The 140,306-nt window shown below is 54.0% G+C and overlaps 2 protein-coding genes across 6 annotated transcripts; both read left to right on the forward strand.

Annotated features, from left to right (window-relative positions):
• The first annotated feature begins 2,053 nt into the window (after nucleotides 1-2,053).
• PRDM15 (PR/SET domain 15) lies at nucleotides 2,054-61,235 on the forward strand. 5 transcript variants are annotated; one of them, XM_060297776.1, is made up of 25 exons: nucleotides 2,054-2,138; nucleotides 16,879-16,924; nucleotides 17,456-17,549; nucleotides 18,998-19,151; nucleotides 21,374-21,626; nucleotides 28,028-28,129; nucleotides 29,404-29,628; nucleotides 31,109-31,229; nucleotides 32,626-32,810; nucleotides 32,910-33,004; nucleotides 33,314-33,401; nucleotides 38,318-38,485; nucleotides 40,412-40,483; nucleotides 40,626-40,723; nucleotides 43,032-43,163; nucleotides 43,758-43,892; nucleotides 44,622-44,785; nucleotides 45,675-45,754; nucleotides 46,009-46,128; nucleotides 48,787-48,918; nucleotides 50,482-50,565; nucleotides 50,938-51,113; nucleotides 54,871-54,951; nucleotides 56,723-56,932; nucleotides 57,746-61,235. In XM_060297776.1, the coding sequence occupies exons 2-25, from the start codon at nucleotides 16,888-16,890 to the stop codon at nucleotides 58,214-58,216; spliced, it is 3,477 nt and encodes a 1,158-aa protein (XP_060153759.1). In that variant the 5' UTR covers nucleotides 2,054-2,138; nucleotides 16,879-16,887; the 3' UTR covers nucleotides 58,217-61,235. The 5 variants fall into 5 exon arrangements, with proteins under 5 accessions (XP_060153759.1, XP_060153760.1, XP_060153761.1 ...); XM_060297777.1 differs by having other exon boundaries at nucleotides 32,629-32,810; XM_060297778.1 differs by lacking the exon at nucleotides 40,412-40,483.
• Nucleotides 61,236-78,816: 17,581 nt separating this feature from the next.
• Nucleotides 78,817-103,691, forward strand: RIPK4 (receptor interacting serine/threonine kinase 4). The gene is made up of 8 exons (XM_030835456.2): nucleotides 78,817-79,036; nucleotides 88,008-88,299; nucleotides 93,836-93,984; nucleotides 95,562-95,611; nucleotides 97,109-97,267; nucleotides 98,033-98,136; nucleotides 99,354-99,615; nucleotides 101,332-103,691. The coding sequence occupies exons 1-8, from the start codon at nucleotides 78,855-78,857 to the stop codon at nucleotides 102,489-102,491; spliced, it is 2,358 nt and encodes a 785-aa protein (XP_030691316.1). The 5' UTR covers nucleotides 78,817-78,854; the 3' UTR covers nucleotides 102,492-103,691.
• The last annotated feature ends 36,615 nt before the right edge of the window (nucleotides 103,692-140,306 follow it).

A 140,306-nucleotide genomic window follows, 5' to 3' on the forward strand; every position in this document is an offset into this window, starting at 1 on the left:
ACCGCTGGAGGCGGAGTGGGGGCCACTAGCAGGGTGGAGGTGAGGGGACACAGGTGAGGTGATCTAGGTGTAGGAGGCTGTGGTGCAGACCTACCGTGCCACTGGGAAGCCACTGCAGAACATCAAACATGGGGGGCGGCGAAATGAGCCCCGGCAGCACTGCACACTCTGCAGGCTCCCTCCCCACGCCCTGAGGATGTGCCCTGCTGATGGGTACTTCCCTGGCGGTCCAGTGGTTAGGACTCTGCGCTTTCACTGCCGAGGGCGCAGGTTCAATCCCTGGTCAGGGAACTAAGGTCCCACAAGCCAAAAAGATCAACCTCAAACACATACCAATACAAGTGAGTCTGGCTGAAGGATAAATTCCTGCAGGCGGGACTGCTGGGCTAAAGGCTACGTGCATCTAGAATTTCTGTGGATATCAACAAATGGCCTGGATGGAGGCTGTACCTGTTAAATCTCCCACCCGGAAAGGATGAGAACACTTGTTTTTCCACAGTCTCTCCAAAATCATGCTATTCAACTTCGAAAATTCTTTGCTAATGTAATCGATAAAAATGATCTCACTGTGATTTTGCTTTACATACATGGCTGCAACAATACAGTTGACTAGCACCTCCTACGCTTATAGGAGCCATTGCATTTTCTGTGCACTGTCCATAGACTGTTCATTTTTCTCTTGGGTTCTTTATCGTTTTCTTAATGGTTCTTAAGAGCTTTACATATATGAGGAGAACGAGCCCTTTCTAATATCAATTTCAAATCATTTCCCTCTGTTTGGCCCCTCTCTTTGACTTTGTTAACGAAGGCTTTTTGCCAGGCATAAATGAACAAGACAGCTTACATCTCTGAATATGAGAGGCCAGAACTAGATAAGCCATCCCTTTGGTCCCTTCTATTTCTAATACTTTGTGACTGGTGGGGGTCAGGAGGCCACACCAGCCCCCAAGCTTGGGGTGGAGGGAGGGGCAGAAACACTCAGTGCCAGGGAGCTCTCTGGCCTCAATTTCGCAGCCTGGGTCTGTGTGCAAACTTTGCACGGAGCAGTGTGGGGTAGTGGTTAAGGCGGGGACTTCGGGGACTCACTGGGCCTGGATTGAAATGCTCCGCTGTCCGCTCACCAGCGAGCTGCTCTGATTCATGAAATTGGGGGGCAGAGCAAGGGCTTCCAAGCGTTCACTGTGTGGACAGAAAGATGACCAAGAATGGCAGCAGTCCATGGGCTAGATTCAGAAATCATTATGCTTGGGCAGCAAATCTTAGAACTGTTTTAAAGAAAAGTTCGACCCCTGCTCGCACCTAACCCTCCCAGCCCCCTGCAGGGAATTCAGGCTCGACGGAGCCATCAGAATAAAGGTACTGGGTGTGGGTAGGGGGCCTGCGCGAGCTGCCAGCGCAAAGTTGCCGGGGATGGCGGGACCCGGCTGCGCCACCGGGTAAGGGGCCGCGCGTGGCCGCACGACGCTCCCTCCAGTCTCGGGGAGAGGGCAGCCGGAACCCGCCCCGCTTCTACTTGCCGATCCGGATCCACGCCACTCGCTCACCGCGCGCCCCGTCCACGCCTCGCCGCTGCCCTGTGCACGCCGCCCAAGCCCCGCCACAGTCCTGTCTACACCGCTCCGGCTCCCCCTCGTCCACGCGGTCCGCAACCCCGCTGCCGCGTCCACCGCAGCCGCTGCCGCTCCACTGGTTTGTGCCACCTTCTCCTCCGTCCACACGACCCGCGCCCTGGTGCTCGCTGGTCCATGCCGCCCGCTCCACCGTTCCCCGTCCACACTGCCCGCCTCCGCGCCCAGGCCGTCCGCTCCGCGTTCACGCCGCCCGCTTCCCGTCCACACCGCCCGCTCCTCCGCCTCCCCGTCCACGCCGTCCACACTGCCCGCTCGCCTGCTCCCTGGTCAGGCCGCCTGCTCCGCGACCACACCGCCCACCCCCTGGTCCAGGCCGCCAGCTCCCCAGCTCTCCCGTCCAGGCCGTCCGCTCCCACGCTCTCGCGTCCACGCCGCCCGCGCCCCGGGAGAACTACAACTCCCACAATGCCCCGCCACCGCCCCCCGGCTTCCGGTGCTGCGTAGTTTCCGGAGCGGATCGCAACCCGGAGTCCGGATCCGATCCCGCTCTGCACATTCCAAAGGCAGGTAAAGCCCGGGCCCCGCGCCCTCCGCCCGCCCCCGCACGCGCCGCCCCGGCCCGGCCCGGCCCGCCGCCCCCGCGCGCCCCCGCCTGGCCCGCCGCCCCCGGCCCCGCCCGGCCCGCCGCCCGCCCCGGTCCAGCCGCCATGCCGCCTGTTCTTTGTTACATTCGCCGGCTGCGGGCACCGTGGGCGATCGGAGTCAAAACCCGGCTGGATTTCCCGGAGCCGCTCCGGGATCGCCCTGCGCGCCGCCAGCCCGCCCGCCGCCGGCCCCGCCGCGGGCCCCGCCGCCCGCTCCCCCAGGCCCGCCCGCTCGGGGCGCGGGGCCGGGGCCGCGCTCGCCCGTGGGCGCGGCGCTGGGGGTCCTCCGCCCCCGGCCCCCGGCCCGCGGTCCCGCCCCCGGGCGCCCTCGTCGCCGACGGTTCCTCGTGATGTCACTCTCCCCCGTCCTGGGCCCAGCCCCCGGGGGCGAATGGGGAGGGTCCCTGGACCCCCCGCTCCTGCGGTTAGCAAGGCAGACCCCAGGATTCGGGCGACGGGGCTGCCCAGCCTCCCCCCACCGCCGCCCCGCCCCGAGCACCCTGCATCCTGTTTGTGTAAACCCTTGGGTGGCAGAGGCAAGGTAGTGAAATCCGTGGACAGGTGACATGTGCCCGCCCTCGGGGTGGGTGGCTGTGCTGGAAAAACGGCGCGCTGGCCCCGCCCTGGCGCGGACAGGTGGACCAGCCGGCCATGTGGCCTCTGGCGAGGGGACGGGTATTCGCGATGAAGGTCAGCTTTGAGAAGACAAGTGAAAACGCATTATGGAAATATCCACCGTGCTGATAGCTATAGTTGTTATGTGTTAATCTCTATTAAGGTAGTAGATGAGATTTCCTTTTTTTCCACAAAAGCTCAGAAATTGCCATCCTGCCCCACCAAGGGTAGATTAAAATGGTAGAAACAAGTGTGTGATCAGAGACACGTGGGCCCGTGTACATATTTAAGCGGCCAACCCACAAAAACCACGTTTGCTTAAGCCACTCATAGAATCTGGACTCACCAGATAAATTTGGAGAAACCCAGCTTGGTTCCTGGACGTATTTTTAAGGACGAAAAGTAAATGAGCAAGTGGTTTTATGACAGATCTTCAAAGGCAACAGTGAGAACTCTCCCTGGAGAGTGTAATGATGTAGACACTTTGTTTTTATAAGTAAGCCTCCCCCCCCCCCCGCCACCCAGTACACACAAAACACCACCGTATTTTGTTTCAAACCTGGACATTTTCACGTTTTCCACATTTTCATGGCTCCACTCTGCTTCTCTGGATTTCCTTGACATCACTGCCTTATGGTGAATGGTTAAGAAATAGGACTATAGTTTGAATTTTGAAAGGGAAAGATAGTAAGATTTATCCTGTATAAAGTTTTTTTCTCCTATATCTTTGATTCATATTTTTGCAAAAAAGCTACCAACAAAGAATACAATATGTTCGATTTTGCAAGCAGAAGGAATAGTTATTTTTTCCAGAAGACCAATAAATACATTTAAAAATCACCCCCAATTACAAGGCTAATAGCTTTTCTGGGAACAATTATATTTGAGAAAGAACTCCATTAGCTTGGGATATACCTCTCATGTATCATTCTTTTGATATCGTCGTCTGTGTAGAAGGCCAGGGGAGGAACACTTCTCCCATTTTGCAGATTCAAGGGAGACTGAAGGCAGCTGTTTCTTGCACATGTGATTTGAGAGGCTGAGATTGTGGGCAAGGACTCAAATGCTTTCTCAGCCTCCTTTCCACAGTTGTGACATATGACAATACCTGTCTTTCATCTCACATGGTTCACGCGTGCGCATGTTCATTGGCCGTCCACCCAGCAGCTTTCACGTGCCGGGCGCTGCAGAGGGTGAGAGAGAAGGCCCTGCCTGGTAGCCCGAATGCTCTGGAGGGAGGGAGGTGGACAGTGGTTAGAGCGTGTAGAAGAAGGCAGGAAGGGTGACAGGTGGAGGCGGGGGATGGGCAGGGGTAGGCACACTTGGGCAGTGGGGACCAGGAAGGTCTGTCTGAGAAGGTGACATTCCGGTGGAAACCAGTGCTGCGAGGCCCTCAGTGGAGATCTGGGGTGAGGGTGTCTGTCACAGGCAGACGTGGCAAGTGCAAAGGCCCTGGGGTGGCAGCAAGCTCTGTGTGGCTGAGGTGGGGTAGCACAGGAGGGTGGCACAGGCTGTACTCTACTCAGAGTTTACCCTGAGAGCCAAGCGGACACCACTGGGCTTTGGGGCAGGGGTCCAAAGGATCTGTGTCTTTTTAGAGAGGACCCCGTGGCTGCCCAACAAGGTTCCCCTAGAAACAGGGTGGGGGCAGAGGGGAAATGAGGTGACAGGACAAAGCGTATTTCTAGAGCGAGGCAGGCCTTGCTGCTGGTTTGGGTGGGGAATGTGCAGGGGGTGACAGGTGTGCAGGTTGAGGGGTGGTCAGGGAATCAGGACCTGGTAGACCAGCAGCATCTTCAAACTGCCCCTCGGGTGGGAGAAACCCTTGCCCAGGGCCCATGGTCCTGGTCATCACCTTCCTTAAGTGCTTCCTTACTAAGGAAGGGTCCCTCCCACTGTCCAGAAGATGGCGACCCCCCAGCCCCAGTCTTGGTGTGGGCCGTGGTCAGCTCACAAGTACGTGGCTCTCATGGTGCATGGGAGACCTCGGCAGGTGGTCATTGCTAAGTGGCGACTATAACGAAGTTCTTCCGTCCCAACTACTTGTCTGTGGGAGCAGGGTTTCCTGCACTCACATCTGTAAAAACGAAGGGTAGGAACAGAGTTGAATCGAATTCCATGATACGTGACTGGATTGGTGGAAAAGTCCTATTTATCTCATTAAACCCAGCTTCTGTGCTAGGTGACTGTTGACCAGTGTGGGCAGTATTTCCATTTTCATCAGTGGTGTCCCAGTTACTGGAACGATAGCGTAGTCCAGGAGAAATTAGCACAAACTCACGGTCATAGGAAATCAAGACTAATTTGATCTGTATGCGTAAACGGCGATCGATAGTCATTTCAAGCACAAACATAACACATTGGGTTTAACATCTGTGGTGATGGAAACAGACGATGGTACAGACAGAAGCGCCGTGAGCCTCCTGGCAGATGAAGAGCTTGTCCACATGCCTTGTGACCGGACGGCAGTGGGTGTCACGCTGTGGTGTTTCGATTCCAATAGATGCGTTTAGAAGAGACACATGGCAGTTTTATTTTAAGAAGTTAATATTCATAATATGCTGGAGATTACGTCCCTTGCAGCTGTTTAAAGTAAGGCTGAGCAGCTTACACTGTCAGCTGAAGGGCAGGAAATAGCATTTTGTAAAACACTTTTGTGGGACTGTCGGCAAAGAGGTCGGTCATGGAACCATGTGTCAGGTGGGCTCAGGGGCCTGGGTGGACTCGGGCATGGGAGGTGATGGCGAGTAAATGCCGGATCCGGATGGAGAAAGGACCGAAGGGCCGGACTGGGCTGCCCCACCGTGGCGGCTTGAGATGGGAGCACAGAGGGGCCTCGGGAGGAGCAGGGGTTGGGATGGAAAGACCAGGAGACCTCGCCGGAAAGGGTTTCCAGGGGGAGGGGGTGAATGCTGCCTAGGGGATGAAGGGGAGGCAGTCCACAATGGAGGGCTTTGGTGGAGCCAGGAGGGCAGTTCTTCCCATTCAAGAGAGAAGCCGCCAGAGTCCTTCCCAGGACTTTTGCAATGAAAGGAGACAGAAGTGCGGCATTAGAGCCACAGGTAAAACTTCTTTGTTTTCACGAGTGAGCTCTGTTGAAGGCTGGTGTGCATAATCCAGGGGCGTAACTCTGCAGCAGAGACAGGTGTGTAATAAGGGAGGTGCAGGTGGGGCGGGGCCTCCCGGGGAGACGCGGCTGCAGTGTGCCTGTGTGGTGAGTGACAGGTGTGGCCAAGAGGGCTTTGGAGAGGAGGGGCCATTTGGATTAGGTTTTAAAGGTTAGGTAGGAGTTTGGCAGGTGGAGGGAGCTTCTGGAGGAGGAAACAAGAGGAAGGGGTCGTGGAAGCTGGGAGGCTGGTCATGGATGGTTTGGGGTGGTGAGGAACCTGTCGCTGTCACGGGGCAGGGGACAGCTCAGGGTCACAGTGGGGGCCCAGTTGAAGCCTCTCATCCTAATAGCATCTGAGGAAGCCCAACTCTGGATGCTCCCCTGGAGTCTCCCAGAGCCTGTGGGGTCATGTTTCCGCAGACTTACAGCAAATTGAAGCATGGGCTTCCCAGACATGACGGCTTTCTTTACCTGAGAGCTGCTGGGTGTTAGGGCTCCGTTTGACTTGTTTTCAATGTTCAGCACCATCTGCTTCTCCAGCTTAAGCGCTGAAATATCGCAGGTACCATCAGAAAACCCTCGATAAATGGCCTTCCACCATCATGAGGCCAGAGGCAGATGTTCTCATTCGAGTGTCCCTAGATCGTGATTCGTGTGTAGGGCCTGCAGGGGATGATGTGCCGGAACTGTCACTCCCTGCTCGCTGTCGGGGGGAAGGGACCCTACCTGCTGGACAGAGAGTCTGTCTTGGGGAAGGAGTGTGCCCAGTGCTTCGTAACTCAAGGCCTTTGGCCTTTTGTAACCTTAAAAATATATATGCTAATTAGTTATAGTAAGTTTGCCTTTTATTGTGACCAAAAACATAAGTGCAATTTGGTCATATTAGTCGAGAGGTTTACAAAGTCTGTTCTGACCAAGCCGCTGCAATTCTGTTCATTGATCCATTGCTTCCATGCCACCTGCCCCCTCCGCCCCATCCCTCTGGGCCCCTTTGTCCCGCACATCTGACTTCTCTGGACTTTGTTCTCTGTGGTTTCTCTTTACACTGTGCTCTCGCCCTTATGCTGAGAACGTGTGAGGATCTTTTCACCACCAAAGGTCCCAGGGTGCCTAGTTTTAAAATATCTTGTCTGTCTCTCAAGGCCTATTAAGTAAGAATCAGGCCTCACATTCCCCTCTTTTTTTTTTTTTGTTAAGCAAAAGATGATTGCCCGTTGGAGCTCTCATCAGCCTGAGAAGGCCAATTAGCTCAGTTTCCATTTCTGAGACGGCAGAATGCAAACCTCTCTTGGCCCCTTTGCTCAGAAATCCCTCCTGAAGAACCAGATGTGAGAGTCAGAAAAACAGATGTCATCTTGGACGAAACTAAGAGGTTCAGAAAGAGGAAGAAATTATAAAAGAAATAACACAAGAAAATCTGAGGACTGCAGGACAGGAGAGCCGGGTTGAAAGGGCCACAGCCCGAGCTCGGCACCAAGGCAGACTGAGCCTTCAGGGTCCTGGAGCTAAAACAGTCTAAGAGATCTGGGGGGAGGGAGTCACATACAGAGGGTTTGCCTCCTGGAAAGTCATCAGATGCCTCAGCTGGAGCATTGGAAGCTGAGGACGATGGAGTCTCACTTTCAACCTTCCTCAGGAAAACCACCGCGTACCGGGCAAAGCAGCTGGCCCGTGAGATTGGAGCAAAGACATTCGCAGACAGGCAAGTCCTCTCAAGAGATTTACCTCCCAGGCACCATTCTAAGGAAACTACTGGAAAATGTGCTCCCCAGATCAAAGGAATAAACCAAGAAAACGGAAGCAACGAGGGCTCAGGGAACAAGAGCTCCACACCCAAGAGGACAAACGAATCCCAGGTGACAGTGGAAGGAAGGCCCACGCAGCCAGTGTCAGACCTGAAGGGCAGCGGGACAGGAAGGGGCCAACTAGAAAATGAGCAAAAGACGCGAAGAGACATTTACCGAAGAGGATTTACGAGTGGCAAATAAGCACAGGAAGAGATGTGCAGTGTCATTAGCCATGAGGGAAATGCGAACTAAAGCCACAATGAGGTACCACTGCACACGTGTGAGAATGGCTAAAATAAAACACGGTGACACCAAACGCTGCCAGGGACGCCAAGAAACTGGATCTTTCAGACGTTGGCGGTGGGGCACTTTCTTTAAAAACTGAACATCCACCTCACGTAGGACCCAGTCATTACACTCTTGGGCGTTTATCCCAGAGAAAGGTCAGCTTATGTCCAGACATACCCGTGCACAATTGTTCATGGCAGCTTTATTTGTAATAGCCAAAAGTGGGGACAAAACCAAGGCTCCTTCAGTAAGTGAGTGGTTAAACTCACATCATGGAGTGAGAGGCAGTAAAAGGGCTGAACTACTGAGACATGTGACAACCCAGGGATGTTATGCTGAGGGAAGAAAAAAGCCAGTCTCACAAGGCCACATACCGTGTGGTCCCATTTATATGACACTCTTGAAATGATAACATTTGTAGAGTTGGAGAACAGATTAGTGGTTGCTAGGGGTTAGGGATGGTCAGGGGACAGGGTGTGACTATAGAGGGGCACATGAGGGAAGTCTTTTCAGTGATAGAACATTCCTGAATCTGGATTGTGGAGGTCGTCCCATGAGCCTTCACCTGTGATGAGAAGACACTGAATTACGTGCACACGCACAGTGCCAAGGTCAATATCCTGGTTTTGAGAGTGTGCTGTAGTTACGCTCTCAAACTGTGTATGTGATATACATAGTTATGTAAGATATAACCCTTGGAGAAAACTGAGTGAAGGGTTCAGGGGACCTTCCTGTGCTATTTTTGAAACTTCCTGTAATTATTTCAAAACTCAAGATCTAGGAAGTATTCCATGTGTGGCTTACCTTACATTTCTGTTGAGACCACTGCTTTGGCCACTGACAAGGAGGGACTTCTAAGTCATCTGGGCCAAGAGCAAACTTGCAGGCCCTCAGCCTCCATCACCTCTGTCCTTTATCCGTCCCCTTCCATCACATAGGCAGGCCAGGGACGGCCTGGGAAGGCCCAGTCAGATCAACAAACAAGCGATAACCTTCGTTTCACACTTATATCAACAACCTTCTTGAAAGCGCCTTTTTCTTTGAGTTATTTTAAGCTACGTGTCTTTTAAAATTGTGAAGTTTTCACTTTCCAGTGTTTCAAAACTGATTGTTTTTTCTAAACCCCAGCTTCTGCAGATCACACTTAAAAATAATCCTTATCGGCACTTCCCTGGTGGTCCAGTGGTTAAGACTCCTTGCTTCCACTGCAGGGGGCACTGCAGGGTTCAATCCCTGGTTGGGGAACTAAGATCCCACGTGCCACGCGGCAAGGCGGAAAAAAAAAATTCCTTTTCACCTTGCATGCACCAGGACAGCTACTGTCAAAAAACCCAGAAAATAACAAGCGTTGGCGAAGGTGTGGAGGGAATGGAAGATGGTGCAGCTGCCATGAAAAGCAGTATGGTGGTTCCTCAGAAATTAAATGTAGAATTACTGTATGATCCAGTAAGTCCACTTCTGCGTATAGACCCAAAAGAGTCGAAGGCAGAGACCCGAAGAGGTATTTGCCCCTTGTTCATAGCGGCTTCATTCACCGTAGTTAAAACATGGAAATGACCCAAGTGTCTATTGACAGGTGAATAACGATAGGGTGTTATTCAGCCTTTAATAAGAGGGCCATTCTGACACACAGTCCAACGTAGATGAACCTTGAGGACGTGATGCTGAGTGAGACAAGCCTGTCTCGGAAGGAGGAACACTGTCCGACCACCTACAGGAGGTACTTTGAGGACTTGGAATCTGAGCGATCGTTGTGGTAAAGAGTGTTCTGTCCCACGTTTGGTGTATGGTTCCCCTTCCAGGACCTGTTTCCCGGGGAATCTGGATCGAGCTGGTCTGTGCTGGGACGTGGGGGAGGCTCGTCTTACCCTCTCTTTCCTCTCCAGGTGGTGTTTGACCAGCGGCAGGCTGGGGAACACTCCCAGCGGCAGGCGATCTGTAAACTGCACTGTGTTTTTATAGAAAATTTGTGTGAAACTGACAACAGACCAATGAGGTTTCTGGGCCGTCTGAGCTGAGGGTGGCGGCAGGGTGTCTGCCTGCATCCAAGTTCTGGGTGATGAATGTTCGCAGCCGTAGTAGGTCCCTGACCACCTGCCTGAGAACCAGACTCGGCCTCCCGTGGCCCTCGGAGCACTAGGCAGGGAAGCTGAGAGTGGCCCGGAGTTCGTTTTTGGCGCGTGAGCTGCCGCCGGCTTCCAGGCGGAGGTGCGGCCGGGGAGCTGGGTGTACATGTGGGACCCCGAGTAGGGTCACCAGTGTCCACGTGGTATTAGCAGCAGCCACAGAAGCAGGTGTGACTGCCTGGGAAGAGGGTGCAGCACGAGGAGGGATGAGAAGGGGCCGGTGCGGAGCCCATGGGAGCTAAGACAGCGACCGGGTGGCAGAGGAGGATACCCCAGGGGCCGGAGCACCGCGAGAGAGCAGCTCGGTGCGGTTGGCTGGGAGAGGAGTGGCTGTGGAGGAGAGGAGAGCAGTCAGCCACATCCGGTGTGACCCAGAGGTCAAATGAGGTGAAGAAAAAGCTGTTTAGTGGACTTGGCATGCGTCCAAGGCCAGCTTTGGGGGCAGGACGCAGAGTCAGCGGAAGAGGAGGACCTGGGAAGAGTGTGTCGGCACCATTTACAAATAGCTTTAGTATGAACACACAAAACAGTGGACCCGCAGGCAACGGCCGACCGCACGAGGCCATCACCAGCTCAGCTGCTGTCGCCCAGGTCTGACTGCCCCCTCCACCCCGTCCAGGACTCCCCACCGGTAGGACCTCGAGGCAAACCCTGGTCACATCATTGCGTTTGTAAATATTTCAGTCTGTGTCTCTACAGGAGAAGGACTCTAAAAATAACCACAATACTGTTACCCACCTAAAACATTTAACACTGGTTCCTTAACATGGTCAAAATCTGGTCAGATATCCAGTCGGTGTTCAGATATCCAGTGGTCCGATAAAAGTCATGTGTGCTTTATTCCACCAGGATCCGGACCATTCCCACGCATTGTGCTGGAAGTTGCTTTTGAACTCCAGTGATTTGATTTCACTGATTTTGATGAGACCACTGTAGGTTCCCTGGTGGTTATAAGAAAGAGCACAGAGAGATCCGTGTATGCTTCATCCAGTTTCCCCCAGTGGTACCGTCTTGCACAACTCCAGTACCGGGCGGCAGCAGGGATGGTCACCTTGACGCAGTCCAGATACAGAATGTTCCAGCCCCGCAAGGAGCCCCCTGGTGCCCTCTTATAGCCTCCCCCTCTTTCCTCCCACCCCTCTCCCTCCTTTACCCCCACCAACCAGTGCTCTAGTCCCCTCCTCAATAATTTTGTCATTTCAAGAATGTTATGTGAATGGGGTCATACGGCATGTACCTCTGAGGACTGGCGTTTTTCACCCAGCAGCACTCTGGGGATTCAAGATCGGTTGTGTGTGTGTCAGTAGTTTCGTGTCTTTAGTTGCTGATCAGTATTCCAGGCTGTGGATGGACCACAGATTAGATTGTTTAACCAGTCACCCAGTGAGGGACTCTGGGTGGTTTCCAGTTTAGGCTCTTAGGAATAAAGCTACCCTCAGTAGTCATGTACAGGTTTTTTGTGGATGTAAGTTTCCATTTCTCTGGGATAACCACCCACCAGTGCCATTGCTGGGTCATAGGCCATGTTGGTTTTATCAGAAACCATCAAATGGATTCCTACTCCCACCAGCGAACACAGATGCCCCAGTCCCCTCATCCCCACCGGCATCCCGCCGTTCTGAAAGGTGTCCTTGCGGTTTCTACTTGCGTTTCCATGGCAGCTAATGACATTGGACATCTTTTCATGTGCTTATTTGCCATTCCAGTGTTTTTGTTGATGAAATGTCTATTCATGTCTTTTGCCCATTTTCTAATTGGCTTGTTTGCATTTTTACTATTGGGTTTTGAGAGTTCTTTGCATATTCTGCATATGGTTACGTGGTTTGCAAAAATGTCTCCTGGTCTTTACATTGTCTGTTCATCCTCTTAATAACATCTTCTGTAGAGCAAAAATGTTAAATTTTGGTGAAGTCCCATTTATCAATTTTCCTTTAGTAAACTGTGATTTTGGTGACAAGTCTGAAAACTGGCTAGTTCTAGATCTCAAAGATTTTCTCCTGTTTTTCTAAAAAAAATTTACTGTTTTATGTCTTAAGTCTCTGATCCATTATGAATTAATCTTTGTGTGAGATGTGAGGTCACAGTTCTTTTTTTTTTTTTTCTGCCTCTGCATGTCCAGTTGCCCCAGCACCGTTCGTTGAAAAGACCATCCTTCCTCCACTGAGCTGCTTTTCCCCTTTGTCCAAAATCAGTCGAGCATATTTCTGTGAGTCTGTTCTCCATTTCCATTGATCTGTGTGTCTGTCCCTCTACCAATACCAAAGTCCTTATTGCTGTCCTTTATAATTAAGCTTGAACCAGGTAAACTGATTTCTCTCACTTTAGTCTTCTTTTTCAGAATTGTTTTTAACAGTTGTAATCATGGGGGCTGCCGAGTAAACCTCAAGTGTCACAGAGAGCATCTGCCCCAGATCTCCCCTTGCTCCCCATTTCCCACCAAGTTACACACAGATACTCCTGGTCTAAGCCTAACTGACCCTCATGACACATCTCGTTTCCTGACATGATTGCTGTGGTCCCCCAGTGCTTTTTGCAGGAGTAATCATGTAAGTGTTAAAAAGATTGAAGGTTAAGCAGCAGTTCTCAGACTTGAGCCGCATCAGGATAACCTGGAGGTTTGCAAATACACGGAGTGCAGGGCCCCAGCCCAGCAGGTCTGGGGAGGGGCCCAAGAATTCACATTTCTGAGAAATTCCCAGGTGCTGCTGGTGCTACTGTTTGATGGTCCAGGGACCACACTGAGAACCACTGATATAAGTAAGTTTCCCCAGGATCGGTGGTTAAAATGGCTGAATATCACACTTTGAATATTTTTCTGTCATTTTCCCTACAACAGTACTATTTACAATTCCTTGGTCTGAGATTTCTTACATGCTGCAGAAGTCTGGAGACTGGACTTCCCTTCTGCAAAGGAGCATTCTGCACACCAGAGGGATTTTGCCAGCACAGCACAGACTTCAGGAGGCTCCTTTATAAAAGTTATTTATGACAAACCCACAACCAACATAATACTCAACAGTGAAAAGCTGAAAGACTTCCTGCTAAAATCTGCAACAAGACAAGGGTGCCCACTCTCACCACTTCTGTTCAACATAGTATTGGAAGCCCTAGCCATAGCACTCAGACAAGAAAAAGAAATAAAAGATATCCATACTGGAAGGGAAGAGGTAAAGTTGTCATTATATGCAAATGACATGATACTATATAGAAGACCCTAAAGGTGCCACACAAAACCTACTAGAACTGATAAACGAATTCATCAGAGTAGCAGGACACAAGATTAACAAACAGAAATCTGTTGCATTGCTTCACACTAGCAGTGAAATATTAGAAAGGGAAAGTGAAAAATGAACAATCTCTTTTAAAATCGCATTCCCCCCCCCAAAAAAAAATACGTAGGAATAAACCTGATCAGGGAGGTGGAAGACTTATATGCTGAGAACTATAAAACATTGATAAAGGAAATTAAAGATTATTTAAAGAAATGGAAAGATATCCCATGCTCTTGGATTAGAAGAATTAATATTGTTAAAATGGCCATACTACCCAAAGCAATCTACAGATTAATTGTCCCTACCAAATTATCTGTGACATTTTTCACAGAACTAGAACAAATAATCCTAAAATTTATATGGAACCATAAAAGATGCAGAATTACCAAAGCAATCCGGAGGAAAAAGAACAAAGCTGGGGGCATAACTCTCAGACTTCAGATAATACTACAAAGCTACAGTAATCAAAACATCATGGTATTGGCACAAAAACAGACATATGGATCAATGGAACAGAATAGAGAGCCCAGAAATAAACCCATACACCTATAGTCAATTAATCTCAACAAAAGAGGCAAGAACATACAATGGAGAAAAGGCAGTGTCTTCAGCTGGTGATGTTGGGAAAGTTGGGCAGCTACATGTAAATCAGTGAAGTTAGAACATACCCTCACACCATTCACAAAAATAAACTCAGAATGGCTTAAAGACTTAAATATAAGACATGACACCATAAAACTCCTAGAAGAGAACATAGGCAAAACATTCTCTGACAGAAACCATAGCAGTGTTTTCTTAGTCTCCCAAGGCAGTAGAAATAAAAGCAAAAATAAACAGATGGGACCAATCAAACTCATAAGCTTTTGCACAGCAAAGGAAACCATAAACACAATGAAAAGACAACCTATGAAGTGGGAGAAAATATTTGAAAACGATGCAACTTGATTTCCAAAATACACAAACAGTTCATACAAGTCAGTAACAAAAAAACAAACAAACCAATCCAAAAATGGGCAGAAGACTTAAATAGACATTTCTCCAAAGAAGACATACGGATGGCCAACAGGCACATGAAAGGATGCTCAACATCGCTAATTATTAGAGAAATGCAAATCAAGACTACAGTGAGGTACCACCTCACACCAGTCAGAATGGCCATGATTAAAAAGTCTACAAATAACAGATACTGGAGAGGGTGTGGAGAAAAGGGAACCCTCTTGCACTGTTGGTGGGAATGTAAATTGGTACAGCCACTATGGAGAACAGTATGGAGGTTCCTTAAAAAACTAAAAATAGAGCTACCTTATGACCCAGCAATCCCGCCCCTGGACATATATCCGGAGAAAACTCTAATTTGAAAAGATACATGCACCCCAGTGTCCACAGCAGCACTATTTACAGTAGCCAAGACATGGAAGCCTTGAGAGGCCCGACCAGAGGCAGGCACAGGGGAGGCGGCCACACTGGGCCATGGGGAAGGCCAGAACGGTTCCCTTTGTCCGCACCCTCTGATGCTGCCACCTTTGTAAGCGGTTTGAGGGCTCCCTTAAGAGCCCACTGTTCTTGTAGAACTTCCTTGACCCTGAGCTGGTGTTGGTGGGTAGAGTGGGTTCCTGCTGATGGGCGGACGGCTCTCAAGCTCCTGGGGGCACCTCAGCAGCTCACGAAAGCGGGTTTTCACGTGTTTCCTCTGCCTCTTTGTCCCTCTTCTCCTTTTGCTCCGTGACCCGCCATTGCCCCTGTTCCAGACTGGCCCCTGGCCCCTGACCCCACCTGTGGAGCCCATCAACCAGGAAACACAAAGTTAAACGTGCTGAGGCCACATGAGGCATCTTGTAATGTAAAGGGGTGTCCCCAGGAACAGAAAAAACTGGGCTGTGTTTGGGGAAAACATATGCCCTGGTTGTCGATCCTTGGCATTTTAGGGGTAAATTGGAAACGCCATCTCTCTGCCTTGTTTCCTTATAACTAATTCACTCTTCTGTGGTGGACCTTTCAACTAATCACGTGTTCAGCAAATCAGTTTTCATTGGGACTTTGCATTTGTCTGCTATTCATTCTTCGCAAGCTCCCGGGGTGGAAATGGGGCAGAGGGCGTGTGGAATCGGCATTCATGGAGCGCCGGCCTGTGTACTTCCCCAGAAAGGTACCTAGTGATACACTCGGGCTTGGCTAGGAGTGGGATGCAGGAAGGATGTGTTGAGTTAGCTTAATTGGGGATGGAGGGGTGGGAGGGAAGAGGAACGATTATTGAGTGGCACATACGGGGTGTGTCTCACTTTATGCTCCCCCCAAAACTACATGAGGTGGGCATTTTCATTTTCATTTTATAGATCAGGAATCTGAGGCCCCATCTGAACATGTCCAGATCGCCCACGAATATGCAGGGGGCCTGAGCACAGCTGCTCGCTGTGGAGGTGAACCTCAAGGTTGAATAGGAGATAGAAGTGACCAGTTGTGATAAAGGTTTCGTGGAGAGCAGGCGGGCTCTCCTCCATGATGTCAGGCAGTGCTTAGTCCCCCCAAGAGAAATTTGGTGTCACGCACAGGTTAGCAGGTGGAAGAAAATGGAGGTCACGTGTGATGTGATTGCCCCGGAGGAAGTCATAGTCCCATGAGGGAGGAAAAAATAGAAGTGGCAGTGAGAAAACGGGCTTTTTAAAATAGTGGTGTATTTATTTTACAACTGGAAATGGATGGCTGATATGAAAGATGAAAGCCTGAGTTCACGAAGACGTCCTAATTCAGAGCCATTCACATCAATGGCTTATGAAAAAGCATCATTCTCGGTTAGAAAACATTTCAAGGCCCCCACCCGAACCCACGATAAAGGGGACCCTGCTGCCTGTTGCCTTTAAAGGACAAAGTCAGGGACTTCCCTGGCGGTCCAGTGGTTAGGACTCCACGCTTCCACCGCCAGGGGCCCAGGTTCAATCTCTGGTCGGGGAACTAAGATCCCGCAAGCCACGTGGCAGGACCAATAAAATAAAATAAAAAATTTCTTAAAAAGCACAAAGTGGGCTTCCCTGGTGGCGCAGTGGTTGAGAGTCCGCCTGCCGATGCAGGGGACACGGGTTCGTGCCCCGGTCCGGGAAGATCCCACATGCCGCGGAGCGGCTGGGCCGGTGAGCCATGGCCGCTGAGCCTGCACGTCCGGAGCCTGTGCTCCGCAACGGGGGAGGCCACAACAGTGAGAGGCCCGCGTACCACCAAAAAAACAAAAAAAAAAACAAACAACAACAACAAAAAAAAAGCACAAAGTAAGTCAGTCCCTACACAGGCTCGAGGGGGCCATTAGCAGGGACTGTCTTTAAAAACGCCAATGGAAAAGAATCTGAAAAAGAATGTAACTGAATCACTTTGCGGTACAGCAGAAATTAACACAACACTGTAAATCAACTGTACTTCAATTCTAAAAACGCCTTTGGCCAAAGCTGATCACTAACGCGGCGCTCTGTCCTGACAGGTGGTGGTGATGGCTGAAGATGGGAACGAGGAGATCATGTTCATCTGTAAGTGGCCCGTGGCCCGTCCTCACGATGGAAGGCAGAGCCACGTCCACACTTGGTTTCTGTAGTAGAGAAGAGCTCTCTCCTTTAGACGTGGTCTTACTTGTTTTAAGAACCGCGATTTATTACACGAGAAATGTGCTGCCGGGTACCGTTTTAAAAGGATCGTCTTTCTGAGAACTCCCGGCAAAGGGCACTCGGAGGGGTGGCAGTTGACTCAGATGAGTAACCCCGGGTTTTAGAAAGAGGCTCACAACATGGTAGATTTATGATAAACGGGTTAAGTTGGTGAATTTTCATTTACGCTCGTTCCCTGGGGACACCCCTGTCCTCCGTCCCCATAGAGGTGGCTTGGCCTACTTTGCAGCATGTCGTGGAGCAGGGTTTCCTCCTGGGGGCGCACGTCCTGCGTTGCGCTCTTTTTGCGTCCCGTCCGTGGGGAGCACTGTCGCTTACCCCCAGGCCGCGCGATGCTCTGTGGGCGTCTCCCTCCCCACTCAGCGCCCCCTCTGACGCTGGGATGTTTGTTTGCAGGGTGTGAAGACTGCAGCCAGTACCACGACTCTGAATGTCCCGAGCTGGGCCCAGTGGTCATGGTCAAAGACTCCTTTGTGTTAAGCAGGGCAAGGTAAGTGACCGTCTTGAGCTGCTTTTATCGTCCTGCCTGTCAAACAGGGTTTTCGGCATGTCACCTGCCGCAAGAGCCTGGTGGCCTGGGTGTCTACGAAGGGGGGGGGGAACAGCAAAAGAAGAAGTGGGAGAGACTTCGGTGAGAAGGGCTGTCCTCACGTTTGAGGCCGTCCGAAATCTCCGTCCCACCGTGAGCTGAGTCTCCTGCCGCCAGGATGAGCGGAGGCTGGTTGCAGACACTTCAGGGTCAATGTCTTTTATCTAGTTCCTGGTTCAGCTGATGGGCTGGGTCGGTTTATGCGTTGACTGCCATGGCCAAGCTTGTTCAGTCTCCCCTGTGGTCCGAGCCCAGGCCTGCCGTCTAACTTGCCCACTGTGGGCAAGGGGCGGGGATGCGGGCAGCCAGGCAAAGGTGTGGCAGCTTCTGGACGAGCGCCTAGATCTGGTGAGGGGGCTCCGTGGCTCTGCCAGTGCACGTTTCCCTGGGGGAGAGGGGCACAGACCCACCTACCACGTAGTAGCTGTTTGAACCCGGATGAGACGTGCTCCTGTCTGCACCTCAGTTGCCTCATCTGTGAAGTGGAGAGAATAACTACCCCTTGGAAAGTTGCTGTGATCGTTACACCTGATTTAGGGCCCGGCATGTAGTGGCACTAAAATTGTCATCTAATCAACGCAGTTCCTAGAAGCCGCCCAACTGGTTTTCCCAGCCTCTTTATTTCCTTGTCTTACTGTTGCTTCCCTGCACAAAGCAGAGATTACTAATTTCGCCTGAAGTACAGATCTGATGAGCTCTCTTCCAAAAACCTTCAGTTGTTGCCTGTCGCCCACGAAGTTCCCGTGGGAGCCATCGGTCCCTCTATGATAGGTTCCTCGTCTCAGCCCCCCTGCTCGCTCCTGGGAGGGGTGTATGCTCCAGGCGCCCTGGGGGTCCGCCCCACTCCCGACGTGGGCCAGGCTGGCCCTGGCCTTCACGCAGGGCCCCAGCCCACATGCCTTCCCGCTGGCACGCGTGCCCCATCCTTGATATTCTGAGTTTACTTAGAAAGGCCACATCCTCGATGAAAGCGGCCCAGTGCGGCCTGGCTGGAAGCGCTTTGCTGGTCTTTGGAATGCGGTGGCAGTTCTTGTCTCCCCCGTGGTACTCTACACGCGGCCCCTCTTTGTGGTCTCTCTGTGGTCCTCCTCTCTCTGGTGGCCGATTGAAGCCCACACTTAGGATGTGTGTGTGTGTGTGCGTGTGTGCGTGCACACACACGCATCAGCTCTGTCTCCTGGGCAGGGATTTTAAACGCATCCTTGAGTCAACGCCCCTCTATCGCCCACTCTGGGGGCCAGTGAGAGCGACCTTTTCCGTCACCCTAACGCTCTTATCCCCTGGTGTGGGTGGCACCTCGGTCAGTGGATGCCCGGGGCCGAGAGTCTCTTGCTTTGTTCTATTTCTAGGTCGTCCCTTCCCTCCAACCTGGAGATCAGACGCCTGGAAGATGGAGCTGAGGGGGTGTTTGCTGTGACCCAGCTCGTCAAGCGCACGCAGTTTGGCCCATTTGAGTCGAGGAGAGTCGCCAAATGGGAGAAGGAGTCTGCGTTTCCATTGAAGGTAAAAGCTGGGGCCAGTGGGGGAGGCAGAACCCCTGCTTTGTGACCTTCCTCGTGCAGATGGGGCAATGCCCGCTGAGCTCCAGTGATTCATAAATGTCTTAGAAACAGCTCTAGGTATTATAATTCTGCTGAATTTCCAAGACAATGTTCAGATTTTTTTTTAGTTTGTTTTTATATCACAAGAGCCTCAGAGTTAAGTTAGTATTTTGCAAGACATTAAAGAGAGTCTATTTAAAACATCTGCAAGAGTAGACCCCCAGCGCAGGCTTTGGGGGGGGCTTTCTGTGGATTTTTGCAGGGGTGCGTTAGTGTTTTTGCAGGGGTGCGTTAGTGTTTTTGCAGGGGTGCGTTAGTGTTTTTGCAGGGGTGCGTTAGCATTTTCACACCAGTGCAGAGCGTAGGATACGTTGCGAGGCTCTTTCGAAAGGAAGGTGTCTTGTCGAGGCCTTGATGAGAGGCCAGTGCAAAATTTGGCAGCTCTGAAAAGCACATCAGGCTGGAAAATGACAGCTTTTATATGACACTGAGAAAAACAAAACGGAAGGAAATCGGTGGGAGGGCTTGGATCACTTAAAGTGAGACCCACGGAGGCGCCGTGAGGCAAGGGACGTGGGTGTCAGTCACAGCTCTGTCCCTGCACCCAGTACGCGCCCAGCCTCAGCCAGCCTTCAAAAACATCTGTGACATAAACAGAGGAACAGGTGCTGGTTGGGCAATGGTTACCCCGAGAGGTGAGCTCTCCTGGAGACCCTTAGCAGATACCCACGTGTTTCAGGACAGAGGTTATCTAGGTGACCGCGGAGTTCCGCCAGTCCTTGGAGAACTGAGTTTACAGACAGATTTCAGCACAGCAGAGCGGAAGGAAAGGCACTTGATTTGTTTACAAAGAAAGAAAAGAAAGAGACGTTATTTTACGTGAAGGAGTGCGGTAAAGAGGCCTGGGGCTGATGCACGTAATCACTATGGGCCCGAGGTCGGCCGAGGCCCCTTTGAAAAAGTCCTCTGTGCCTGTTTTGGTTTCTTTCAGCGACTCAGATTCTGAAGGTCTGTGTCTCGTATTGAGTTGTTTCCAGCACAGGCTCAGCGTTGGTTACCTGGGTGCTGGGGGCAGCTTTATGCCCGTGGAGGGAGGGCAAGGGAGCAGTTCCCACACCGGCTCAGGGTCATTAGGCACCTGGTGGACCCCTCTGCCCCCTCCTCTTGCTTCCGAGGGCTCCATCCTCAAAGGGGGCCTCTAGCTCTTAGCAGTGGGGAGCCCCTACAGGAAAAGCCCAGGAGAGGGGAGAGATTTCTTCCTACAACAAGGAAGCAATGATTGCATCAGAAAATGGAGGACAGGAACTCCCTATTCCATGTGGTTACTTTGAACTTCAAAATATTCAAGCTTCTCCCCCTGGTCCCTGCCTGCAGTTAATGGATAAAGCAGTGGTGCTGCTTTGCAGAGGAGGGCGCACCATATAGAGATTGAGGAACTTTGCAACAGAGCCGGGAGAAGAACTTGGGTGTCCTGATGCCCAGATGGGCCATGAGTAGAACTCAGGTGTCCCGATGACACCTGGGCCAGGTATAGAGTTCAGGTGTCCCGATGACGTCTGGAACTGGAGTAGAGCTCAGGTGTCCTGATTCCCACCTGGGCCATGCCTAGAGTTGAGGTGTCCTGATGACACCTGGGCCGGGAGTAGAACTCAAGAAGCACCTTCATGCCCACTTGAAAACTGATTAGAACTTGAGTGTCCAGGTTGTACACCTGGACCACAAGTAGACCTCAGATGTCCTAGTTCCCACCCGGGCCATGCATAGAGCTCAGGTCTCCTGGTAACTCCTGGCCTAGGAGCAGAACTCAGGTTTCCCCGTGCAGCAGAATGCCCGCGTCCGGGTGCCCACCTGGACCACAGGTGGGATTAGGCGTCCCAGTTCCCACCTGAGCCATGCGGAGAACTAGGGTCTCCCGGTGACACCTGACCTTTTGCTGTGTCTCCTGCTTCCCTTCTGCTTGTGATCAGCCTACCTGACCCCTGTTCAGGGGTCTACCTCTGCCCTCCCACCACTGTAAATGCCCAAACAGGTCCGTATGGAGCACGGTTTGGCCTCTGATGTGGTACCGTCCAGACTGGTCACTCAGCAGCCCCCCTTCTCTCACACACACACACACGCTGACACGCACACCGGTGGATAACCAGCCCCCGCCCCGGCCCCTCGGCGGGCCACGCTCACCCCCAGGTGTTCCAGAAGGACGGGCACCCCGTGTGCTTCGACACCTCCAATGAGGATGACTGCAACTGGATGATGCTGGTGCGGCCGGCAGCGGAGCCCGGGCACCAGAACCTGACGGCCTTCCAGCACGGCAGCGACGTGTACTTCACCACCTCGCGTGACATCCCCCCAGGCACCGAGCTGCGCGTGTGGTACGCGGCCTTCTACGCCAAGAGGATGGACAAGCCCATGCTGAGGCAGGCCTGCCCTGGGCTCCATGGTACGTGGGGGCCCCTGTCCCCAGCGCGCCTGCCGTCCTGCCACCCCGCGGGGACCCACGGCCCCTTGGCCGCATGCAGCAGCCCGGTGTTAGTGAGAAGAGTTGGGCCGGGCAGGCCCGCGGGCGTGGGGAGCACCGAGGGCTCGGTCCTGACACCACGTGGTGGGTCTGTAGGTCTGCTGGTTGAACATCTGGGCCGAGAAACCGTTAGAAGAGTTTGCCCCAAGCCAGGCGCTTGCTGGCGGGCAGCTCTGCCCCCAGCTCTGCGGCTTCACACGCGTCACTCACCCACCTGGTCCCTGGGGGTCAGGTTGTGGCCCCTGGGTTTGGGCAGAGGGAACGGAGCACAGAGAGGTTAAGGAAGCTTCCCTGAATCAGTGCAAAGAGTGACGGAATCAGGGTTTGCACCCGGATTCTGGCTCCAGTGCTGGTGCTAGCCACCTTCCAGCAGCCTTTTCCTGGAGGTCGGGGTGTGCGTGTGCATGTGTATACGCATGTGTGTGCCTGTGTAGCATGTGTCGTCAAAGAAAGGCCTAGTGGAGTCACGTGTGATTCACCCACATCCCTTTGGAAAAGCAAATCAGAATGCGTGTCCTGCTGACCTGGAGTCGGGGGATCACCTCGTGAAGGGGGCCTTTTCTACCCGCGCTCTGGGTCCCCGGGTGTTCATCCTCACCACCTGACCTTGAGGGACCACGTGAGGTGGCTCACACGTGGCACTACAACCTGGGAGAGCAGGGCTTTCATACGGCTCCACCTGGCCCTGCCCGGGGCAGCTTGTTGCTGCCAGGAAGATTACTTCCTGTGGCAGGACTTTCCTTCCGACCGCCGAACAACAGGGTTCTGACAAGGAGGTGATCCCTCTTATTATGAGCACTGTGGGGTACAGACAGCTCCGTACAGGCTTGGGAGGTTCTGGTCTGTCCCACGTGGGCATCGTGGCGGAGGTTTGGGAGCTGCTTCCGGTGGGCTCACGTGGCAGTGTGAGAGAGGGAGGGAGGTATCCGTGAGGCATCCCAGACGAAGCACCACAAACCGGGGCTAAAACAAAGGAAACGTGTTGTCTCACAGTCTGGAAGCCTGGAGTCCAAGAAGCGGATTTCCCAGCTCTGGTGTTGCCGACAGCCCTCGGCGGTCCTGGAGTGTAGCTGCAGCTCCCCGTCCCTGCCTGGGTGTCTCCCTGTGCCTCTGGGTTCTCTCCTTATGAGGACACCAGTCACTGGATTCAGGACCACCCTCAACCAGTCTGACCCATCTTATCTTGGTTACCTCTGCAGAGACCCTACCCAAAGGTTCCAGGCGGACGTGAATTTCCAGGACCCCTCTTCGGTCACTGCAGGCTGGCTGGGTGGTGGTGGCCCGTGGAGCCTCTGGGGGGTGCTCTGGGGGTGACAGATGGCTGCACGTGGGGTCTGGTGGCAGGAGAGGGTTTGCATCTTCGCAGGGATATTTGCAGGGAGCCTGGGCTTGATGCCCTTTTCTTTATTTTGATAGTAAAGGGGGCAGGAAGAATTTGAAGAGACCCTGCGTTTTTCACCAGACTGCTCTAGCCCCTAGGATTTGCTAAAACTGGGTACCTGGCCCTGGCCCTGCCCCTGCCCCTGGAGGCACCTGCAGTGGCACTCCACGGGGTCAGGAGTCATTTTCAAGCACCGAGGTGAGGCCACCTCCCTGGGTGCTGTCAGGGTCACCAGGATCTTCCTGACCTGGCTTTCTCGTGGCGTGGATTCCTGACCCTGTGCGTGTCCCGGGACCAGCCCAGACTGCACGTCAGGGTTTGGCTCGTAGAGCCTGACCTTGTCAGTTGTGTGCTGGAGGTGGCATGCATGCCCGTCATGGCTCTCAACGTCAAAGTCAACACAGAGGTCACCTCCCCTTATCAGAGTTCCAGTTGTTGTTGGCCTTTTGCCTCCGGAGGGCTCTTGAATCTGGGGCTGCGTTGGAGAGCATAGATCTTCACGAAATGAGCCCAGGACCGTGTTGTCTAATACCTGCCTCCGGGTCCCGTTCTGACCGTTCTCAAGCAGGACACGGGGGTAGCTGGGGCCCTCCTCCGGGCTTCTGAGAATGTAGGGCGCTGTTCATAACCAGGCAAGCAGCGCGGCCACCCGACACTGGCTTCTGAATTGGGGAAATAAATAAGCAACTTAGGCACTCGAACAGTTTAGAAACAGCTTCTATGATCTCTTTCCCTTTCTGTTTCGGGACAGATGTCAAGCACGTATTTCTTGGCGACGCGATGGAAGTTCCTGACTACTGTTAACTAGCTGCTTAGTTGGGCTCCTTGTTTCTTTTCTTCCTGGGGGAGCCCCCTGCTGAGGGCCCGCTTGGCCCCGGCGGTGCTGCTGGCGCCAGTACCGTTGCTGCACCTAGGGGCGTGGCAGCCGCCCTAGGACCCCCGCGTTGTCTCCTGCCACCCTGGCCTCCTGCCCAGCCCCTTCCCCAAGCCCCTCTCCCCTCCCAGAGAGGCTTCTGGAACGCTGCTCCAGCCCCACCCATCCGGGTGCCCGGGGCCCAGGCGGTCTCAGGTGTGTGTTTTGAACACCTCACCCATCGGCAGCCGTGCGTTGGGAGTACTGGGTCCCTGAGTGCCCACTTCTCAGTAACGGGAGCAGATGAGACCTGTGAGGAAAGGCCTGGAAACCCGTGGAAAGCTGGCTTTCTGCAGGATTCCGATTATCCAGATCTGACAGGTAGGGAGGTGGCTTCCCCTCTGCCCCTCCTGAGATGAGGCCGCTCCCCATCCCGCCTGTGGTCTGGACGCACCCGTGAGATCACACGGGGCCTTTGTGGCCAGCGCTGCACCCTTAGCCCGATGCGGGTGGGTCAGAGCAAGGTGAAGGGGCCTTAGGAACCAGCAGTTTGTTCCAGAAGCGTCCTGAGGGGGCCCGTGGGCAAGGAGCAGTCTGCCTCTACGTTATTCATGAACTTTCTAGGTGAGCGTCGGAACTGCTAAGACTCATTGGTTCTCTCTCTCTATGAATTTGCCTCAGACGTCCTTGTCATAGATGTTTGCCATAGAGATCGGCCAGTTTGTAGACTGGCAGAGGAGACTTTTAGATACAGAGGGAAGTGGGTTTCCTTCTCCCTGGCACACTCCTTTCAAAAATTAACCTGTTTTTTTTTTTCTGGTAGTGGATTTACTTTTCTAATCACATGTTCTCCTTGAGCTCCCATTAAGGCTGGTTTCTCTTCTTTACACACACCTGGGCCCGTTGGCAGGTGAAGGAGGAGGCCCAGAAGCCCAGTGGTCTCAGCGGGCGGGTGCATGGGGTTCAGGGTCGGCTGTCAGCATCAGAGTTTCAAAATCACCTTTCTAGTGAAAAAAATGAAATATAAGTACATTTCATAACATTTGGGGAACTTTTAAATCACATATAACATCACCATCTTAACGACTCTTAATCTTTTTGATTAGCATTTTCTAATTGTTTTAAAAAACCAGCACTGTGGGCGTGTAGTTAACAAACAATAAAATAGCGATTTTAGGTGGACAGTTCAGAGTTTGGACAAATGTCTACAGTTGTGTGAGCTCCACCACCATCAAGATGTAGAACGTTCTCAGCACCCCAGACGGTTCCCTCGTACAGCTCTGTACTCCATCCCCTGGCGGCCAGCATCTACCCTCTGTCCCTGTAGTTCTGCCATTTCTTTTCCATCGTTTAAAAAGCCGTGCACTTCTGCGTGGTTGAGGTCTTGCTGTACATGCTGATGTACCACGTCATTGATCTTCATCACACGTTTTGCCGACCGTCCTACTGTGGGCCTTCTCCCTGTCTCTCCACTGCCAGCTCCTGTTTCATTTTGCATAGACACCTCTTTTGCTGGGCGTGTGAGTGGTTGGGATGAAGAATTGCCTTCTGACTGCTGGCTAATTTTTTCTTAAGTCTTTTTAATTTTTTTTTTTTTTGCGGTACACGGGCCTCTCACTGCTGTGGCCTCTCCCGTTGTGGAGCACAGGCTCCAGACGCACAGGCTCAGCGGCCATGGCTCACGGGCCCAGCCGCTCCACGGCACGTGGGATCTTCCCGGACCGGGGCACGAACCCGTGTCCCCTGCATCAGCAGGCTGACTCCCAACCACTGTGCCACCAGGGAAGCCCAAGTCTTATCTTTGAAAGCTAATTTTTGGAAAATAGAGTACTGCCCTCGGTGGGAGGACAGCAGCCATGACTGCTTCTTCTAGTTAGTCCCGTTGACCTAGCGTTCAGGACACCAGGCTGAAGAGATGGGTTTCCTGCCGAAGGTCAGGTCACAGGTCAGGCCTATGTGAATTCCATTCCTGGGCAGGGACCTCGTGGTGGAGAGATGAAAAGAAACTGCATTTATTCCCGAGTGTCCACTGCCAGCTACCCCCTGCTCAGCCTCCTTCTCTGAAACTCTCCTGTGCAAGAGTGTTTTGCCCTCTTTAGAACCGTGTGTGTTTGGGAAGGTGAGTGAGATGCAGGAATTTGGCCCTGATCTCCTGCTGATTCTCTTCTGTGGATTCCCAGAGATGGGTGCAGAGGAGAGCGGAGGCTGGGCCGCAGGGCACACCCCACAACGGCGCCCTGCTTCTGGGCTGCACAATCTCCACTCTTTCTGCTCTGGCTTTGGTATAACCAAAAATTTCATACTGCAGTTACATTTCTCTCTTCTTGTTATCTTACGGAGACTCAGAAAATGCCTGCAAACGGTTGTAGCAGTGGTCTCCGTCTGTTTCTTCTATCCTTTGCAACCTTATCGCTGTGTTTTTTTTTGTTTTTTTTTTGCGGTACATGGGCCTCTCACTGTTGCGGCCTCTCCCGTTGTGGAGCCCAGGCTCCGGACGCGCAGGCTCAGCGGCCATGGCTCACGGGCCCAGCCGCTCCACGGCATGTGGGATCTTCCCAGACCGGGGCACAAACCTGCGTCCCCTGCATCGGCAGGCGGACTCTCAACCACTGCGCCACCAGGGAAGCCCTTATCGCTGTTTTCTGACACAGACAGAGGCGTGCTTTTTCCTGGTTCTGAACGCGTGTGCAGTCGCTCTTCTGGATGGTTTTGCTTTGCGAGTGGCCCCGGAGGGTTGCGATGGGTCATGCGTGTCAACACAAGCTGCACAGAGATGGGAGTGGAGGTGGTGGTGAGGGCTGGTGGCCCCCGTCCAGCCCTGACAGGCTGCCACGTGGGGTTTAGCGAATCAGCTTCCTGGGCCAGGACATCACGAACATACCTTCACTTGGAATGTCCCCGTTACCAAGTCAGCTCGCACTGCTCACCGCACAAGCAGCCCGTAAATCGAGAGACCAGCTGGGGCAAGAAATGGCGACTTTATTGGAAAGCCAGCAGACCGAGGAGCTGGTGGACCCGTGTCCCAAAGAACCAGCTGAGTTAGCATTCAGGCTGCTTTCATGCTAAAAGGGGAGGGAGTAAAATCAGGCATCTCCTGGTTCCGGTCAGGGGATGTTAATTTCCTCCTTCCTGCAGCCATTCACAGGTGAGCCTGGTCCGGATGTTTCCTGTGAGCCAAGCAAAGGTGTTTTAGCTTTACCGTCTTTACCTGGGAGGCAGGGTGCCCAGTGAGGGGCCATTAGGTATCATTTAAGCTTATAGGCAACATCCCTTTAGTGATTAACTTGTAACAGAATACAAAGGTTCTTCTCCATTACATCCCCAACTTTGAGATCTCACGAGAGCATCGGTAGTTTTTTTTGAAAAGGACCCTGAGCAACCAGGGTCTCTCTCTGTGTTCCATGGACCCTGGTCATCTCCCCCCGCCCCCAGACTCCCACGGGGGTGCCGGGAGGGCTAGGGGCACTGCCTCCGCAGTAAGCACCTGCCCCAGGCAGCTGTTTCAACCTAAATTCAATAAAAGTGAAAGTCCAGCTCCCCAGGGGCACTCGGCGCACGTGGCTGCCCCCCTGGCCGGCAGTTACAGAACATTTCTGTCACTGCAGAAAGCTCTGCTGGCCAGCGCTGGGCAGGAGCCGTGGCCACACCAGGGCGCGTGGCCTGGCTGTTTGGGGTTCCGCCCTTTCTTGTCACATGAGCCAGTGAGAGGTTGGGGAATTCGATGTGGGCCGTAGCATGCATTTTTTCTTTTCTTGAAGTTGTATGGGGGGGATGGTGTCTGGTCCCACCAGACTGGCTTCTGGGAGGAGGCCACGTTTCCGTGACTGGTGACAGCCCTGCGTCAGGCCCTGGTTCCAGTGCTCTGTGCCCGGCTTCCTCATCTGTGAAATGGGGACATTCACAGGCACGAGCGAGTCCGTGTAGGTAAAACGCCGAGAACGGCGCCTGGAGCATTGGACCTGCTCCCAAGCGGTGACAGTTGTTACCGCTGTCATTGTCACCTCCTGCGAGGGCAGGTGTGCCCTGCACTGGGCTGGGCTGCACAGAGAGAGCAGCTGCTGGACCACCTCCCCCTCTTGTCTTTTGAAGCTGCAGGCACCCCAGAGAGCAGCACGCCAGTGGAGGCGGAACCCAGCCGGTGGGTGTGCAAGGTGTGTTCGGCCGCCTTCCTTGAGCTGCAGCTGCTGAATGGTAAGGGGCAGGTGCCTGCCCAGCCAGACGCCGGCGAGTCCCGCGCTGCGCTCCCCCTGACGTGCTCTGTCGCTTCCACGCCATCCCTCTGGGATGGTGGCAGAACACACGGGAGTTCCCTGGCTTTGCGGGAGCAGCTCAGCTCCCAACCTGTGTCTTCCAGGCCTCCTCCCGGGATCTGTGCTTTGGCTTGAGGTTCTCTGCGTGTCTGGCAGCGAGGGGTCTTGTTTCCTTTCTCTGAAGCTCAGCAGAACATTAGTTTGGTGTGGGGGACAGTCTCTATTTCTGTAGCCTTCCCAAGCATTCGCAGCCGGGTGGCCGCATCGTTAGCTTGTTCTGCTACGTGGCCAAACTTCCAAATGCTTCCCGTGACACGCAGCACGTAACGTTGTTTGCTTTAAAACTTTCCTTCCCTCATCCCTCACCCCTCTCCTTCCCTGGCCCCTCGAGGGCACTCGCGCTGCACAGTGGTCCTGAGCGTGGAACAAGTGGGGAGACAGCCGCCACTTCACACCGAGGCCTGTGTGAGCCAGTCGAGGTTGTCGATGGGAAGAATGGCTCCTTGGCCGAGTGTGCAGGCGGGCGCCAGTGGTCCCTGGAGGGCGCTGGTCCCCATCTGTCTCGTGGGTCACTCCTCCGTCCTCTTGCTGGTGCCCCGCCCTCCAGCCAGCCTGAGCCCAGCTCACCTTCATTCAGGGAGCATGGCCATCTCTGTCTGTTTCCTGTGTGTGGCCCAGTTATCTTTCCCTGGGAGGTCTTTGAGGTTTCTTCTGTTGAAAATAAAGGTTTTTGGCCTTCATGCAGTGTTTTGAAAGACAATTTTGTTCATTATGAATTGAATGTTTATCACTATGCCTCTTCAAAGGCTACGTTTTAAAATAACTGTATTATATATTCATCGTAGAAAAATTAGAAAGCTTAAATGAGCTTTGAGAAGAATATAAAAGTTGCCTGTAAGGTCACCGTAGAGACCCACGTTACCCTTTTCCTGTGTTCTTCCAGTTTCTCTTTGCTCACACACGCGCACCCAGGCTTTTAGTTTTTACAAAACTGTACGCGAGTTTACAAAACTGCCCGGCTTCTGTCGCCTGACTGACTTTTTAAAATGGTGGTTGTGTTTGGTGCAGTGGAAATGCTGTCATTTTCAAGGCAGAAGAAATAACATTTATTTGCCTCTGCAGAGGGCACCCTGTTAGCAAATAAAATTGAAAACAAGCAAAATGGAGGTTGGGAGTGGATGCCCTGCCTTATGCCTTTGCTCCCCTGTCCTGCAGAGCACCTGTTGGGCCATTTGGAACAATCCAGGAGCGTCCTCCCAGCCGGCCAGCAGGATTCGGCGGCGGAGAAGGAAGCAGACGTGCCCCGGGGGGAGCCTCCCGCAGTTCCCAAGAGTGTCAGTGCCGCCAAAGAGCAGAAGAAAAAGCCTCGAAGGGGGAGAAAACCCAAAGCATCCAAGCCAGAGCAGCCTCTAGTTATCGTGGAAGGCGAGGAGCCCGCAGGTGAGGGGGAGGGGCCCGCAGGTGAGGCTGGTCCCGCTCCTGGGGTAGCAGTGAAGGGAATGGGGAGGGACCTGAGGCCATGTTGCCTCCATGCCGGGTAGCAAAACTCGGCACAGAGCCCTTCTCTTTCGCTGAAGCAGCTCTTCGCACACGGCGACTCGCAGTGCGGTTGGCAGGCTGTGCCGGCTGTGACCTTTGACAAGCGCGTCCACCTGTGTAGCCGGATGTCAGGACAGAGAGCATGTCCGTTCCCCCCAGCCGCTTCCCGGCTTGTCTCCGCGTGGACTGGCGTTCCCGTCCTGGGCACCGTCTCTGTGCCCGGCATCTCCCGCACGGCGTGTAGGGGAGGCTCGTCCACAGCCGGGTCCCCGCTGCCTCTTCTCCTTTGCTGCCGAGCCGTGTTGGTCCATCATGTGGATGCCCCACCGTCTGCTCCCGTGTCCCCTGTGGACGGTCGTGCAGCTGGCTTCCAGGCCGTGGCTAAAGCCGTTCTCCGACTGTACAGTAGCCTCAGTTGAGCTTGGAGGGACCTTGGGCCCTCATTCTCAGGTGTGGGATTCCCAAAATGCCATGTCCCCTCGGCCCTCACGTGGCCTCTGCCAGAAGTGCCTGGTGCCAGAGGATTCCTGGCGGGTCTCGCACGTAAGGACCAGACATGATGCTCAGACACTAGCGAGTCCCCTCACTACCTTCCTTACTGATCACTGGGCAGTTTTTCTTTTCGCCGTCTGCCGTAGCCCAGGATGTCTTTTGCGAGAGTGAGAAGAAATTTTTATCCTTTCTTGGAATTAAAGAGAATTCAGAGGAGCAGCCCTCACATAATGTTCTCAGGAGAAGTGGTTTAAACTTCCCCTGGACAGTTTCCCTGCTTCTCTATAAACAAGTAGAGGAGAAGGAGGTGAAAAGCTTATTAAATGATTATTTCACTCATTCTGAGTTGCATTAGGAAGACGTCACAGCAGGTGAAGCGGCTAAATCTTTTCACGTAACCTTCCCGTTTTTCACTTGTCCAGAGGTTCAGGCCTGGGTCCCTGTCACTGTGGTTATTTGATATTTGACTCTTGTACAAAATGATGATCTGCTTTTGAACATACTCAAGATGGCTTGTGTGATTACAAAAATTAATATTTCCAAATCTCTGTCAGGACAGAATTAGCTAGGTTATAAGGTCCCACCGTATGTCAAAGTGTTTCGGTTTTAGGTGGTACGAAAGGGATTGAGATAGTGTCGTGACTTAACCACAGATTATAACTCCAGTTTTGAGTTAAGAATAATATTTTGCTTTTCTAAATCTGCAGGTAAATGTGTGGATTCTAAACTATCGCTAGTTTTTTTGTGTTTTTTTCCCCCCGTGTCAATCTTGTGATCTGTGTCTGCCCCGTTGGCCTGGCTGTGGCCCCTCGGGCCTGTCATCTTGGTTCGGGTGCGTTCCACCCCCGGCCCTGGTGATGACACGGCTTGTCCTGTCCCCTCCACACAGAACAAGTGGCAGAGATCATGAGCGAGGTCGAGCCTGTGGCTGCGTCGCCGGACGAACGGATCATGGAGCTGGTTCTGGGGAAGCTGGCCGCCACCCCCAGCGACACGAGCTCAGTGCCAAAGTATGTCCCAGAGCAGCGCGTGGGCCTGGCTTCACAGGCAAAGGCGCCGTGGCGGCTAATCCATTCCAGAGGGAAGGCCGGATGAGAGGGGATGGTTTACTTCTTGTAGGAAACGTATGTGCTTGGGAAGCAGCAGGAGCTCTGGAGCCCAGGGGGTTAATAGCTCATCCACTGTGAAATAGCTTAAAATTTTAAAAACTATTTTTTACGGTAGTAAAATACACATAGTACACAATTTACCACCTTAATCGTTTTTAAGTGTACGATCGGTGGTTTTAAATACATTCACCTTGCAGTGCAGCCTTCCACCCATCTCTGGAACTTTTTCATCTTCCCCAAACTGAAACTCCATACTTACGAAAAACACTGACTCCCTATCAGCCCCTGCCCAGCCCCTGGCACCCACCATTCTGCCTTCTGTCTCTGTGAAGAGCTCAGAGGAGGTACCTGTGTCTCCAGGGGCTTCATATAAGTGTTCTCACACGGTGTTTGTCTTTTTGTGATTGGCTTATTTCACTTAACGTGACGCCCTCGAGGTTCATCTGTGTTGTAGCAGGTGTCGGAATGTCCTTCCATTTTAAGGCAGAATAATATTCCATCATGTGGGATGGACCACATTTTGTTTATTCATTCTTCCATCAAGGACACTGGTGTTGCTTCTGCCTTGGCTGCTGTGAACAAATGCTGCTATGATAGGACAGTTTGTATTTAAATTTCTGTAAATTTAACACCTTGCTCTGTGTGTTTCCACTTTTTATGAACGAGGAAAATGTTTGTATTTTAGTTATTATTCTTAGGCAGTTTTTTGCCCTGGAGTTGAATAAGCTGGTGGCAGTATTTTTTTCCAGCCCTTTTCCCACGGGGCCAAAACGCGCCTGGTCCTTTAGGGTTCGGGAAGCCGTGGAAAAACTGAAAACAGAGCAGAGCAATGTCAGAAATGGTGAACCTGACCTACTTATTTATACTCCATCTTATTGCCCAGAGGGTTTCGGTAACTTAACCGTCAGAAACACATTTCATAGGGAGAAGAAGTTTGAAAAATCAGGTTCGGGAAAAATATGAAACAGGGTAGAGGCAAGTGAAAAAAAAGAGAACAGTTATGGTTACTCCGGTCGGCACACAAACTGAGCTCCAGGCTTCCCGGTGGCCGGAGTTAACGCCCAGGGAGCTGAGTGGCCGGTACGGGAAAAGCTAACGGGTGGCACTGCGCGTTCAGCGTGTCTGTCCCTTCCAGGTGCCCCAAAGCTGCAGGGGTGCGCCTGAGCACGGCCCCCCGCTCTCGTGTCCGGCTAGGAGGATTTGCCAGGGCCTCTCTCCAAGGTGACTGTGACCTTGAACTTTTTTCTCCGACCGCCCTGTCTCCCACCGGTCTCACCGGCTGGTGTGTCTAACCCAGCAGGTTCCCGCACCATCAGAGCGGCAGCATCACCCTCAAGAGGAGCCTGATTCTCTCGAGCCGCCACGGCATCCGGCGGAAGCTGGTGCGGCAGCTGGGGGAGCACAGGCGGGTCTACCAGTGCAGCATCTGCAGCAAGGTCTTCCAGAACAGCAGCAACCTCAGCAGGCACGTGCGCTCCCACGGTGAGTCCCCGCGGGAGCCGGGCGGCGCGCCCCAGGCGGGCGTGTGGCCTCAGGGCGCCTGGAGCAGTGGCGCGCGGCTTGTCCCTGCTCGTCCCTTAGGCGACAAGCTGTTTAAATGCGAGGAGTGCACCAAGCTGTTCAGCCGCAAGGAGAGCCTGAAGCAGCACGTCTCCTACAAGCACAGCAGGAACGAGGTGGGTGAAGGACCGCTGCTGTCCAGTGACGGAGGAGAGCAGCCCGTTGGCGCTGATGAAGGAGTCACGGGGTGGGGGCAGCGGGAGCCGGAGCGGCCCAGGTGGGTAGGTGGGCGCCACCAGGGCTCGGGCCGAGCGAGAGGCCCGCGTGGGCAGCGAGCTCACCCGGGCGCGGGGCTCCCTTTCAGGGCAGGGGCACGGCCAGACAGGGCTCACGCTCTACGCTGGGCAGGAGGGTAGCGGGGGGAAGGGCCCGCTCCCTGAGGGGGCGCGTCCCAGCTGCCCCCGCTTCCCGCCCCGCCCCACCAGGTCGACAGCGAGTACAGGTACCGGTGCGGCACCTGCGAGAAGACCTTCCGCATCCAGAGCGCGCTGGAGTTTCACAACTGCCGGACAGGTGAGGGGCCCCGCCCGGCGCTGAGGCGCGGGTACCTGGCGGGGTGGGGACCAGGTGTTCCGGCAGAGGGTGAAGGTGGATTTAACAGGTGTCCTCACCTGTAACGTTCCCCTCCGTTCGGGGTGCTTCAAGCAGCTGTTACTTACTCTCAAGAGACCGAAACTTTCCCTTTAAAAGGGGATTTATTTCACATCCTGTTATTCCTCCGAAGCAGCCACATATGGCCCACGGTTGAGCCCGTGGTGAAGCAGGGGGGTTTCGTCGTCGCCGAGGATGGTGAGTGGTAGGGTTGCTCTGGGACCCGGTGAGAAGTCCTTGAAGAGATGGGGTCGCGGCTGGAGGGCTGGGCTTCCGCCTCGCTCTCGGCAGGAGCTTCCTCAGCCATCCGCTCCCCTCCCTCCGAGGACCCCGCCTGGGTCCAGGTGAGGGCCTTGCTGCTCCCTCGCACACACTGGCCTCCGCTGAGCCTGCCGCTGTCCCCAGTCCCCACTCGTGACACGGACCCTCGTCTGCTTGCGTGCAGCTGAAGCCGGCGTGCTTGGGCCAGCCGGCGGCCGGGACGGGTCTCTGGGCCTGGCCGAGGGTCTCAGGCCCCGTGTCTGGCCGAGCGCGCAGCTGGCTAGTGTACGCGATGTGTAAATCCCCGTGGACGGCCAGGGGACGGCTGTGCAGGAGCCCAGCCGGCAGGGGAGGCCCGTGTCCTGTCCCCGCGGCTCTTTGCCCTGTGCCCCGTGGGGGAAGGCGGGCGGCTGCCTTCCCACCCAGGGAGGATGGGGTTGGCGGAGGGTCGCTGTCGTCTTTTCGGCCCCCTCTTCTAGGCATCATCGCACACCTGGGGGGTGGGTACCAGTGGCAGTCGGCTTAGAGACCTGCCAGGTTAACCTTTGATTCCGAACCCCCTTCCTGTCGAGCCCTCTGTGTGTGTCACCGGTCACTCTGTATCTCTGTGTTGGTTCTCGTTAGGGTGCCGGGGGGCCGGCCCGCATCTCAGGGCACCCTTACCCCGTCACCTAAATCACCACTGCCCCTCCCTGCCGGTGGCCAGCACCCGCTCCTGCAGCCTCTGCAGTGTCCCTTCATTTGGTTCATCTGCTTGTTCCGCTTTGAGGGCTCCTGTTGGAAACTGCGGCTGGTTTCCTCCGTCCACAGAGCCTCGCTCCCAGGGCGGGGCTTTTCTGAGTGGCAGGTGAGTCTTGTCTCACCTGAGCTCCAGCTGCCCCGCATCAGTCACGGCATGAAGTGGCCTTGGAAGCTTCCGGGTGCGCTTCCAGGGGCTACACCACCTGCATTCCGCAGCCCAGGTGTTCCCAAAACCCGGGGAAAATCCACCAGTCTTGATGCCGTATCAGTCAGAGGACCCTCGAGCTGTGCTTATCGCCGGGCAGGATGGCGCTCCACGAGGCCACGCTCGGTTCTGCACGAGCTCAGTGGGTGGGCATCAGAGCGGAGGGTGATGCCCCTGTCCCGGCCCGGGTGTTTGCTGAGGCCCGCTGGAGGCTGAGGCAGAGAAGTTCTCTTCTTTTTGTCTTTATTTCTCTGGACACAAATGAAACAGAAGGTACTAAGTCAAAGCAGCCGTTGCTACATGTCAGCAAAAAGTTCTGTTAAACCAGACGTTTGTCTGTCTTCGTTATATAGAAGTTAACAGAGCAGCAATGAATTGAAATGCAGTTTCTCCACAATTTCAAAGGTCAGAAGTTTTGGATGGAAGACAAAGGATAAACCTGGGAGCTGAGGTCATTTGTGTAATATATTATTTGCAGGCTGTTGTACTTTCTTATAATAGTGTTCACGTTAGGAGAATGTGTCTTCCGTAGACCATTGAAGTCAGGGATTTGTGTGAGGTTTGAAATGATGGGTCTGCTGGGCTTTTTCTCAAGCTTTCAGTCAGCAGGGCCTGTCCTGGGTGTGAGGTGGCCCTCGTCTGCCCTCGACCTTCCTGAGGGAGCTGGAGGAGAGCAGAGGCTCATGTCTAGGCCCTCAGGCAAGACAGGGTCTCCCTGGAAATCCCCTGTCCCGCCTCCGGGTGACCCTGTGCCCCCTCCTCCACCGGAGCCCACGTGTTGGGCTGCACCCCCAGGCCTGCAAGCCTTGGAGCTGCCCAACCTCGAGACCAAAGAAAGAGCCCAGAGACAGCGACAGAGACATCAATGGTTTATTGGACGGGGGAACCTTACACGTCTGAAACAAAGGTCCTGAAGCCGCACCCCGCCACGTGCAGAGGGCAGGCAGCACATGTCAGGCAGAGATCTTCCCCCCTCAGGGGAGAAGGAGGCTGCCCTTATAGGGGCAACTGACATCAGGTTGGCTCATCAGTTACCAGGGAAACCAGCGGCTGGGGCACACCCCTCCCCTCCCCTCAGGTCAAGGACCACCAGCAGGGCAGGTGTCTCCCTCTAATGAACTAGCAGAAAGGCAGAGCCTTCTGGCCTGAGGATTAGACAGTCACCAGCTGGGGCAGGGGGCGAGCAGTACAGGGGAGCGTGTAGAGGTGAGGCGGGCATTGGCTGGGCAGGGGGGAGACAGAGCGGGGCACAGCCATGCTGAGAGGCCTGACCATCCACCACATAACAGGTGTTTGTTCTCAGTTACTGCATTTTGCTAAAACATGAGTGTAGGCCTCGAGGGCAGCAGGGATTATGGGGGGCAGGGGCGAGAAGGTTGTCGTCTAGCACCTGCCTGGATTCCTGAACTGGTGACATGTGGACGCCATGGCAGGAAAAGCCACCGTGGTGACAGCCTGGCCCAGACAGCTGCTCCAGCTCTGCTGTCACCCGGCGAAGGCCACACCGGAGCTGTTGGGGATGGTTAGAGGTGGGTCCTCTCCATACGCTGGGAGGGACTCGACCCGTTAGAGAGAAGAAGCGAAAGTCCAAGGGCCGCGCTGCACCTTCCACGGCTGTCGGGTTCCTGGGCGTGTGGGCCACCTGCCCAGGAGGGAGGCTTACCTGTGTGGTTTAGCAGGCCCAGAGTGGGCGGGGTGTCCAGTGATCCCATGGAACGGCCCTGTAAGGCGCGACCCTTCATCTCTGATGAGCAGAGCAGGATGGCAGATGCCCTCATCTCTGGTGGTCTCATTCCTAAGGATCCATGCCGAGGACATCTAGTAGGAAGAGCATCATTACATTACCTACAATATCAGAAATGATGAAGTAGGGCTTCCCTGGTGGCGCAGTCGTTGAGAGTCCGCCTGCCGATGCAGGGGACGCGGGTTCGTGCCCCGGTCCGGGAAGATCCCACATGCCGCGGAGCGGCTGGGCCCGTGAGCCATGGCCGCTGAGCCTGCGCGTCCGGAGCCTGTGCTCCGCAGCGGGAGAGGCCACAACAGTGAGAGGCCCGCGTACCGCAAAAAAAAAAAAAGATGGAGTAAATTACGATGTATGAACTGGGTGGAAAATTATGTAACCACTAAAATCAGCATGGAAATGTCTGCATGATAAGCACAGGTACCACACACACACAAACGCGTGTACAGGGGAGTGTGGATACCCCGGGGCCTCCACCTGGGGCTGCACATCGGGGTCCACCTGGCAGAAGTTAAACTGCTGAGGCCTGAGTCCCCGGGGACGCTGGGCAGAGTCTGGAGCCGGTTTGGTTGGAACAGCTGCCCGGGGGATGCTGCCCAACGTACAGGGCACAGGACAGCCTCCCGCAGCGATCCGGCCAGAGTGTCAGCAGCGCCCAGGCTGCGATTCCCGGACATGGGAGTCCGCTGTGCAGCAGAGTGAGGACCGCGATCAGTCACTGTAGAAAACGAAACTTGGCTCCGGCCTCCGGGATTGGCGCATTCAGCAAACATTTGCTGACTATGGGAAGTCAGTGGGCTTTAGCCAAAAGCCCAGAAATGAGGGTGACACGGTGTGACCTCAGGCCCTCGCTCTGGAGGGGGACGCACGCTCTCATGCCCACCCGCTCAGGTGACACGGGACGGTGTTCCCGGTGCTGCAGGACGGCCGTGGGCAGTGAGGGCTGACTTTCGGGGCTGGCGTAGGTGACGGACCCGTGGGCAGTTAACGTGTCCTGGCAGGAGCAGGGTGGGCGTGGTGGGGTTGAGGGCAGAGGACAAGTCTGAGTGGAGAGCGCTAACCAAGGCCCCGAGACCCCCTAAACCAGGGGCGGAGGCCGGGTGGCTGGGGCCAAGGCAGACAGCTGGAGAGGTGCCGGGGCGGGGCAGATGCCCTGATGGCCCCTGTGCTTGTGCTCATGGGGGGCAGACCCCCCGGGCCTGGGGGGAGGGGACAGGACACCCCAGGGTCTGCCTTGGGCACCTGGAGGGAGAGAGCAGGTGGGGCCTGTCCGAGGCCCTGGTGGGGCAGTCTGGCCACCTTTGGGGAGGGACTGGGGAGGGACACCGGGCTGTGGGTATCTCTGAAGGCTTCAGTGTGGGGAGGGGGTGTTTGCTGGGGGTGGGTGCACTTCTCCCAAAGGTGACCTAGGGACCAGACGGTTTTGTTTACAGGTGGGAGACATTGGGGATGTCTTTGTGCGATGGGGGAGGAGCCTGTGGAGGGCACGTGGGAGGGGAGGGGCAGGCGATGGGTGGACTTCGGAGGAGCGGTGGGGCGGGGCAGGAGGCCGCTCATCTGACGCTGCGGGAAGGAGGGGCCGGCGCCGCGGTCAGGTTGGCTGAGGGGGTGAGGGCCAAGGACAGCTGTGGTCCAGCCGCTTTCCTTGCCACGAGTCCCCAGATGCTGTGGGAGGCTTGTGGCGCCAGGGAGGAAGGAGGTGAGCTACCTGTTTGCTCTGCACGCTGCTCAGGCCTGGCTTGGCAGGGGGCTTCGTCGGCTCAGGTGGTGCTGTTTCCTGGCCCCACCCTCCTCCTGTGCCTCGTTGCCGGTCCCACGGCCATGATGTTGAGCCTGTAGTCGGTGTCATGTACCTAAAAGTTGCTGTGTGTTTCCCTGCTTCCTCGACAGATGATAAGACGTTCCAATGTGAGATGTGTTTCAGATTCTTCTCCACCAACAGCAACCTTTCCAAGCACAAGAAGAAGCATGGGGACAAGAAGTTTGCCTGTGAAGTCTGCAACAAAATGTTCTACCGCAAGGACGTCATGCTGGACCACCAGAGGAGGCACCTGGAAGGTGAATGCGCCTGCCGGGGAGGGGGCGGGGCTCACGCTGGCCCCGTCTCTGTGGGCGCCTGTTGGCGAGGCACCACCTGACGGGAATTGGCTCAGGCATCCAGAGGTCCTGATGGGGGATTAGAGCATCACGTGCGAGTGGGAACGGTTGGAAACGCCCCAAACGCTCCGCAGCGGGAAAGTTAGGAAAACCAGACTCTTTGTAGGACTGAATTTTATCAGTCACCAAAATCTTTTTGTTTTCAGAGAGCTTAATATTGTGAGAAAATGCTTTCCATACGAAAGTAGGAGGAAAGCAGTGTATGAAATGTCACACGGGGTGTGGTGCACTCTCAGCCGTGTGCGTGGGACGGAACGTTTCAGGCGGAGGCTGTTTGGGGCCGTGAGTGATTCTGCCCTTGTTCCTGTTTCCCCAGGGACCCCCGATGACCCTCGCCATTTGCGGTGGGCTTGGGGTGCCTGAGGGCTGCCTGTCGTGTGGTGGGTTTACGAGAGGCCAGCGCAGGAGAAAGATGGACTTCAGTGGGGTCGCTAATGGGGGGGAAGGTGGGAGGCAGCACAGTGAGGGATGAGGTGGGGTTGCGGGCGACCCCACAGGGCAGACCCTGAGCTGTGCAGGGGAAGGCAGGGGCCCTGAGAGAAGAGAGAGACCGGCACCTTGGGCCACAGGTGTGTCCTGAGCACCTACCCTACCTGGGAGGCTTTCTCAAAGACCCTCTGCTCAGACAGACCCTCTTTCAAAATAGCATTTTAGTTTTAGTGATCTTGACATTTTAGTTTTTTACCCTAAAACCCACTGCCCTCTTGCTGACCAGCCTCTGTAAGAAGCACGCACTGACCAGAGCACCTTGTTATAAAAGTTTGAAAAAAAAATCGTTTTACAAAGAATTGAAAATGAAGTATACGCTTGTCGGGGGGAAAAGGTCAGAAAACGAAGTTGTACGCGAAGTCTGACCATTGCATGCAGCTGTGCGTGTACACGTGTCTTCGTGGCTTTTAAAACAAGCCTGGAGTCAGGTCGCGTCCTGCGTCACCTTTGCACTCTGCCTTTTTACCTGGCCCTTCTTCACGTGGGTTCATAAGCTCCACCCCCTTCCCTCTGTGATCCAGTGCTGCACTTAGCGCCTGGTGTCCACTTAGTGGCCGGGTGGCCTTGGTCATGCTGCTGGGCCTCAGTGTCCTCACCTGTGTTGTGGGGATGGCCATTGTGCCGACCTGCTGGGCTGGTTGAACTGGACCCTGATGATAAAGCCCCAGGCGGGCCCGTAAGTGCCGCCATTACTGCCGGAAATCAGGTGTTTCCTGATCGACAGATACGTGGGTTGCATCTTACAACTTTATCTTACAACATTTTACAGCTGACGCACTCAGATCATTTTCCTCGGGAATGAGCGAATGCTGTGTGGCCGTTCCATGGTTTTTCCCTCTACACGGAAGCGTAATCCACGCCCAGTACAGACCTGTGTGCTTTACGCCGCTGGGGGCTTTCTGGGGAGTCACGTACTTGTCTCCAGGCCAGCGAGCTGGCCGTTCTTGAGCCCAGCTGTGCAGGAATGTCCCAGAAGGACGGGTCAGTGGTGTAGAGAGAGACCGTGGGAAGGAACTTCTCTCTTTTATTCAGAGATTCCCTGTTTCCTGAGAACTTCTAAGTCTGTTTTGATCCCAATTATGATCACTTTTGCCTTAAAACCATAGAAATTTATTATTTTCTGACTTTTTACCTTGATCCTTACTGGGCTGATTTAATCTGAAGGATGAAATTAGTATCTTTTTAATAAGAATGCCCTCCTGCGCACAGACGCCTCTGAGAACCCCGCCTGTCCCTGAGCTTCAGGTTGAGCACAGACGCCCCCCTTACCAGTAGCTCCTTCTGACTCCTGCGCGGAAGGCTCAGGACCCTTGCTGCCCTTGGGTTTCCACGTTTCAGGTGCGGCCCGGGTTCCGGAGTCGGTGGTGCGGGCCGCCTGCCCTCCCTCCCGGGTCGCGTGTCGGAGCGCCGGTGCGTCATGGACGAGTGACCCGCTCGCTCCTTTGTCCCACCCGTGGGCAGCCCTGTCCTCCATCAGCTGGAGGTGACCCTGGCTGATGCGGGAAGGTCTCCTGTGTACTGACTCTCTCGGCCGGGGGGCGGGGCGTTTCAGGAGTGCGGCGGGTGAAGAGGGAAGACGCGGAGGCCGGCGGTGCCGAGAACCTGGTGCGCTACAGGAAGGAGCCTTCGGGGTGCCCGGTGTGCGGCAAGGTAACGCAGGCTGGGGCCGGGGCCCGGACACAGCTCACCTTTTCTTATGGGAAGGCTCAGAGCTCTATGCACTGCGTGTGGCGGGGGCGGGGGAAGGTTAAGGTCGAGTGGGTACTTGGTGTCCCGAGCCGCGGCGTCCCCTCACTTGGTGCTCTGGTCATCTGCTCTCCTGCTGTGGAGGAAGGAGCTCAGCCTTGTCTCCCTTCGGCCACGATTTTCCACTAGTGCCACCCCGGCACGAACACTCCACCTCCAGCGCCCCGAGCCACATGCCTCTGGCGGAGACGGGACGTCCGGGTTTATTTTCCTGGCCAGCACTGGTCCCCCCGCAGCATTTCCCGGTGAGAGACTGACGGAGCCACAGCCGCATGCTCTGTGCCCAGTCCACGGATGCCAGTGCCCCGAGCGAGCAGATCTGTCCGGGGTGTCGGGCTGGCCGTCGGAGGGCATTGACTCCTCAGCAGGCCCTAAACGTCCGGAGTACACTCCCCATCCGAGCAGCCCCGGGCCGCGTCAGCCCTGCACAGGGAACCCTGTCCGGGCGCGGCCATCCAGGCCACGTCAGCTCACCACGTGAGATGGCGGTGGTCTTTGCGCACAAACGCCTGGTCTCGGCTGGAGGGGCGGTTGCTCGTTCCCTTAGGCTCACCTCCCGTGACTCGGCTCTCCCAGGTTCTCAGCCACGCGCAGCCCACATGAGCCACGTGGTCCTGGAGTGACAGCAGCCACCGGAAGTGAAGGCCCGGTGCACGGCCAGCTGTGACTCGGCCCAGCCAGCTGGCACGTGGCAGCATTGCCGGATCTTTTGACCTTTTCAAGAGAACACAGAAACCCGTGTTTTTATGGGAAATTTCCTGATTTTTTTCAAACCACAAAGCAACAGGTCTGCAGGGTAGCGTGGCCTGTGGGCTCCACGCTGGGGCTCTGACTTAGTGTGGGTTTGGGGGCTGGAGGCGGGAGTGGAGCTGGGGTAACGGAACACACGCCTGAGCCCGGGTGGCCAGGCCGGGCCGCTCCCAGGCAGGGGTGGGTGGAGGCTGCCCCGTGTTCACGTGTCCCACTCATTCTGCCCACTGACCACCGGCTCTGAGGAGTGGTGGCACCGTGTCCCTTCCATGTCCCTGGGAGATGGTGTACGTGAAACCAGCCAGCCGTGTGACTGACGTTCAGACACCTTTTATTCTGTGAAATGTTCACTGAACACTCACGGAGGGGCCAGGCAAGAGGCGAAAGGTCTCTCAGTGGCACATGGCTCGGGGTGCTGGAGATGGAGTGTTCGTGCCGGGGTGGCACTAGTGGAAAATCCTGGCCGATGGGAGACAAGGCTGAGCTCCTTCCTCCACAGCAAGAGAGCAGATGACCAGAGCCTGAATGTCTCTAGAACTGAATTCTTCATTGCTTCCAAGTATCCCGTCTCCAGCCCCATCTGCCTGGAGAACACAGATGCCGGGGGACACCTGCAACCTCCATCCCTCCCTGGAGGCCCATCTTCCTGCCCTGCTGACTCCTTTTCCCGCCCAGCCTCCCTGGGCTGTGGTCTCAGGGCTGTTGGCCGCAAGTCACCTGCAGATCTTGAAAAGCAGTGTCCGTGAAGGCATTAGCCTCTGTTCCCCGTGAACCGTGTCCCTTTCGTTCATGGCGTGTTCTCTTCCTGAGACCACGCGTGGTCGGGCTGAGCTCTAAGGAGGCCTGCTCTCCAGGTCACTCGGCCACTGGGGCGCAGGCCGTTCTCTCAGATCAGTGCGGGCCCTGGGGGTCATCTCTGCTGCTGGTTTTGTCCACTGAGCTCTGCTTGTGGACGCACAGCTGCACCTGGCCTGTGGGCAGCAGAGGGGCCACCCAGTGGATGAGTACTAGGTGAATGACCGAGTCTCCACACTCATCACTTTAGACAGGAAGCGCTGAGAAACTGGGGGAGGCGGTGTGAGTTGTGCATGAAATACGGAACACCCACTGAGGACATAACTCTTGACATCCGCTTTCGGAAAACTGCAGCTGTTTCTGTGACAGCCTTCTTGGTAGGCCCCATCCTAGTGAAATATTTAAGTGAGCTGGATGAAATTGAGCAGAATACTGTTTATGGTGAAGACTAGACAACGGTTAATTCTGTACTATAATGTAAGCACCAATTTAAACGGTCAGACGGTCAGGATTCTAGCACCACGTGACTATTTGTGTCTCCAACACTGAGGAGTTGCTGCAGCTCAAACCCTGGAGGGAAGCTGCGTTTTTGCGCCCACTTACGGCCTCCCCGTGGGCCGGGCACGCACGGTCCCAGGCTTCTCCGAGCCGGCTCTCCTCCCCACAGGTGTTCTCCTGCAGGAGCAACATGAACAAACACCTGCTGACGCACGGCGACAAGAAGTACACCTGTGAGATCTGCGGGCGCAGGTTCTTCCGCGTGGACGTGCTCCGGGATCACATCCACGTCCACTTCAAGGTGAGCTAGCGTCCCCCTTCCCGGGCTGCACGGGGGGGCGGGGCCGGCCCTCGTGGTCAGCGTGGCCACCTTGCCGCTCTTCCGGTGAGCTCTCTGGAGTCTTCTTGCCGCGTCTCCTGAAGCCCACCTGCTGGGCTGGCGTTAAAACTCCTCCGTGCTAGGCACCTCCCGGGAGAAGAATGAGGGTCGAGGGGACGGGGGGCATTTGCTTCCCTCCCTGCCTTTGACGAACGTGAGACGGGAGCTTGTGGGTGTGGTGGGGAGAGGAGTGAGGATTCGGGGTCATGGCTGCGGGGTTGGGCGGGGGAAGAAGTGCCGATCCAGGGAAAAGGAGGGAGGGGTCGGTGGTGACGAGGCCCACGTGAGGACGCAGAGCACGCCCTCCAGGCGCGTCCCAGCTCGGTGACTGTTCCCAGCAGCTCCAGCCCTGGCGTTCACAGTCGCCTGGACGTGAGCAAAGCCTGATGGCCCCACCGTCAGGGGGTGGGGTGTCCCAGGTGACCCGAGGGCACGGTTTCTGCATCCGGCCTACAAATCCCCGGTTAAAGCTCGCGCCAAGCGTGTCAGAAATTGGACGCGGTGACTGTTTGCCAGGACATCGCGCTGATGGACGACCAGCAGAGGGAGGAGTTCATCGGCAAGATCGGGATCTCCTCGGAAGAAAACGATGGTACTTCCGACGAGAGCGCAGACTCGGAGCCTCACAAGTACAGCTGCAAAAGGTGTCAGGTAACTGGACCTGCAGCCTTCCGGCCCTGGGGCTGCAGGGCTCTGGCATTGGGGGGGCACCTCACAGATGTCCCGGAAGGCGCCCCAGGTCTTGTCGCATCTCAGGGATGTTGGATACGGGTCTCACCGCCATCAGGGGACCACTGTCTCAGAATCAGTGTGGTCCACACGTGCCTGTGTGGCTGACCGGTGGGGATCCGTGTCCACGAAGGTGGGTGCAGGCCAGGGCTCCTCTGTCCTCCGCCTGCCCCCCACACGGCAGGGACCCTTGCTTAGAGGCTGGGGGTGCGGTGAGTTTTCAGCAGTTTTGCTGTACGGCTTCACTGCTCTGGGAGCTGTGGTTCACCACGGCCGAGCAGGTCCCTGCGTTCTCCCTGGGCGTTCGCACCCGTGGGCTCGGCACAGCACCTGAACGTGCACCTGTCAGGGCCTTCAGGCTTGGGGGAGAGATGGGGTCAGGTGGGCGGAGAGGAGGGGCGTTCTGGAAGCTGGCTGGGGGGGGGTGGGGGGCGCGGGACCTGCCGGCAGGTCCAGGAGGACCGGAGTCTGCTTCCTGTGCTCCCCCCGCTTCATGATTTTGCCCACCGCTGGCCCTGCTCTCGGGAGTCCCCCCTCTCCTGCTGGGAAGCGGGCTCTCTCCGGCGTCCAGGGCGCCTGGGTGGCGGCAGCGCAGCGTTGGCCGCGGGGATCCGGGCTGCGTGCGCACGAGAGCAGTGTGCGTGTCCACAGCTCACCTTCGGCCGCGGGAAGGAGTACCTGAAGCACATCATGGAGGTGCACAAGGAGAAGGGCTACGGCTGCAGCACCTGCCATCGGCGCTTCGCCCTGAAGGCCACCTACCACGCCCACATGGTCATCCACCGCGAGAACCTGCCTGACCCCAACGTGCAGAAGTGAGGCCCCCCCGGGCAGGGGCTCCCTGGTCTAGGGTGGTGCGGAGGGAGGGCTGGCTTCCTTGCAGAGAGGCAGGTGCCCAAATCAGCCGTCTGGAGCGTAGAGCAAGTTCTCCCTCCTTCGGGGGCCCTGGGCGGGTCTGGGGGAGGCACTGGCCTCGCTCCTTCGTGGGTCCTCAGGCGTCTCCCAGGTTGCACGCCTTCCCAGACCCCCGGCACAGTGGGCCACGTTGCAGCCCTGCCTCCATACGACCAGAGCCCCTTTGCCCCGCAGTAATTAGGTTTCGTGAATGTCAGTCCCGCTTCTGGCTACAGCCCGTAATCAGCGCTGTGTGTCCAAGCAAGTCAGGCAACAGCCCTGCTTAGAGCCGAGTAGTCTGCTCGGGCTGCCGACTGGGCCGCTCGAACAGCAGAAATGTATTATCTCAGTGCTGAAGGCCGGACGTTCTAGATGCAGCAGATCTGCTTCCTCCTGTGACCGTGAGGGAGCATCTGTCCCAGGCTCTCTCCTTGGCGTGTGGATGCCATCTTCTCCCTGTGTCCTCGTGGTCTTCCCTCAGTGCGTGTCTCTGTGTCCCTGTTTATAAGGGCACCAGTCATGCTGGATTCGGGCCTGTCGTGAGGACCTCAATTTTAACTTAGCCCCTCTGTGACGACCCCCATCTCCAAGCACCGTCGCGTTCTGCAGTGCTGGGAATCAGGACACCAACGTGTGAATTTTGGGGGGGACGATTCAGCCCAGATGGAGGCTGAAGTCTCTGGGTCCCTTGTCCCCCGCCCAGCACCTTTTATGCCCCACCTGCCGATAGAGGCGCTCAGGCAGGTGCACTCGGCCGCTGACGGCCCCGGGAGGGTGTGCGGGGCGTCCTGAGCCTGTGCCTGGTTTCAGGTACATCCACCCATGTGAGATCTGCGGGCGTATCTTCAACAGCATCGGAAACTTGGAGCGGCACAAACTTATCCACACAGGTAGCCGTGCCTGGGAGGACACAGGGGCCCGGGCTGCATCCTGCCCAGCGGTCATCTTGCCTCCCTGCCGGCGCTTCTCTGTCCGTCTTTGCCACCGCTCCCCCCTGTGGGTCCCCGCGGAGACCGGGGAAGGAGGGCTCAGCGGGCACTGCTCCAACTGCAGGCGTGGGGCCGCACTTCTCCCGTCACTGCCGTCACGCAGTGACCGTGGGTGCGGATCTCCTGCTGTGAAAGTCTGACCTGTTTGTCTGTAGGTGTGAAAAGCCACGCCTGCGAGCAGTGTGGGAAGTCCTTTGCCAGGAAGGACATGCTGAAGGAGCACATGCGCGTGCATGACAACATACGAGAGTACCTGTGTGCAGAGTGTGGGAAAGGTGAGGGCAGGTGGGGGGGACCCGGGCTGTGTGCTCAGTGTGGGGGGAGGGGGAGGGAGGGGCGAAGGCGAGAGCGGGTGCATGGAGGTGGGGGGGACATGGCCGTCAGGCAGGAGGGGCGGCCAGGCCACACGGCGGGGGGGGGGGGGTCGCCCAGACCCAAGTCATTTACTCAAGAAAGGTAAGACCCGAAGAGATCAGCGAGAAAAATAAAGCCGTCCAAAGGCAGGGAGATGGGGTGAAATCAAAGCACAAGCAAATCGTTTTAAAAGTAGGGAAAGAGTGCAACACAGAACTCTGTGAAGTACAGAATAATCTGAGGGTCCTCATGTGGCCTGAGTGTAGGTGCAAAATCCTCACTGCCGACTGGAACCACGAACTAGGACCAGCTGTGCACAGTGAGTACCGTTATCAGTGATGACTGTGACCGTTATTTGACTCAGGTGAAATGAGTTAAATGATAATAAGTCCATTAATAAAATCTCTCACATCAGTAAGTAGAATGAGGGGAAAAAAGGTAATCGCAGTCCATGGTAAAATTTTAAACTCATTTCTGTTTGAAAACAAACCAGAACTGTCAGGAAGACTTGGGGCAGCAGATCTTTGGTGCTTTCAAGTGGCCGCCAGTGTTCTGTGGGGTGGAGAGCGGCAGTGCCGCCCTCCTTCAGATATGGGACTGGTCAAGTTCATCTGCCTTGCTGTGAGGGTCTTTTAAAAAATTTAATATTCCGTCAAGTTTTTACTTTCTTCCTTTATGTGATTTTTAGGAAAGTACGAAGAAAACACAAATGCCCCGTAATTCCACTCACTGGATAAACCCGTCAGACTCATAAAATAAGATTACACGCAGAAGGCTAAAAGAACTGCAGAGAAAAGCAGAAAGTACACAGTCCCCCACCCCTGGCCCCCAGTCCCTCTCTGCACAGGTGACAGTTTCTTGTCTGTTCTCCAGAGTAACTGTGTGCAGCGTGTAGATTGTTTTATTGAAAAAGTAACCCAGGCCAAAAAGCAAAAAAAAAATTTTTTTGACACAAATGGATATGCAAAGTAAAGTTATTCCCACCTCGGACCTCAGTTATACCCTTCAAAAGCAGCATTTGATTGTTGTGCACCGACATTTCTAGAAGTTTCCACGCATGTCAGCACTGGCCCTGCTGGCTGGAGCTCCAGCTGCAGCCCCCGTCTTTGCTGCAGCAAGCCCAGCCCCTTTCCCTCAGAGCTAGAGCCAGTTAGAGGTGGGAAGGGGTGTAGGTAGACAGGTGTGGTGGGCCGTCCACCCAGCTGGGCAGGGGGCAACCACCCCTGAGACCTGAGTGTTGTTCAGTGAGCCCTGGCAGGTCAGGGAGGGGCGCCCAGGGTGGGCGCTGAGGTCCGTGGCACATCTTGTGTTATATACATTTTTATATCTGAAGTGTATTTAATGTTTAGTTTCATGATTTCTTTCATGACTTCTGAATACTTTAAATATAATGCAGGTGTTAACACTTGGGTTACCGTATTTATTTTCCATAATCCTAAACTATCAGTGGTCATTTTACTTTGATATTATGATCACTGGCACATACAAGCAGATGCTTGTGCTTACCTGTTCTTTCCATCCCTTACTTTTTATTTACTTCCGTATCCATCGTGGTGACCTTTTCATATCAGGCAAATATGGCCCTAATTTTCCCCTCAAAACCTTGACAGGATTCCATCCTGTGGATTCCTACAACCAGACCCTTTCATTTATATCTTCAGGGGTTTTTGCTGTGCAGTCTTTTATCATTCCAAGTGATGTTGCAGGAAATGCCCTTCTTATTGTCAGTACTTTACATTTTCCCCCCAAGTTCTGGACCTGACCGGGTCCTATTCAAACGGGAAGCTGTAGAAGTAATGAGAGTCCCATCACCTGGCAGCAGAGACCCCTGTGCCATGCCTGGTGGGTTTCCACGTATCGCACTAGTAGCCGAGGGTACACAGGAAGATTTGTTCAAAACACTTCACGCACCATGAGATGCTAAGGCCGCCCCCCAGGCGCCCTTTGCCCACAGACCCTGCAGCCCCCCTTCCTGTCCAGCACTGCCCCCCTGGTGGGTCTCCTGGCCTGAGACCCTCCACCACTGATTCAAACCCTAAACCAGGCTCTTTCCTTCTTCAGCGCCTGAGTTAGGGAGGTTTTAGCATATTTCACTCCTCTCCGCCAGTGTTGACTTCGTTACATTAACCTGAAGGTAGATGGAAAGTCTGTGTTTGGACCTTTAAGTATCTAATCTTAATTAACACTTACATCACCAAGATCAACATTGGACTTCAGGAGACTTGGAGCCGCCTACCAGCTGAGTCAGTTGGGTCACAGTGGTTAGATGCGCACGGCTACCCGCAGCTCCTGTTGCTGGGAGCGCTGACCGTGCAGGCTGGGCGGGCGCCCGCCGAGACGGGCTGTCTGGAAGTGGCCTCCGAGGACACATGGCCCGCCTCACGGCGGGTGGAGGGGGCCCTCTCGGAGACGAGCCCCCGCGCCCTGTCCCTCCTTGCTCTCACCCCGACCTGTGTGTGCCGGGGCGAGGGGGCGGGGCGCGTGCGCCGCTGGGGTCCGTGCGCCGCTGGGGTCCGTGGCAGGGCTGGGGTCCGTGGCAGGGCTGGGGCCCTCGAAGAGCCGCCGCGCTCCGTCCGCAGGCATGAAGACCAAGCACGCGCTGCGCCACCACATGAAACTGCACAAGGGCATCAAGGAGTACGAGTGCAGGGAGTGCCACCGCAAGTTCGCGCAGAAGGTCAACATGCTCAAGCACTACAAGCGGCACACGGGTGAGTCAGCCCCGGCCGCGGCGCCCTCGCGGAGGGACCAGGCCAGCGGTGCAGGCGCAGCTCGGGGAAGCGCCGCCGCTGCCCCTCGCGGCCTTTAGCCCCCAGCACGCCCCGGGCTTCCTGACTGAGCTCTCGGAGGTGGGTTGCTTAGGTGGCCGGTTTCTCAGAAGCTCCCGGTCCCTGCAAGCGCCCTCCATCCTTGTGCGGCCTCACGGAGCTCGGGTTACCGCCCGGCTAGCTGTCCTCAACGCCTTCCCATCCACTCAGCCGTCGCCCTGCAGGAGCGTGTGAGGGAGAAACCATCAGACGAGGGCCCGGGGCGTGTGTACACGCCGGTCATCCTGTCGTCTGGGTGTGTCCATCAGTAGGGCAGTGGCTAAATTATGGTGTGTTCACCATGAGGGACAGTGCACCCCTGCAAGTGATGGAATCGTATGTTAAGTTACGCAGACGTTCGTGGTCCAGTGGGAGAGAAACCAGCCTCTACAACAAATGAGTTCATTGTCTTATAAAACATTTGTGTGTGGATGAACGTGTGTGTATAAGTGGATTAAGATCGACAGCGGAGTGAGAGACGGTTATCCCTGGGTGATGGAGTTGTGTCTCAAGTTTCTGGTAGGAGCCTCTGGTTGGTTCTGTGTTCTCCCTAAAACGCACCTGAGTCCTGCCACTGCCTGGCCCAGCTCACCTGTGCGCCCACCTCTCTCACTGCCCCCAGGGCTGTCCAGGCCACCACGCAGGTCTGCTTTGGGTCCCCCTGGAGTGCCAGCCCCCAGGGCACTGGGCTTTCACAAAAGTGTGCTGCCCTTCTCTTCCTGGGGAAACTCATCCGTTTCACTTCCCCTTTTCTGGGAAGCGTTCTCCCCCGGGACTGAGTCCTGCACCACCTCTCGGGTCTCACAACACTGCACCTGCTGGGCTGTAGTGGCCTCTGGCCTCCAAAAGCCACAGTGAGCATACGAGGGGTTCGCCGAATACAGGGCCAAGATAAGTCCAAGATGAGTGGACCCTGAAAATCACTTACCTAGTTTTCCACTTGGGGGGAAACCTTTATTTAAAAGGCGTTCTAAGGACCACTTTCTTGTCAGTTTGGGGAGAGAAACAGTGCGATCGATGCCTGGATGCTTCCTGGGCGGGTTGCAGGCAGGCAAGGTGGTCACCCCAGACCGAGTGACTGATCTGAACACTCAGGACTGGAGTGAAGCGGGCGGAAGCCTTAAACGTGTCATAAACGTGGCCCTGCCTTCCCTGGTCGCGAGCTGTGCAGAGTAAGCTCACTGAATCGGATTCTGCTGAGACTGTGGCAGTCTGAGGGCCTCGGGCTGAAACTGTCCTTGTCACCCCTTCTGCGGAAGGAGCTCGCCTGGGTGCCAGCCATAGGGTAGCTTTCAAGCCACAGTGTGCCGGTCGCGTGTGGGAATGAACACTTACTGTCTGCTCTCTCCTGGTAATTTACCTCCCGTGCAGCTTCTGCAAAAGCAGAAATGTGTCAAGGACGAGACAGCTTCTGTGTGTAGTTAAAACACTCGTGAAACGTGAAATTAAGTGTGCCTTTTTCTGCAGGGATTAAAGATTTCATGTGCGAACTGTGCGGAAAAACTTTCAGTGAGAGAAACACGATGGAGACACACAAGCTCATCCACACGGGTAAGCGGGGCACCTGGGGACCGGCCGGCCGCCCGCCGCGGGCTCCGCTGAGGCCATCGGAGCGTGCGCGGTGGGGATGGCATGGCTGTGATGCTGTTGGTAGGCCTTTTCAGATGTTGTGGTGCTGTTCTGCCTTAACGATGGCCCTTTGCCCCCAAAATGTCAGCCCATCATAATTTTCGGACATTGTCCGAAACTTGAATTTTCGGATATTGGAGTAGCAACTGGGCTCCAGGAGGGGAGGAGGCCGCGCTGCCTGTCCCGCGGCCTGACCACCGGGTGGGTGACCCGGCCGGCGACCCTGGCCGCACGTGCAGAGGCTGACCCCGCTCACCACCCGTGCTTTCTCTTCTGCCCCGTGCGTGTGGGAAGTGGGCAAGCAGTGGACGTGCTCCGTGTGCGACAAGAAGTACGTCACCGAGTACATGCTGCAGAAGCACGTGCAGCTCACCCACGACAAGGTAGAGGCCCAGAGCTGCCAGCTGTGCGGGACCAAGGTGTCCACCAGGGCTTCCATGAGCAGACACATGCGGCGCAAGCACCCCGAGGTGAGCCTGGGCGGGCGACCCTCTGCCTGCCTCCCCCCGCCTCCCCGCGCAGGCCCGGCCCCTCTGCCTTCTGCCCGGTGGCGGCTCCTGCCCAGAGACCCCGCCACGCTGGCTCACCATCCCTGCCCCCGCGCAGGCCCGTGGTTCCTCCAGGCGGGGCCCAGGCCTGGCAACTCCCCTCCGCCTGCGCGCTGACGGCGCTGAACGAGTGAGTGAACAGAAGAGCCTGGAACGTGTTTTTTGCTGAGGTTATAAATTACATTCTCGCTGGAATTACAACGAGACGGGAGTATGACCCTGACCCCTCCCCCTTTCCTCCCTTTGGGCAACTAAAAAAGATTCAGGACGGGAGCCTCCGTGTGGTGTTAGGGGCTGATTAGAAGGTGGCCCTGGGGACCAACAGGGAGAAGCTGTATTGAGGCAGATAGACCCTGGCTCACCCGTGGGCTGGTTCTAAAGGCAGGTCCAGCGCACTGAAGAATTTAATGCTTTTTAAAAAGAAGTAAACTGAAAAGCAAAGCTAGAAGAAAGTACGGGAAAATAGCTATATCACTGAAGGGTGGAAACTTTCTAAGCGCAAAAGCGGTGAGAGGAGTCTCGAACAAACGATTTGACTAAGCGGCATAACATTTAGAACTTCTGTAGGTCAAAGGGAAAACGGAAAAAATGTGGTAAGATATTACTACCGTTAACAGATAGAAACTGTTAACGTTAAAGGTAATATGGATTCCATGAGTAGAACACAAAGAACCCAGTGTGTCCACGGAGATTCATGAAAGCGAACACCTGTGGTTAAGACACAGGAGAAAGCCTTTAACAGTAGAGGTGCGATCCTTCCTCCGTTGAATTAGAGGAGGTTCTTAGATTCAAAATGCCTGTGCTGCGGGCGTGAGCCGGGTGCCCGGCCGTGGCGTGTCCTCCTGGGGGGTAGCGTAACCATCCCTCCAGTGTTTTATATAAATGACTACTTGGACCCCTCAGCGTCCTGCAAGGGGAATGTGATTAAGTTAGTGGTAGTTCAGTGACGTGCCTGAATGTGACGTGTTTGCAGAGAACCCTGAGTGAAAGCGGGAGTGTTTGCTGTAAGAAAGCCGTACACGCCGTGCGTGTACCGCGTGTGTATACACTATGTCATTCACGTTGTGTGTGTTTATGGGATACTCACGTATGTAATATAAGTGGGGTGGGCGAAACGAGAAAGGACGACAACATTACACGGTGGTCTTCCCCTGGCGTTGAAGTTTTGGTTATTTCTTCGCTTGTTCTCCGTTTTAAGTAATTTACTCTAGTGAACGTGGGTTACTTTCGCAATTGTACAAGCCCCTCTGCCTCGTTTGGGTGGCAAGTGCGTCTTTTTCTGCGTCACCTTGACCCTGAGCTCTGGGGACCCCGAGGAGCTGGGGCTCCACCTGCTTCGCTGTCCTCACTCCTGGCCTTTTCCACCTAGTGGCCAGCTAGCGTTTCCACCTAGAAAAACAAAGTTGGGAGAGCAGGAGCCCAAAGAGTCAACATCCACCCGCTGCCCAGTGTCGGCAGACGGCGCCCTCCAGGCCTCGGGGCCCAGGGCCGGCGCTGCAGGCTCCCCCGGGGGCTCGTGACGTGTGGGAGTGATTTCTTGGTGACGTGTGGGTGTTTGTAGCTACACGTGCTAACCGCGCACAGCAGTTTTTGCAGACGGGTTGTGTGATGCGCGTTGCTGGGTGCGGGAGTCCTTGTGGGCGCGGAGCAGCTCGGCAGACGCTTCCGTCTGGTTGACGGTCGCTTCCTAGCCAGCCCCTCTGTACGGCCACCTCTTCCTCTCACGCCCACCATGCCGGCGGCACAGCGCTCTAGAGGGGACGCCAGCTCACGGAGGGCTCCCCTGTCGGGCTCTGTTCTCAGTCCCTTTTGTCTCTGAAGCCTTCAGCCTCTTCCCCCGTTGATCCTCTGATGTTTCTCTGTCATTTCCTCCTGTGTTTTTCAAACAGATGCAGTTAAGTGCCTGCAGGGATGAGCGCTGGTGACCGGCCGGACAGGGTGCGCCCCGTCCTCCTGGACCGACCGTCTAGGGTGGGAGACGGGGGGTGGGTAGGACGCAGACAAGTCAGACAGAGAGGAAGAGATGGAGTGAGGCCGAGGGAGGGCTCTGCTGCCGTGTGGGTGCCACCCTGGGTCCCGGCTGTGCAGGGGTGCGGGGCAGGGGGCCACGCAGTGCTGGGCACAGACTCGGGGGCAGGGGTCCCGTGGAGGCCGGCTAAGGTGTTAAGCGTAAACCGCTTTCACACATTGGAGACCTTTCAGAATTGATGCGATTTTATCATTTCAAGGTATGGTCTTTCCCTCTGCTTTGAGTGAACGTTACATTCAAAAAAATTCAAACACACACAGTGCTTTGCATGCGTGGTCTTCTCTCCGAATAAGAGCGAAGCCAGCAGATGCTTCCCTGGTTGTTCTTCGTGGCATGAGCTTCCAGACCGTGTGACTAGGACGCTGATGATGTCGTCGTTGATGATGGCGGTGGTGGTGACAGTGACGGTGATGGAGGTGATGGTGGTGATGACAGTGATGGAGGTGGGGGTGACAGTGACGGTGGTGGAGGTGATGGTGGTGGTGACAGTGATGGAGGTGGGGGTGACAGTGACGGTGGTGACAGCGGTGGAGGCGCTGATGGTGAGGGTGGGAGAGGACGGTGGCATCTGCCCGCTGTGACTAAGCTTTGCGGCATCACAGTCACACTTGGGTCCTCAGCGCCACGTCAGCATTTACGTTGCAACACATGTGACCACGACCTCCTTGCTGCCCGTCCTTTCAGAGAACGCCCAGCCCTGGTGTTGGAACCTAAGTCCAGAAATGCAGCTCCCCGTCATTCTGCTTAAATGAGCCACACCCGCTATGTATAGCCTATAATTTGGTTCTTAATTTTTTTTGACCAAGAATGTAGAGATGCTTGCAGAGCCATTGGGCTGAAGAGCCCGTGCAGACACTTTCCTGGTCTCCCTGCTCTCGTATAGTCTTTGCACAGCACTTCCCTTCTTCAGCAACTGCCCGTTTCCACACCTCCCTCCCAGGGATTCCGTTCTCTCTGCGCTCAGGGTCCGTCGCCCCACCTGTGATTTGTTCACTTAAGTGATCGCAGTCACGGTACAGCCGGCGTCGGCAGGTGTGCGGGTCAGGTTCAGGGAAGACCGGGTGGACCCCAGGCGTGTGTCCTGGCGTAAGGGTCTGCGTGCTGGGGACCGGCCGGTGCGGCTCACAGGTGCACTTCATCAGAAATGACCAATGAAACTACCCGGACTTCTCTACTTTTCAGGTAGAAAAGTCACGTGTGTACAGTGTAAATGTCTCATTCTCGATGGTTCCTTGTAGAACAGGTTTCCTGTATCTTATCCCGCTCCGCTCTCGGTTTGAAAGAACAAGATTGAGTGAGAATGCACTATGCACTATGCACTGTGCATGTTAGTGTTTTCACTAAACTAAAAGGGAAGGCATAGTCTCCACCCTCGAGCGGTGGACAGTGCGGTGACACACGGACAGGGGCGAGGTAACACCCCCGTGTGTGAGAGCACAGCAGAAACTTGAAGAGAGGGGGCCTGGGAGGAGGGAAGGAGAGCCCGGACGGGACTGTGGAATCCAGGTTTTCAAGACCCGAGCAGGGCCCGTGAGGGCGTGGGCGCCTTTGAGGGTGGCTGCCTGTCGGCGCGTGTCTGGGTCCCGCCTGACCTGAGCCTCGGCCTTTGGGCGTGGTGTCCCGGGCTCACCGCCCTGTGGTCACTCCTAGGTCCTGGCCGTGAGGATCGACGACCTGGACCACCTCCCCGAGACCACCACCATCGACGCCTCCTCCATCGGTATCGTCCAGGTGAGCCCGGCGCACGCGGGGCCCGGGACGTCTCACCCAAGGGGCCCCGGCAGGTGTCCTGAGCAGCCTTTGGGGAAAAACCCCATGTTTCACGCTCGTTTGCCTCTGTTTTATTGGTTGGTCGTCACCCCAGGAGCCTTTTAGTTTCTGTAAAAGTTTCTAGAATTTCAGTTTTCTGAATCCTGACATGTCTCCTTTTAGAGAATAGATGGTTTCTTAAGTCACAGTCAGTAGAGAGCGTGTGTACACGTGCGTACGTGTGTGTACAGAGAGAATTAGGTTTATTTTAAGGACTTGGTGCCCACGAGTGTGGAGCTGGCAAGTCCAGAGCTTTCAGGACGGGCCGGAGGGTGGAGACCCAGGAGGAGTTGATGCTGTGCCCGGGGTCCATCTGGAGACAGAGTTCCCGCTTCCCCTGGGAGCTTCAGGCTTTCCTCTCGAGGCCTTCGCCCGACGGGACGAGGCCCACCCGCATTGCAGAGGGCGCTCTGCATGACTCAGTACCCACCGATGTCAGCGTTAATCACATCTGAAAGATCCCTTCACGGCAGCCTCTAGACTGGTGTTCAGCCACCCAGCCGGGCGCCCGAGCCCAGCCACGCTGACACTTAAACTTAAGCATCACAGGTGTTTCCAGAAAAGCTTATTAGCACAATTAGATTATTAGAAGCAAAATAACTTTCAACGTATTAGGTGAACTTACTTTTAAAAGGAATTTTTAGTCAGTAGCTTTATATAAAGAGTTTCTCTTATTTTATTTTATTTTTTTGTGGTACGCGGGCCTCTCACCGTTGTGGCCTCTCCCGTTGCGGAGCACAGGCTCCGGACGCGCAGGCTCAGCGGCCATGGCTCACCGGCCCAGCCGCTCCGCGGCATGTGGGATCTTCCCGGACCGGGGCACGAACCCGCGTCCCCCGCATCGGCAGGCGGACTCTCAACCACTGCGCCAGCAGGGAAGCCCAGCTTCTCTTCTTTTAAAGGAAACGTGTCATGCTCTCGGTTATTTTAAAATCACGTTTCTACCTCTGTGTTTTGCAACGGAGCTTTGGGCGCGGCGCTCAGCAGCCGGGTTGTACTGAACCGCCGTGCCCCACGCCTCAGCAGCCCCGGAGGGCCAGGACCACGCCCACCCTGGCCGGGGCAACCCCTCCTCAGGGTCTGCCTGCCGCTGGGTGGGAGCAAGTCTCATGGATGGCACCAAGGACCAGGAGGGAGGAGAGCCTTGCTGGCCACCGTGACTCAGCGGCCTCCGTGATGCTGGGCCAGCCCAGCTGTAGGTCGGAAAACAGGCCACACTTAGCAGCTCAAGAAGACGTGTGCAGGGCACCCGTCTGGGGTCGCCATTACCGCCGGGCCCTGTTTGCTGTCCCCAGAAAAGGTGACTGCACAGTTCTTGCGGTCAGCCTCATTTTGATCCAAGATTGTGTCTGCAGTGAATCTGTTTCAGCCAGGGGATGAGAGTCCTGATGTGAAAGCATTTTTCAGTCTCAGACTGAGCTCAACAGGGCTGAAACAGTGGCTCAAAAAATCTGCTTTTAGAGATGTTTCTATTTCAGCACAAAATGTGGGTTTTAAAAATATGACTGGTATCTAAAATCCTTCACCTGAAAGAAAAGCAACTGAAACCAACAGGAACTTGCCCCCGTCCTTAGAAGTGCAAGTTAGCAGACAAGCCTGATCACCTGGTGTCCAGGAACAGGGCCGGGCCGCGCTGGCCGCTTCGGGGCCACGGCCCGTTGACCCGCTGTTGTCACGCCTTCTCTTCCTGCAGCCTGAGCTGAGCCTGGGGCAGGAGGATCTGGCGGAAGGGAAGCACGTGAAAGCCGCCAGGAGGACTCACAAGAGGAAGCAGAAGCCAGAGGACGAGGCCGGGGCCACGGGGCCCGAGGAGGCCACCTTCAGCGAGTTCTCGGAGAAGGAGGCCACGTTCTCGGGCGGCGTCGGGGACGAGACCAGCTCCGCCGTGCAGAGCATCCAGCAGGTCGCCGCTCCCCGTGCAGGGCTGGGGGCCCCGGGCGTGGGGGGCCTGGACTCTGGCCGTGGCCAGCACGTGCCCCGTTTCCCAGCTTAGACCCAGAAGTCACCGCCATCCTCCCGGGTTGGGAACGGGGCTGCGTCTAGTTTGGGGAGGTTCTCAATGGCCTGAGCATGCCGGCCAGTCAGGCAGGGCCCGACTCTGCATGCCAGGGCGTGTGGCCGGCCAGCCTGCTGCTTTTAACCAAGGCTTCCCCGCTGGGGTTTCGAGGCCCCCAGCTCCTGGTCGGCGTGTGTCGGGCGCCACTCCCCTCCCCTGACTGGCGCTGGTCGCCCTGGTTGCAGACGTTCCTGCGTTGCAGCCCTGTCTGTGGGGAGGAGCATGGCTTGCTTTTTCATTTATTAGCTCCGGCACTGCACATTGGTTCACTGCCCTTTTGACCTTTACAGTTGGGATTTCCATTTACCATCATCACTTCACAGAATTTAAGAGACAGTGAAGAATGTGCTCTGTTTTTCTCATTACTTTCTTCTGTTTTTTTTCCTAGCTACGGAAACCCTTTGATTTTCAGTTCCAGCTGATGGCCTCGGTGACGGTGTCTGTATCTTGTTTCTCTCTTTCACTAGAATTCTTTTTCCAGGAAAAATGAACTTGGTTTAATCTCTCAGCAGCAGGTGTTTTAACTCCTTCCTTTGGGCCAGGGGTGTGATGATTCCAGCGTCACGAGATGGCCTCCGTGACAAAGTACAGCACAGGAAGCTGCTCATGTTCTCAATTCTGCAGGAACTAACGGTCCCATGTTGTGCGTGACTCTTCCAGGTGGTGGTGACGCTGGGCGACCCCAATGTGACCACCCCGTCGAGCTCCGTCGGCCTGACCAACATCACCGTGACCCCCATCACCACCGCGGCCGGGACTCAGTTTACCAACCTCCAGCCGGTGGCCGTCGGGCACCTGACCACCCCGGAGCGCCAGCTGCAGCTGGACAACTCCATCCTGACCGTGACCTTTGACACTGTCAGCGGCTCTGCCATGCTGCACAACCGCCAGAACGACCTCCAGATCCACCCCCAGCCGGAAGCCTCGAATCCGCAGTCGGTGGCCCACTTCATCAACCTGACCACCCTGGTCAACTCCATCACGCCCCTGGGGAGCCAGCTCGGCGAGCAGCCTCCGCTCACCTGGCGGGCGGTGCCCCAGACAGACGTGCTGCCGGCCCCGGCCCCCGCCTCGCAGGCCGCCCAGCCCCCGGTGCCGGCCGAGCAGCAGCCGCAGATGTACAGCTACTGAGTCACCCTGCGGGGACCTGGGGGAGAACCACGGGCAGGCGGTCCGGTTCTGTTTTTATTTGAGATTTGTTTGCTGGATACCAAACAAAAAAACAAAACACCGCACGTTGCAGCATCAGGAAGGTTGACGTAGCTTTTGCAGCGTCATCTCCAAATTCACCAACAGCCATCGCAGTCTGTCAGCTGAGCTCACAAGTGACCCCGAGCAGGTCCCCCTGAGGCCCGATGTGCTCTGCGCGGCAAGGCCAGGCCCCCAGGCTTCCCCCCCGGAAGGCGGATGGGCGCAGGGTTTGGGAAAAGGAAACCCAGGGAGGAGCAGCGTGGTAAGACCCGTATGTCACCAGGGATGTAAGTGGCGTGTTTCATGTTTCCCTTTAGGGCTCCGCTACTGTGTGGAAACGTAGCCGGTTTTCTCCTGTGGCTCCTGCACGTTTTTGCTAATGAGCAGATAGGAGTTCAAGTCACGTTGACTCTCTTTGAAATTTGAGTTGAGTCGAATTCGTTCTGCACCTTTGGGCTGAAACCATGTGGGAGGATGCCCTGTGGGAGCGAACGCCCCTCCTCTGGCCTTCACGAGTTGCTCTCGGGCAAGGGGTCGCGTGAGACTGCCGACCAAGGCACCTTAGTGATAGAATTCGTGAATCGATTCTCAGTATGCCTCTTTCCTTTTTTTTTTTTTTTTAAACTTTACCTCGAGCACGCCTTGTGTGATCGAGACTGCGGAGGCCACGTCGTTCTCTATTTTCCTCTAACACACAGAAGTCGTTTGCACTGTGGGACTGCGGGTCCACGTCCAGCTCTACGCGGCTGCCCCGATGCAGGGGCCGTGAGCCTCATGCCGGCCCCTCTGGGGGCACCTCGGGGTTGTGTCTCAGGATTCCCTGCCACCAAACGTATTTATTAGGGCTGAGGCGTAGCCAGAATCCCCCGCACTAGAGAACAGGAGAAATTCATGTCTTTTTTCTGTTTAAACTTTAAGTCCAAAGGTTGGTGTGTTTCAAGACCAGTTTTCTATAAAATGTTGAATGAACTTGGCTCTTTCCCCAAGAAAGGTATAGGTTTTTTTGAAATGTGAAGACAGTGCTATTTCCTGCCAAGTAGTATGAAAGCAGAAAGGCTATCAGCTGAGCAGTAGAAGCGTCAGTGCCCCTAATGAACGAGTGAATAAATGTGCTGAGCGACGGGAGCTCTGCCCCTCCGGGGGACGCGCTTTCACACGTGTGCGCCCGTTTCAGAAGTGGCAGGTGAGGCTCTGGACCACCAAGGTGGCAGCCAGCAGCCAGCCCTCCCACGGCGCAGCCAGGGAAACAAAGAGGCGGGCAAAGAGGCTAGATTTCTACCCTCCTGATGCTTTAACGCTGTCCAGAATGAAATGATACGTTTGTTTGCCTTACTTTGTCCTGATCAGTATTTGTCCCCGATCCTGCATTGTTTGGGAGACCATCAGTAGCAGATAAATGAGGCAGAATAACCTTACGCTGCTAGTGAGGCTACAGACGACCTGTTATGCAAAATGCAACGTTCTCAGCACTTCGCTTCATTCCAAATCGCACGATTTTGAGGAGGGGGCTAGGCTTTGATTTGTGCAATACATGCTTTCGTGAACTAAGTTCATCACCCACGCGGCATGTGAAAGGGGCTTCAGGATTCGCCCTCCACACCCAGCTCACCGGTAACTCCCGACGACTCGCACCTCTGAATTGGTAGTGGGGGATTGTTTGACTTTTAATTTATGATAATTATTTTTTATGTTATTTATGTATATAATTAACTGCTTTATACCTAATAGTTTCATCAAATGAACTTGGGCTGGGGGTGATATACTTTCTAAGTATCGTCTCTGTTCTCCAAATGTAAGTGGTCCAGGTATCCGTGGCATCATCAAAAGCGCCGAGGTTCCTAAGGTATTTTCTTAAAAATCGCTGACCGTCCTTTTGCATTTGCAGAATGTAAGGGACGAAATGACCAAGTAAAAAATCCAAACATGATTGAACACCCGCTAGCATTTATCTTTTATTCCTCTCCCCTATGAAACAAAGGCCTTTTAAATCACAATTTTATTTTTTTAAGAGAAGTTGTTTTTATGCTTAGAGTAAGAACGCATCAGATGTCTTTAAAGAACCTGATTTAGGTTGTGTGGCCCCAGTGTACCTCCCGCCGTTTATTTAACTACACAGATGCTTAATCATACTTCCTGTTATAATAAGAACTCTAAATAAAAATCAAATTGACTCCTGAGTTTTCTGTAGAAATATTTGGTCTAATAGGGTGACTGTCTGAGGCAAAATAGGTTCGTGTTGTCTTAAAACGGTTGCTATGAATTTGCATATAAGACACTGGGAAGCAAAAAATAAAAAGTACTACTCAGCCCAAAGAGTTACCAGCTGTAGACTGTTCCGCACCTCTGTCGCTGTTTCCTGATGGAAAAGATTTACTTTTTTTAACTGATCCCAGTGCACAGCTGTATCCATAGGAGGAAATTGGATGGAGCCGTTGTCACCACTGAGCTCTGTGAATCCCTCGAGGTTATTCTAAATTAATAAACAGAAGATGCTTGGTTTTGGCCGGTGAATTTGTGAAGTTGTGTCGTTCTGTGCCATCTGACGGTGTAAGCCTTGCAGAGCAGGCCCCCGGGATTGCGTGTCCCTGAGGCAAGGAGGGGACGGGGGCCCCGAGTGGGATGTGTTCCTTGTGCCGGGTGCCGCTCCACTGTGACCGACAGGGACCTGCCTTGGAGGATTCGGGGCCCGGGAGGCAGATGCACGGCCTTCACAGTCACAGTGGCCAGAGCTCGAGGCTCCCAGCTCAGGGCCGTGTCAGTGACTTTCCCGTTGGATTTTGAAATGCATCAAGGCTGAGAGGTCACGTGTATTTCGTGTCCCATTAGTTTGTATAACAACAAATAAAAGTTGCCATGAGCTGTGTTTTTCCATTGCTGGCCCTCTGCTCAGACTGCCCGTTCCAAGTAGTGGACACACGGTATATTTTGAGAACGGTTGTAATTCCCGTGTAGTTCAGACCCTGTGAAATGTTTGGATTATTTTAAATGACCCAAACATTGAAAATAAACAAGATACTGAGATATCAGAAGCTTTCACAAGGGTTTGTTTGTTTGTTTAAAAGCAACAAAGCAGGGCTTCCCTGGTGGCGCAGTGGTTGAGAGTCCGCCTGCTGATGCAGGGGACATGGGTTCGTGCCCCGCTCCGGGAGGATCCCCCATGCCGCGGAGCGGCTGGGCCCGTGAGCCATGGCCGCTGAGCCTCTGCGTCTGGAGCCTGTGCTCCGCAACGCGAGAGGCCACAGCAGTGAGAGGCCCGCGTACCGCAAAAAAAAAAAAAAAAAAAGCAACAAAGCAGTGGTTGTAGCATTTTTTTGTAAAGCTTAGATGGAGGGAACAGACACAAAAAAAGATGAGCAGCCAGAGAGAGGGGAGAACTTAGTAAGCAAGGCGTTCCTTAGGGCACGTGGTCTGGAAGAATCCCTCATTTTATTGATCAAATAATGATATGTTCCTATTTGTTAGGAAGAGTCATCTTAAAGTTATGAAACACCTGGAGTGTCATCCGATCTTCTAAGGATTTGAATTATGAGAACCTTGTTTTAGGTACTTCAGTTGTATCTTAGAGAACAGCTGGTAGCAGCTAATTCTTCTGCCAGTGAATAGGGTTCACCCCCTCAATGTCCAACCAATTGTGAGCATGTTCTTGTATGTGCAGCAAATTCCAATAGAAAGGGGGAGACCGCTGGGCCACTGGCTGCTTCCCCTTGTGGGTGTTTGCACCTGGCTTGAGCGACCCCACATCAGGAGGTCCTAGTCCTGGAATGACAGCCAATGATCTGACCTGCGTGCGCTGCAGGCAGCAGAATTACCTGGGTGACCCGCACAACGAGCTGGCTGGGACCACCCCTCCCCCGCCAAGCCCTGGTACCCATGGACCTGAGGCTTCTCCTCCCTGAGCCGGGACCTGTGGCTCCCCGGGGTCCTGCAGTCCCAGGTGCAGGCTGCTGGCATCCAGACAACACTTGAGGGCAGGCGCCCCACATCCAGACTGCCTTGGCACCAAGCCTCCAGCTCTTCCTCGATGACCGGTCTGTCTGCCCACATTTGCTCCATAAGGAGGGAGACGGACGCCCCTCTCCATGGGAAGGTGTCCCTTCAATGGGACACAGACCCACCCTGAGTGTCTGCAGAGAGCCCGGCCCAGCATACTTCCCGGGGAGAGTGAGGGTGCAGGACCTGGGGCTTGGGGCCCGCTGTTCACTGTCTGTTCCACTTGGGCCTTTCAGCTCCTCCTGGGCACAGTGCATCACCCCCTCGCGTGACCATCTGCAGCTTGCCCTCAACCCCAGGAATTCTGTCTTCCTAGTTTTAGCTACAAAACAGAGTAGCAAGGTCACAAAGAAAGAGAAGGCATGGCCGCAGTGTTGCGGGAAATGCTCTAGAAATCCAAAAGCTGCCCTGCCGGAGTCTCCAGAATGATCCGGGGCTGGGGGTGAGGCTGCTGCCGTCAGGAGCGGCCGCCGTTTCGTCTGTGCGTTGCCATCCTCTGTTCCGGGAAGGCACACGGACTCATCCCCTGGATGTCGCCAAGGACCATCAAGCTCTCACGTCTGACCCCGGAGTTCATGACCCCTGGCCCCGAACCTGGCGCTCCCCGACTGTCCCCACTCACGGCCCACAGCCCTGCCCTCCACCTAGTCGCACGGGCAGGAGCCCAGAGCCATCCCACGCTTACACCCCCTGTGCCTTTGGGTCTGTCCGGGTGTCACCATCCCCATGACCACCTTCCCAGCTGACAGCCCCTAAGGGGCCACACAGCCCCCGCTCGTCCCCAGGAGCCCGTCCTCCACACGGTGGCCTCGTTGGCCCTTGTAAAGGTGTCATTCTGTGTGTCACCCATGCACCAAGGTCCGCGTCCTCCAACGGATCCGAAGTGCTCCCTGGACACGCCGATCCCTTCTGCGGCCTCGAGCCTGCAGGAGCTGCCCCGCCTCCTTCTTCCCCGTTCTCTCCCAGGGTCTCCGCACGCCCAGCGCCCTGACCCCCCGCTTGGTTAATGCTGCTTGGCCCTCAGATCGCGGCTCAAACGTCACTTCCTCAGAGAAGCCTCCTGGAATCCCCCGGAAGCCCTCATTTCCCACTCTGATAGCAAAGCAAGCACCGTGCGCTCCAGTCGGCAATTACGCTGGCTGTTTACTCATTCTATGAATTTGTTCCTGTCTGTGCCTCCCTGCTGTTCAGTAAGTTCCGGAAGGGCGGGGACTGTGCTTCTTCTCATCATTTCGTCATTTCCCCTGAGGCCCCCCACCCCCCGACAGTAAGCCCGAGCCACAGAGATTAATAGGCAAGTGTTTTTCCCAAGGGTGGCCACCAACGCTTTGAAGCGCTCCCCCCCAAAACCCAACTTTGCTATATCCAGTTGGAATTATCACCTGAAATTTCTGTCTTCATGAGACTCTTGGAAATCCTCATCTCCAATGACTCGATTTTATTGATAAGATTATTAATTACTTCTTCAACTTTGTTCATTAAGTTATGATTTTTGCCCCTTGTTAGCAAATAGTAAAACATAATCAAGCCTTTCGATTCTTCCTGCTTCGTGATTAATGGCAGGGGACCATTTAGCAGAAAATGGTTCCTTCTTTACAACAAGTGCTCTTCGTTATGTTAAATGATCACATAATGGAAATGGCAGTAAAGAAGACACTCATTCGACACAATCATATAGGTTTCAGGTCCAACATTGTAGTACATTTTTTTTTTTTTTTTTTTTGCGGCACGCGGGCTTCTCACTGTTGCGGCCTCTTCCATTGCGGAGCAGTCTCCGGATGCGCAGGCTCAGCGGCCATGGCTCACGGTCCCAGCCGCTCCTCGGCATGTGGGATCTTCCCAGACCGGGGTACGAACCCGTGTCCCCTGCATCGGCAGGCGGACTCTCAACCACTGCGCCACCAGGGAAGCCCCTGTAGTACATTTTTGCAGACCCTGAAGTACATGTCAGCAGGCACCCTATGGTTTTCAAACATCATATTCCCTGGACTGCCCCCATGCATGCCAATCATCCCTACATCACTTCCTAGCATCCTCGCTGTAACAGTCTATGGGACACACGTGATGAATGGAATAGAACAATGGAAGTTTTTGTTTTTTTGGAGTATAGTTGCTCTACAATGTTGTGTTAGTTTCTGCTGTATGACAAAGTGAATCAGCTCTATGTATACGTATATCCCCTCCCTCTTGGACCTCCCTCCCATCCCCTGCCATCCCGCTGGAAATTTCTAATAAATGCTATAGTGAAAAAAAAAAAAAACCCGTGCCCCGTGTTCTTAGCATCTCAGGATCCTGAGCAAAGGTCTTTTCACGCGGTTGGTTATCTTTTTGGTGGGTTGGACATTGATTTTTCGAGTTCTTTAGAAACGGAGCTGAGGTGCGTGCCCCTAGATTTTCAGCTTGCATACATCTCGTAAGCATCAGCAAAAACATAACTGAAAGGAGTCGTATTTAAACACCCTGCATGTCCATTTCAGATAAGAAGAGTGACAGCCCGAACTCCTGCTTGCTCGGGGCTCCACCAACGTCAGCTCAGCCAGTCCCTCCAACGGCCCCCTGAGATGGCTGTCGTCTCATTGTGACATGACGCGGGGTTTCTCAAGCAAAGGGTAGACTTCACTGCCAGTGAAATAGCGTTAGAAAACGTTGTCTTAATGGATCTGTAACGTCATGTGTGTGGAATTGGGTTTCTTCGCTTATATTTAGAACCGTGTCCGTACTTTTGGAGACATCGTGAATTTTTGCCTGAAGGGCCAAACAGTTCCTCTTAAGAAAAGAAGACGCCAGTGTAGCTGGCCCATACCAAGCCAGCATTCTGAGGCTTCTAAGAGCATCCCCCAGGGATTCGTCAGAAAGTTCCCAAAATAACCAGCGTCTGAATTGTGGCACCAAATAGTAGAGACTTTTTTTAAACAGAGGCCTATTTTTTTCCTTTTTATTTTTTACAAAATTGTATTGAAGTATAGTTGATTTACAATGTTGTGTTTAATTTCTGCGGCACAGCAAAGTGACTCAGTTATACCTATATATATTCTTTTTCATATTCTTTTCCATTATGGTTTCTCACAGGATATAGTTCCCTGTGCTCTACAGTAGGACCTTGTTGTGTATCCATTCTATATAGAATAGTTGGCATCTGCTGACCCCAAACTCCCAGTGCTTCCCTCCCCCACCCCTCCTCCCCCTTGGCAACCACAAATCCGTTCTCTATGTCTGTGAATCTGTTGCTGTTTCGTAGATACGTTCACTTGTGTCGTATTTTAGATTCCACATATAAGTGATGTCATATGGTATTTGTCTTTCTCTGTCTGACTCACTTCACTCAGTATGATCATCTCTACGTCCATCCATGTTGCAGCAAATGGCATTATTTCGTTTCTTTTTATGGCTGAGCCGTATTCCATCGCATATATGTACCACGTCTTCTTTAGCCATTCATCTGTCCGTGGACAGTCAGGTTGTTTCCATGTCTCGCCTATTGTGAATAGTGCTGCTATGAACATTGGGGTACATGCATCTTTTCAAATTACAGTTTTGTCCAGATACATGCCCAGGAGTGGGATTGCTGGATCATACGGCAACTCTATTTTTAGCTTCTTGAGGAACCTCCATGCTGTTTTTTTCATCTTTTTAATTGCAAATGCAACAAAACATTATGACTTTACTGGCTCCCGTCTGACTGTCTGTCAGCCGTGGCTCAGCTTTCCCGCTCTGGCTGTAATTACGCTCACCCCACCCCCCATCTGCCTTCAAGGGGGTCAAAGCCTAAACAGTCTAACCGACTAGTCACCAGCTGCAGTCAGACTTCTGACTCTCCAGGGCTCACCGTCGCCTCTAGCTTGCTGTGCAAATCTACGACCACTACTACCATCAAAGCTCCTACTGGGAACCAGCTCATCCCAGGCTCATCCCTGGCTCCGGTGACTCACAGCCCAGAAGAGCGTCTTTTCCTCAACTTGGGAACAACGCAAGTTTTACAGCCCTGAGCTGCCATTCAGCAACTGATTTCACACCAAGAACAGAAACATGGCTAAACTCCCCCAGACATGATGTATTTTATTGTTAATGGGGCAAGTGGAAGAGGTTTCATAATGTCATTGTTTCTGTCTAAAAACATCTTCGTGTTGGATAATTGAGGGTATTCATTCGTGTTCTTTTTGTGGTAAACATCAAGAAGAGGGGATTATAGCCTTTTGTCTAATAGCCTTTCACTTCTTAAACCCACCAACTCACTTCTTAACCTGCCCTAGTCCTTCAGCCTTTTCTCTTCATGTTTTCTCCTCTCAGACTTCCCCCTGAACCTTCAAGGGATTCAATTTTCTTTTTTAATTGAAGTGTAGTTTATTTACAATGTTGTCTTAGTTACTGTTGTACAGCAAAATGACTCAGTTATACACATATACACATTCTTTTTTTTTTTTTTTTGGCTGCGTGGGGTCTTCGTTGCTGCTGCCCGCGGGCTTTCTCTAGTTGCGGCGAGCGGGGCTACTCTCCGTTGCAGTGAGCGGGCTTCTCATTGCGGTGGCTTCTCTTGTTGCGGAGCACAGGCTCTAGAGCACGGGCTCAGTAGTTGTGGCTCACGGGCTCTAGAGCTCTGGCTCAGTAGTTGTGGCACACGGGCTTAGTTGCTCCATGGCATGTGGGATCTTCCCGGACCAGGGATCAAACCCGTGTCCCCTGCATTAGCTGACGGATTCTTAACCACTGCACCATCAGGGAAAACCTAGAATAAGTTTTTGCTCTTCATATTCATTTAGCGTGTTTTTGCAAATGAGTGTTTAACAGTACATCGGAGTGTAGGTAGAAATGTCTTCTGAAATACTTATACTTGCTGATCCATTATCACAATTTATATTTAAAATGTTGTAATTGCAATTTTATTTTGTTTTAATTATTTCTATCTGTGTTCAACTCTGCTTTCTGTGTGGACCTCACTGGTATGTACTTTTACCTCATGTAGATTTTCAGGAAAAATATGATTTATAGTTTTAAAGAATCTTTTATTAAACCATACTTTACTGACAAGTTTATGTTTCAGTTTTTGGTGCATTTATGTTTAGTTTTAGAGCATGTATTTATCAGTATTGTAGCAAATACTTTGTCAATAAGAGAATTCTATGGAGCCAGATTAGAACTCCTGGTGAGCTAGAATGCTTTGTACTTTTCCCATAATGCACAGATCACTTTATGGAAATTTTTTAACTTACATTCAAAAAGATATGTCACTCTATAACTATGTGCTAGTCTATTCTGAAAAGGGTAAAGAATAAGTCAAGTTTCTGAATTTGATTAATTAGAGGCTACCAAAGCTGAGGAAAGAAAGACCGAGATGAATCCCTAGAGAAAATGACAAATTCATCTTAAAAAAAAAAAAAAAAAAGGACTCTTCATATTCTGAATTTCCTGGTAATGAGGTGTTTTTTTAAATGGTGGTTTTCATTTTTTTGGCACCTGGCCCATGATTTGATGCTGAATCTTTTAGCATAGAAAAATGTATGGTTTCCATAGCAACTACGATTTCTTTCTCTCAATTCCTGCCTCTGACCAAGGCAATCTGCAGTTGCTTGCAGTGTTGGGGGCGCTTCGTTCTCCCTGCAGCTTTGAGTGGCCAGGGGAGAGCCCCTGGCAGTCAGTAGGGACCACCCAGTCTGACCTTCCCTTGTCAATGCACCGAAGGGAATAGGAAGCCAGCATGGGGGTGGGGCCGGCTGAGGAGGAAGGGGCCCCGCAGAGCCCACCCCCCATCATCGTTGAAGTAGAGACCGTCCTGGAAGTGTGGGCCCACTGGGGCTGTAGGTTAAAATATTTTAAACCACTGCTTTAACACATGCCACGGCGCCCTACAAATAGCTGGGGCTTGTTGGAAACAATGTATATTTATTCAAGACAGTTGACATTCCTTTAAACATCTTTGCTACTAAATTACCTTTTAATAAGTAATGCCAATATTACGGCGGTGGCTTGCAAAGCCTTTTGTTTGGTTTTGCACATTGAAGAGGTAAAACCTTGCCTCGGATAAACCGGATTGTTTTCGCGTTTCTACCGATTTCCTTTTCGGTAGCTACGCAAGCCGTCTGTTGAGCCCTGCGGTTTGTGTAAATGTCTCCTCTCTGAGACAAATGTCTCTGGGACTGTGGTTGCTGTGACAACTGGACAAAATCAAGAAGACATCTGGACGAAAGTAACTGAGGTTGGTTGTCCGCAGGGAACATGGGTAGCAAGCCAGGAAACGTACACCTGGGAGGTGTCATATGCTTAACTATGGCACGAATCTTCTTACCAGCTTGAAGAAAAGTAAATGGGATAGTTGCTTTTTTTTTTAAATTAAATAAGACTTTATTGAATGAATGAAAGAATGATCTTCAGCACTTCAAGTTTCAGATATGATGGAGAGATTGAAAAGCATTTCTGATTTATGTTATGCGATCTTAAAATACGAAAATGATCATATGAATTTGAGTTAATAAAATATCAAATTTTTGCTTAACATCTTACACCAATATGGAACAAAGCCAACAGAAAAGAGAAAGACAAAAGGCTATATAATTTAATATTTTCTCCATTGAATTCATAATGGTGATTTATTTTAAATGCCATACCTTTCTTAAATTTAATTTTTATTTTATATTGGAGTATAGTTGATTTACAATGTTGTGTTAGTTTCAGGTGTCCAGCTAAATGATTCAGTTATACATATATCCATTCTTTTCCAGATTCTTTCCCCATATAAGTTATTATAGAATATTGAGTAGAGTTCCCTGTGCTCTACAGTAGGTCCTTGTTGATTATCTATTTGATAGATAGTAGTATGTATATGTTAATCCCAGACTCCTAAAAAAAAATGGGTAGTTTTTTATGTAATAGATACAAAGGCATCTCCAGGAGAGCTTATAGAAGGCTTTGGCGTGAAAGGCAGGGATCTCTCCTTGAACTCTAACCCTAGGTTCTATCGTGGCTCTCAGGGAACTGACAGCCCAATCTTGCTTTCTCCTCCGGGCTCCAGCCTGTCAATATTTACCTGGCTAAGGTGCACCTGGCTCCAAGCCCACGTACGCACTTCTGCCCCTTCTGCTCGCTATTGACTTGTACGCAGATATTAGCTGGTTGCAGAAGAAATTATTTCCACAGAAAGTGAAAGTATTTAAAATTGATCCAAAAATGGGACACTTAAAAAAAATCATTCACCTATTTTTAATGCGTAGCTAATTTAAATGTTAACATTAGTTTAATTTAACTGTTAATTTTTAATTATTAGTTAAGACTAATTTACCGATATTGGTTCATAAATTATAACAACGCAGGACACAAATAATGATGTTGATAATGGGGGAAACTGTAGGGGTGCAGGGGGACAGGAGTATATGAGAATTCTGTACTTTCCGTGTAATTTTTCTGTAAACCCAAAACTGCTCTAAATAAATGAAGTCTTAATTTTGTTAAAAGACGTATATATATGTATGTACATATAAAATAAGATAGGTATGTATATATATGTATGTGTGTATATATGTATGTAAGTACATACGTCTACATGTGTGTATGTATGTGTGCATTTGTGTGTGTGTGTGTGTGTGTGTGTGTGTCCTTGGCATTGGTGGGAGATCAAAATGGTTCAGCTGCCTTGGAGGACTGTCTGTCAGTATCTTTTAAAGTTAAGCGTACATCTCCCCCTCAGTTTGGCAATCCCACTCCTAGGTATTTACCCAAGAGAAATAAAATCATATGACGGGGGTGTCTCAAGGTGAGTGCCCCAACCGGGGCTGGGAGAGGAGGTGTGAGAAGGGGAGGGTGCTCTACTGCCTTGTCCTCCCTGGTTTCGTTCTCTTCCGAATTTTTACTTTGTGGACCTGGAGTACCTACTGCAGGCCAGTCCTGGAAGGTCCCGGTGTTCTTTCTTTGATAACTTTCCGATCTCTCCATTTCTCTCTCCTCCTTGTTTTGGAATTCCTGTGAGTTGGACGTTGGCCCTTTCCTGCTGATCTACTCTAATTTTTCCTTCCATCTCTTTGCCTTTTGTTGACATCTCTGGTAGACCTCCTTGGCTTTTCAAGTTTTTGGTTTTACGATTGTGTGTTAATTTCTAAGAGTTCTTTCTGGTTCTCTAGTAATCTTTCTCCACACCGCCCCATCTTGTTCTAACTTCATAGGTGCAAATATCTTGTTCCCCTGAGATTATGTGCAGGTCTCTTGTTTCAAGTTTCCCGTGGTTTTCTCTGGACTGGCTCTGTTTCTTCTGAGTTCCCCTTTTCTGATTATTTTCTGCCTCTCACACTGGAGACGTTCCTCAAATCTCTGCCGGTCCTGCTAGTTCTTTGGGTGTGGGTAGGGCTACCTTCACCAGTCCCTTGCCCAGAGGCCCCCAAATGCCATGTGTAGAATGTGGGGTCATCTATGTGATGGGCAGTGGGTGTGGCGGGCATGTCTGGGTGACGGTGCCCTGGGGAGGGGGTCTGGTGCAGCTGAGTGGGGAGACCCTGGTTCAGGTTCACACACGTGCACACACACAGGGTAAAGAAAGGTGCTTTAGACCTTAGGAGGGAATGCAGTTTCAGAATCAAGTTTTATAAAAGTTAATTAATTTTGCCATGTATTCTGCAGTCAGGCCTTTGATCTTTTCTCTGCTTCCCTCTAGACAGTTCTTGTATTTCAGCCACATTCTTTAATAATAAACATTGACTTTTCTCTCTGCAAATTAAAAAGGAGCATTTAAAAATGCACCGTTTGTTTAAGTTTTAAATTACAAATGAAATGAGTAGCCATAAAGCAGAGGTGTGTTTGAGAATAATGGAAGGATGACATTGATGGAAGTCACCTTCATCTGAGTTCTCTCCAGCTTTACAACTGCCAATGCCTCTCCAGGTAAACTCGTGGGAACCTCGCGTGACCACTCTCCCAGGATCAGCAGGTGGGATTTCACTCCAATCACCTTCCAGAATTTCGGATCAGGAGTCCGAACAGGAGTCGGTTACCGAAAGCATGAAAACCCGGATTTCTGCAGAATGATTTTATTCGTTGCGTGTATAACTTGGACCTACTGTTGTCTGATAACTTTCAAGCGCGATGTTATTCCAGAAAGCGAATATGTTTTGTTGACCTTTAGAATGAATAGTGAAAAATACAAAATTTTGATAATCTCATCACTGATCACGAACAGAAGCAATTGATCAGGCGGGGAGGGCTTTGGCATTTTAAGAGACTGTAAGTAAACTCTGAATAATCTATTTCACCTTTTATTCTCAGGATGGCCTAAAGGTTCACTGCAATAAATACAATGCCTTTCATTTTGGTAGAAATGGGAATTTTGTGTCTATATAAAAACAGTCGACGGAAGGTGCAGCGGAGGAGAGACCTTTGCTGTTTGGAGGAACAATCTCCCCAAATACGCACTTAGATAGTGATGGATAACCAGCCCAAGTTACAGCACGTTATCCCCGCAGATACGCACTTAGATAATGATGGATAACCAGCCCAATTTACAGCACGTTTACATTGTCTAATTTTATCAGTTTTGCTGACGACTCTGAGCTAATATTCCCTTTAAGTTCAGAGCTCCTTAACTTCCACTCTCTCAAAACGAAAAAACTCCACAACACAGGTAATAACAGACTCTGAATATCTCATTTGCTTTATTCCTCAACATACACCAGTCCCAGAATAATAATACCCACAGCATGAATATCGGGAAAGGTCTAAGAGTTTTCTCTCTTTCTCATCGTTCTTTTGGTCCTCGGGTATTTTCCCCAGGAGTGACTTTCAAAGTCACTTGAGATAGCTCCCCTCTGGTCGGTCAGGCCTCCAAAAGGATATACACATGGTTTGTCCTGTTTTATTTTTGACCTTTAGGGATTGCTTTTTAAAAGTTAATTTGTTTTGTAAGTGAGTGAAATATTTGCATGGTTCCAAAGTGAAACCTTTAAAACAAGGCATGTCCAAAGATGGTGGGTTTCCACCTCAGGTCTTCCTGCCCCCCCACCATAGGTATCCTTCAACGATACTTATAGATTATTATCCTATTGCTTATTTTTAAAATATAGATAGATAGATAGAAGATAGATAGATGATAGTTGACAGTTGATAGATTATGATAGATAGATGATAAATAGTTGAATGGTGGCTGATTGATAGCTGGATTATGCTAGATAGGGACATAGTTGATAAATGGTTGATAGATTATGATAGATAGCTGATAGATTATGATGGGTAGATGACAGATAAATAATTGAACAGCTGTTGATTGACAGATGGGTTATGATGATAGATGGGTGGCTGGCTGCCTTCCTATTCCCCACCTGTCCTGGACAAGCTGTAACGCATGCTTCGCGCTTCCCTCCCCCTTGCTCTGTCCACAGAGATCTGTGTGACCGCCCGGCGCCACCCCTAGGGACCGACCTCCTGCCTCTTCCCGACTGCCAGCTACTCCTCCATGTGGATGAGTGACAGTAATTCACCCAGGGCCCCAGCCCTGGGGATTTGGGTTGCTTTCACTGTTTTGCTTTCACAAATTGTATAATATTTTAACAGAAATGTATTTTCAATGGGAAAGTACACCAGATGGAATTAACAGCAGAAGTTTTCAGTGCATCACTGAAAGCCCATGAAAACAGCCCAGACAGGAAGAAAAAACACAGTCGTGCTGACGCTGGCACAGGCCAGGCAGACACGGTCCTGGGGACACGTTTGTCTGTTTAAGTCCCACAATCCTGAGAAGTCGGGACCCTCAGTTCCACCTTCCTCCTTCTACAGAGGGAGAAACTGAGGCAAGAGAGCTCATTCACCCGCTGGGAGGTGGCGAGGCAGGACTGGCCGCCACGGGCAGCCCGAGCACCACCATGCTGCCCGCTGTAGGCCAGTCTGATGGACCCTGGGGGCCAGAGCCAGGCCACGGCCACCCTTGCCTACACGGTGCCCGGCGCAAAGCTGTGCACCATGAGGTTCTGCCGAGTGACCGGCAGACCGTTTGGCTGGGAACCTGATTCCCCAGCGGCCGCCGTTGCAATTCCCACGCTCGGCCCGCAGGTGGCAGAGGTCCACCTTGCCGAGACGCTCCCTTGAGAACTTGGTAAAGCCACCTGGGTGTGTGTGAGAAGTACCCAAGGACGATTCCTTTCCAAATAGACGTCCTGGGGAGGAAGGTCTTGGCTGGTGAGGGCTGATCTGGAGCAGCGATAGGAGAGACCCTGCAAGCGACGTGCATGCAGGACCCAGGCCCTGGGGTGGGCGTGGCTCAGGGGAGAGGGGCGAGGGGCGAGGGGCGAGGGGCGGGGGGGGGGCGGGGGGGGAGGTGGGAGGCAGGGGTTAGCCTCCTCCCGGCTGTGTGAACATCTGTGTACAAGTTTTGTTCGAATTCCCGTTTTAAGTTCTTTGGGGGGATACTCCTAGGAGGGAAATTGCTAGATTATATGGTAATTCTTTGCTTAACTCTTTGAGGACCTTCCAGACCGTTTTCCCATAAATACTTTTCAAGTTGTTTGATTCTAACTTAACAAACAAAACTTCCGGGCACTTCTTTGGGCCTAGGCACACTGAGATACTAAAGGTACGTGTGGGGAGGACGTCTGGGGACTTCCTGACCTAGGGAGCCCGCGCTGTACCACCCAGGCCCTGGGGGCTCTGGAGGCCAGCCAAGCAGATCCTGAGTCACCGAAATCACCAAGGGTGAGTGTCAGCAGAGAGATGGCAAAGCCCCCAGCCTCCCGCATGACTCTGAGGGGCTGCCTTCCGGGTAGAGTGGGTCAGTGCTGTTGTAGACAGGAAGGGGAGGTGGTGACACTGAACAGAAAGAGGTGAAGGCAGGTGAGGCCCACCGAGGATTAGGGCCAGAGTGTCCCAGGACCAGGAGCCACACAGAGGGGCTGGGGAAGAAAGGCCAGTGGCTGGGACAGACAGGGGGTGGTGATCAGTGATGAGCCAGGACAGGTGGGCGGGGCAGCGTCAGACATGGGCCTCTGCCTGGGGAGGCAGAGAGGCTGCCCTGTCCCCTCGGGGCCCAGAGTGGAGGAACCAGGTATTAATCAGCAGCCCCTGGTAAACACGATGATACACCCAGCCACGTGCCTCATGAGCTTGTAACAGAAGTATGTGACCGGGAAAACAGAGAGATGCGCTGAGTGGGAATAAACCAGGCTTCAGCTGAACTTCCCAGACAGAGAGGACAGCTTGTGCAAAGGCCCTGGGGAGCCTGAGTCGGAGGACCTGGGAGAAGCAGGGTGGGGGAGGGCCACCCTCCAAGGACAAGAGCAGCGGAGACCAGAAGATGAAGCTAGAAAGGTAGGCCCATTTCCAAACTAAAACAGTGAGGTGGGTTTTGTGTTTTCAGAACATCAGCTGCAGTGTGAAGACTGGAGAGGGGCTGTAATGACCCCGCTGGGAAATTACCAAATGGCCCCGGGGCTGGCATGGGAAAAGAAGTTCCCTCAGGAGGTTGTCCTTAGGGAAGAGCTAGTGTCTTGGTGATCAGACCGTGCAGACATTTCTCCCGGGGATGGGTACAGACTGAAATCTACATGCTAATTGTCAAAATTGGTGAAAATTATAAATCAAGCTAACAAAATGTTAAATAAAATGTAATAAAATGTATTCAGAATTAATGGAGGCAGAATTGCAGCAGTGAACAAGTTATGTTCTTTCAGCAAATAGCGTTCAAATCATGCAGAGAATTCTCAAAAGCAGCCATGCAGGCTGCTGCAGGAGTTGCAGCTCCAGGAGAGCAAGGCCACCTTCCTAGGGAGGAGCCTGCCGGGCAGAAAGGGGGCAGGGCTGGGAGGAGCCGCCGGGAGGATGGGGGAGGGGAGAGGGGCCAGGAGGGGGAGGGGAGAGGGCGGGGAGGAGGAGGGAAGGGGGAGGAGAAAGAGGGGCAGGGTGGGGAGGAGGCGGGGAGGGGGTGGGGAGGGAGGGGAGGGGCGGGGCCGGGAGGACGCCGCCGAGTGGCCTGGGCTCCGCTGGCCCCTCCCTGTGGGCCGCTCCAGCGGGAGGACATTAAAGGCGCTGGCTTCGTTCTGGACCCCGGGAACACGGTCAGCTTGGCTCCGGAACCTAGGTGAGCCGTTCACCTACGAAGGCTGTGTGAGGGGGCGCACTGCTCCCAAGGAGGGGACCCCCAAGGAGGACAAAGATAGGTTTAAACCCACGGAGCAGACCCACGTCCCAGAAGCAATAAACCACCGACACTGTTTATCCATATCCTGGTGCCTGCCATGCGCAGTCCTTGGAGCCCGACGCCATCCTGAGGCAGGGACCCCCACCCCCACCCCCCGCCCTCAGGGACCGGCAAACTCATCCAGAGTCAAGGCGCCGGGACCCTGCCCCATGAGAGTCCTCGCACCTGCCTGTCCTTGGCCTGCAGGGTCGTCCTGACCGCACGGTGGGACGGAGAAGCAGTTCCCAGCCCCTCGTCGGCTCACGGGGTCAGCGCGCCGTGCTAAATGGCCACGTGGAGGGGGGGCATCCCATCGCAGCCGGGCACAGCCGGAGGGACCGCCTATGAGATGCGCAGGCCGAGGACCCGAGGGAGGAGGAAGCGGACCTAGGAATTCTTAGGGAGAAGGGCCAGCAGCATCCCCGGGGTCGCGCTCCTCTCTGCCCCTTCCCTGCTCACCAGCGCTCCCGGGCGCCACAACTACTGAGCCGGGGCTCTAGAGCCCGCGAACCACAGCTGCTGAAGCCCGTGCGCCTAGAGCCCGTGCTCCGCAGCAAGAGAAGCCGCCGCAGTGAGAAGCTCGCGCACCGCAACGGAGAGTAGCCCCCGCTCGCCGCAACTAGAGAAAGCCCGCGCGCAGCAGCGAGGACCCAACGCAGCCAAAAATAAATAAATAAAACAAATTTTTAAAAAGAAGTTTTCAGTGATATAAAAATTCTTGACACTGGAGTGGGTTCAGTCATTTCAGCGAATATGAATGTTTACAAAATTATAGATAAGATTTCTCTGTTTACTAAGAAACTTGCTATAGCTCATTAAGATGCAAAATTCAATCCAGTATGCATTTTCTTATGTAATAGTCTAATAAGATTTATTGTATTTGAAAGCTAACGTTAAAAGTTTTGAAATTCAATTGTATATGCTTGATCTCATATATAAAACGGTATGTTAGGAATTTTTTTTAAAGCTTACAAGTGCTAAAACATCTACAGTTTAAAAATGATGCATCTTTATATTTTGTGCCTTTTAAATGACTTGCTGTGTTGATTTTAAATCTTTTCACCTAGTTCATCGCTGTTACTTGCCATGTATTTAGGTTAAATATTTGCACAAGAAAATGACTATAAAAAATTTCCTTTGGAGTTTCTTAGATGGCCATGCAGTAACCATGAAGGTTTATCTCCTCACACAGTAAAATAAACAATGCTAAAATAACCATTAAAATATTGAAACTATAACTTCTTAAATCAGTGATTTGTTTTATTTTATTGAAGTATAGTTGATGTAAGTTACAGGTGTACAACATAGTGATTGACAATTTTTAAAGGTTATACTCCATTTATAGTTATTCTAAAATATTGGCTGTATTCCCTGTGTTGTACAAAATATCCTTGTAGCTTATTTTATACATGACAGTTTGTACCTCTTAACCACCTACCCCTATATTGCCCGTCTCCCTACTGGTAACTACTAGTTTGTTCTCTATATCTATGAGTCTCTTCCTCATTGGAAGTTACTTTTATACTTGGAAACGTCAACCTTACCCCCCAACGACCAATGACCATTAACATAAATAACGATTACTGTCCTATAACCCCACAGGGTCTGGAACCCACCTGTCTTCACGATTCCTGCAAGGGACTTTGTTTTCCTTGTACAGATTAAAACCCTGACCCTCAGAGTGGGCTGAGTGGCCGGTATGAGGACGCTAGTGAAGTTGGAGGCCAGTCCGCCCCGCTGTGGCCTGGATCTTTGGACCCATCCTCCTGCAGCTGGGGGCTGGCCCAGGAGCCCAACGCTGAGCCTGCTGCAGACACTCCGTAAATATGTGTCGAGTGGAGCAAGCAGGTGATTAAAGAAATGAAACTGGTGTGTTTTATTACTAGACTGGTGTGGACTGTTAGTCACCGATGCCGCCGAACTTCCTGTAGATGAGACTCTGGATGTGAAAGCAAGTCTAGAGAAAGGTGCCACAAACAGCACCGATGACTCATTTTCTACTCAGTTTGCTTTTTTCCCACCAAAATAATGACCATGTTTATATATTTCAAGGTATCTTTATATATTTTAAATCCGATTATTTTTAAAATGTTAGTTTAAATGTTAGTTACATTTGCCACAAACAAGCTTGAAATAACCATTTGCCACTCCAGTCTCAAGGAGACCAACTGTGATTTCAAGATTATATGGAAAAGGACGCGGCTGCCTGATCTTCCCGAGGCCCTGGAACAAGCACTGTCCTGTTCCAATGTGTGAGCACCCGCGGAAGAGAAGCCCCGGGAGAGAATGGGTTCAGTTACTGGCTGTAAAATTCGATTACGTGCCCAGGGGAAGGTAAGGTCTGTGGAAGCTGAGTCTGAGGCTTCTGTGTGCTGGCTAAGATCAACCTCTCCTTTTCCGTGACTAACATAAAAATACAGATGACGTCATTAGAATGCTCCCGCATCCTGCCCCCATTATTCATCTCATGTGGCCAAAAATAAATCTTCCTTCACTGCACAGTCTACACCGATGAGTGTTTTTTTAGGTGTAGAAATTCGCAATTACACTTCCCGACCTCTGACCCAGATATCTTTCCAAGAGCAGGTTGCATTCAGGCTGGGAATTTTTTTTTTCCTCCCAAAGGTGGAAAAACATCTTCTCAAATGGTCTGTTCTACAAGTGAAAAGAAGCCCTACTCTAGGAAAGAACGGGAACTCCTGCTGTCTTTGGAATGCACTTTAGATTTGCTGTCGGGGTAACTGGAAAAAAAAAATGTTACTCTCAAAGTGGAAACTTCGATGTAAAAAAGCGAAAGGTGGATCTCCAGGAAATTACGCTGAGTGCAAAATGCCAATTCCAAAATCTCCCACGCTATGCGATTCCTGTGTGCAAACATAATGTATTTTGAAATAACACAATTTTAGAAATAGAAGAAAGATTAGTGGCGGACGGGGCTTGGGAGTTCGGTTATCAAAGGGCCACGGGAGGGGTTCTCACGTGATGTAATGTCCCATAAACTGACTGTAGTGACAGATACACGAACCTACACAGGTGATCGCATTGTATAGAACTTCTTACTCACTGACAACGACAAATAACATTGGGGAAGTCTGAATAAGACCGGTGGATTGTATCAAAGTATCTACTTTTTTCTTTTTTGGCAAAGTTTTGCAAAGTGATAGCACTGGGGAAGCATTTGGCGGAGTGAATTATTTTTTATAACTGCATATGACTCTACAATCATCTAAACACCCGCGCACACGCAGGTCAACAGCCGCCCGCGGCGCCCGGGCGCCTTCTCACGCAGAGCACACGGGGAGACAGCGCCGGGTCCTCACCGGTCTTTGGGTCCTTTTGCTGCGACCTGGCCCGGGGGGCGGGGCGCGTTGCGGACGTGACGTCAGTGGGCGGGGCGTGCACCTGGGCACCTGGGCTGCCGTGGCGGCGCGGAGCTGCGGCTAGACGCGCGCCATGGAGGGCGAGAGCCGGAGCCCGTGGGCCCTGGGGCTGCTGCGCACGTTCGACGCGGACGAGTTCGCGGGCTGGGAGAAGGTCGGCTCGGGCGGCTTCGGGCAGGTGTACAAGGTGCGCCACGTCCACTGGAAGACGTGGCTCGCCATCAAGTGCTCGCCGAGCCTGCACGTCGACGACAGGTCAGCGGCCCGGGCGGGGGCGGCGGCGCTGGGGCGGGCGGCGGGGCCCGGCCTCACAGCGGCGCGCGGCGGCGGGCCGGGGCCGGGGTGCTTGGATTCCGGGCGTTCCCGTTCTCTCCACCTGAGTCGCCTCGGGAGCAGCCTCGGAAGGAGAACCAAGCGCCGGGCGAGGCCGTGAGCCCCCGGCGGGGTCTGCGCCTTTTGCTCGGCCGGAGGGACGTTGGGGGTGGTTTGGCGAGCTCTGGGTCTAACTGCTCACGCCGGTGCCCCGGGCTGCGGCTCCTACGGGGAGCCTCGGGAAGCCGCGTTTGCCTAAGACGGTGTTCAGCGCCCGGCATTGTTACCTGGCTTCCGGTGAGCCCCGGATTTTCAGGGTCGCGGGCTCACCTTGCGCCTTGGACCCGCGCCCCTCGGAGGCTCGTCCGGCCCGCCCAGGACCCACCCGGGCGCTGCGGTTTGCGCCCGGCTTAGAAAAAGTGCCGTGTGGGATCTGGGCTTTGTGAGTGAGTTAGACTCCGTTCGACTTACTTAGTAATTTACTTTGGAGCACAAATTGGTGTAAGACGGTAATTATTTCGGTCGGAAGCCCTGGCTTGGCTTGGCCAGGCCTCCTCGGCGCCCGGGAACTTGAGCGTCGGCGTTACCCGGCTTGGGCCTGGCCGTGGGGTCCGGCAGGAGGCCCGGGGTGCCAGGTTCCAACATTCAGCGCTCTCTGGCCGTACCGTCTCGTTTTAGCTGACTTAATTTAGAGGCCGAGCCTCTGCGGAGCGGCCTTGCACTTATGGTTGGACCATAGTGCCCTCCTGGACCCCAGTTTCCCCATCCCCAAACTGGGAGGCCACCTGCCTGTCCCTCGGTAACAGAGGTGCTCAAGTTAAAGAAGACGGTTGGAAAGGACCGGAGCTGCCCCAGTTAAATTCGGTCGGTGGATTGTGGTCTGTGTATATCATTTTAGGGGTGGGGTGGGAGGAGGGTCTTGAGAAGTAGCTCTTTTGGGGTGAGGGGTGTTCACTCCTTACGGTTGCGTTTTAATAATTTATAAGCTTCGGTTGAGCGCGTTTAAATTGCCCATCCTTTGGTGACGTTTGCGTTCTACATGGAAGGTGTGTGGTGTTTTGTGTTCTGTGTGGAGAGCCCCCTGTACAGTCAGCCCCGAACAGACACAGCCTCAGAAAAGCAGCTCCTTTGCTGTCTCAGAGACCTGGTTTCCAATCCGCGGCTTCTTGAATGCGGGGGCCTCTGAACTCCAGCTTTTCACCCCCAGAATGGTGGTGCGCGTGTCCCTGGACTGAGGTGCACAGAGGATTGCAGCGTGTGCCCCCTCAGGTCCCGGAGGGGAGGAAGCCCCCGCGCACTTAGTGGCTTTGTGTTTTCCTCCTGGCCTGGGAGGTTATACAGCAGAACTGTTGGTGGCTTTTTGCTCTAAGCCTCGAGCACAGTGTCTCTTGGAAACTTCAGCAGGGTGGTGGCGAGTGTCGCGCAAATATCACTAACGCGCAGGGGAGCTGCTTGTGAAGCTGTGCTTCCCTCGGATCCCAGGAACTTCTCAGGCCGGGAGGGGCGCCCTGGCTATTTTGATGAAATCCAAACCTCTTTGAACGCCGGTCCCTAGTTAGAGCCTGCACGGCGCGACTCTTGCCAGTGTGTGGGTATTTTTACGCTCTCGGGGACGTTTATTTGCCTGCTGGAGTCTTCTGGCCCAGTTTTCTTCATCAGCCGCAGGTTTTAGCACCAGCGTCTTGTATCGGAGGAGCCTAGTAAACAAGCACGTCCCCAGGCTGACTCAGCAGCCCGCACCCTCAGGGTCTGTTATTTCCAGCGACCAGGCCCTTGTTTCTTGGGTGGCCCAGGTGGAGGTGGGGTTTCTCCACGTGAGGCGGGCCACTTAGGATCTTGCATTGCCTCGTTGCAAAGCTTTTTGTCCTTTACCTGGAAGGCTTTCCTGCCCTGCCCCAAATAGGCAGGTGGTGGCATGTACTGGACAGCTGGGTAGAGGTCAGCATTGCCCAACAGGAAGAGATTCACCTCTTGCACTTTGCCAGGCTGGGCGGGGCCGGCTGGCGTTCTGCGTTAGCGGCAGGAGCTGGGCTCTCTGACTGTGACGGTGGTCACACCCCTGCTCCCTGTGAAGAAGAGTCTTCTAGGTTCATTACTGACTCTCTCTGGCTTGAGACGCCCATTAGGCGCTTGTGTCAAGCCCGCTGTGGTGCAGAAGCAGCTGCCTGCCCTGCGGCATTGCCTCTAGGCCTGGAAATGGCTGCTGGGCTCCCCATCCTCCCAGGTTTTGGCAGGTGGCCTCGGTGCTCTTTTGATGAGCTGCCTCCCACCTTGACCCTTCTATTTGCGAGATGCTCCCTGGAGTGGGGAATAAGATTCTACTGGGGGTCCTAGGTGCAGCCCTCAGCCCCAAACCCCTCCCGGCTAAGCCTCGTCTCACCTGTTTGAAGGGTGGCGCCTCTCACCCCTGCCGTGAGGGCCTGACCTTTTCTTTCCCGGGGCCTCCTGCACTGGTTACATAGGGACCCACCGCCAGTACAGGTGTGGGTCCTTTTCATCGCCTGCTTCTCCCTCCGGGCAGGCCCCAGTCTTCATGCCACCCCTTGACCACAGCAGGGCCTGATCCCCAGCGTGCACCCCGGGCCCTCAGAGCAGCAGGCTGCCCCAGGCCACGTGAGCAGGTACTTCTGGGTGGGGAAGGTCAGGGGCTGCCCGGTCCCAGACACCCCTTGAAGTTCCCAGAGAGCAGAGAGACACCTGCCCAGGGGCTTCCAAGGGGCACCCCCGGGGAGTTCCCAAGTGACACCCCATTGATCTGCACTCGCTCTCCTTACGGGCACATCTGGGAGCTTTGGGGGAAGTGTAGCCACCCTGGCTGACCCTCATTGGGGATCACGAGGGTTTGGCCGGAGTCTAGCTGGGGGGGGCGGGCATTCCCATTTAGGTGGGAACTAAGCCTTGGAGGCCCGTTCCTACGGCCCCCAGCCCCTGGCTCAGAGGAAGCCCAGGATAACTGAGCGCCTGCAGCTGCTGGAGCTTGGCCGCGGCTAGTCAGGGCGAGCCCGAGCAAACCCCGGGTGTGTAAGCACAGAGCTGACAATTGGACAAGCCCGGTTCTTGTCAGTTTAAAAATAGCAGTGTGGGAACCCCTCGCAAGCTCCCTGGGGACATAAGTGGATTGGTGCGCAGCGAGAAGGCCTGGCTGGGAGGCATCAGTAACAAATGATTAAACCGTTTTCCTGCTGCCTTTTCCCACAAGTGGTTCCCAGGTTTCTCCCTCTGAGGAGCACTTTGTTACAGGGTACCCTTCCCTATAGCCCGACCCTTTTCCCCCTTCCCGTAGTTTCCTGCTACTCCTCTTTCAGCAGGCCTGTCCCAGGGCCCGTGTTCTCCCCCTTCCAAGGTACATGCCTCCGGAAAGCTTCCCTCGCCCGCTGGATGTCTTTGGAATTTGTGGCTGGGCCTGGAGGAGAACCCCATTGCTTCTCCAGAAAGTGTCCTTTAGAAATAATCAGTCTGGTGAGATTCCTCACATCTCTCCCCACCCCGATGCCCTCCCCGGGGTGGGGGAGATACGCTTTAGCCAGCCTCAATTGGGAAGAAACATTGAATGGATGTAAGTGCTGTGGATAAAGTGTCTTTAACAAATTTTACCCCGACTTGGTCCTGTTAATGCCTAGATTTTCCATCTCCGACCAAGAGGGGTGGGGCAGGGGTGCTGTCCCCATTCCTGCTGGGAAACGGAATTAGCAACCCTTCCCCGAATGGGAGAAAGGAGGTGTGATGGGAATGATTACAGAGGAGAAATACGACGCCAGCCCCACTGAATCGTGCCTAATCGTAGACACGCTCTTAGCACGTCACCATTCTTAGGTTGTATGAATGAAACTGATGTCCGTGGACTCGGGTGGCCTGGAAGGTCACTCGTCACCGGGTGGCGAGGGATTTGATGCCGATGGTGTGGCTGTGAGGAGGCTGGGCTCCTGAAGCCCCCCGGCCCCCCTCCTGTGCCTGGGCTCTGGGACTGGCTTGAAAATCGCTCAGGTGCTAAAGGGATAATAGTCATCACAGTCAATCCACCTCCAGTTCCCTTGTGCTGTTGTGGGCAGAAACCGGGAACACCGCGTCGAGGAAAATATATTAAAAAAATAATAATTGACACAGTGGTGGTTTCATTCTGGGTGAGAAGCACCTTCCCGTCTCCTCCAGCAGTGCCCGGAGAGGGCCCAGTCCAGGCTTATGGAATGGCTGATGCTGCCAGCTGCGGAGCTGGGGGGAGTGGGTACTGGAGGGTATCCTAGGGGCAGCTGAAGAAAGGCCCCGAGGATGGGGTGGCTTGGATTTCGGCTCAGTGGTTACTAGAATGTAAACGGGATGAACATTTTTTGTGCCGACCCTTCTGAACGCTACCAAAGAGGGTGGTTAGGGGGCCCGGCCAACCCATTCCCCAGGCCTGAGTGAGGGGCTCCCTGGGGGGGGGGTCCCCTGGAACCCCCTGCTGGGTGATCCCGGGACCTCCTTCCTCGCCCCAGGGATGCAGCCATGGCGGGGTCCTCGGCTCTTAGGCATTTCTGACTGAGCTGTCACGGAGAGGTGATTTGTCCTGGAAACGAGGCCTTATCTTCCAGGATAGCTGGCCGTCCTCCACGAGCTGTCCTGGGATGCGTGGTCCGCGGGACCGAGCTGCCTGGTGTTGCTTCCGGAAAGGGTGCGGGCTGTCTGAGAACATTCCGGCTGTGGCCAGCTTTCTGGAGCAGACAGCTGCAGTGGCTCGCCCCCCCCCCTTTTTTTAAACTAAGGTAAATGGGCTCTCAGTGCGGTGGGGAGGGCCCGGGGCGGGGGAGAGAGCCGCAAACCTGCTGACCTGGGTGCACTGGGGTGGGGCTCTCCCGCCAGCTGCTCTCCTCAGTCTAGTGAGCTCAGCCGTCAGAAGTCACCTGGCTCTGACGTATGCAGCCCTTTGGGCGAATGGAGCCTCACCTAACGACACCTTCAGCTTCAGCGGCATCCACATCCTCCTCAGCTGTCGGTCCGGCTGCCTCTCAGAACGTCTGCTGAAAGCGGAAAAAAGCCATCCTTGTGAGTGGCCAGTCTGTAACTCCGGAACCTGTAGTGCCTGGAAGCCTGCGGGCCTGGAGGGATCCTCCCGTGGTCTCCCGGCGGAAGCGGGTCTCTGTCTATCCTGTGGCCGGACCCGTGCCAGGGCCACGTGGGCGCAGAGTGCTGGACTCACGCTGGTGGGGAGCGGCGGCCCAGCGGCCACTTTAACAGAGAATAAAGGCAGTGGGACCAGACAGGTCGCAAAACTGCTTCTTAAAATAGGAAACAGAGCGGCAGCGGTACTGATCCCCGCCATGACGGCTCGGGAGAGAGTGTTAGGAGTGTAGTTGAACTGGTTAGTGTAGGCGACGTGAGGTCTTCCCCGGGGAGGAGAAAGGAGATGGGCCCGAGGGCGCCGTTTTCTCTCCTTAACTGACAACCCTTATTTGAAATGTTGCTTGATGCAGCCCTTTCCTCTTTCAGATGTCCCTCGGGACCGGGCACGGCGCTGGGGTCTGCCTGCATGTCACCCTGGAACCCAGCAAGCACTGTGGCTGCAGCCGGCGCTGGCCGGCCTGGGCCAGGCACCTGAACCCACTCTTCAGCCCGGCCCGGGGACTTCCACGGGGGCTCTTGTGGACATCGTGTTTTCCATTCATTGGATCTTTGACCAGAGTGCTAAGAGAGCACGTCATGCTGAGCTCAGTTTTGTCCTAGAGTCATGTCATGATTCACTCCTGATACCTGTCGCACTCTTTCCTGACGCCAGGGGAATTCTTTTGCTCCTTGAGCCTGTTCAGAGCCAAAGTCTTGATCCCCTTGCCCCCTGCCTGCCCCGCTCCTGCTGATTCCATAAATGGGGAGCCACCCAGTGATTCCCAGTAGACGTCTAGGGTCATCCTTGCTACCTCCCTCTTCTCCACATCCAGTCGGTCACCAGGACTTAATGGTTCTCCCTCGAAAATGGGCCCTGCATCCACCAGCTTCCTCTCTCTGCACTCCTGGCAGCCGGGGCCCCGGTGACCACCCTGAGTGCCTCGTGGCCGCTCTGCCCCTGCTGCTTCCAGCCTGGGGCTCTGGTGTAGGAATGGGACAGACCTTACGAGCCCTCGCTGCTGCCCTCTGCCCACCTGAGTCAGGGACCCCCTTTATTAAACGTCCCCAGGTCCCTGTACTTCCCCTTCAAAGAACTTGGATTTTCAACTACACTTCTTTTTTTAGGGGTGATTTCCACCTTCTCCCCTAGAAGGTAAATACCCTGAAGGCGCAAGGAAGGGGTCTCTTTCGTCCTCGGTTCTAACATGTAGAGGATGCTCAGTAAATACTTACTAATAAATGAATTTTAATTGGATGCAGATTAAAATTAAAGTAATTGCTGGGAGTACTTAGGTGGGTGATTCCAGACTGTAGGGGTTTATTTAAAAAAAATTTTTTTTGGCCGCACGGCATGGGCATGAGGGATCCTAGCTCCTCAAGCAGGAATCGAACCGGCACCCCCTGCAGTGGAAGTGCAGAGTCTTAACCACTGGACCGCCAGGGAAATCCCTTTAGTGGTTTATTTTAAATTTGGCTGAAAATGCGTGAGCTGTGTTCCAGTGGTTGTCAGGCTTAACTCTTGGCCTTTGGGGCTGGGCAAGTCTTTGCCTGGGGGGCTGTCCTGTGTGCTGCAAGGTGCAGAGTGGCGCTCCTGGCCTCTACCCACTGGGTGTACCCAGCGGCGGTGCCCGATGTCCCCCGGAGGCAAAGTCCCCCCAGGGGAGAACCACTGGTCTGCACCCAGGGATCCTCTCCCTGAGACACCCGCCTTGGCCAGCGCTCACCTTGGGGAGGGCGGAGGGGCGGGAACTCCCCTCCCATATGCAGGGGCCGGACGCGCGGGCAGGGGTGCTGTGGTCCTGTCCAGCTGAGCCCACCGCAGGCGGAGCTGGGTGCTGCAGACCTTGGTAAACAGTGCGGCGTGGTTCCTCCTTGCAGGTGGCCTCCTCCCTGGGAAGTGTTTTCATACCTGTAAAGGAGGCCTGGGAGTGAGCTGCGGTCTCAGAGAGGAGGTCAGATCAGTAAGAAGCAGCCTCATTTCCGTGGTAGTTTCTGACTCTCCAGCAGTCTGGGAAGCAGGCGCAGGCGCGGTGGGGTGGGCAGTGCACCCAAGCTCCGGAAGAGCCCCCGTGGTGGGGACGGAGCCGTCCTGGGTCGTGGGCCGGGGGGCTTGTGTGGGAATCTGCATTCTCGGGCGGGGGCTTGGGGGTCCCTGAGGCCGCCCCGGCTGCTTCCTGCCTCAGTTCCCAGCTCCCATAGGCTGTGTGGTTCTAGACTCTTCCTTTAGGAGCTTCCTAGAAAGCGGGTTCCTGGCACCCACCTAGAGCCTGTTCTCCGGGAGCGGAGCCCGGGAGTCTGCGTTTCAGCCGTCTCCCGGGTGCTTTCTACGGTGGCCGTGGTTGAGAACAGGCCAGGTCTTGGCCTTGTGGGATGTGGCCTCTTCTCCTGAATGTACTCTGAGACTTTGACCCATCACGCTGACACCGACCAAGGCCCTGGATACCAGTCTGTAACGGCTGCACCAGGAAGTGGCCTTAGACCAGGGGTTGGCAGACTTTCCGTGAAGGGCAGAGAGTAGACCTTCGGGGCTCTGCAGGCCACGGGGTCTGCGTCGCAGCTACGCATCTCTGCCGCGAGTGCGGAGACAGCCTCCGCCCCGCTGGACGTGGACGGGCGAGACTGCCATGCAGTCAGTTTCTTTACAGAACAGGGGCTGGCTGTGGACAGCAGCTTGGTAGTCGCCCAAAAGTTAAACACTGAAGCACTACGTGACCAGGCAACTCTCCGCCTCGGCACGTATCCAAAAGAGTCGAAAGCAGGGACTTGAACACCTGTGTGTATTAATGTACGGCATTAGTCACAGTAACCGGAAGGTGGGAACGACCCAAGGGTCTTGTCCATCAGCAGAGGAGCGGTAAACACAATGTGTGTGTTCGTACCATGGAATCATGCTCAGCCATAGAGGAGTGACGTTTTGGTTTGTGCTACAGCGTGGATGGACCTGGACGACATATGATGAGTGAAATAAGCCAGTTACTAAAGGACGGATCCTACACGATTCCACGTATGTGAGATCCCTAGAGCAGGCAGATTCATAGACGGCAAGGGGAAGAGAGGGTGGGAGCGGGGCCTGGAAGGAGGGGTTCCTGTTGAGTGGGCACAGAGTTCTTGTTGGGACGAAGACGAAGTTTTGGGTGGAGTGCGTGGTGTTGGTTGCACAATGTCGTGAACGGATATGATGCCCGTGAATTGCACACTTGGGAATGGTTACGGCGATAGATAGTATGTTACGTACATTTTACTACAGTTTAAATAATGGTTTTAAAAAGAAGGTGGCTCTTGGGCAGCGGTCTGCAGACCCTGCTTTAGACCAGGCTCCGTTGATTGCAGTGTGGGGTTAGGGTTTAGGAATGATGGGGCCAGCCAGAGTGATGGGCTTCACAGAGAAGGGGGCTGGGCTCTCTGGATGGATAATTCGTTAAAGCTTTTGGTCAAACCTAAACGTCCCTTCCGTCATCCCAAGGGAAGGGATTGTCAGTGTGGCCTCGTCATCTGCAGCTCGGAGCCTGCATTGGCTCAGTGCTACCGGAGGGTTTTCAGATAATGATTGCAGGCTCTCTCCTCCCTGCTTACAACAACCCCACGACGCGTAGATGCGTTTGAATAACCACGGACTGAAGACATGGGAAGGCCTAGAATTTAATTATGTGACATTAAAGTGAGCTCTGTGTGTGTGTGTGTGCGCGCGCACGCACACATACGTGCCCTTGTACACGTGTACATGCATTTTAGTAATTTTCTCAGCCGTGTGGAGCTGCTGATCTCCTGGCCACAGTGCCTGTGCCTGTGGCCAGGTGACCACTACGCACACATTCCTCACGTCTTTGAACTTTTCCAGGGAGCGCATGGAACTTTTGGAGGAAGCCAAGAAGATGGAGATGGCCAAGTTCCGTTACATCCTGCCCGTGTACGGCATCTGCCAGGAGCCCGTGGGCCTGGTCATGGAGTACATGGAGACGGGCTCCCTGGAGAAGCTCCTGGCCTCCGAGCCGCTGCCCTGGGACCTGCGCTTCCGCATCGTCCACGAGACGGCCGTGGGCATGAACTTCCTGCACTGCATGGCCCCGCCTCTCCTCCACCTGGACCTCAAGCCCGCCAACATCCTGCTGGACGCCCACTACCACGTCAAGGTAAGGACGTGAGGGGACCGGGTGGCCGGAGCGATGGATGCCCCGGGTGGGGGGCTGCGGGACTGGAACCTCAGGGCCAGCGAGGGGGCCGAAGAGGAGGTGGTTCCCTTGCGGGAAAGAACTCAAAGCAGAGGCCTCTCTCAGCATCAGGATCCCCAGTCTTGCCGTGTGTGGCTGGTAAAAACGCCACAGATGTGTAACTGGAAAATGGACTCTTATGAACAAGGGTCACGCCCCCAAGTCCTGGATCAGGACTCTAGGTTCTGGGCACCCCGGAAAAAGAGGCTGTGGGTTTGTGGATTCCGGTCTTACTGGCCATCTTACACAATCAGATTGAAGCGGACCTCGGCTCGGCCGTCTCCGTGTGGGCTGGGTCAGCCTGTTTCCCCTTGGTGGTTCCCGGGCTCAGGGTGATGGGAGTCTCGGGGTGCTCGGAAATGGGGGCTGCGGAGTGCTGTGGAGAGGGGCCCTGGAGGGACTCATTCTGTTCTCTTCCTTCAAGGCCTGTGAGTTATGATTTTTTTTTTTTTTTTGCGGTACGCGGGCCTCTCACTGTTGTGGCCTCTCCCGTTGCGGAGCACAGGCTCCGGACGCGCAGGCTCAGCGGCCATGGCTCACGGGCCCAGCCGCTCCGCGGCATGTGGGATCTTCCCGGACCGGGGCACGAACCCGCGTCCCCTGCATCGGCAGGCGGACTCTCTACCACTGCGCCACCAGGGAAGCCTTGATCTTTTTTCTTTGATAAGTTTATAAAGCAGCAAAGCACGAGGGATAATATAACTAAAATCGGGTGCCGTCCCCTTGGAACTGGCCCTTGTTAGTGTGGTAGGTTTGTGTTTCTTTGAAGATGTCTCTCCCTTGGAAGGCCATCGTGTCACACCGTGGGGGGCACTAGCCGTGGCTTTCCCACTCAGTGACATGGGTTCTAGGCTCGCCCACCTGCTGAGGTCACCCTGTCCCTCAGGAGGGCGGGTCAGGAAGGGCCACACGCCGTGGCCGGGGTCCCGTCCGGCTCCTCGGCGCCGTGGAAGGAGGGCTGGGCCCGGGGTCGCACACAGCCACCCACCTGCACCCCGACTCTGCAGCAGGCACAGCACTCCGGCTGAGCCAGCCTGTGGCCAGTGGGGGAATCAGTTTCCACGTCGTACACTTAGCGACAAGGTGTCCTTAAGGCGGTGTCCTTCAAGAATAAGATTTTATCAGAAGCTGGAAGTACCCTTCCGCTCAAGTGAAGCGGGGAATTGAGGGAACAAACAAGTGGGTGGTTCCCAGCCTTCCTGAGTTCCAGCAGCCCTGCAGTCCTGTTTCCTTCTGGTTGGGGTGCTGGCTTCACACGTGGACTGTGTCCCCGACGAGCATTGCAGAGTTGTGATGACCAGCGTGGGGTCCGTGGGCGCCAAGTCAGAGTGAAACCTTTGATCTCAAACTTGCATGAGCACAAGCAAGGGGAGGTGAGGATGGGTCCCCACTGTGCGCAAGGCCCTGTCTCTGGGAGCTGCCCCGTCTGCCAAGGGAGGTTCCGAGGGGACGGTGGCTCCTGCTAAGCCGGGGCTCCGAGGGGTTAAATCGAGGCCAGTGTTGTCCAGCTGTGTGTGGTTGAGCAGAGGTTCGAACCGGGTTCTGCGGCCCTGGAGCCCTTGGTCTCCCACCCGCCCCACTGCCGTACATGAGATGCTCACAGACATCACGGGTGGCACGCAGTGGCGCACGAGGGCAGACGGGGTAGCGGGCAGTAGGTGTCCAGACAGCCCCTGGGGGTGCAGTGGGAGAGGGGTCACTGGAACTCCAGCTCGGGTGAGGGTGTCACTGGATGGGACTGGTCTTCGGAGAGGACCAGTCAGGAGTGGGGGCACCTGCAGAAGGGCCTTTCGGAGGAGGAAGCAACCCAAGAAAAGTCACGGCAAGTTCTGGGTTTTTAGGGGCAGGAGAAGCAGGAGGCATAGTTGGATTAGGGTACAGGGTGTGGGGAGGCCTTCCACTCGTCTTTAAGGATGCTGAGATGCCACTGTAATAGAACGTGCCTTTCTTAGGGAGACCCCACTGATTGCACCCCATCCCTTTGAACGGTCTTTTCAGAGTCACGGAGTGCAGTTGGCCCAGCGGGGCCTGTATCTCAGCTCACTCCCTTCCCACCGTCCGGGCCGCTCTCCTAACAGCCATGTGGGATGTCTGGGGCAGGAGTCCCGCCCTTTGAGGACCACGGTGACATCCTCCTGGGCAGCACAGCCCTCGCGCGCTCTGTCCCCGGCAGGGGGGGTGGTGGCCCTGTCGCTGGGGGACGCCTCGCCTGGCTGTGGGCGTGTCGGCGAGGGCGTGTCGGCGAGGGCTGGTGCTCTGGGTGCTGGGAGTGGCCGGCACATAGTCTCCTCCTGTCCTGTCAATGCCGCGATGCTGACCTGCGTCCAGGGGTGGTCGCCGGTGCTGCGTACACAGTAGGACCGAACGCCCGCCCCGCAGGGCGCTGAGTGCCGCTCGCTGGCGCCCGGGGCTGATGTCCTTGTGGTCGTTTCTGCGCTGGCTCCCGGGGCTCCTTGCTTTGAGCGCTTTCTTCCTCCTCCGCTTGTCCACCCCGGGCTTGGCAGGCCTGGCACTCGTGGCAGTTTTAGGAAGTGGGTGAACGTTCCTTAAAGGACCGAGGGGCTTGTTAATAAGGACCTGGGGCGGCTGGGAGCAGTGTCCACTGACAGGAAGGGAGGGGACACTGCAGCTCCGAGGAGGTGGCCAGGCCACCAGCCCCCCTTTCCCAAAGGTTGGGAACGCACTTCTGTGACTCCTTTTTTTTTTTTTAAATAAATAAATTTATTGATTGATTGATTTATGGCTGCATTGGGTCTTCGTTGCTGCTGCACACGGGCTTTCTCTAGTTGTGGCGAGTGGGGGCTACTCTGCGTTGCGGTGTGTGGGCTTCTCATTGTGGTGGCTTCTTTTGATGCAGCGCACGGGCTCTAGGCACGTGAGCATCAGTAGTTGTGGCTCGCGGGCTCTAGAGCGCAGGCTCAGTGGCTGTGGTGCACGGGCTTAGCTGTTCCGCGGCATGTGGGATCTTCCCGGACCAGGGCTCGAACCCGTGTCCCCTGCGTTGCCAGGCAGATTCCTAACCACTGCGCCACCAGGGAAGCCCTGTGACTCCTTAACCAGGTGGGCAGTCACCCTGCACAGCCCCAAACAAGCAGAAACTATATTCACAGGACGCGTTTTTTTCATCCTCAGGAACAGCTCAGCGGGAGCCTCATCTGAGGTTCTAAGTCGGCCGCTCGATTTCTGGGCAGTTTTTAGTTGATGGTTATTTTTAGCAATACAACTTTAATCTGGAATCTTGAAATAAGATCCTAGGTTGTCACTCCATCCCCTTCCCTTGGTCCCTGGAGGCTACATTTTTTGTCCATAGGTAGGATGACTGGAACTGAAAATTTCACAGCAACCACCTGTTTTTGGAAAGTGTATTCAAGACACTTTGATATTAAATTAATATGTGAGGTTAATATTAAGTATGCTAAGTATCACTACTAAAATATTAATTCTAGTGACAGGAGTGAACGCATTTCAAGTTGATAACGGAATAACTCGACTTAAAATCTCAAGCTATACTTGGGGCCCACTTTGCCCAGACCAGGCTGTATTCAGAGGGCTGGATACCCAGGGTCCTGTTCTCTGTGGTGCAGAATGGCCTTTCACTCCAAGGTGGCACGGCCCTGACCCGGCCCTTCGTTAGTCTCTGTTAGTCTCATCCAGCTGGGCCCGGCAGGGGAAGGGCCGTGTCCTGGGGGCCCCTGTGAGCACTGGCTCTGGGCAGTACCGAGGCGGACGCTGAGTGCGGGTTCGTTTGTAAATTATAGGGCGCTTGCTGTCCTGAGGGATTGCCACACTGTCCTGCTGTCTGGGAACCCGGGGACAGACGAGGCAGGCCCTCCCTGGGCGGGACAGGTGAGAAGGAGCAGGTGGAGGAATCCTGTGGGCCGGAGGGTCGGTGGCCATCAGAGAATTCTCATTTCTGAGTTTGCCTTTTGGTGCCGGAGGTTTCACGTAGAATTTAGGCTTATTTTCTTTGCGTCAAGTGTGTATCTTGAAGCAGCAGAAATAAGAAGAAAAGGCTGCCAACGTGGGGGTGGGGCACCAGGTGCCAGGATCCCTGCATGCCCGTCTGTCCTCAGTCCTGAATCTGACACGTCCACACTGCTGGGAGTTCGGTACTGAAACTTCCCCGCTCGTCCACCTGCTACCTTGCGTGGCTCTGTCCCCGGTCCCGAGCTGCAGGGTCGGGGTGATGGGTTCGTTCTGGGGAGCTAGCACTTCCCTTTCCCGAGTGGAAAGTTTCTTGGAGGTCGGAGAATGGACCGCTGCTGGGGACCCCGAAATGGCCAGGCCGGCCTCACTCGTGTGGACCCACACCCCCCCACCGGGCAGAGCCTGACTGCAGAAGTGGGGGCCGGGTCCAGTGTCACAGGCTTTCTTCCCATCCCCCACGCCCCCCCCCCCCCCCCGCAGATGTGGTCAGAGACCCCTTGGAGGAGCGAGTCCCCAGTCCTAAACCCGCCCTGCTCAGCGGTGATGACGCCAGGCCCCTGGCTCACCTTGTGGGCAGGCGAGCCCAGAACCAAAGGCCTGACTCGGCCGCATTTCCCATCACCCCAGAGGCGTGTTTGAGGGGAGCCCGGAGTTAACTAGAAGGCTTAGAAAAACCCACGTGCCTCGGAGGAGAATTTACGAAGGGGCCGTTTTCCACGTGGATCCTGAGTCCCTTAATGCCAGAGAGTGTGGCCTAATCCCACACAGCGTTTCACCGCCTCTGAGGGCTCTGATTCACACCCCGGGTTGCAGGAGGGGAGGGCGGGCGCCCCGCAGTGACTTCCCCCTTGTGGGTTCCCCTGAGCCTTCAGGACGCCTTGACCTTAGGATACGCGGAGGTAGAGGTGTATGGGGCCCGAGCTGCTGCGTCCAGGTGCCCCTTGGGCCGGTGGGCCCTGCGGCGGAGGGGATGTGTGTCACACCTGTCGTTTGGGTATTGTGTTTGGAGCCAGCACGTGTCTGTTCCTAGAACGCTCCAGGTGGAGGACAGAGGGCCGCCGAGGTTGGCAGTTGTGTTTTGCTCGCTTTAAAGGGCTTCTGAAGGCGCGTTTCCCTTTGAAGAAGCAGCTGCTGCTTGCCCGCCGGCCCAGCTGTGCGATTGCCTAACTGCTTTGCCTCTGAGGGTGCCCCCTCCCTTGCCTTCCTTCTGCCAGTGAATTCCTTCCTTCAAGTGTAATCTTTTCCCCTGTCCATCAAGCTCCTAATGGTTTCAGGCATGGTTCTTCCCAGGCTGGCTGGGCCTTCCCGCCTGCGCCGGGGAGCGCAGGTGATGTGAGAGCCATGGTGCCGATTCCTGAACGCAGCTGCTCAGCCGGGGGTGGGGGGTGGGGGTACCGCCCCTGCCCCCGACGTTGCCAGGGTCCTGGGGGAGGGCATGCTGATAAAACGTCCTGAAGCAGCAGCCCCGGCTGCCTCACTCAGCAAGCTGCCAGCCAAGCCTGATGAGCTCCTTCCCGCCACTGCATTGCAGATCTCCGACTTCGGGCTAGCCAAGTGCAACGGGCTGTCCCACTCGCAGGACCTCAGCATGGACGGCCTTTTCGGCACCATCGCCTACCTTCCTCCTGAGCGTATCCGGGAGAAGAGCCGGCTCTTCGACACCAAGCACGACGTGTACAGGTGTGTGTCAGGCGCGCAGCCCCAGGCCGCCAGGGGCTCCGCGCCTGGATTCCTTGTGCTCTGCAGGGGGACTTGGCCAGGGGCTCCTCCGTGCCGCCAGATAAGAGGTTCAGTCCAAAGGAAAGGGCTTTTAGGCGGAGGGTCCGGGCTACCGCAGGACTGGCTTACAAGAGGGAGTTCTCTGCTGTGAGCACTGCTGGCCCAGGATGGAGAACGTTAGTGGTTGGTGTCAGTTAGAGCCGGTTATGCAACCGGACGGGCAGCTCCCACACCGTGAAAGCTTTGGTGTTTGTAGGATGTAGGGAACATGGGCTCTATTGCTTGTCTGCTGAGAGAACCTGCTACTTCAAGTGGTCTCTGTGTCTGTCTGCGTGTGGATTCCGGCTCCAGAATCCAGTCCCCTGTGGCCCGGAACTCACACTTCCTAACGTCACTTACGCGTGACAGGAGCACAGACACCCTAGAGGCTGTTCACAGACTGGCACCGGGGATGTCTGTGCTGGAGAGCAAGCGTGAATCATTTGGCGCCTTCCTTTCCCACATGGTGAAGGTCTTAATCACTCAGACTTCTCGGAGAAGGAAAGCAGGAGGCGGGTGCCGGCAGGCACGTAAGCCCCTCATTGTGGTTCTTGTCTCACGCGGTGACTGTCACCCTGAGCCCCGCCTTCGGGTCACGGCCACCGCCTGGAGTCCTGGCCGACTGGTTTGACCGTAGCCGCCCGTGCACGTGCTTTGCTGGACTTTGAGCAGGACGTCTGTCAGGGACTGGTGCACAGGGTGCTGGGCACCCGCCTGTAGGGTTTGGGGAGAATAAGGTTCTCTGTTTATTTCTGAGTTGAGAGTTTCAACTTTTGAATTTGTAGATTTCAGTTACTTTTCAATGGGGACTTCTTGCCTTTCGGTAAACAGCTGCCCTTAACCCAGTGCAGGCTGGTAGCTCAGTGCTTGGACTTCTGATTCTGTTGTTATTTTTTTTTAATTTTACCAGATTGAGCTCTTTCGGGGTATATCCAGAGTAATCATATATATATAATTAATATATAAATGACATAAAGGTAACACACACACACACACACACACACACACACACATATATATATTACACACAAGTATATATAATTTCTAACAACCAAAAAGGGCTCTGGGAGGTTCAGCCGGTGCCCCCTCATCTTTTCCACGCCCTCAGATGACGTCAGTGGGCTCGAGCCGCCCAGAGCTGTCGTCGGTATTTTGAGGCCCAGTGTTTGCAGGAAGATGGTGTGAGAGAAGCAGACTCCGCCGTTCTCCCCTCGAGCTGACGGTCCAGGAACCGGGTGGCGGTCCCTTCGGGAACCCCTCCTGCTGTTGGGACTGACGGTTCAGTTGATGGAGTTTTGTCTGTTGTCTGACATTTGAGCTTTCCACATGCCTTGTTCCACAGTAAGAGTATTTGCCCATTTAAAAAACTGCATGAAAGATACCTTGGTGTCCCCTCTCTGTCTCGGAGTCTCTCGAAGGCGCTGGGGTGGACTTCCTCAAGCTCGTCGCTGTGTTTGAGGCTCCGGCACGCAGACACTGACGTGCCTCTTCCCTTCCAGCTTCGCCATCGTGATCTGGGGCGTGCTCACGCAGAAGAAGCCGTTTGCGGGTGAGTGGACATGTCTAGGGGTGATGCAGCCGCCTCTCCCCGAGCAGTGGAGGGCGTGCTCTGTGGTCCTTTCTCTGTGTCAGAAGTGCCTGCGGATCACAGTCGGGGCCGCTCTGGGCCGTGGTGCTGGCGGGCCGTCTGGTGGGGAGCAGGGCTGCCTTGTCCTGCCCAGCAGGTCCGCACAGAGACCCACGGCCCACCTCATTGCAGGCTTTCATATATGCCGACGAGGCGCTCTGCCGTGCAGCTCACATACGGGGAAAGGCACCGATCTGATGGGGTCTGTTCAGTGACTCTTGTTAGGTACTAGCTCATTGTTTTGTGTGTGTGCTATAATACACGTAACATAAAATGTCTCATTTTAACCATTTAAACTGTACATTGTGGCATTAAGTGCATTCACGGTGCTGTATAGTCGTCACCACCATCTGGTTCTAGAACATTCCGTCACCCCAAAAGGAAACCCCGGGCTGCTTAGGCAGTCACTCCCTTCCCCGCACCCCAGCCCCTGTTGACCACTGATCTACTTTCTGTCTGTGTAGGTTTGTCCGTTGTAGTGATTTCCAGATACATATTTTTTTAATTTTCTAATTTTTGATTGTAAAACACACATCACTTAAAAATGGCCATCTGAACCGTTTTGAAGTGTACAGTTTGGTCACGTGAAGTGTCTTCCCATTGTGGGGCAACCAGCCTTCAGAATCATTGGGTGGATGCTCCCCGGGTCAGCACACCCGGCCCGAGGGCTGTGGGTTTCCTCCCCCTGCCACGCACCCACCATGCTGATTTCCGGCCCCAAGGTCTCAGTACCTTGACTCGGTTTATTGGAAAAGTCAATTACCTGGGCTATGCACTCTCTTCTGGTCTGACCAAAAAGCTCTAAGAACGCAGATCAGAGTCAGCACGTGGCCCCCAGGTCTTTTGCAGGGTTTTGTCTGTACGTCGTTACCCTGTCTCCCTGCCATCTCCTGCTCAGTGGAGGTCCGTGGTCTGGATTCTTTTCAGCGTGGCCAGGTGGCACTGTCGCTCGGGCCGCCGGGGGCCTGCGCTTTGGGGTAGAAATTCAGGAGGACGTTTTCGTCACTGCAGGGCAGTTTGGGCCACTTGGGGCCGGGCGATGTGACTCGTGACTTTCAGCGTTCTTCCCTTTGGTGGGCGTGGGCCCCTTTGGAACCCATCTCGTTCCCTATTTTTCTCCTTTGAACTTGGTTTTCCTTTGAGTTCGATGCCCAGAAAGACCTGCTCTGTGATACAAGGCAGTGATTCCATTTGGTAGATCACAGATAGTTTCTAAAACCTGGAAAACAGAGGACAGATGTGCCCTGCAAGGTGAAGGATTAAAGAATGCTCTGTGCTTTGAAAAGGAAATACCGTGTCTCCTGGGCGCTTGGTGGTGACGTGCCCCAAACTTTCCCACGGTTGTCACTCCTCCCGAAGATAAGAAATCCTGCCTCGGCCCCACGGAGCTGCCCTGACCTGTGCACCTGCCCTTTGCAGATGAGAAGAACATCCTGCACATCATGGTGAAAGTGGTGAAGGGCCACCGCCCCGAGCTGCCGCCTGTCTGCAGACCCAGGCCCCGCGCCTGCGAGAGTCTCCTGCGCCTCATGCAGAGGTGCTGGCACGGGGACCCCCGGGAGCGGCCCAGCTTCCAAGGTGAGTGCCCCCAGAGGGCGCCCGGAGTATTGCTGCTTGAGGGTCATGCCGCTGTCCCAGGTGACAGAGTCGACGGCCAGAACAGGGGAGGCTGTCCGGAGACAGGAGCGCCAGGGCGAGCCCGGCACCCGCAGGCTGTGCCCGCCGGTGGCCCCTGCCTGTGACAGGGGCGAGGAGGCTGGAGCCACGTGGTCAGCTCCAGCTGTCCACCCCCGGCTGTGGCCCGCTGCCCTCAGCAGCCTCCTCTTGGTGTTGCAGGTTCAGGTGCAGCAATGCATCTTTTAGGGACGATGCGACCGCTGGCCTGCGGCTTTCTTTGCATTTCTCATGGCGCCTTGTCCCTGGGGAACGGCTGTGTCCTTTGGTTAGGAGAGTGATCCTGACGCACTTGAAATTGATCACGACGTTTAAAACGTATGGGGAAACCAGCGTGAATGCGGTGGGAGCCTCTCGCCAGGAGCCGGCAGCCGGGCCGTCGGGGTACGCGCTCCGGCGGGTCTGGCTTCTTGGGGAAACGGGGCCTCCGTGGCTCCTGCTTGGAGTCTGGCCAGACCCTGCATGTGGTTGCCGATGGGGACCCGTGCGGGGTTGCCATGAGCTTGGCCGGGGGCCAGCAGCCTGGGAGGCCACAGTGCTGACCGGTCAAGAGGCTGGACCCTGCAGGTGCTGCCTCTTCTGTCCCGGCCTGAGGTCACACGTTTAACTGGAGCATTTGTGTGAATCAGTGTCGAGGCGCTATACCCTTTTGTGTTTTGTCCCCCAAAGAAATCACTTCTGAAACCGAGGACCTGTGTGAAAAACCTGATGATGAGGTGAAAGAGACAACTCCAGACCCGGATGTGAGAAACCCACCGGAGGCCGAGGCCGAGGTAATGGGGACCCTCCCGGGGGCCTGGTTCCCCCTAACCTGGCTTCGGGGGTTGAGTCTCTCTTTTCTGCAAATGCCCTGCCAGCCTGGACCACTCGCCCCCTGTTCTGAGGCTTGGGCCGTCCCCCGCCCCGCCCCTGCCTGCTCGGCCTTGGTGAGCTGGACTCGGAAGCCTGCAGGCCAGATGGGGGAGGGGGTCTGGGCTCTGGGGGTCTGGGGGTCTTTTTGCACCTGGAGGCTGGGGATCTGTCCACTTTCTAACTGCCTATACACGTTTTGTTTTATGAGTGCCACGCAGGTTAGGTGAGATGTGATCAATTCTAACTGCTAACTAAATAAATACCTTTCGGGTAGTAAGACTCGTGAAGTGGGGCCTGCTAAACTAACTTTGTTGGGTGATATCTGGTGTTATCACCCCAGGCTGTGCTGTAGGGCCGGGAGATAAGTAAGCATTGATGGTGTGTCTGCTGTCTGAGCAGGAAGGGGCGTGTGCGTGAGGGCAGAGGGCAGAGGGGCAGGGAAGGGGACCCGGTCCCCACCACCCCCACAAGGGAAGAAAGGCCCAGGCGTGGTGTGACTCGGTGCGCCAGGCCACCAGTTCCCGAGGAGAGGGAAGATTGGGGACAGCTGGGCGGGAACCGGGAGGAATCACGAGCCACCTGCAGATTCTAACCCCTCGGCACAACCTGCGTTTCTCGCGGCCGGGCAGGAGGGGGCCCTCGAAAGGGCCCGTTAGGATGGGTTGGGGTGGAGTGCCGTGCTGTCCCTGTAGCTCGGCCCCTGCCCCCCACCCTTGTACACACGCGGCCCCCCAGCTAGACTCGCACAGCTCCGGGGAGGGTGGCGGGTTGTTAGGACCCCAGCCCATCTCCTTCCTCCGTTTCGTATCAGCGCTGACCTGTCCCGGGTGGACACGGCCAGCACACAGGCTTCACCTCCTGCAGCTTATTCACGTCTTGTCCGGATAACTCAGGGCCACGTCACTGCGCAGATGGGGCCCAGCATGGTGACGGGCATTCCGTCCCCATCGTCGTCTTTTCTTACCATGTCCTCCCGCCGGGTGGACCCAGCGCAGGGTCTCTGGGCCCCCTAGAACCATGGTAACGGGAGTTAAATTCCCTGCATGGCTCACGGGGGACCCACGTGTTCCCCACCTCCTCCGCCCGCCCCGTCAGGTCACGGATGGAGCCTCATCCCCTCCGTGTGCTGTCTCTGCAGGCGCCCGCGGCCACCCCGCTCAAGCGAGCCTCTGCCCCGACCTTTGACAACGACTACAGCCTCTCCGAGCTGCTGTCCCAGCTAGACTCGGGCATCTCCCAGACCCTCGAGGGCCCGGAAGAGCTCGGCCGCAGCTCCTCCGCGTGCAAACTCCCGTCAGCGAGCAGCGGCAAGAGGCTGTCGGGGGTGTCCTCGGTGGATTCTGCCTTCTCCTCCAGAGGGTCGCTGTCCTTGTCCTTCGAGCGGGAGTCTTCAGCGGGCGGTGAGTGGAGGGCCCATCCCTGGGAAATAATGTGCTTAACTGGGGGCCCGGGGGGCCGAGCAGAGAGTGAGCAACTGAACGGGCTTCCTGACCTCACGGTAGCTGTCCTGTGTTTTCTGCAGCCCTTCACTGATTGGGTTTGGGCGTCATTGCAAATGCAGAGATGCACGTGGGCTGAGCAGGTGTCACTTAGATGTAAGAGGGGTGAGTCACACCCCTGGCTGTGCGGGTGGGTCTCACCCGTGCCAGCCCGGCACGCAGGGGCTGACCTCCGGTTTGCAGGTTGAAGAACTCGAGCTGCATCAGGGAGCCCAGTGGATGTATGGAACCCCTCCCCCTGGAGACCTCTCTCTCTTGTAATGTCAGCCCTGTACCCCCTTTCCCAGACGGTGAGGGGAAAACACCCGCATTCCTTCTTATTCGTGCGCTCCCATCTACCACAGCCGTGCATGTTGATGGGCAAGCTGGCCTTGGAGGTTGTGAGTCCCTGGTCCTGTTTATATACCTTGGGTTTTCTGTCTAGAAGGTGCTTTCCCCTGCCCCTGCCCTGTCCCAGGTGCTGGCCCTCGGGTGGGGGCCTGCTGCTAACTACAGCCCCCTCGTTGCTGCCTGTGAGGATGACGTATGAGGTGTCCTTTCCGTGAGGAAAATATGCCTGCTCACGCTTAGGGCTACAGTGCAGGGGTGGCCAGAGGGGCGCGGGAAGGGTACAGACCCCAGGAGGAAGGGGAACTTGTTTTTCCTGGGGAATCGGGGAGTTCCTCCTGGAATGAGGACTCTTCTTAGATGCCGTGGACCTCCTGGAATTTTTAGAGTGGAATACTTGGGATGAGAGGGGGCACTTAGGGTTGAGGAAACTCCTTACAGAGGCGCAGAGGTGGGGAAGGCCTGGCTGGACTGGAGGTTAGCAGCCAGCGATGAGGCTGAAGAGAAAGAAGCACCCGTCTCCCACGGAGAAAGATGTGGAACTTTCTCTCGGGGCCTGCTACCCTCAAGTGACGTCTTCATGCTTGGAGAGGACCAGTCACTGGCCCATCTCAGAAGCAGTGTTAAAACACTAAGTCCCCATTGGGCTGATTCCATTTTCTTAATACACCCCATGCCCCCTCCTCCAACGCAGGGCCCCTTGAAAATGTTTCACGTGAGGGCGTCTCGTTTCATTTAAATCGGAACCCGACAATGTAATAGGATTTTTATGTTAAATTTAACCTTTACATCGTGAATAACAGTCCTTCTAAAATGGGAGACTCAGTCCTTTAAGGAGTATTCTAGAAAGCGTCCTTCATGATATTGCTGAGACAAGAGGCATCATTTGGAGGTTGGGCTGGGAGCAGGTGGTGGGCCCTGGAGGAGTGGCCTGGGCTAGGAGCTGCCAGCTCTCCGGTGGGTTGGGGGCTGCTGCCTGGTCTGTGCTGCCATTTCTGAGTACCAGCTGGGGCCTGAGTTTTACATCCCTTATCTAATCGCGACCCTACCGGATGGGTAGAATGATTTTTACTTTGTACCTCGACAGAAGAGCACTTTGGAGACATTCGTTGCCCTGCCCGAGGTCTCCCCACTCGATCTTAAATTAAACCAGCATGGACAGCACAGCACTTAAGCGATTTCAGATAAAAAGCGGCCTGGAGGCCACGGGGAGTTGGGGGCCATGTAGAAAACACTGGCCGGGCCCGGGGAGGCAGCCCCACGTGACCCCTGCACCTGTTCTCCCCACAGATCTCGGTGCCACCGACATCCAGAAGAAGAAGCTCGTGGATGCCATCGTGAACGGGGACACCAGCAGGCTGATGAAGATCCTGCAGCCCCAGGACGTCGACCTGGTCCTGGACGGCGGCGCCAGCCTGCTGCACCTGGCCGTGCAGGCTGGGCAGGAAGACTGCGTCAAGTGGCTGCTGCTTAACAACGCCAACCCCAATCTCACCAACAGGAAGGGCTCCACCCCCCTCCACGTGGCCGTGGAGAAGAGGGTGCGGGGCGTCGTGGAGCTCCTGCTGACCCGGAAGATCAGCGTCAATGCCGCGGACGAGGACCAGTGGACGGCCCTGCACTTCGCGGCCCAGAATGGGGACGAGGGCAGCACGCGGCTGCTGCTGGAGAAGAACGCCTCCATGCACGAGGCAGACTGCGAGGGCCGGACGCCCATGCACGTGGCCTGCCAGCACGGCCAGGAGAGCATTGTGCGTATCCTGCTGCGCCACGGCGTGGACGCCGGCCTGCCGGGGAAGGACGCCTGGGTGCCGCTGCACTACGCCGCCTGGCAGGGCCACCTGCCCATCGTCAAGCTGCTGGCCAAGCAGCCGGGGGTGAGCGTGGACGCCCAGACGCTGGATGGGAGGACGCCCCTGCACCTGGCCGCCCAGCGCGGGCACTACCGCGTGGCCCGCGTCCTCATCGACCTGCACTCCGACGTCAACGTCTGCGGCCTGCTGGCGCAGACGCCCCTGCACGTGGCTGCGGAGACGGGGCACACGAGCACCGCCAGGTTGCTCCTGCACCGGGGCGCCTGCAGGGAGGCCGTGACGGCTGAGGGCTGCACCGCACTGCACCTGGCCGCCCGCGGTGGGCACCTGGCGACCGTCAGGCTGCTGGTGGAGGAGCGGGCCGACGTGCTGGCCCGGGGGCCCCGCCGCCAGACGGCGCTGCACCTGGCCGCCGCCGGCGGGCACTCGGAGGTGGTGGCGGAGCTAGTCAGCGCCGACGTGCGTGACCTGTCTGACGAGCAGGGGCTCAGCGCACTGCACCTGGCCGCCCGGGGCCGGCACGCCAAGACGGTGGAGACGCTGCTCAGACACGGGGCCCACGTCAACCTGCAGAGCCTCAAGTTCCAGGGCGGCCCCGGCCCCTCCGCCGCGCTCCTCCGGCGAAGCAAGACCTAGCCTGCCGCCCCCGGAGACGGGGCCCCCGCGGGGTTCCTGTCCCCGCGCCGTGCTCCGCTCGCCCCGTCTGCGGCCTGCGGGATGCCTTCGAGAGGCGGGTGGCCGCCGACTTGGGATTCGCGCCGGCATCTGCTTGGGCATCGCCTGCGCACCCCCCCGACGAGGCTGGTCAGGGTGTGCGTGACCACTGCCCACGGGTGCGCCCGGCGTCGGAGGGACGGGGGGTCGGAGGCATTTGGCTGCACCCCCCGCTCCTGCCGTCGGTCCCTCGGTGACAGGGCCGTGAGCCCCCCCACCCCGTCGTGAGCGGAGCCACCTGTGGCTGGGAAGGTGGTGTGCAGGAAGAGCTGCGTCTTTTCTCTCCATTTGCAGCGGCAGGCAAAGAAGCCTGTTCCAGAAGGCTTTCGTGGAATTCTTGTTCTCCGGAAGAATACCTTTCATAGACGAACAGTGTCAGCTGTCGCTTTAGATCCGTGAAAAACTTCCATCTCATTGGATCGTCTGCCTTCTGCGCAACGAGTGTGAACTGGTGGTTGGTTTTTAAAGCAAAAACGGTCATCTCACCGGCCCTTTCATACCCAGATTTGTCCGTCACTCAGTCCTCGTGGGTGGCCACACACGTGTGCCGTGAGTGCTACCTGCCCTAATTCATGTCTCGTTGCAGAAAATGTTTGAACTTTAGAGTCAAGTGTCTAAAAGTCAAGAAAAATTCACTGACGGCCTCAGTTTCGGACTCAACAGTGTTAGCGAGTTAGATGCACCACCTTCCTCACCGTTTTCAGCCGTCAGTCTTGGCCGGGTAGCGGTTTGTGCCGAGTGATGCTGTTTTAGGGTCTCCAAGGGGGTTTCTGACCTGCCTTACAAACGGCTACTCTTTGCAGGGGCCTCAGCTTTTGGGGTGTGACCCCCCAAGTCAGCTCCAGGAGACAGCCTCACGGTCTTGGATGTAAAAACCCCGTTCTTTAGTTGTCACCTGTGTCCCACATGCACCCGCCCCCCAATACCATGATTAGAGTCAGTTTGCTGCAGGCCCCGACCCTGTATGCAAACATGCCCTTGGGACTGGTGTGTGAAACAGAGACTGATGTTAACGTACCATGTATGTTAATGTGAATCTGTGGGCAGGATACTTCTTTTCTGTGACAGGAAATATCCGGGCTGCTTAGAACTGGCTATGTTTTAATATGCCTTGTGCTTTGAATGTGTTGTGTTACTGTTGTATGTAGAACACGTGGAAGAAGAAGCTTCCGTTTGATGTCAATAAAGCTAAGTTCTCTTCCGACCTTTTTGAAACCGATGAGCCTACATTTTCATATACATGAGCTCGAAGAATCTGATTTCTGAAAACCAGATGTGAGGCAGCCACATGTGGGGTGGAGATGCCCTTTGGAAGGGCAATCTGTGTGCCCTGAATTTACCCGTGATCTGGGGGGGATGGAAGAGGTGGAAGGGTGGACCCGGGCTTCCTGCCTCCTTAGCCCGGGACCTTCCTCCTGCATGTGTGAACCGTTAGGGAAGAAGCTCCCAACACCAGAGTTTTTATTTCTTTGTAAGTTTTTTTTTTTTTTTTTTTTGGCCATGCCCTATGGCATGCGGGGTCTTAGTTCCCCGACCAGGGATTGAACCCACGCTTCCTGCGGTGGAAGCATGGAATCCTATAACCACTGGACCGTCAGGGAATTCCCCTTAACTTTACATTTTGAAAGAATTTTAAAATACAGAAAAGTTGTAAGAATAGCACATAGAACCCTGGTGTCCCCTTCGTAGATTTTCCCTTTGTTTCCATTTAATTCTTTTGCCTCGTCATTCCCTTTTCTTTCGGATCTACCCACCCATCCATCCCCCAACCCCCTCATCCGTTCATCTCTTCGTCCCCCGTGCACTTATCCATCCATCCATTCGCCCCATCCATCTCCCCATCCACCTGTCCATCTGTCCATCCATCCATCTCTCTGAGTAGGTTGCAGAAAATAGGCCTCATGACCCCTAAGTACTTCAGTGTGTATTTCCTAAAAACAAGGACTGTAGCCACGGTGTATCTATCAAAATCAAGAAATGAACATTGATACGATGCCATCATCTAATCTACAGATCCTTTTCAAGGGTTTACTGACTGTCCCCAGAGTGTCCTTTATAGGAGAACAACCAGCCAGCCACAGTCTCAGGGCTCCGTTCCATCCTGGCCCAGGATCTCGCTGTGTTGCGTTGTTGAGACTCTTCAGGCTTCAGCCCTCGTTTCCCAGTGTCGTCTTTCATGACCTTGCCTTCAGGGAGGTACAGCCGGCAATTTCGTGGACTGCCCTCAGAGTAGGTTTGTCTTAGTTCTCTTCTGGATTTGACCTAGGCTAAGCATTTTTTTTTTTAACATCTTTATTGGAGTATAATTGCTTTACAATGGTGGCTAAGCGCTTTTGGCAGAAACACCACAGACGTGACACCGTGTATGAAGTATAGCTTACCTTTTAATTTTTTGATTTGTATCATGTGCTCACGAAGTCCTATTTGAACGCTTATTATCCTTTATTTTGGCGCTGGAATTATCCCTGATTTGGCCAGTTTGCACTGGCTCTCGCGTCCCTTTGATGCCTCCCCATCAGTCGCTGAGCACTTCCTGCTTTCTGACACAGTGAGGTGGTCCAGGCACATGCTGTACTGCCTTCACCCCAGCCTCAGAAGCAGCCATTTCTCCAAGGAAACCAGTTTCCTTCGGTGAAGAATGGTATTTAGAAGCCGAGATCCGGGCGTTAGATACGCTCATTGTTCCTGGAGTGCCACTGCCTCTCGTCCCTCAGGAGATAGATCTGGGAAAAGCGTGTGTGTGTGGCTTTCATGTATACACACATACATGTCCCCATGTCTTCTTGAGAACGATGATTTCACATCGATGCCTTCAATTACAGCCCGACACCCCAGGGTGTATTCCAGCTTCTCCGTACTTGTATCTGTTTCCTCTGACAGTGAGGAGGTTGGTCCCCATCGTCCTCAGTACGTTGTGCCCAGTCGCCCCGTCCCTATGCGTGTGACGAATCTGCCTGCTGTGCTGGCTGCCCCCTCAGCCTCTGTCCCTTCTCGCCGCCTGAGCCAGCAGGTCCCTCCCTGCCTGTGCCCAGCAGTGCGCCAGCTGAGAGCTCCCTGGTCCGTGGAACGAGGATTCTTTTAAAAATCCTTTTGCGCCAGGAGTCGAGACGCAGGAACTTTCACTTACTAAGCCTCTGCCGTTTGGCTTAAGTTTCCTTTTCTTCCGGTGTGCACCTTCTTCACTTCCCTTCCTGTCTTGAGATAGTTTAACAACATTACATTTTTCCTTCTTTGCTTCCCGTAGAAGTCGGGCCTTTCCGCCATTTTTCTCTGATCCCTATTTCATGCTTTTTCATTTAGGAGCATCTTCTGGTTTGAGGACGGCATGAATTTTTCTTAGATTTTCTGCTCTAGAAAAAAAAAAAAAAAGCCTCTTTGTTCTTGGGAGGAAACAAGAGTGAGTCTTTTTTTTTTTTTTTTTTTTTTTGCGGTACGCGGGCCTCTCGCTGTTGTGGCCTCTCCCGTTGTGGAGCACAGGCTCCGGACACGCAGGCTCAGCGGCCGTGGCTCACGGGCCCAGCCGCTCCGCGGCACGTGGGATCCTCCCGGACCGGGGCGGAACCTGCATCGGCAGGCGGACTCTCAACCACTGCACCACCAGGGAAGCCCCAAGAGTGCATCTTAAACTTCAGATGCTCTGCTGTTGCTCTGGGGCTGAGGGTCCCTTGGGACACCCCCAGATAGTGCCCCCTGGGGCCTGGCCCGGGGCAATATCAGAAAGACATGCCAGCCTCTTCTTCAGCAGCTCTGAGAAGTGGAGATGGTAGGTTCTGGAAGAGAAGAGGCTCTTAGCTGGAGCAAGTGGATGCCCAGGGCAGCGCCCTCCAGCACTGACATCCAGGTCCACAGATGACCCGGCTCACTGCAGAGTCCTTCCCGCAGCCTGGGAATGAGGTCAGAACCAGCACCGAACATACCCTTGTCACCACCCAGGACCACCCGCACGGGAACCACCCAGCACGTGGTAGCAGGGGTCTCAACCCCAGCCTCGGGGACGTAGTCCCCTGGGCTCAGGTGCCGCTTGACTTTATTGCCACCATGTCACTGTTAGAGACACACCTGCAGCCACACTCCAGAGCAGAGAGGTCGGACACCTGACCGTGACTGGTGTGTCCCTTCTGTTTCCACGGTTTCAGGACTCCGCGTCCAACAAGCGTTAGGCCATCGTGGGCGGGTGCAGATTCCTCCTGAATCCCCGCCGGGCAGAGGGCGGCAGCCGTTCAGCTCCTGGTGCGCTCCCGAGATGTCTGGGTGCGGAGGGCTCCCTCGCCAGACAACTGGCTTCCCACCTGAGCCCTCCCTCCGCAGCACTGACTCGCCAAGAGTCACCACCTTCCAGGTCTCTCAACCTGGTTCCAGTTCTCCGGGGCCTTTGTCTGCTGGAGGTATTTCACTGTCCGGTATCTTGGGTGAGGCAGGCAGTGTGATTAAGGCCTCCTGTTGACACGGCAGCAGAGAGAAAGTGGGCCTTTGCAGACGCTGGCATTCAGCAGAGTCCTTGCCTCTAAGCTTACGCTTCGGTGGCCGGCTTATGGAAAACTTTGACTCTTGGCCCTGGACAAGTTTTCCTCCCCACTCGGCCTCCCCTCCTCCCGTCCCCTTTTTCCCTTCTCCCCTTCCTCCCGCCTTCCATTCCTCCCTCCCTCCTCTCTCCTCCCATCCTTACCTCCCTCTCTTCCTCTTTCTCCTCCTCCTTTCCTTTACGATTATCCTATGAGGTCAGGGGCTCAGGATCTCCCACACAGGACCTGCACGACCTTCTCAGGTGCCGGAGCTCTAGGCATTCTGTTGTGTCCATATGCGCCAACATCGTGATCAGGGGACAGTGGCCCTGATGGTGACTGTTGAGTGAGAAGAGGCACCGGGTGGGCAGTATTCCAGGCAGTGGTGCTAGTCATAGCTTTGGGCCCCCTTGGCAAAGAAAAGTATACTGCTTCATGTGCCAGTGTCAGGCATGGCTGGATCCAGGTGTTCACAAGTGTCACCCTTCCCCGGTGTTGGTTTCGTTAAGGGGCAGGCAGACCCCTTGCAAAAAAAAAAAAAAAAAAAAAAAAAAGGCCCTGGCCTCTCCAAGCTTAAATAACCTCAGTTCGAGGATCCCAGTAGAAAGAGGACTTCTTTCCCCCAGTATCTGCCCCTTCCCAACCCCCAAATTACACATCGTTCATAGAAACTTAGACACTTTTTTTTCTCCCCACATTTTAACAGCCCTGGGAGAGTAGATGGCATCTTACAATTGAAGTTGGCAGCATTTTTTTCTCTTTTGGAGGTGCTTTAGGTAATGGTACATTTTATCATTCGTGGCATCTCAGAATTGCTGTAATATGGTGGCCTCTGTGCCTGGTAGCGCCATTCCTAAGACCAGTTGTGGTAGCCAGGGGAAGAGAACATTCTCGTTGGCAGGCTGGGTCAGGCTGGGCAATCTCAGCCCGGAACATGGGGGTGGTAGTTTCCTAAAGGAAAATCAGGACACTTCTGCTGGAAAAGGTGGATTAGAGGCTGGGCAGTGACAGCTACAGGTGTCATCACACAGGGACCCCCACAGAGAGCCCTCGGAAGAGCTGGAACCACCTGGGGACCTGAGCTGCATGTGGAATGGGTGTCTGGGCATCTTCTCAGGAATCGGACAGAGGGGTCCCTGATCCAGGCCCCTCTCAGAACCCCGGGAGAAGGGCAGGGATGTCCCGGAAGGACCACCGTCAGCCAGGCCGTGGAGACAGTACCCAGTGGCTTCCCAGACACAGTGGGTGTGTCAGAGAGCAAATCTTGGGGTCACCCACTAGATGCATCAGAAGTGGGGGAAGAGCCCCTGTTCCCAGGCTCCGTGAGGTCGTCACCACCTCTGGAGGGAACAGGAGTCGTCCCTAGCTCCTGAACTTTGCCTGGAAGGGGAGGTACAGAGCCAGGACCCCTGCCCTCCCCAAGCCAAGCCGGACCTAAGAGGGTGCCCACCTGATTGAAGGGGACGAAGCCACCGAGTAACGGAAAGCCTTGTAGGAAAAATGCCCTTGCTCCGGTGACTGCCCCTGGGGGCTGCGGGAGGGAAGAGCGTTCCAGAGCCTCCCAGGTAACTGCTGTGGACCATGGTCCTGAAAGGGTTACACAAAGAGTAAGCTACCTCCCTGACTGTTGGAAAGCGCTAACATGTATAATAAAGATGTTTACACCACGAGAAGCAAGCTCGAATTAAAAAGAAAAGAGAAACGTTTGGCTGCTGGATGAGGATGAGAAAACAGTGCAATGGGAGACAAGACGGCCCAGGGCAGGGGGCGCCCCTGCTGGTCATTTCACACCTACGAGCACGTGTACGGAAGAGAATAAAGGGATAGCTGTACGTAGCTCCAGTAAGATGCTCGTCAGTCTGCAGGGTGCTGCCCCGGAGCGTGAGGGCCCAGGGTGCTGGGGGAGGACACCCACTTTCTATGACACGTGTCTGAGCTGGATGTTGCCACTTGGCTCAGAGCCTGGAGGTTTCCTCAAGCTGTGGGCCCTCGGTGGCCACCAAAGAAAATGAGGTCTCCCTCCTTCCTTCCTCCCTGAGTCACTGCCTGGGCTGGTCGGGCCACCGGACAAGCGAGCCCCAGCTGAAGTGGCACCTGGCGGGGACAGTGAGTGTGGTCGGTGGGGAGGTGGCCCCCGCTCGGGAGAAAGCTGTCTCTTGGGGACACTGCTGCCTCCTCCGTGGGCTGTGGCCACGGGACCTCCTTTTCCTTTGGTCTTTCCTGGGTGGCTGTGGGGAGAGAGCCCTGCTAATTAACCAACCAGCTCCCCAGGACAGGAGGCATCTCCCCATCTCTCAGCCTCTCCCGGTGCTTCTGGGAACAAAGCCAGCTGAATGTGTTGATCTGACATTAAAAACGTCAGTCTTCAGGGGTGAAGGTACCAGATTCTGAAGGGCATAGACAGACACAAGGAATCCTCAGCATCCTCCTGGGGGCCCTTAGACGCAGACCTCTCCCAGCCCCCTGCTCCATCAAAGGCAGGACACGTTTGAACCAGACGTGCCTGGACCCAGTGACCCCCGGTGTGTCTGGAGTGGTGTTGGGGGAAGGAACTCAGTGAGGGGAAATTAGGCCAATTCTCTATCCTCGCAGGTGAGAGTGGCGCCTCCCCTGCCCCTCTAGCCTCTCTCCCTTCTCTCAGCACCCAGCACCTCTAGGCAGGAAAAGATCTATGGCCCTGACAGTTAAAGGTCCCCACCCTCCATCATCCTGCAGAGACACCTGCTCATTGATAAACCCGGCCCACGCACACAGGGCTTCCAAACATCACTTACTTACTCGTGTCAGGAAGATAAACAGTGAACCCCTCACAAGAAAGACAAAGACACCACCCCCAACCAGCCCAACAAGCAGAGAAAACAATCACAGAAAACAAAGTATGGAGAGAAAACTTAAAAATCTACAATTATCTCAGAGAGAAAACAGAAGATTTTTTTTGATGTGGACCATTTTTAAAGTCTTTATTGAATTTGTTACAATATTACTTCGGTTTTATGATTTGGTTTTTTGGCCACAAGGCATGTGGGATCTTAGCTCCCTGACCAGGAATTGAAGCCGCACCCCCTGCATTGGAAGGCGAAGTCTTAACCACTGGACCACCAGGGAAGTTCCGAAAACAGAAGATTTTAAATAAATGGAAACCAGACAGGTGTGTGTGTGTGTGTGTCTGTGTGTCTGTGTGTGTAAACATTTAAAGAACAGAAACTGAAAATTTTTAAAATGTGATGGGAGAAATGAAAGTCTTAAAAGAAGGAAAGGTCAGAATCATTCCAGGAGGCCCAACATCCCAATAATAGGAGTTCCAGAAATAGAGAAGGAGGCAAACATGCCCAAAGTAAAGGACGTGACCCTCAGCTAGAGAAGGCCCATCACACAGTGCAGAGCAGTGTCTGGGTGGACAGCCGTCCAAAGCACAGCACCCTGGAAAGTCAGGATGGGGATGAGGAGGTGGTCCTAGAAGCTTCCGGGGGCTGGGGGGTGGATTCTAAATCAGATGACATTGGACTGCTAGACAACAAAAGACAATCTAGAAGAGAAGAGAACGATGCTGTCAACACTCTAAGGAAGGTGGTTTTTCAGTCTAGAACTTCTGTGAATTTTCTTCTTTAATGCTCAACTTTCTGTGTGTATTTCCATCTTCTTATCTCCCTGTGCTACAGTCTGCATGACTGACCCCTGAGCAGGAGGAGCTGTATCTTCTAGCTGCTGAGTGGAGCTGACTTTGTAACAGTGGGGCTGTGTCTCATCTGTAGGTAACTTATCCACTGACGTTTTTATTCCACTCACTCTATTTTTTATTTCTAAAAGTTTTACTTCATTCCTTCTGACTATGTCTTGTTCTTTTTCTTTTCAGTAGTACCTGTGTTCAGTTCCTTGTTTTACATCTATAATCAATTTAAACATGCCCGTTTAAACCTATTATCTGATAAGCCCATTACCTGAGGTTCTTAGGGACCTCATTTCTCTGTTTATTGGGTCTGCTGGTGGATTGTTTCCTTGTGTCCTACAATTTCAGATTGTGAGCTCATGTTCAGTAGGGCTCTACCTGGGGGCATCTTTTGTGCCTGGGCTGAGGGTTGGTCTTTCCCGAGGGGTGTTGTGTTTGTAAGATTCTCAGTTGTATTGTCAGCCTGTGATCATTTTTATGCTAATTTCAGGGCTCCGTGGGTCCCCAACTATGCAGACAGTACACATTTGAAACTCACACCCGAAGAGGACTGGCCCATCACAAGTTCTCTAGGTTGGTTTTGTTTTGTTATTGTTTTTTGTTTATTTTTTTAACCATCTGTGGCACAGGCTTTCAGGTCTTCTCTGTTTGCTGGTAGGTGGATAGATTCCTTTGTTGGGGTGGGGGGGCTTCAAGGGTCTCACTTATAACAGCTGCCTCACATGGGCCCCCAGCCTTATCTAGTGTCTTGGGATGTTGACCCAACTCCCCAGGTATGGAGACTGGTGTCATCTCACTGTCTGAAGCAGCTATGTTCACCAGGCTGGTCTTCACTTCTCTCTTCTCTTTGGCCCTAGAGATTTTGTTCCCTTTCTTCCTGGTATGTTTAGCTAGTCATTTAAAGGGATTCTCACATCTTACACAGCATTTCTAGCTGTGTAGTAGGAAAGTCTTCATGTTTGGTCCACACGGGAAAGGGGCAGGTCCAATCATATTGACCTGGTCATAGTGATATATAAAGAGTGAATTCTGATTTCATGGTGGATGGTGACATAACTCCCTTGGGTGGCTGTGGGTATGGGTGGGGCTTCATCTTCCACAGTCAGAAATGAAGACCTAAAATCAAACAGAAAAAGCAGACCAGCAGGAGAGTTAACATGTGTGATGGGGTGAACACTAAAGCTTTGAACTTCAAGATTTGAACGTGGCTGCCCCGCTATGTGAGAGCGGGATCCGGGTGGTGGGCAACTGCTAGGGCAGGCGACGGCTGATTTCTGTTTCCTTGTCTTGAGCTTTTTACTTTTTACACTGTGTATTTTTACTGATTTGAGTTTGAAAACACACAAGCTAACATGAAAGAGTCTGAAAACGCCGCTGACACTTGGTTTTCCGATGAGAGGGGCCCCTGGGGCTTGGGAAAGAGCAGAAGTCAGGGTGTCACGGCAGAGACCCGTCTCGCTGAAGGATCCCAAATCTAGGGGATCTGCTTTCACTTTTTAGGGCAGCTGCCTTGACTTTCAACATCAATTCAACAAGCGTTCTTCAGTACTTCCCAAGTGCCGGTGCCTGAATTAGGAGCTGAGAACCTCCCGGCTTTCACGAGGGAGAATGGGAGATGCACACGCGTGACGCCCACCCAATCGACCTCAAAGACTTGCTCCGTTGATTTAGATCTGACACACTGACTTTGTAATTAATCCACGCAGATTTTCCTTTCTATGCAAACCCACCCTCAAAGGCTCACGGTGGCTTCTTGGGAAGGTGGCGTCACCAGGGAGCTTTCCCTCTCGTCCCTTTAGCCCGAGTGGGAAGAAGCAGTGTTTACTTGGTGCTGAGTCACTGGGTCAGGCTTCATTCGTGAACCTGTTCCTCCCGTTCCCTTCCCTTCCTCCTCCCAGACTCAGGATTTCCCTCTGTCTGTGGGAGGCTGAACCTCGACCGCTCTCTGAGACCCTAACCAGGTTTCCTCTAGCTGCCCCAGCATGTGGACCAACCTGGTTAGTTCACGTGGCTTGGGTGGGTGGTGGCAGCAACGTGGGCCCCCCCGCCGAGAACACCCCCTGCGGCCTGGTCTGGTGGGTGTGGCCGAATCTGCTAAGGCGAGTGGACGCACCTTCCCTTCCCTTCCTTTCCCATCACGGTGGCCTCACCTCTGCTGGGAGGGCCGGAAACCTGGGTCCCAGGCCTGCCTGCTGCTCCTGCCTGCGTGCTCTTGGTCGAGCTGTGATGCCTGAAAACTGAGGGTCCAAAGGTCCATGAACTGTGAAGAACTATGGGTGGTATATACCCAAAGAGTTGCAGACAGGGACTCAGAGAAGTGCAACACACCACTCTCAGAGCAGCACGTTCACAACCAGCAAAGGGGGAAACAGCCCAAGGACCCAGCCACGGATGCCTGGATCGACCCAGTGCCGCATCTCCACACAGCGGAACGTGTGGAGCCACATTCAGCCGTAACGAGGAAGGAAGGACGGATGTCCGCTACCACGTGGATGAACCGCTAAGTCGCGACACTTGGTGGAAGATGACAGACACCATAGGTTACATATTGCATGATTCCATTGATGGGAAATGTCCCAGATGTGGTGGTCAGGCCTGGGGGCAGGGGCTGGCGAAAAACTGCTTGGTGGTCCAGGGTCTTCCTTCGGAGGGCGGGAAACGCTGGGGTAGCACAACACTGCGGATGTACTGGATGCTTCCAGTCGATGACTGTAAAATGGCTAATTTTATGTTGTGTGTGTTCACCTCAATAAATTAAAAAAAAAAAAAAAAAAGGTCCCTCAACAGAAGCAGTCCATGGCTGCCAGGACCCGAAGTAATGCCAGCAAAGGGCTGCTTGTCCGAGTTCCTCTTCGAGTCCCGCTAATGAGGTGGGTGGTGCCCGGTGCGCCCACACTTTACCCGGATTTCTGTCTTGTTTTATGCTTTGCCGCTTTTATAGGTATCAGGAAGCTGTGCGGCGTGAAGATGTTGGACTAAAGCATCCGTTCAGTCCATCTTTCACGCCTTCATTTCCGACGTCGTTTCCACCGACCACATTCCCGCCAAGCAGCCTGGGCCACCTCTTGTCCTCTGGGTCACAAAGGGCAGTGCCGCCAAGCCCACAGGCCCAGAGGTCCCCAGCCTGAGGAGTCAGCCCTCAGGTGGCCGCTGGGTGACGGTACTGGGAGGTCAGGGAGACCAGGAAGCCCCCTGCGCGTGCAGACAATGAGCTGGGGTGTGTCATGGGCTGGGACGCTGGGAGGGACTTGGAGGCTGGCCGGAAACAGGGGCTGCGGGAAGCAGCCTGTGTTGCCTTCAGGGTGAATTTTGGCCCCTTTTTGGAGTCAGCTGAGCAGTGGCTCAGTACACTGTCCCCTCCTGTGGCCCCAGCATGGGAATGAGGACGGAGCATCCTGGCCCGGCCTGGGCTCTTCCCAACAGATAGGATGAGCTATTAGGACCAGGTCTCGTGGGCTGGCGAGATGGGCTTCAGGCCAGGGTGGCTGTCCAGGCGTCCCCGCCTCCCACCCTGCCCTCCACCATTTCCTTCGTGGGTGGCCGGGCTCGCTCCCGGAGGAAATCTCCACGACACGACCCCCTGCGTGACTGGAGTCTCCACTCACAGGACACGTCTTCCTGGGGAGGGGGCAGCTCAGACCTGGGCCCCCAGAACCACACCTTCTGTAGGAGCTTCTAAAATGGCAAAACAAAGATACTCCCAAGATGTCGGAGGAGGCCTGGGTGGTCTGATGGGCTGTGTGGGCGCAGGGGTGGGTGGAGTTTCCCGGTGACTACCGTCAGCCGCGGCAGGAATGATCTCCACGCCCTGGCCGTGGCAGTGTCGAGGACGAGGGGTGGGGCTGACACATGCAGGAGGGGCTGGGGGAGTTCTGGGGGCTCTGCTGGGTTACTTGACCCAAATCCGGCCCCCTCCAAAAGGCTCCTCCCAGCCCTGGCCGAGCCTGGGGAGCTGCGTGTCTGATGCTCGTCTCCTCCTGGTCTTGGGGGAGGGAGCAGGTCTGTCCAGAGAAACAGAACAAGAGGATGTGGAGATACATAAATTCAGAAATGTACCGTAAGGAATAGGCTTGTGCAATTACGGAGGCTGGGAAGTCCCGATCCTGTGGGGTGGGCCAGCAAGCTGGAGACCCAGCTCGAGTCTGAAGGTCGTCTGCTGCGGCAGCCCCCTTCTTCAGGGAAGGACGACCTTTTGTTCTATTAAGTTCTTCAACTGATGGGGCGAGGCCCACCCACATCACAAAGGGCAATCTGCTTACTCCAGATCCACCAGTTTACGTGCCCATCTCATCCAAAAACACCCTCGTGGGAAGTCCCTGGCCGTCCAGTGGTTAGGATCCGTGCCTCCGCTGCAGTGGGCACAGGTTTGATCCCTGGTCAGATCTCGCAAGCCGCACAGTGAGGCCAAAAAAAATTTAAAAATAAATAAATAAAAATGTAAAAATACAAAAACCTTCTCAGTAACATCAAGAATAATGTTGGACCAAATGTCTGGGCACCGTGGTGTAGCCAGGCTGATGAATAAAATTAAACATCACATTCCCCCCACCCTCACCAGCAGCTCTGGGTTCTGAGGGCTCTGCACAGCGTCACCAGCTCCCGTGGAGCCCCCTTCAGTTGGGTGAACATCAGTGGCCCCACCTGGCACCCAGGTAAACCCACAGAACCGAAGGTGCTGGCTTCCCAAGGGATGCAGGGTGGGTTGGCAGTGCCGCTGGGGCCTGGAGCACGCCTCCTCTCTGGAGATGAAACAGCAGGAGGGAAGAGGTTAATACAGACAAGCACACAGCCGCTGAGGACGCCGAGTCACGGGAACCCGCTTCTGCTGATCCGGGCACATTTTTCCTTCATTCATCAAAGCCAGAGATGGCCCGTTGGGACCTGCCACAGGAAATCATCACGTCAACCTACCTGAACACGCCTTCCTGGGTGGCCTCCGCATCGTCCTCACTCACAGCCCGGCTCTCCCTCCACCTTCAGCCCCGGGGAAGGGCTCCCTGCGTTCCCACTGCCCCTCGGAGGGAAGATTCCTGGCCTGCCTGAGTCAGAGCATCACAGCCAGGGGCCTACTGCCCTGACCTTGTTGGTTCAAACCGAGGCCACTGTCGCCACAGCCCAGGGATGAGGAGGGTCCTGACTGGATGGGGCTGGGGGGTGGGTGACGGCACTGACAGCTTACACGTGGGAAGACCGGGGCCCCAGAGAGGCGAACCTATTGCCCAAGATCATTTTCTAGTGAAAGTGTATCCCAAATACTGCATGAGACATCCTATGCTAAAAAGTTAGCTGTGGGGCTTCCCTGGTGGCGTAGTGGTTGAGAGTCCACCTGCCGATGCAGGGGACGCGGGTTCGTGCCCCGTGAAGTAGAGTTGATTTACAGTGTGTTAGTTTCAGATGTACAGCAAAGTGATTCAGTTTTATATATGTGTGTTAGTTTTCAGATTCTTTTTCATTATACAAGATATTATTACAAGATATAGAATGTAGTTCTTTGTGCTATACAGTAGGTCCTTATTATTTTATATATAACAGTGTGTATCTGCTAATCCCAAACTCTTGATTTATCCCTCGCCCCCGCAAAAAATTATTTTTATATACTTCAGAACTTGGATTTCTCCCATGTAAGTTTATTCCATTAGTTTTACTGCAACCCACAGATGTCATAATTCTATTAGAAAAGGGGTTAACATTTCTTGCGTTACAAAGACAACATGCTTTGCCATTTGCAACACCAGTCATGTAATGAGGGGAACAGGATTCTCTCCAGCCGGTGACTTGTTTGTTTCTTGTCTTTGCCTGCCACTTCGGGGCCAAGGACTCTGGGGGAGGCGTGAGGGTGACAGAATCAGAGGAGACACGGCCCTCGTCTGCAGAGGCTGCAGCCCCCAGTGGGCGCTGGGACAGGACACGGTGGCAAAGCGCCCGGGGTGGAGCTAGACTCTAGCCTTTGTCCAGCCCCACTTCCGGTCACCATCCTGGACCTCCCTCCTGGCCCCTGAGGGTCCAGCGGCCCCACTCACACATCTGTCCCCTCCCCCTGGGGCTTCCCGGCTGGGCCTGCTGCCCGCCCTCCCCCTCCTCCACACAGTCCTGGCCGTTTTCTCCAGGAAGCCTCTGTGCCCCACATCCAGGAGTGTCAGGTCCCCGCATGGACCCCGTCGGAGGATGCCCTTCGTCGCCTGTGGTACTTTCCCACGGGTCTGCACCGAAGGAACCGCTGAGGGCGTCTCCCCAGACACCTCTCCCCAGAACCACCAAAGAACAGGTAACAGGTACCACTCATAACAGGTGCCCCACCCCATCAGGAGAGGAGTCGTTTTCTTTCTGGCAGATGCCAGGCAGATGGGTGTAGGTAGCAGTGAAGGGTTGGGGGTGGCAAGGAGGAAAATGAGGGCACGAGAAGAACATGTATTACACGATCCCATTCATACGAAATGTCCAGAACGGGCATGTCCATAGAAAAACAAAGGAGATTTTTGGTTGCCAGGGGCTGGGGGGGAATTGCAGGGTGTTAGTGAAAGGGTAGAGTGTTTCTTTCGGAAGTGATGGACGTGCGCTAAAGTTGAGTGTGGGGATGGTCGCACAGCTCTGGGAAGGTACCAAAAGCCACTACGCTGAACACGTGGAAGGGGTGAATTTTATGGTGTGTGAGTTGTATCTCAGTAAAGCTGTTTAAAAAAACAATGGCTGCTTGATAACCAGCCCCACTCCCCTCCCGCTGTGAAGTGAGCTTAGCTGAGCTGTGGACACAGCAGCTCCCGGGACAGGTTCGGTCTGGGATGTGGGCCCCCTCCCCCCGCCCTTAGCTGCCAATTCTACAGACGGGCTGCATGCAGCCTCGGGCCTGACGTTCTCGATTCCATCCTCACGGGGAGGGCTGGCCTCCAGCTTCTAGGCCACGGGTGAACTGCTAACTGCTGTTTTCTGAACTTGTAGAGACAGAGGACACATGTTTGCGGACTGTGGCCACAGCCCAGCCCAGCAGATATGTTTATACGCTCCCCAGGGGAGCCCTCAGAGCCTCGGTGGCAAAGAGGTTGAATGACACCAAAAAGGGGCAGAGCCAGGACCCGACCCTGGTCTCTGATGCTGTCATTCTTGACCCTCTGCCCAGAGCTTCGGGCCACAGGCCTGGCCTCAAGAGGGACATCCCTGGACCAACAGAAGACACGGATTCTACAGTCCTGTGAGGAGGAAGCACCAGGAAGTTGCATGGGCAATGGCTGCAGGGGTGAGGTCTGAGGACAGCTGGTCGGGGCCAGGCCCCCCGTGCTACCTTCCCCGGCCCTGTTCCCGCTTCTGAAAGATGGCAGGCTGGGCTGGGGCGTCACTTCTCAACCTCGGTGTCCTGCCTTGAACAGCATCCCCTCCAAAGTACGTCCAAGTCCTACACCTCGGTACCCATGGGTGTGGCCTATGTGGAAATAGGGGCTTTGCAGATGTAATGAATATTTAAGGATCATCCTGGATTTGGGGTGGGTCCTAAATCCACCGACTGGCGTCCTTAGGAGACCGAGGCAGAGGGGGAATAGTCACCCAGAAGAGGAGCACGGAGACAGACACCCATGAGGAAAGCCACATGACGGAGGCAGAGATGGGGTGACGCATCTGCAGGCCGGGGAGCACCAAGGCCTGTCGGCCACCAGCAGAAGCTGGACAGGGGCCTGAGACAGACCCTGCCTCAGAGCCCCCAGAGGGAACCGGCTCTGTGACACTTGACCTCAGACTTCCAGCCTCCAGAACAGTGAGAGAATAAATGTGCCTTGTTACAGCAGCTCTGGTTAACTCATACTCTCGGGTAGCGCGAAGACAGGGTGAGAGGAAAGCTAGTCCTGCAAACTACCAATGCCAATTTAAGCTACCTTACTTATAGCTCTCACGTAGTCATAAAAGCAAAGCAAACTTGTAAAGTCAACACAGCCTAAATTTTTAAAATACCATTTAGGTAAAGAGCATGACTTGTCTTGCTGGATTAGGTCTGGCTGAAAGGAAGCCTCCGCAATGACAAAGTTGTGCTTTTGCAGGCGGGGCCGCGGCCGCAACCCCACGCCTGTTCTCACTTCAACTAACAAACCACCTGGGCTGTGGCGGGGGTAGAGAGTTAACGCCCTAAGTCCACGTGGCCCTTTTCTGTGTAGCCCACGCAAGGAGGGTAACGCTGCCCGCCCCTGCCCCCGCCCCAGCACCCCCCCCAACCCCGCCCGATCCCTGCCCAGCCCCGCCCCCAGCCCCGCCCCCATCCCCACCCCCATTCCCCACTCCATCCCCATCCCTGCCCCCGTCCCCGCCCCCATCCCCATCCCCGCCCCCCCATCCCCACCCCCATCCTCATCCCTGCCCCCGCCCCCACCCTGGGGCTGTAAGAGACACGTCCTGCTGTGGTTTGCTGGGCCCAGAGCCAGTGAGAGGAGCAGGGTCAGGCCGTTTGTCCAGTGGGTGTGGATGGACAGGCATCAGGCCCACCAGCCCCTTGCAGAGAGCAGGTGGCGTTCAGGTCCTGGAGATGTGATTAGCCTGGTCTTTACTCCTGAGGAGCGACCAGTGGGGAAGGGGTGCTCCCCAGCGGGGAAAGGCCTCCTTTCGGGACACGAGTGGAGCCTCGTTCCCTGGGCCGGGTTTTCTTGAAGGCAGCCCTGTGTCTGTGTGCACCTGGGGAAGTGAAGGCCTTCGGGCTCTGCCGAGTTCCCTGTCTTGGCCTCTGTGTCCTCAGCTGTAAATCCAGGCAGTTACATTTGGGGCCCGTAAGGTCCCCCCTAGGCATAAAACTGGACCATCGTGCTCAGAGGCCGTGTCCGGAGAGAAGAGTCTGGAAGTCGAAGGTGGCAGGAGGGAGATGTCAAGCACGAGGGGGAGGGCCGGGCCCTGGGGGGGGGGTGGGCGGGGCCTGGGGACGGAGCCGAAGTGGGAAGGCGCCGGGCTGGCTCCCCGTGGCTGCTGTAACGTGTTAGCGCAGCTCGCGGTGCTGCAGGCCGGAAGTCTGATGCGGGCCCCGCTGCGGTATGATCAGGTGGCAGCAGGGCCGGTTCCTTCTGTAAATCCCAGGGGAGAATTATTCCTGCCTTTTCCAGCTCCTAGAAGCTGTCCATCTTCCTTGGCCTGTGGCCTCTTCCTCCGTCCTCAAAGCTGGCCATTGCCTCCCTCCTTCTTCGGCTTCCCCAGAGGTCTCCTCCTCTGACTGTCCTCCCCTGGGAGGACAGTGGGCCAACCCGGATAATCCAGGATAATCTCCCAGCCCAAAGATCCTTAACTGAAGCTGCAGGATCCCTGTTAGCAGATAAATTAACACTCACACGTCCCAGGACCAGTAGCATCATCCCTGGCGGGGGGAGGGGGAGCGGCCTTTATTCTGCCCACCATGGGCACCTCCACCTGAGAGCAGAGAAATGGCCCATGGAAGATGCTCCGTACATGTACTGAGTGAAAGAACAAGGGGTTGGATGAAGCCGAGTCTACGCCTGCTTGTTAGTTAATGCAGGAGATGTTACAAGACCTTCTCCTGCTCCGGGAGCAGCCGGGTGAACGATGTATTCAGTGGGTGCCTCATAAGTGTTTCTGCCCACCTGCCTGCCTGCTTCGTGGCTTGAAGGTCGGCAGGAAGGTCGGAGAGTTCTATAAATAGAACCTTTACACCTCCAGACCTGCTGCCCAGGTCTGGTCCTGCAGAGGGTGAGGTTGGGGGCAGGCTTCCCCTTGGCCCCCTCCTTGCTGTCCTAGGGGTGCTGAGCCAGTATCCACTTCTGCCCTTGGAGCTGCCTGCTAGGCACACCTAGGAGTCAGAAAGAAAGGACCTGTGACAACACGAAAAGGGCCCTTGTCCCGGACCTTAGGGAAAGAATTAGTGACTACTGTGTGAGAATAATAGCAACTAGGCCATTAAAGAGAAGGGCCAGGTGGACCTGCCTTCCTACTGCCTACCCCCAGACTGAACCTTCAACCCCACTGGACAATCCGCCTCCACTGCAGGTGTCTCGGTCCCCAGGGCAACTGGGAATCATTTCACAAACAGAAGTTTATGGTCTTGTGGGAATGGGGAGTTGAGGAAATGTCAAGGGGCAAAGTTTTCATTTATAGCATCTGTGTATGTAGGTGTTAGGCCAGGTGTCAGCTAGATTCTACTCAGAATGACTCAGCTGGCCTCCTGGCCATTTATTTGTCTGTCAGCAGTATGACTCTAGTGCTTTTGGCCATAAATAATCGAATCCCTAACTCTCAGAGGCAAAAGCAATACTTTCTTAAAAAAATTTTTTTGAGTGTATTTTTAAAATTGAAGTATAGTTGCTAGCAATACTTTCAATTGCCTCATGAACTGTGGAGGGAGGGCACTGAGTTGAAGAGATTTTCTTGGCTTTCCCCACAGTGACAAGATGGCTGCAGGGGCTCCAGTCATCACACCCTCCTAGGACAACAGCCAGTGCAGGGAGGGGCAGGCAGCAAAGGGCTTCTTTTCTCACAGCTCTTTTATTACCTTGTCCAGAAGCCCTTGGGGACTTCATCTTCCTGACCACTGACCAGACAGAGTCCCACTGCCACTGCCGGACTCAAGCACTTTAAAGAAAAGGGAACAGGGAGCAGGGAGCTTCCTGAAGGTCTGGTCTCTGCAGTGGACAGCCTGTCTCCCCTTCCACCCCCATGTGCACACATGCACACCACACACACACACCTGCACACACTCACTTTTGGTCCAAGCAGTTCCCAAGGGGCGAGGCTAACCCCCTCTCAGGAGTGGACACCCCAGCAAGACCTGACTCCATCAGGGCTTCCCCCACCAGGCCCTGAGGAATGAGTGAGGGGTGGGCTCTGAGAGCCTGCCCAGCACTCTTCCTGGCACAGTCTGGAAGGAGGTGCCCACTGGAGTTAGCCAGTGGCCAGGACCTAGCGGGAGCTTTAGGGCCACCTGCTCTTTTTTTTTTTTAATGTTTTTTATTGAATTAAAGCAACAGCATACATTTTTTTTTTGGAAATTATAAGGTTAATATAGAAATAAGTGAAAAATTAATCCTATGACGTCTGGATCAACTACCTGAATTTGCAAAGTGAATAACAAATATTCAATTCTCATTTTATCAACTGACTTTGGCCCACAAGTGAAAAACACATCATTCCTTTTGATGATTTCTGTGGGATGCCTGTCAAGCATTGCAAGTAATAGAGAATGTATCAGACTACAGAGCAATAAAGAGATTTACAGCAGAAGCGCTGATTAAAATGATCAATGCCCCAAACTGTGGAAGGAGCATTTTGCTAGAAGATGCAGACGGATGGGTTTTGTGTGAAGGCAGCGCCCTAGAAGGCCCCCTCGCCGCCCCCCGAACCCCAGTCCCATGGCTCAGGAGCTCCCCATTTCCCGCAGCCGGTCTGTGAGGCACCCAGACAGTACAAGTCCACATTTTGTTTATAGCCTTGCAGACTCTTTTCTAAGCAGAAGAATGTGTACCCTTTTCCTTTAAAAAAATAAAAATGAGGTCGTAATCCACAGCCCATCTTGTGATCTCCGTTTTTCCTTTGGGAAGATGGGGACACTTCGTCAGGGAATATTCTTCTGCAACCGATGTTAGTCGCGTCCCTGCCGCACACGTGCGCCTCGGCTGGTGCAGCACAGCCCACTTCACCCCTGAACGTCCTGAGTCTTCCTCGTTTCCTGGTGGGCAGCAGCCTCTGCTTGAGTGATGGGGCCACCTGGCAGGGCTGCCACCTGCACAGTCCCCTCATCCAAAAGTGCCCCATTTGGGAACTGCACCCAAACTACTTTTTCCAGTCACTGTTCTCATCACAGCCCCGTCTCTGTGGGTGCTCAGACCATCATCAGACCCCTGAGATTCCCTCTTGAGGGTTAATTATTCATGTGGCCCGGGACCCACGGCTGCCAGAGTCCACTCCGTCCCCTCCCCCATGCCTGCAGAAGCCGCCCTTTTGGACTCAGGTGCCCAGGAGGAGAGAGCAGTTGTTACTGGAATCATTAAAATCGTTTCTCGGAAATAGACAGTGGTGAAAAAATTGGAAGATGCAGAAAACTATAAACAAGAAAATAAAAACCACCTGTAAGCCCACGAACCAGCGGTAACAGCTATTCGCAATTTAGTGTATTTCTATCCAGGTGTTTTTCCTGAGTATAACTCAGTCAGCATCCCACTAGGTATGCAGAAACCTCTCTAAATGTTTAAAACATGGTATGTTTAATGTGGAGAATCGATTGCATGAGGATAGAAGAGCTGACAGCCCGTGGGGGCGGGTGGTAAGGTTCAGACACCCAGTTAAATGTGAATTCTAGATAAACAACAAATAATTTGGGGGTACAAGTATATCCTATGCAATATTTGTTTATCTGACGTTCAAGTTCAAGTTTAACCGGGCATCCTGCTTTGTTTCTCTCCCCTAAATCTGGCAAGCCTAGATGGAGAGACAGCCCGGAGATCAGCATCTCAGGGAGCACCATCCCCATCCCCCTTCCCTCCCCTGGCTGGAGAGAAGGGAGGGGTGTTGCCAGGACCAAGAGGCAAGATCCCCCTCCACGCGCCCCTGCACCCTGAAAAGCTAGAACAGAGGCCTGTTGGGCGGGGCTGGAGCTGAGCCCAGGGAGTGTGCTGTAGAGTGAATGCTTCTCCCTTCCTCCGCCCTCCAGCTCCAGCCGGTGCCTCTCCTTATCTGAGCCCAGACAGCTATCAGGCAGCCTGGGAGGTGTGGCTTGCGGGACTCAGCCCCGAGATGAGAGGCCGGTGGCGCCACGACAGATGCAGCGTGAGACTGCACAGCAGAAGGCCAGGGTCCTATGCGTTGCTCCCCACACTTTCTCTGAGTGTGTAACTTTCAGAAGTTGTAATATCCCAGAGTACAGAGTTCTATAGTGTACCTGACTATTGCAGAATTGTGCACTTAGGAACCGTGATTTCCCGCTGAGACTCTGCGGGGCAGAGCGCCGCAGAGAAGCTTCAAGACCCGCGCTTGAGGATTTCAGTGGCCCTATGGCTGGGCTCCCTCCTGTGTTCCTAACCCGAGGCTGCCAGCAGTTTGCTAAGGTCTGGGTAGAGGCTGCCCCACATACCCAGGTGTCGGGAGGCATCAGGCACACCAGGGACATGACGCTTGGGCCGCGCCGTGAACACGCTTATTCACGGACAAGAACTTGAACTTTGGGTCACGGTCACACCCACACATGGCTGTCTGTGAGATCTTCGTGCCTGTGGAGCGCAGCAGGTGGTTCTGAGATTATGCTGTTTTTCCTCGCCCCACTACACGCATGCGTGCGCGCACACACACACATGCACACGCACACGCACATGCACGCCGTGGCAGGGCCCTCACAAGCTTTCCCACGGTGCGCTCCCTCTGCCTGTGTCCTGGTAGGGTGTCGACAAGGCACGGAAAACCAAGTCAGCGCTGGGCCTGGAGCGTGGAGGGAAGGGGCGGCCCTGCGCTCTGAACCGGCCCTGCCTTGTACCCACTGTGTGGGTTTTGGTGAGATGCCAGCCCTTCTGAGCCGCAGTGTCCTCCTCTGAAGCTGGGCCCACACTCGCCTGCCCTGCAGGGATGTGGGGTCATCAGTGAAATACCGTGGGAGGAGCCCTGGGCATGGAGCAGGTGCGGAATAAACGGGCATTTCGGTCACCACGTATCCAGTGGGCACTCATTTGGGAAGACCAGGCAGGAAGCCCCCCACCGCCTGCTGGGGGTCAGCTGCTGACAGTGGGGCACAGGCCCGGGGCCTCTGTGGCTTCAGGGAGGGGTGTTACCTGCTTTGATGAGTCAGCAGGGACATGGCGGCCACCCCACTCCCCGCCCTGCCTTCACCTGCTCCCTCTGGCCTCCCTGCTGGCTGAGGCCCGGTTCCCAGGAGGCTGGGACTGTGCTGCAGGGGGCGGGCCGGGCCCACCCAGCTCCTTGCCGCCTCCACCCCTGCCCGCAAGAGCCGTCGTGGGTGACTGGTGTGCCCGGCGCCTCTTGCGCCCTGTCCCCCGATCCCAGCCGCCGCTGTGCGAGCAGGTCCGGGGGGGCCCCATCTGCAGCTCCCTGTTCACTGTCTGCCCCCGGCTTCTCCTCAAGGAGGCCACCTGGTGTGCAGTTCCCCCCTGGAGTTGCAGGAGTGACCCCTCGACTGTGGGAGCTGGGGATGGACGGGTAGGGCTGCTGCCTGTCCAGACTCACCTGACACCTCTGAGGCCTGCGCCCGCTTTGACCCACCCCACGCCCCCTTTGAGCCACCCCACGCCCGCTTTGACCCACTCCACGCCCATGTCTTGCATCGTTTTTCCTCCGCCTGTTTCACCCTCCTTCACCCCATCGTTGGGGCTTCCTGCGGTCCCCTCCTAACAGCGCCTGCACACGGGTCCTCTTCCAGGCCCTGCATGGGGGAACGAGGTGTGGACAACTGCTCCCGGCCAGCCTTCCAGGAGGACACAGGACACTGGTCAGGAGCCTGGAAGAGGCAAGATGGTCCGTGAAGCTGGATCAGCTGTGACCCCTCTGAGCCCAGTTTCGGGAACTGATGGTGTCGTGTTGACGCTCAGATGTCACCATTTCTAACGAGTGTCCAGCAGGCCGAGACCGCTGCCATCTCAGGTCTGCACCTGAGCAAAGGCACTCACAGCATAATGGTGCTTCCCGAGTCACACGAGCACAGGGAGGACGGACAGGCCCCTTCGGCCTTGCTTGTACGTGTTTTCTCTGGTACCAGTTTTTAGGGTTGAGGCTTCCTAACCTCAGAGAGGCCCATGGCTCTGAAGCCCGAGACCTGGCCGGCAGCCTCCTGGACTGTAAAACGTGGGCGGTGCTGCTGAAAGGACCCGCTTCATCACAGACGGTAAACGGCGTGCTCAGCCGTCAGAGTCAGGAACGTGCCACCTTTAACCTTGAACGAACGCTGCTTGCCCCCTGGGAAGGTCACCGGCTTTCCACCTGCAGGGGTCTCCCCAGGACAGTTCCCCGGGGAGCCAGATGCTCTTCCTGGGTCCATGACCTGCTGCCCCACCAGGAACTTGACCCAGACTGGACCGAGCTTAGACCGCAATCGCTTTCTAGACAAATCGCAAAACGCCGTCAGCGCCCCCGCAGGTATATCGCTCTTACCACTTCAGCTTTGGCGCCGTCAGGGTTCTGTGCCCTGACTTCGCATTTCACTACTTTTGTTCTGTCGGCCCAAGCATGAAGCTGACGCGCCTGGAGCGAGCTGGGCTTTCCCTCCTACCCCTCCCACCCACTGCATCTTCCCGCATCTCTCCCCTCCTTCCCCCCGCCCCAGCTTGTCCAGGATGAAACAGGCAGTGCTATGGGTTGAATTATGTGACCCCCAAAAGATGCGCTGGGGTTCTTAACCCCTGTATCTTAGAATGTGATCTTATCGGGATGCAGGGTCTTTACAGAGGTGATCAAATGAAAACGAGGCATCAGTGTGAGGCCCTAACCCGATATGACTGGTGTTCTTATAAAAAGGGGAAATGTAGACAGAGACAGACACAAACGGAGGGAGACGGTGGGAAGACACGGGGAGAAGGCGGCCGTGATGAAACGCAGCGGGACCCTATGGTCCTCCCCCCGTCCCATGTCCTCCGCCTGCCTTTTGTCTGTGGAAAAACTTTAGCCAAAGAATAAGGTTAATTAGAGACGTGAGAAAATGCAGAAGCAAAAGAAAGCAGTCAAACAGGACAGAACAATAAAAGTTTAGTCACTAAGCAGAGTCAGGGACCTTTAACTCCTTCTCAAGGGCTATAGACGGTATTCTGAGCCATGTCCTGTGAGCTGTCTTATAGAGACGGAAACCTCCACCAGGTGGAAGAAGTTAACTACATGATGACCAGGCTGTAGCCATGACGTCAGCTGCCGCAATTCCAAGAACTGGCCTCAAGGAAATGGGAACAAGCCGACCCCGGAACTGAAGACTAACTGTACCTAAAACAATCCAGACGACGCTGGTCAGACCACCGATGACCAAGTTCAAGATGACGGTCCGAGCTGGCTGTTCTGTTTCTGCATGCAGCCCCCTCCCTCCGTCTATCAAAGCTCTTGCCCCCTGATTGTCAGCTGGTGGCAGGGTCGGGGTGGAGTCGGCCTTTGGACAGGAGTCCACCCTCTCACCCCCCCAACCAGTTGCCGGCGTCGAAAATAAAGCAAACTTTCCTTTCCACCACTTGCTTCTTGATTGGCTTTTAAGCGGCGAGCAGCCGGACCCCACTTTCGGTTACGGTGGGACTGGGTGATGCATCTGCCAGCCAAGGGACGCCCAGGATGCTGGCAAACGCCAGAAGCTGGAAGAGGCGAGGAGGGACCCTCCCCTGGAGCCTTCAGAGGGAGCGTGGCCCTGCCGGCACCTTGATCTTGGAGTTCTAGTCTCTAGACCCGAGAAAATAAATTTCTGTCGTTTAAGCCCCCAGTTTGTGGTACTTTACTAAGGCGGCTCTAGGAAACGATACAGAGAGTTAATTCACCAAAAGTGGGGGAAATAAGCTTTGCAAATACTGCCTTGATCAGGGGCTCGTGTTACACCCGTTATCTGTTCTCCTTTATGAAATGGTTGCACGTCCATCAAGATCTTGAGAAACTGAGTGTATTTTCAAAGCTCAAAAGGTTTGCTTGCTAAGAACTTGTCCTGTAAAAGAAAGAATCCCTTTGTAGACCAAGTTTATAGACTTATTTTATCCAGATGGTCACTGGTTTGGTTTTCTCAGAAATAAGAAAAGTACGGATATAAATGTCTTGGCATTTGAAAAAAAGGATGAGGTCAGCTGCTCTCTCAGGTCTTAGCCGCCACCGTGGTCCTGCCCGACCTGCCTTTGGAAAGCGTTTGGAGCCACGGTGTGAGCTCCAGGGGCTGCCGTCCAGTTTGGAAAGCTTCCCTTTGTCTATGGAAGGCTGCACAGGGAAGATGGGGGAAGTCACAGCGATCTCCATGGTCACCCTGTGCTGATGCCTGGTGTGGAAAATGTGATTCTGTCACCCTTGATTCCGGATGCAGGTTGGGACTCATTGTGGCAGTTGGACTGGCCTGCAGGAGGCCCCGGGGCTGCCTCCGCGTGGGGCAGGGGAGGGGCAGGGCCTCCCCGGCAGCAGTCCAGTGAAGCCAGAGAAGGAACAGTGCCCATCCGTTCTGGCACGTTCCTTCGCAGCCTGCGTCTGTGTGAGCATCCCCTGCGTGGGCTGAGTCACCTCCCCAGCTGTGCTTGGGAAACACCTGGAAGGCTGTTGAACTGGGAAGTGGACAGGGGGTTTGGACCCTGCCCTGCTCCGATCCCCCACGGTGGGTGGCCCAAACCTTGGGAAGGATGGTCCTGGCCTGTCTGGTACCCGGCTCTGACCCCCTCAGAGGCCTGATGACAAGGGTGAGGGTCTAAAGGAAACGTGCTGAGTCCTGGCTTTGCAGCCCCGCACTGCACACGGAGACCACGCACACCTCCTTCAAGGGGTCTTGTGAAATGGACAGAGTCTGAGTCCATGAGTAAGTGGCCTGCCAGCGTTCACCTTCGTGACGGTGGCCATGGTCCTTGGCTGGCATCAGACTCCGAGGGTGGGGTGGCAATGTACCCAGGCAGGGACTCAGCGTCCCTCCCCAGTGGGAGCTGCCCTTTCCCCGAGGGTGTGGACCCACATGTATCCTGCCCTCCTTCCTCGTTTCCTGGGCTGGAGAAGACTGAGTCAGCCTGTGAACATGGTAGAGGAGACCGCCTTCCACAAAGAAACATAAATGCCAAGCTGGGTGACCGCTGCCCGGGCCGCCTCCAGAGAGGGCGTGGCCCAATCCTCCTGAAGGTCACAGACTGTCTGTGCCAGGGGTTTGAGATCATCTGTCTTGACGTTTGTCAAGCATGTTACTTGGAAAAAGGTTTGGAGGCTGCATCCTCTTGGTTAAACGCCCTGCAGGACTGCTCAAGGCCTTCATTGCTTGCCTGCTCAGGGACTCAATAAACAGGGGTATGGGTGCAACATTGCCCCAGGTGTATTTGACTTCAACTTTTTTTTTTTTGCAGTACGCGGGCCTCTCACTGTTGTGGCCTCTCCCGTTGCGGAGCACAGGCTCCGGACGTGCAGGCTCAGCGGCCATGGCTCACGGGCCCAGCCGCTCCGCGGCATGTGGGATCTTCCCGGACCGGGGCACGCACCCGTGTCCCCTGCATCGGCAGGCGGACGCTCAACCACTGCGCCACCAGGGAAGCCCCATTCATCTTTTTCAGCAATACCTTTTTTTTTTTTCCCCTGCTGGAGTATTTGATGGGAAATGCTCTTCTCACCCAATCTCTTCATTTTAAAGATGAAGAAGAAAGTCATCACCAGAGAGGTTATGTGACCTGCCTGACGTTACTCAGTAGCAGCACTGCTGGGAGGAGAACTCACACTCGGCTCTGCAGGCAGCTCTCTTCCTTGCAATGTACAGAGAAGAAGAATAAACCCCAAAGCAACTGAGAAAGATTTCTCTTTCTCCTCAACTCAAAATATAAAGTACCCCCATTTATAAGGAAAAAAGTTAGCTCAGTGGCCCTTGACCTTGTCTGGGAGCTCTTCAAGGGACTTCAGGTTAAACATGGTAGACTGAAGATATACATTCATCAGGTCCTTTAAAAAATCCTCCAGAACACCAGCACGGCAACAGTAAGAAGTCACCTCACGAGAACAAAGGGAGAAGAAGAGGAAAAAACAGCAGGCAGAGATGTCCATGAAAATTTCGATGCACAGACAATGCCAGCGGCCTCCCCAGTATCTTTTCTCCCTTCTTTTTGCCGACAGAACCCCAGTTTTGGCTGGGGCCATCATGCTCCCAATTGCCTTGTGTCCCAGAGCCCGTGTCCCTAAGGGTGTCCATGTGGTCCTGTATAAGTGGAAGTCTGCTGGAGATCCTGGGAAAATAGCATTCCTACATCGGAGCCACTCCTTCCCCACCATCTTTTCTTTTTTTGCACTCCTTCTGTCTCCTTGGAATGTGGACCTGAGGCTGGAGTGGAGTAGCTGTCTTGTGAACATGAGGGTGAAAGCCACACAATGAGGATGACAGAGCAGAAACACAGAAGGAAACTGGGACGGTGATAATGTCACAGGCTGCTGTCCTAGCCCTGGATGTTTGGGTAAGAACAGTAAAATGCTGTTCGGGGCTTCCCTGGTGGTGCAGTGGTTGAGAGTCCGCCTGCCGATGCAGGGGACACGGGTTTGTGTCCCGGTCTGGGAAGATCCCACGTGCCGCGGAGCGGCTGGGCCCGTGAGCCATGGCCACTGAGCCTGCGCGTCCAGAGCCTGTGCTCTGCAACGGGAGAGGCCACAACAGTGAGAGGCCCGCATACCGCAAAAAAAAAAAAAAAAAAAAAAAGTGGAGGTATAGATTAAAAAATAAAACAGTCAAGAGACTTGAAAGTAAGTAACTCAAGGGGAAGGGAATGGGAGGTGGGAAGGGGTGTGGTGACAAACAGAAACCTTGCAACACTGACTTATAAAACAATGTTATAAAAATTAATTAAAATGGAAGAAACAATAATCTTAATAAAAATTACAACCTCTCTTCTCAGGAGAAAATCTGGACACTTCCTCTGAGCTAGTTTTAGAAACCCAAACCCAGTTGTGTGGACCTCAGGGCAGGCAGGCTAGGTCACCTGAGACTCTCCTTTATGCTGTTGTCCAGTGGCCCCAGTTGACCTTGCCGCAGAGCTGGCTGAAGTCTGAGCACAGGCTTAACGTGATAAGAATCATCTCCTGCCTTTGGCAGGTTCATGGGTTGGTACAGGTGGATTTATAGCTGTGCGTGCAGCCACCCAGTAACAAACGAATGGTTCCAACATGTTGGACTGGCAACAGAGACAGTGGGGAACATGGAAACTGTCCACCCAATGCTATTGTATCATCCTTTTCCCTACTGTCTTCTTCAGAGTCTTTTTGTTTTTTTTCCCAGTGGAACCCAAATGCTGGTGTTCAAGCATTAAAGGAGCCTGGGAGCTTCTCTTGCCAGACAGTGGTTTGCTGTCCTGTCCTGACACTCTGACATGCCTCCTTTAGTGATGGATGGGAGATTCTCCTGCAGCCAGCTCCGCTCCCTCCAACCCCACCAGGGATTCCTGAGGTCCCTGGTGCCCCAGGGGAGAGCGTGGAAGGGGGGGGGTAGCCCGCTCTCATCCCTCAGCTCACATCACAAGGTCACATCTGATTTTGTGTCCAATTCTGAGAAATCGGAGTCGATCTGTTTAACTTGTGTATTAGTTTTCCTGTGGCTGTCATAACAAATTATACAAACTGGGTGGTTTAAACCACAGAAATTTATTTTCCCACAGTTCTGGAGGCCAGAAGTCCACGATCAAGGTGTCGGCCGGGCTGGTTGCATCTGAAGTCTCCAGGGGCGCCCTTCCAAGCCTGTCTCCTAACTTCTGGTGGTTGCCGGCAGTCCTTGGCGCTCCTTGGCTTGTACATGTTTACTGCAGTCTCTGCCTCCATCTTCGCATGGCCTTTGTCTCTTGATATCTCATCACATTGTCCTACCTCCGTTTGTGTCTGTGTCCAGATTTCTTTTTCCTTATAAGGACACAAGTCATATCGGGTTTAGGGCCCATCTCAACCTAGTATGACCTGATCTTAAGTTGATTACATCTGCAAAGACCCTACTTCTAAATAAGGTCATACTCACGGGCACTGGGCGGTAGGGGATGGACATATCTGTTAGGGGGACACAATTCAACACCCTCCTGGCTGGCTTCACCCTCAACGGCTGCTCAAGACTTCCCCACCCTGGAAAACCCTTTCTTCCACATGCTGTGACCCTAGAAGCTACCTTCCTGTCACCATCCCTCTTCCCTTGTCACCAAACATCTTGAAAACATCCTTCTGTTTCCCCATGAGTACCACCCACCCAGCCCACGCCTTCTTCCTGATTATATGCTCCAGCACCCGTGCCCAGCACCCCTCAACTCTGAACAACTTTTGTCTCCTTCCAAAGTCCACTGCACCCTCAAAGGTCAGAGGTCAAGCCAGTGTGCTGGAGACTGGTCCACGGAGTGGGCTTCACAACTGACCGACTGCTGCTGGGCAGGGGCCCCTGACCTTTTGAAACCTCAGCTTCCTCATCTGGAAAGTGGGGATGGTAGTGCATTCCTCCTCGGGTGACTGTGGGAATTAAATGAAATACACAAGCCACATACTCAGGCTTAGTGCATGGCATCTAATAGGAGCTCAATAAACAGTGACTATAATTAGCAATTAAATGTAGTTTTCCGGTAAGTGGTGGCCTCCCAGGGTGCCGCTGTGTGCGTTCAGGGTCAGTTCGTGAGTTGACGGGCACACCTGCAATGACTCACCTCCTGCAGGGGCTACGCCGGGGCCAACCGCTCCTCCCTGGGCTGTGACAACGGTGCTTCCCAGGTACAATGAAGACAAACAGGTTGGCACCGTCAGCCAGGCTCAGCCAGGTCCTCCCGGGAAGCCCAGGTGGGAGCAGGCAGTTGGCAGGACGTGGGCCCCGCCCTCCACAGCTTCCCCGTATGAGGGGCGGCGGCCATGGGCTCGGGTCGTCGGAAAGAGCTCAGAGCTCAGAACCGGAGGCCTGGGGTGGGCCTCGGGGGCGGCCAGGTCACCCCGTGGGCCTGATCTGCCCGCGTCCGCCTCCCACGCCCGGCGCTGGGGCATCCGCTGCCGGGAGAGAGCCGCGGTGAGTCTTCATCCATCACCTGCCTCCCACGTGGGTCTCTGCCTCCGGGTCTCTCCGCTCCCGAGACAAGTTGGTGACACGGGGATGGACATTCACTTGCGGGGGAGGGAAACGTCAGTGGTTGGCGAACTGTGCCTCCCGTGGACGCGTTGTTTGTTTAACTGTGGTAAATACACAAAACACAAATGTACCATTTCAACCATTCTTAAGCGCGCAGGTAACATTAAATCCGTTCACATTGGTCTACAGCCATCACCACCGTCTGTCTCCAGAACCCTTTTATCTTTCCAGCCTGAAACTCTGCCCGCATGAGACACTCACTCCCATCTTCCCCCCAGCCCCGGGCCCCCATCATCCTATTTTCTGTCTCCATGAATTGGACACCTCTGGGGCCTCACGTAAGCGGCATCATACGGTGTTTGATCTTTCATGTCTGGTTTCTTTCACTAAGCATCGTGCCCTCGAGGTTTATCCACTTTGTAGCAGGTGTCGGAATGTCCTTCCTTTTTAAGACGGGACACTATTGCGTTGTGTGGGTGGACCACGTTCTGCTTGTCCATTCATCCATCCATGGACACTCGAGGGGCCTCCACTCCTGGCTGTTGTGGGTAATGCTGCTATGAACGTAGGGTGTAAATACCTGTTTGAGTCCCTGCTTTCAATTCTTCTGAGTATATACCCAGAAGTAGAGTTGCTGGGCCATATGGTAGTTGTATGTTTAATTTTTTGAGGAATCGTGAATGTTGCATTTTATTTATTTTTTTATTGAAGTATAGTTGATTTACAATATCGTGTTAATTTCAGGTGTACAGCACAGCAATTCAGTTATACACACACGTATTCATTCTTCTTCAGATTCTCTTCCCTTATACGTTATTACAAAATATTGAGTATAGTTCCCTGTGCTACACAGTAGGTCCTTGTTGGTTATCTATTTTATAGATAGATAGGGTGTATATGTTAATCCCAACCTTCTAATTTATCCCAATGCTGCATTTTAAAGCAGGGATTTAAAAACACGGTATCACAGGTAAGACGCTTGGAGCAGAATGGAGAAAGTGCCTGGATCTTGCCAACCCAGACAGACCGGGGCTGGAATTCTGGCTCTGTATTCACAGCCGAGTTACTTCGCTTTCCTGAGCCTCAATTTCCTCGTCTGTAAAATGGGAGCAATGCCACCCACCTCACGTCATGCTGGGTTTTGAGAAATTTTAACTTAATTAGGAAAGTTGGGAAGGCTAATGGCTTAGAGCAAGGACTGAAAAGCCACTCCTTGCACCTGTTTTTGTGCTGCCTGAGAGCCAGAATAGTTTCCACATTTTTTAAGGGTTGTAAAAAAACGAAGAAGAACAGGTGTCAGAGTCCGTATGTGGCCGGCAAAGCCTAAAATATTTACTCCCGGGCCTTTTTAGGAAAAAGTTTGTGATGCGTCGTTTAGAGAACAGGCTCTGAAGTCAGAGTACTTGGGTTCAAGGACAAACTGCGTGACCTTGACCAAGTCCCTCTGTCCATCTGTACCTCGGTCTCCTCATCTGTAAAGTGGGGATAACAATGCCCGTGGCTTATTGTCTAATCTGTCAAGTCTCTGCTCAACACGGCCATGCTTTGCTCCTTCTAGCACATTCTGTAACGTGTCTCCTGTTTTCTGTGTGGTCTGTCTCCCCAGCTAGGATGGAAGGCTCACCCGGGCAGGGAGAATTCAGACCCCATAGGGAAATGTGAGGAGAAGATGAGTTAACACACGAAGGACATTGAGACGGTGGTGGGATGGGTGAGTACCCAGCACAGAGTTAGCCCTGGGCTGGCGCGAGACCCCCGGGTACCTGGGGGGGGGCCGGTCTTCCTACAGTGCAGGTTCTCGGGGGCCTGTGCTCTGGGCACCAGCTCTGCCCCAAACTTGGTAGATGAAAGAGCGGTAAACACAGTGGAGAAGACCAGCGTGCTCCCTGGAGGCTGACACACGGGGTGTGGCACCGGAAGGGCTGCAGACCAGCCCCACGACCCAAGGCAAACATGGTCAGCTCCCCGGGACCTGCCCGACTGGTCCCCACACCTGCTTGAGCAAAGGCGGCGAGATGACGGGTCCTGTTTGCTGCAGTGTCCTCAGGGCGTTGGAGCCACCCTCTGCAGCAGCCCAGCTCTACCGAGGTGACCAATGCCTCAACTCCACTCTCTCAGGTGACCCCCATAATAACCCACCAGGAGGCTTTGCCCCTATTTGACAGATGAAGGCACTGAGGCTCTCAGTGAGACCGAAGTGCTCACTCGAGCTCACTGTTCCTGCCTCACGTCGCCAGGACTTGACCCGGGACGGCATACCGCGGGGTCTTCTACTGTGCAGAGAATGGGCGAATGGAGGATGCACCTAAGAAGGCGGGCATTAGAATCACTGACCTTCTGGGGAAGAGGTGGGAAGACAGACCATCTTTTCTGGAAGAACCAAGGATGAAGTGGCTGGCCCTCGAGGCAAGGCCCGTGGCTGGGGGCGGGGGATGCGGGAGATGGGAGGGGGCTTGGTTTCGTGCTGCAGAGACACAGACTCCTCTTGGACGATCTGCAGCAGAAAACATGGAGGTGCATGCGCTCTGACTTGTGGGAGGCTCCTCCCATGCCTCTAAAGACAGTTTCCCGGGGACAGGAGGCTTAGATGTCAAACCCCAAAGACAAGATCTCTATGCATCTCCATGGCCTCCCATCTTGGCCACTCGGGGGCTGACCTAACCTCACAGATGTGCTGACCTGGCTCTTTTCAAGCAGCCCGCGTTCATGTTTTTGTGGTTCTCCCCAGGGCAGGCCCTGCTCCCAGCACAAAGGCAGCCGGCTGGGGGGCGGGGGCAGGGATGGCCAGGAAGGAGCCGTGTGGAGGAGCAGGTATGAGCTGCTCTGTTGACAACAGTATCCCTCAGCAGGAAATGCAGGCTGAGTGACATACCTGAGGTTCAAGAGCAGCTATTAGCCAGCAATCCGCTAAGACAGTCTAACAGGACAGCCCCTGGGTTCTAAGGGCAGCGAAGGAGGACGTCAGAGAGGCCCAACTGCCCGGTTCAGAGAGATGGTCCTCGCCCCGCCCAAAAAGGCAGAAAAGGAAAGGGAAATTGCCTGCAAGAGAGCGACAGGAAGCCCTCGGCCGGGAATCCAGGCCTGCACCCCTCCTCCAGCAGCTCAGCGGAGGGGCCGGCGTGCTGGGATGAGCAGCTGGAAAAGAAGGGCCGAGACCCAGGCAGTCTCCAAGTGTCTAGGGCACCATTGGCACACTTACATTGTGTTCCAGCGTGTCGTGACCTCACTTTCCCCTGATTAGACAAGTGAGATGGTCATTCTGATCTTTTTCCAGGCGAGGAATTCTAAACAGGCAAGAATTCATGTGAAAAATCATGCAGCAGGTGAGCTGCAGGTAGAGAGAGGGGCTGGCTGGGTGCACTAGCGCCCAACAGCCCCACCCTCAAATGCGTTTCCCTTAAATTCTCCCTGCAGGATGCTACATACCTTTGCAAATTGGTAACCTGGAGAGCCGTGAAAGGAGCTCTGTTTTATTTTTTAATTTTTATTTGTTTTTAATACATTTATTTATTTACTTATTTTTGGCTGCATTGGGTCTTCGTTGCGGTGCACGGGCTTCACGTTGCAGTGGCTCTTCTTGTTGTGGAGCACGGGCTCTAGGCACGCGGGCTTCAGTATGTGTGGCGCATGGGTTCAGTAGTTGTGGCTCGCGGGCTCTAGAGCACAGGCTCAGTAGCTGTGGCGCACGGGCTTAGTGGCTCCGCCACATGTGGGATCTTCCCGGACCAGGGCTTGAACCCGTGTCCCCTGCATTGGCAGGTGGATTCTTAACCACTGCACCACCAGGGAAGTCCTGAGCTCTGTTTTTAAAAAGCTAGTGGTGGGAATTCCCCTGTGGTCTAGTGGTTAAGACTCTGCACTTTTATTGCTGAGTGGCTGGGTGGGATCCCTGTTCAGGGAACTAAGATCCCACAAGGTGTGCAGCGTGGCCAAAAATAATAATGATAATTAAAAAAACTAAAAAAAAACTAGTGTTTCCTGGGCCTGGGCTACTCGATTCTGTGGGTGTGTTCTCTCAATCAGCCTCCCTCGAGTCACTCCGAGCTGTGAGCTTCAGTGGCTCCATGTACAGAAGGGGAAGCAGAGGCCAGAGAAGAAACTTGTACGTGCAGATGGATGAAGGTAGAGAGGGGACCTCACATCTGCTCTGTATGACTCCAGAGTTGCTGTCCTACTGTTTAGAGAAGTCAAAGTATGGGCAGTTTCTAATTTGCCTTTGGATCCTGAGACCTGGCTACTGCAGTGCTGAGAGGCGGTGTGACTGCGGCCACGGCCGTGGCGTGTCGTGGAGATTCACCCTTAGCTCAGTAGCTGCTGCAAGTCTCAGAACAATGGACTCATTGCCTGAGGGGAAGGTTCGGATGTCACGGCCAGGAAGTCATACCCATCAGTGATGGACCTGGTCACGGCTGACCCCAGCTTGAGGAGCTGGTCAACTACAGGAACGCTAGGTCCCCCTGCTGCCCCCTTAAGGGAAGCCCAGCCAGGGGCCTTTGTGGCTTGGGAGACGTCGGCTAATTTGGAAGTGACGGGAAAGCCCAGGCACGACCAGGCATGCCTCTCCTCCCTCTGCAGGGGTCCATGGCCAGAGCCATGTTTTGTACGAGGAAGACGGTGACCGGGAGAGAAGAAAGAGGAAGGGAGAGGTGTGAGGGGATTTTTTTAAAATTTAATTTAATAAATTTATTTTTTATACAACACGTTCTTACTAGTTATCTATTTTATACGTATTGGTGTATATATGAATCTTCAATTCAACCCATCCCCACCCCCTACTTCCCCCCTTGGTGTCCATACGTTTGTTCTTTACATCTGTATCTCTATTTCTGCCTTACAGACCGGTTCATCTGTACCATTTTTCGAGATTCCACATATATGCGTTAATATACAATATTCGTTTTTCTCTTTCTGACTTACTTCACTCTGTATGACAGTCTCTAGGTCCATCCATGTCTCTACAAATGACCCAATTTCGTTCCTTTTATGGCTGAGTAATATTCCATTGTATATATATGTACCACATCTTCTTTATCCATTCATCTGTCGATGGGCATTTCGGTTGCTTCCATGACCTGGCTATTGTAAATAGTGCTGCAATGAACATTGGGGAGCATGTGTCTTTTTGAATTATGGTTTTCTCAGGGTATATGCCCAGTGGTGGGATTGCTGGGTCATATGGTAGTTCTATTTTTAGTGTTTTAAGGAACCTCCATACTGTTCTCCATAGTGGCTGTATCAATTTACATTCCCACCAACAGTGCAAGAGGGTTCCCTTTTCTCCACATCTTCTCTAGCATTTGTTGTTGTAGATTTTTTGATGATGCCCATTCTAACTGGTGTGAGGTGATACCTCATTGTATTTTTTTTTTTTTTTTTTGCGGTGCACGGGCCTCTCACTGTGGTGGCCTCTCCCGTTGTGGAGCACAGGCTCCGGATACGCAGGCCCAGCGGCCATGGCTCACGGGCCCAGCCACTCTGCGGCATGTGGGATCTTCCCGGACCGGGGCATGAACCCGTGTCCCCTGCATCGGCAGGCGGACTCTCAACCACTGCGCCACCAGGGAAGCCCCCTCATTGTATTTTTGATTTGCATTTCTCTAATAATTAGTGATGTTGAGCAGCTTTTCATGTGCCTCTTGACCATCTGTATGTCTTCTTTGGGGAGATGTCTATTTAGGTCTTCTGCCAATTTTTGGATTGGGTTGTTTTTCTTTCTTTAATATTGAGCTGCATGAGCTGTTTATATATTTTGGAGATTAATCCTTTGTCCGTCGATTGGTTTGCAAATATTTTCTCCCATTCTGAGGGTTGTCTTTGTGTTTTGTTTATAATTTCTTTTGCTGTGCAAAAGCTTTTAAGTTTCATTAGGTCCCATTTGTTTATTTTTGCTTTTATTTCCATTACTCTAGGAGGTGGGTAAACAAAGATCTTGCTGTGATTTATGTCAAAGAGTATTTTTCCTGTGTTTTCTTCTAAGAGTTTTATAGTGTCTGGTCTTACATTTAGGTCTCTAATCCATTTTGAGTTTATTTTTGTGTGTGGTGTTAGGGAGTGTTCTAATTTCATTCTTTTACGTGTAGCTGTCCAGTTTTCCCAGCACCACTTATTGAAGAGGCTGTCTTTTCTCCATTGTATATCCTTGCCTCCTTTGTCATAGATTAGTTGACCATAGGTGCGTGGGTTTATCTCTGGGCTTTCTATCCTGTTCCATTGAGCTATATTTCTGTTTTTGTGCCAATACCATACTGTCTTAATTACTGTAGCTTTGTAGTATAGTCTGAAATCCAGGAGCCTGATTCCTCCAGCTCCATTTTTCTTTCTCAGGATTGCTTTGACTATTTGGGGTCTTTTGTGTTTCCATACAAATTGTGAAATTTTTGTTCTAGTTCTGTGAAAAATGCCCTTGGTAGTTTGAAAGGGATTGCACTGAATCTGTAGATTGCTTTGGGTAGTAGAGTCATTTTCACAATGTTAATTCTTCCAATCCAAGAACATGGTATATCTCTCCATTTGTTTGTGTCATCTTGGATTTCTTTCATCAGTGTCTTATAGTTTTCTGCATACAGGTCTTTTGTCTCCTTAGGTAGGTTTATTCCTAGGTATTTTATTCTTTTTGTTGCAATGGTGAATGGGATTGTTTTCTTAATTTCTCTTTCTGGTCTTTTGTTGTTAGTGTATAGGAATGCAAGAGATTTCTGTGCATTAATTTTGTATCCTGCAACTTTACCACACTCATTGATTAGCTCTAGTAGTTTTGTGGTGGCCTCTTTAGGATTCTCTATGTATAGTATCATGGCATCTGCAAATAGTGAAAGTTTTAATTCTTCGTTTCCAATTTGCATTCCTTTTATTTATTTTTCTTCTCTGATTGCCTTGGCTAAGACCTCCAAAACTATGTTGAATAATAGTGGTGAGAGTGGACATCCTTGTCTTGTTCATGATCTTAGAGGAAATGGTTTCAGTTTTTCACCATTGACAATGATGTTTGCTGTGGGCTTGTCATATATGGTCTTTATTAGGTTGAGGTAGGTTCCCTCTATGCCCACTTTCTGGAGAGTTTTTATCATAAATGGGTGTTGAATTTTGTCAAAAGCTTTTTCTGCATCTATTGAGATGATAATATGGTTTTTATTCTTCAGTTTGTTAATATGGTGTATCACATTGTTTGATTTACATATATTGAAGAGTCCTTGCATCCCTGGGATAAATCCCACTTGATCATGGTGTATGATCCTTTTAATGTGTTGTTGGATTCTGTTTGCTAGTATTTTGTTGAGGGTTTTTGCATCTATATTCATCAGTGATAATGGTCTGTAATTTTCTTTTTTTTGCAGTACCTTTGTCTTGTTTTGGTATCAGGGTGATGGTGGCCTCGTAGAATGACTTTGGGAGCGTTCCTTCCTCTGCAGTTTTTTGGAAGAGTTTGAGAAGGATGGGTGTTAGCTCTTTTCTAAATGTTTGATAGAATTCACCTGTGAAGCCATCTGGTCCTAGACTTCTGTTTGTTGGAAGATTTTTAATCACAGGTTCAGTTTCATTATATGTGATTGGTCTGTTCATATTTTCTATTTCTTCCTGGTTCAGTCTTGGAAGGCTATACCTTTTAAGAATTTGTCCATTTCTTCCAGGTTGTCCATTTTATTAGCATAGCATTGCTTGCAGTAGTCTCTTGTGATGCTTTGTATTTCTGCGGTGTCTGTTTTAACTTCTCTTTTTCATTTCAAATTTTATTGATTTGAGTCCTCACCCTTTTTCTTGAGGAGTCTGGCTAAAGGTTTATCAGTTTTGTTTATCTTTTCAAAGAACCAGCTTTTAGTTTTATTGATTTTTGCTAGTGCTTTCTTTGTTTCTATTTCATTTATTTCTGCTCTGATGTTTATGATTTCTTTCCTTCTATTTACTTTGGGTTT

Source organism: Globicephala melas, chromosome 4, assembly GCF_963455315.2.
Source record: "Globicephala melas chromosome 4, mGloMel1.2, whole genome shotgun sequence".
Taxonomy (NCBI): Eukaryota; Metazoa; Chordata; class Mammalia; order Artiodactyla; family Delphinidae; genus Globicephala; species Globicephala melas.

Coding starts and splice junctions, on each gene's coding strand:
- PRDM15 (XM_060297776.1), top strand. CDS start 16,888: ATGGCTGAAGATGGGAACGAGGAGATCATGTTCATCT. Junction 48,919..50,481: donor GCACTACAAGCGGCACACGG/GTGAGTCAGCCC, acceptor CTTTTTCTGCAG/GGATTAAAGATTTCATGTGC. Junction 56,933..57,745: donor CCGTGCAGAGCATCCAGCAG/GTCGCCGCTCCC, acceptor TGACTCTTCCAG/GTGGTGGTGACGCTGGGCGA.
- RIPK4 (XM_030835456.2), top strand. CDS start 78,855: ATGGAGGGCGAGAGCCGGAGCCCGTGGGCCCTGGGGCTGCTGCGCACG. Junction 95,612..97,108: donor GCAGAAGAAGCCGTTTGCGG/GTGAGTGGACAT, acceptor TGCCCTTTGCAG/ATGAGAAGAACATCCTGCAC. Junction 99,616..101,331: donor GCGGGAGTCTTCAGCGGGCG/GTGAGTGGAGGG, acceptor TTCTCCCCACAG/ATCTCGGTGCCACCGACATC.